This window comes from Aphelocoma coerulescens, chromosome 12 (assembly GCF_041296385.1).
Source record: "Aphelocoma coerulescens isolate FSJ_1873_10779 chromosome 12, UR_Acoe_1.0, whole genome shotgun sequence".
NCBI classification, from domain to species: domain Eukaryota; kingdom Metazoa; phylum Chordata; class Aves; order Passeriformes; family Corvidae; genus Aphelocoma; species Aphelocoma coerulescens.
This window is the reverse complement of record NC_091026.1, coordinates 9608559-9744524: the sequence shown is the minus strand read 5'-3', so window position 1 is coordinate 9744524 and position 135966 is coordinate 9608559. Positions and strand designations below refer to the sequence as shown.

Here is a 135966-nt window from a genome sequence, read left to right as displayed (position 1 = left end):
TAACAAATTCCGGCGCTGCCGTCCGATAGAATTGTTTCCAGTTCATAAAGCTGCCATGCGAAGGCGCCCTGTGGCACAGTAACTGCTGTCCCAAAGGTAGCAAAAGCTGCTGCCTGTTCTAGTTCTTTGGCATTGGAATGTCCCAAGGTGGAGGTTACAGCAAATCTTGTGGGTAGAGCTGACCTAGGACCCCGCATGGGCCGTGCAAGCGAAGGCAGGGGGCACTGCGGGCGCAGGAACCAGCAGGGACGGAGTGAGGAGGGAGCGCAGGCAGGGTGCGAGCCCAGCTCGCTGCCCCTGGGATGCGCATCCTCGTGCTCCCGGCTCCTGCGGCTGCTGCCCGTGCTCTGCACCCACAGGGTTCTCTCGGACTGTTGGCTGGGATAAAGCCAAGAGGTTTTTGTATCCACCCACCTTCTGGAGAGCTGCAGCCTCGTTCAGAAGTGAGTGTCATTCATTTATCTGGATGATAATGAATCCTTCCATTCCTGTAGTTTTGTCCCATGAGCTCCTTTTCAAACGAGCCAGGTCTTATATATCCCAAACAGTACCCCCTGATATGAAGGACCAATCTATCAAGGACACTCAGCTAGCATGCTTGCTCTGATGCTCTGGTTGTATTACTCCTTTTTAGCCTTAGCACCTCAGTAATTCACCTGTCCAGAGCTAGTTCTCACTTGATCCTCCATTCCTGAGCTCACACCTTGACCCTGCTAACCCACATCACGTGGATGTGCTCTTTCATCACCAGCTTCTCTAAATCCTCCTCATCAACCCTCTCTGAATGCCTTGAACTTGTATAATCTCCCTGGGTGCCAAAGGTTACGCTAGAAGTGTGTTGGCATGTACATTAAGCAGCAGGGAAATGTTGTTTTGGCTGCCTGAGACCCTGAGCAACTGGATCTGGCTGAGGACACCATCCTGCCTTTTAGTGGCAGCAGCCCTGGGGGCTGGCCCTGAACTCCTCACTGTCATTTCCTACACCAGTCCCTTTTTCTCTGCACAGCATGTTTACCAGAGAGGTGCCAAGCACTGCCATCACCTTCCCCATCCCTGTTCCGAACCATTGCCACTGTGATGCTGCTCTGTAGGCGATGAGCATGAAAATTTCACTGTGGGAGGATATTTGGTTAGCCAGCATCTCTGGTCCTGGACCACTCTAGTCTGGACCAGTTCAAGAGTCAGAGGACGAGACGTACCCACGGTCTTTTTGCTTGTGTACCTGGCTGAGAGCAAAATGCTGTCCTAATGACGAGCTCCAGGCAGAGCCTTGCACAGCCACCCACTCACCTTGTACAGTCAGGAATTGTGAAGGATGGGGAGAGAGCACCAGGCTGTGTCCCCAGCAGCTGGATGTGGCAGGGCGTGATGTTCAGAGGCACAAAGACACGGAGGCAGCCAGCAGAGCCTGCATGCCTGAGCCAACATCTCCCCTCGGTGGGGAGGGACCCAACACAATGTGCAGTGTGGCTCCTGCTTTAGCTGTGAGCTCACAGCTTCTCTGCTTTCTATCGCTGTGCTCTCCGAGCTGTTGGGGATGGCTCCTCTCTTTTGACTGTCCCACGCCATGCTGAACTCAGAGGTCTCTCGGGTCGCTCTTTGCTGGGGTCGGCTTTCTCCAGCCTGCGCTGTCGGGCTGAGGCAGCTGCATCCCTGCTGGCCAAGCGATGCTCTGCACCTCGCGGCTGTGCCTCGTGAGCCACTGCCATGCTCAGCCCTCGTGTCCCCATGGGAGGAGGATGCTCCCCACTGCCTTTGGAGCCCCTGGCACAGCAGAGGCTTCAGGCTGGGCACTACTGAGAGCCACACAAGTGACACCAGTGGAGGACATCCCCTGACACCAGAGCCATCAAAGTTGGGTCTGCCATGGCAGGCAAGGCCAACACCAACCCTGTGGTGCTCCTCCAGCTTCAGCGTGCATGTCTGCTGTCCTTGGGAGGAGGAAGCAGCTCAATAGTGCAACTTGGAGCCCTGAACAAGATGGCAGTGGGCCTGGGCAGGGAGGATGGGGGTCCCAGCAAGCCCACCATGGCCCCAGTGGGGTGGGCTGCCTTGGCTGTGCCTCAAGACCCTGGAGCAGCCCCAGAGGAGCTCCCTGTGCCCTGAGGACGTTTCCTGTTTGCTGCCCGTGCTGAAGCATCGGCCCTTCAACCGCCACCAGTCCTCTGCTTCCGGCAGGGGCTCCCGCCCGGAGCCCCCCTGCACTATCAGCTCACCAGATGCCTTTTTCAGGATACTGTGGTAAAACTGTGCCGGGCAGGCGCTGTCATTTGGGGTTTTCTCTCATGTCAGCTTTGAAGACAAATTGGACAAGGAGGAGCAAGGGAGGGGGGGGGAAAATAAATTTAAGCAAACAAAAAAGAAAGAAAGAATGATGCTCGCCGCCATCCTAGGCCAGGGCTGGCCCATGTGCCAGCGTGGCAATGGGTCCCCCAAGCGGTGTGGCCAGCGGTGGCCAGGGACAGAGCAGGTGGGGGTGTCCAGCTTGGCAGTGCCACTCCCCTGGCACTGTCGGCCTCTAGTGGCAGTGGAGGCAGTGAGGTGCCGTGGCAGCACCCTGGGCCTCATGGGCCCTGCCAGCACCATGGGGATATTCTCCCATCCCTCTGGGCACTGCCACCCACTGGGACATGGTCCTCATCCCAGTGCTGCTGTCTGGTAGGACATGGTCCCCCTCTGGGACACGGCCCACTCTGTGCTGGTGAGGAAGTGGGTGCTGGCAAAGAGGGTATGGGATACCCTTTACCCTTTGGCCAGAAACAGCTCAAACTGGCCAAACCAGTCTCTGGGTCACTGGTCCACAGCCACCAGACAGTGCTGAGAGCTGACAGACTGGGTAGACTGGGAGCCAGGCAGCACTACTAGGGATGGAGGGAGGGAAATGGTGAAACAGCATGTGGGAAGTCTGTCTTTCCATCTGTGGAGCCCTGCAGGGAATGTTCACCAGGTCTGCCATGGTGATGGGGTACCCAAGGTTGTGTGCCCCACTGCAGGAATGGTCCATGGACTGATGAAGGGGACAGACCATGGATGCTGTTGAACAGGAAAGCTTGCCAAAACTCCCTGTGCTGGTGCAGGGTGTGCACAGGTGCAGTGAGGGTGTGATCCCTGAGGCTGTAACACAGCAGGCAGCATTAAAGCATGGCTGCTTGCATGGTGCTTGGCATGTGCTCCAGCTCTGCTTCTTGCTGAAGTGGCAGGGTCAGGTCAGCTGGAAGAGACACTGCTAAACCAGGTGTGCTTTTGTATGTGCTCCCCAAGGTGTACAGAGATGTGGCACCCTCAGAGCCAACCACAGACCTGCAGGATTTGCTCTGAGTTAAGCCCGGTGATTTTCTTCTGTTGGGTGAAAAATAAATAAAGAGGTGGTTGGTCCCTGCAGAGCAGAGGGGAGGTGTCAGCATGGGGAGGGGAGAAAGGGTCAGTGGTATGGAAATAGTACTATCCCCACCCACAGAGAATGGATGAGAGGCTGGCTAGGGCCAGAGGCTGTGGGTGGGAGTTACCATGCACCTAATATAAAACCTGATTTTCTTTCCAGCCCTTGAGTTTCAGCATCCACTGGAGGATGGGTTGGACCTCCTGGGCTGGTCTTCAGTTCTACAGTTTCCCTTGGAAGACTGTAAACAAGAAGCCAAAGAGGGAGAAGTTGTTCTCTGGCTGCCCAGGACTCCCAGGAGAAGCTGTGGGTGTGGGTATCACCCTGGTGAGCAGGGAGCTGTGGGGAGGTGGTAGGAGCAGTGAGATGCCCGTGCAAGGCAGGTGGCCGTGCTGTGCTGGGATCTGAAATCATGGCTGCTCGCTTTTGCCAGCAAATCTTGCATTTGTGTGGTTTCCTTTTCCTTCTGCTATGTACACTTTTTTTCCTTCTCTCTTCACTTTGTTCCTTTTGCTGCAGAGGCAAATTTCAGCCCTTCCAACCTTTTGGTTCCAAACTCTGCACAGGAATAAAACTAAACACGAACTCCCAGCAGGGCTCAGCTTTAATCACACATGAGATGTTAATCTGCTGGAGGGTCTCAAGTGCTCCTAATATTTGAGCCTTTCTTTTCCTTCTGCTGCTCTGCAATTCCCCTGACAGATGCCTCCCAGCTCCTAAGAGCCTCCCCAGGCTATTTTTTTTGAGCAAGATCACAAGTGAACTTTCTAGCTCAGAAAAGCTTCTGTGAAGAGCAGCAGAGACAGTCCTTCGGCGGCTCCCAGCTCTCTCTTGAAGGCCTGGCTATTTTTGGAGGCAGCAGGAAAATGGAGATGGTCCTCTCCATCAGCTTGGGATTCCCCCTGCTCACAGGTCTCAGGTTAGTTGGCCACGAGCATGGCTAAATGGAAGAGGAGCCCTCGTGCCTGGATTCCCTGGTGGCAGTGCCTACATCCCTGCTTAACGTTGGCTGTGATGCTTTGGGAACCTGCAGGCTCCAGTTCCTCACACTTGATGAGCTGCCAAGCCTGGAAGACATAAGGGATATCCTTACAAAGCAGCAGCTGGAGTTCAGGGAGATCCCAAAGCCAGCCAAAACTGGTGCCTGCAAGGCCACCACTGGCCAGGGACCTGCTGGAGTAGCCCTGGTGGCAGAAGCCAGCATGGTGACAGTGGCTGGAGGAATAAAGCAAGCCCCACCTGAGCCACGTGGATGAGAGACTGAGCTCCCTGACAGCTCCATTCGGGCTGCCCTGCAGTAGCTCCTTCCTATCTTCAGTGGGCACCTCGGGTCACCCATCTGGCAAGGGACAGTACGTGGGTATGTCATGGAGTCTAAGCAGGGAGACCATTTGGAAACCTTCTTGGATATATTTATAGTTTGTAAAACCCAACCATGGGAGAGAGATTTTGAAGCCGGGTTCCCTTGAGCCCTCAGAGCTGATGGGGAAGACAGCAGGAAATGACCAGCTGACCACCTTCCTGGCCTAGTGACCCTCACCCTTTTCCCCCACCCCAGGGATTGGGAGCTGCTCCCTTTAAATTTGGCAGAGACAAACAGCTGCAGCCCTAATTGGTCCATTTGCTGCCATCAGGTGTTGCTGCTGTCTCTCCCCTGGCTCCTGGAGATTCTAAGCTCCTGGTAGGTGCTGTGTTTTTTTCTTTTTTTCTCATTTATTCTCAGTAGTAAATTTGCAGGAATCCAGAAATGGCTCAGGTTTCTAGGTCACTCTGCTGCTGTGTGTTTGTTAAAAGGTTTCCTGATGTAGGTACTGCTGCAGGAGCAGCACTGGGGCAGAAGGAGCTCAGGGAGTGCAGTGTGGGAGGCCATGCACCCCCAGGGAGGGTGGCAGAAAGGAGAGGAGTGAGGCATCGCTTCAGCACCGGCTGCTTTATTCTCAGCCTCAGGAACTGGGGCAGCTCTCCTTGGGGACAGGAGGCCTTTTTAGCTGGGGCTGCCTGCATTCATCCTATTTAGAGCTGCTGTCTTTGTAGATGTGGTTTCCATTAACAAGCAGGATCTGAAGCTGTCCAGTAGCTGTGTGGGTTGAGGTGTGTGCTGACTGATCAGATCCCGTTGGGATAGAAAAGGAAAGACACAGACACCATCAACCCCTGTTACAGGGCTTTGTAACAGGTGCCACAAGCTCCACTGTACCCTCAGGGGTCTGAGCTGCCTGTCCAGCCAGGCAGAAGTGGTATGTGGGAAAGAAGGGTGGCACTGCTTTTCCTCTGCTGGGGGTGTGGAAAATTAAGGGTGACTTTGGGATCACCCAAGTCAAGTTTAGTTTGATCCCTTTTCTCATCCTCTGGACCTGCCTGCTTTGGCTGGGTGCAACAAGCAGCCCTTGTTTGGCTTTGGATGCACCTGGTACTCCCTGAGTATGGTGTATGTTCTGGCTCAATAGATTAATGACCATTTGTTTGATTTTAGCTGGTTGCAGCTGGTCAGGTAGGACTCACTGTCTCAGGGCTCCCCGTAGCATCTGCACAGGAGCAGTGAGGCAGGGATTTAAGCTTGCTCACTCTGCTGCAGGGTGAGGTTAGTAGGCATGGGACAGAGAGTGGGCATGGGACAGACATCCCCATGTGGTGGATGGCTGGGCTCAGGCCTGCTGCGAAAAGCTCCTAACTAACAAACCACTTTGGAAGCTGTGTGGCCAGGGCAGAGGGCTTTCCAACTAAGTGCATCCTCTGTACAAGGACAAAATCATCACAGGAGAGGATAAAGACAACTTTTATCTCAGATAAGAGGGGCTAGTAAGGAGCAGAGACAAGTGTGTCTGTGACAGATCTGGGCTATGTGGATCCAGGACAGAGGGACAGCAGTGCAGGTAGCCTGGCAAAGGGCTGGCAAGTGTCCTGCTCCTTGTGCATATCCAAGCACAGGGCTTGCAGGCAGCACTGAGCCACAGGGGCTGTGTTTGCCCCAAGCCTCACAGGGGGCCAGTGCATGTACTGTGGCAAACCTTCACTCCCCAGCACAGCCACATTTGGCACTGGTTCCTCGTGAGCCACTGCTCTGTGGGGCAGCCATGTGCTTTGCCTCCAGACTCTCTGCAGAGTCTGCTTCTGACAGGAAGCTGCAGGTGCCCAGTGGAGAGGCTGCACCCACACCCACCCATGGGTAGCTGCCAACACCTGCAGCTCGGGGCAGACAGAGGGACACACAGCCCCTTCTGGTTTTTGCTGTATGAGGATCTCTAACCACTTTGGTCCAAACAACTATGCCAGGCAAAGGCAGTTGGGGAGAACCATATTGCTGTCCCTGCAGCTACGTCTGGGGTATTCAACAGTGAATTGAGGCAGCACCCCCCAAGGTATCCAAGTGTGAGTGAGGACCTACACGGGCAGCACAAGGGATGCAGGGACTTTTGGCACGTGCAGCACACACACAGTAAGAGGCTGGCAGGGGTTCTGTTGTTTTTCTCCCCATAAGGGTGTAAGTGCATGCACATCCCTGAGGAACAAGGGCTTGGCTTTTTCCCCTGTCTGGGTCAGGGCTTTGTGGGGTGGCAGAGCTCTGACCTCCGGGCACACAGCTGACAGGAGGCAGGAGTGGTCAGGGCTGAACTCTGCTCCACAGGGAACTGCACTGCCTGGCCACAGGCAGGTTGGGGCCACTTAGCCCCTTCACCTCCCCCCAGCCCAGCACAACACATAGAGGCGAGGCAGTGACGGTTTTATTTCAAAGTAGAACAAAGGTATTTTTTATTCTTTCCAGAGCTGCGACATTCAGCTTTGCCATGAGCACGTCTGTGCTCAGACCGGCTCCTTGTGTGCGTTTACTCAGGGTACATTTATACAGGGCAAACCAAAAGCAGGAGACTCTTTCATAACTCGGCTGAGTCTCACCTCTGGTAAAGAAACCCCATTACCCAGCCAAACATGATGGCATGGTCCCTTGCACAGCACGTGCTGCTGAGCAGACAGGCTCTATAGAAAAACCTAAAAACAAAATGTACTTTCAGACATTCCACATCAACTTTTCCCCTAATTTTGCTGGGAAGGAGTTTTGACTCAAAGTGTATCACTCTCATCTCCCTTCATACCTCTCCCCTCTGCGTGGTTGCTAAAGCAGAGTTACAGCGCGTCGAGGATGTTGTCGATTTTGGAGACCAGGTCCTGGCGCTTGTTGGAATGCATCTTCTCGTTCTCGATGTACGTGTCCTTCTTGAGCTTGCCTGCCACCAGCCGCTCTGCCTCCACCGACGACTTCAGGACCAGCTCCTTCACTTGGCCATCCAGCTTCTGAATCTCACTTACCTGGCAGGGTGACAAAGCAAGGGAGTATTAGAGGAGACAAAACAAAACAAAACAATCTCTACAGTGAAGCTGGAATAGAAGAGATGGTAGATGATAGTAAAAGATAAAGTCAGTGCTAAGTAGAAACATCTCTGATCCCTGAATGTTGCCTCCTGAGCCATCACTTCTCCCTGGCATCACATTATGAGGAATATTCCCTGAATGGGTAACTAAGCAGTGCAGATAAGAGGGGGTCCAAGGACACAGGAGCCATACTGGCAAGAGACTGTTAAAGAGTATTTAATGACAGATCTTAAAGGCTTCAAGTTAAATCACAGCTCTAACAGCTGGAAGTTGTGTCCCTACAGCTAACGTTCATGATGCCTGAGTAGCAGGTCTGTAATGACAGAGCTACTCTTAAGAGCTAATAACAGATTAACCAATGTGGCTGTTGGCTAAATGGACCTTAGAGACTAAAGTGTCCCTCACCTGGGGTTAAGTGGCTGTTTTGGGTAAGTGTTAAAATATATTTGAAGGGCAGGAAAGTGGGTGTACGTTCATTTTGCCATGGCTTTCAACATGGCACAGCAAAACATCCCCCAAGGAGCATCATGTTACCAAAATTCTGTCAGCATCAAATGCAAATGTGCAAGAAAATAAGAGATGAGAGAGAAGATTTTGGGTTGACTGGTGTGAGTAGTAAAGTCAGAACTATTAATGTGTGGATAGTTTCCATTTTTGCCTAAATGTCACTGCTATCAGCTCAATGAGAAGTATCAGGATTGTGTTACAAATGCAATAATGTGTACAAATGCAGCTGGTTCAAGGGCTACTTAAGAAAGAGCACAAGCAGCTGTTTACCAGCAACACTTACATGGCTGCATAACTGAGATTACTGCAAAAGTAACACTTTTCACACCCCTTTGCAGAGATCAAGCCATTTTCAGATGAAAAAAAATAACCTAGACTGGCTGCAGAAACTAAACCCCCAGTTAAAACTCATGCAGAATACTTGACAGAGCCAAGAACAGGAGAGCTTATAAAATAAATTTTCTCACTTTATCACATAAGTCAGACCCTTCTGTCTTCAGTTTAGACTGCAGAGAGGCTATTTCATTTGTCAGGGCCTTGTGCTCCATCTCCAAAGACTTTTTGCCACTGTTCAGGGTGGAGATGTCCCGTGACTGCTTGTATTTATTCACTGCTTCATCAAAGTGACGGTACAGCCCAAGCCTCTTGTTCACCAGAGTAAGCACCTGCTCTGTGATGCAGGCAACCTTCATCCTGGCTTCAGCAGCTGGATCCTGCAACAGGACAGAAGGGAAGATCAAAGCAGTTGTTATCTTTGACCAGCATCAAGCCATGCCTGCAATCTGCCACAGGACTGTTATAGAAACTGTTCCTTTTGCAATTAAGTCAACTGAGAGTAATTAGGTGAATGGTGCAAGTGCTGATTAGGGCAAGCACCTTTCAGCACTTAGCCCAGCCCAACAAATAGTTTTAACAGTGAAAACACTGCAGAGGGAGACACCAGATCAGCCCTACAGGAGTACCAATGCTCAGGCTGAACAAAAACAGGACTTCAAACAACCCATAAAACATCTGAACAGCAGGAACATTCAGTGAGAATTACTGGTATGAAAAATCTCTATTCATCAGCTGAGAAATCTGCTTATACTCCCACAGGGCTCCTCATCATACAGACCTTGGTGATAGAGAAATCCAGCCTGACATAGACAATCACAGTGAAGAACAAGATGTAAAAGGCTCCAACCACCAAGAGAGGCTCTTGCAGCATCAGGATTTTGTTGAAGGTGTAATGAACCTACAAGATAAGTTCCAAACACTGAGCAGAGCCCCATGTTACTGCAGGGGTTAACCCCTCTCCTCAGGCAGCAGCAGAACCACCCATGCAGTCCAGCAAGGGTTCATTTCTTAGGTGTTTTGACCACGCTGCTGAATTCAGAGGAGGCAGAACTGCTGAGGCCACACTCACCACGATGTCCTGGATGTGCTGCTCCACCAGGTTGCTCTTGTGTGCCACAATAACAGGACGTCCAAAAGTGTCCAGATATGTGTAGTGAAGCTCGTCTGAGGCACGATTGATTTCATAGGGGCTGTCCACATGGATATTCCTGTGGATAAAACCAGACAGTCCCACATGACTCTATGGCGTTTGAGATGTAACCCAGGACTTGTCTGGCCAATTGTGGCCTCTAGCACGAGGTAAATTATGCTCTTTAAACAAGGCTCTACAAGGAAGCAAGGCTGTGTTCCAAGATCTCCTCCATATGCACAGTCATGGTTTTGATTCACTGTCCCCAGGCCATTAGAGCAGACTGGAGAACTGCCACCAAAACAGCACTGTCTGCAATAACAAGCCAGGAGGAATGACACTTACTTGGCACCTTCTGGCAGGACGATCTTGACAGTCAGAGAGTCTGTAACTTGCTCATCAAACACGTGGTCAACAAACCTCATCTTCAGGGCATACTGATCACCTAAGAGTGCAGAACAGAGGGTGGTTACAGTTCCTCAGAGAACAAGGGACAGCCTTGAAACTCAGCTCCCACCTAAGGCAGGAGCAGAATTTGCATGGATAATTGTGCAGCAGGGGGCACTAGCTCACTCAGATACAGTTTAACCAGATGTCTACAAAAACCTGAGGGAAGCACAAAAAAAGTGGATTTGCATATTCTAGAAAAAATAGCTGGCAACTGTTGTTGTTAAGGTGCAGTGTATCACAGCTTTCAATTCTTTACTGTACAGCAACCACCTTTCAACACACAGGAGGGCGGTTTTTATTCCCTTCCCCTCAGCCACCCACCAAGATTGTAGAGGTATTCGTAGCTTGGCAGGTTATAGCCAATGATGTAATGGGTTTTCCAGCCCCCAAAAAGTGGGAATCGGGGACGGATCTCCATCTCCACAGAGTCATCCAGGACAAGGAGGTGGCTGGTGGAGATGTTCCCAATTTCATCTCTGTAATAGACGTCCTGAGCAGCAGCTGGGAGAATGGTCTGTATGGAGAAAAGCAACAGGGAGTGCATCAGATGGGTGTTACTTTCAGTGAAACTGGCAAAACCAATAAAGGCTGGTAAGCACTGAGAAACTGTGCTCCCATGTGAGACATGACAAAATGGCCATTCAGTTGCACTGAGTGGTAAAATTGTGCTATTACAAGCAATCCCACAAGTGGCTGCCAGCACTAAAATCACTTGGCCTCAAAATGAATGTGCTTTCTCCAGCCCAGTTTCAAACTCCCTGGACAGCAAGGATCTCATCATGCCCACCAGGACAGCAATTCCCTTTTCACTCCAGCCTGCTGCCCTAGCTCATTGGGCTTGGTGGCTTTGCACTCAGCAAGATGAGATTTCTGTTTGGCTGCACCACCCTAGAGAATGACAACAATCAATCTTTGAGGCTTCAAGCAGCAAAAAAGATTTTGGTTCAGATGAGAACACATAATACTTTTTACATCTGACTAGCAGAGCCACAGCTTTAATTCTTGTTGAGTGCTTTGTGAGCAAGGAATGAATGAATGGGTGAGTTTCCAATTAATACTGTTCAACATGAGAAGGATACGACAGAGAGGCAACTCTGAAAACAAGGAGGTGGGGACAGAATAAATGGCCCATGCACAGTGGAAAACCCAAAGCAGACATCTCAATACAGGGGGGTAAGGGGTTTAGAGGGTCCCTGAGATGGGAGGGGTGGGAGTGTGGAGAACACGACATGCCCTGGTATGTGCAGTCTGTTAGACCAGCAGATGCAATGAAGTGTATAACCTCCTAATGCTGCTTCTAAAGGCTATTCCTAAGCAGCAGAAGCTTTCTCTGAAAACAGACCAGAGTTCTAATATTCCCTTATTATTGGCGTATGGTTACCAAACAAAATGCAAAGGAGAACTGTATCTTTTTTCCTCTGGGGATCTAAAAAAGGGGGAAGCAACAATTACAAAAAAAAAATACGTGTGCAAAATGTCAACCTTAAAAGACTTGACAGAAGAGATTCCACTGTCTGGCTGTCTCTGGTAGTCGTATCTGGAGAAAGGCCCTTTCAGCACTGCTCCTGTGTGCTTTAAATCAACCGTCTCTTCAACTGCAATGTTACCCCAGTGAGACACCTCAATGACTCGTGTCATGCTGGTGATGGTCAGGAATGGACTGTTATTTTCGTAGTGCACCTTCAGAGTGTCCTAATGAGGGGAAAAAAGATAAACTGTCAGACCCAAAGTAAGGAGCAAGCTCCCCTCACAATGATCCACTCCATGTGCCACAGAGAACCCTCCCTGGCACATACACACGTTCCTGGCCTGCACACAGTCTAACTTGTGTTTGACCTGCGATTTCTATGTGAAAGCCTCTGCTTCCCACTCTCCAGCCTCTGAGACACATCTTCCATGTCAGGAAGATGCTCTCTGCAGAGCCACAACGCCTTTGCACAGACATTTACCTGGCTGTATGGAGGGATGTCCTTGAAGGGGCCATATTCAATCACGTCCTCAGTGCGGGAAGGGTTGCCCAGCTTGGTGTAACTCTCCACGTTCCTGGAGGCCAGTTTGACACGGGTGGTTTGGGTCTTGGTGACGTACGGTGAGTAAAAATAGTGATTTCCTTCAAAGACCACAAACTGCTTCTCGCTTTGGGTGATGTGGGTGGGATAGGGCTGCAAGACGTGCGTGAAAACCATTTCAACAGAGACACGGACCTTGGCTCCTGGGGCCAAAGGAGATGGCAGCTTCACGGAGAAGAATTTCCCACTGGAAGGGAGAAGAACAGGCAAGTCATGTGGGATCTCCCTTGAGAGAGCATTCAGATCCACCCACTGCACCCCTGTGGAGGGGTGACCATGTATCACATTTATGTGTGATTTGGGCAAGTATTTTACTTGCTCCTCCAAGACATAGAGATGTCTTGTCCCAGCAGGTGTGATTACTCTAGACTGGGGAAGCAGCCCAGGGTGAACTGTGTCCAGGCACAGTTACAGTCTTTGCTTCACAAAAAAAACACCGCGTTCCCTTTTTGGAAGAGGAATGGTGAAACACCACTCCTTAATCCTGCATTTATAAAGCTTCAGCAAGAGTTTTTTCCATTCTTCTCCAGATGACAGGAGTGATCTGCATCAAAGGAAGCATGGGCACAAGTCCAGAAGACTAATCACAAACATCTTAAGCACCTGTTCCCACAAAGTCTGTTCATTCTCAGATTTTTGCCCACAGGATCTGAAATTAAGGATGGCCAGAATAGGAGCAACGTTTTGGATGGAGGTTCTACAGAATCTTTTACAAATCTGTAAGGATGCACTGGACAGACTGAGGTGATGCCAGAAGTGAACATACTTCATGTCATGCCTGGTGGCCCAAGGGCAGGATCACATGAGACATCCGGGCATGTCAGAAGCCAAGGTCTACCCTGGCAACTTAACTCCACAGCTGCTGTACTCTTGAAATGCACCTGCACTGTGCTTTTGAGCCACTTTACAGGCACCGCTCAGCTCTCATGGCTCAGAAAACACCTGCCTGCCCAGCCTGCAGCACCCACATAATATCCCAAGCTTCGCAGTACAGAGCCTGATGCAAACTGCAGCATCTTCTCTCCCTGCAGCAGGAAGAACCTGTGCTGGGCCACGGTACCCAGCACTCTGTGGTGCTCTCCACACAGGCACAGGGCACTAAACTCTCTGCCAACCACCTGAGAGCTCAAAAGGGAGTGATGGGTAAGAGCATGACCAAATGCTTGTCTCACCTGGTGGCCCTTAATAAGGGGCCAGGGCATTACACAAAGCCAAAGCACTGAGTACAAGAGACTGAGCACAGCTAAGGAAGAAAACACTCGTGATCTCTAGGTACGTCGAACTGGGGTAGTATCTCAACTTCACTGTGAGGATAATTATGAATCCCCCATGCACAACTCTAGGTATTGACCTTAGAGGGTGATACTCACGTTTTGCCCTTAACTTTAGTCTCTTTCACTTCCAAGGTGTTCTCCTCCTCTTCCTCACCTTTCACCTGTTCCCAAACAACAGATGGATCAGTGTGCTGCTATTTAATAGACTTAACACATCCGGGGCAAAGTGTACAGTCCCCGTAAGGAGTGTTTAGGAGGGATGTCCCCCGGAAAGTACAAGCTTATATATAATTAATTTATTAAGAAAATTCTTTTTAAAAGGCCCTTTCACAATGTTGTTCACGAATACAAACTGCAGTGTGGTCAGTGTGCAAAAACAGGTACTGGAGGTTTCTGGTAACTCTCATGTTCTCATGTTCTCTCAGCCTGGTTCCCAACCAGGCACAGTCACCATAATTTGCAGAAATGAGAATATTGATCAAATGCTTTTGTGATTTCCCTTGTGACTGGGAAGTGAGCAGGCCACGAGAATATGGCTTGACCAGTTGAGGTATACTACAGAACTGTGTATATAGATATACTATAGAGAGCTGTTACGTACGTCTCTATGCTGTATGTAAAATTTATATAAGGTGACAATACTTCTGGGGTTAGGACAGAAGTACTGTCCTACTGCTCCTCCCTCCCTCCTGTGGGTAAGGGCCGGGTCCCCCGTCCCGGCGCTACCTGGGGCTGCCAGCCCTGCTCCGGCCGTGCTAGAGGCGACTCCCGCCCAGCCGTGACGGCGTGAATCGCCCCCCTCATCGCCTGCCAGGCCTCCCACCTCCGCCCTCACACCGCGACAGACACCCTCATTCCCGGCCGGCTGCGAGATCCGGGAGCGGCGCTGCGGGATCCGGGAGCGGCGCTGAGGGCCCGGCAGTGCCGACGTGTCCCTCCGGGCGAGGGGCCGGGCAGCGCCCGCGGCCCCTCCGCGGCCCCCGCGGGAGCGGCGCTCGGTGCCTGCTCCCCACGCTCACCTGCACGCCCAGGTGGGCCAGGCGGGGCTCCAGCCCGGGCTCCAGCGCCAGCAGGAAGGCGGAGGCGGCCGCGCCACCCGGCGCGTTGGCGAGGTTGAGCTCGGCCGAGACCTTGGCCAGGTGCGTGCTGAGGTCCAGCGAGCGCCGCACCTCCTCCAGCACCAGATCGGCGCTGGCTGCGGCGGCCGCCAGGCAGAGGAGCAGGAGGCGGCACATTAGCCCCGCCATGACCGGCACCCGCGCGGGGAGGGCACAAGATGGCGGCGCCCGCGCTGTACGGGGAGGGCACAAGATGGCGGCGTCCAGTGGGGGAGGAGGCTCGCGATGGCGGCTCCCAGCGGTGCTGGAGGCCCGCCCTCCTCCTCCCCGCCTTCCGCGGTGCCTGAGGGGAGAAGCTGGGCGGGCGGCTCCGGAGTCCCGCGGATGGCTTCGGCTTCGCGCAGCTCCGGCCCTTCCTCGGCGCCCACGTTCTGTCGGCGAGCTTGGGTGTTCCCGCGGGGAGCTGGGCTGAGCTCTTGCTGAGCTCTCAGGCCTGGGCAGGCCTTGGGACCGGTCAAGGGCTGCTTGTTGGGCCCTCCTGGGGTCTCCCACTTCTTTTTCTGTCCGAAAAAGAGCAAAAAAAACCAACTTTAACAAATATTCCAGGATGCTGAGGGCTTTTACGTGCTCCTCAACCTCCTCTCCAGCCACGGCACAAAGCAGCTCTGTTTCTCCATGTTTTTAGCAGTGGCCGGTTCCTGCCAGGGCTTCCAGGGGCCAGAGGTGTCAATCCTTGTGGAAGTGCTGGGCATAGGATGGCCTGGAGGAGCTATTGGTGTGGATGACACTGGGATCACTGAGCACAGCACTGGGAGTACTGAGCACTGCAGAGGGATGCTTTTGGTGCTTTTGATTATGCTGTTGAATTAATGAGCCTCAAATTGGGACAGTTCATCTCAATGGCCTGGCACACAGATCATTGTTGCTCAGGAAGGTGAGGTTTAACACAAATAGAGTTTAAGCTGAACCCAGGTTTTCTGCTAAAAACCACAGATAATTGACAGCTAGGTGATGCCAGAGTAGAAGTGCTACAGGTAGCGAAGGCATGGTAACCAGCCCTGAACTGACTTAAGGCAGCTGGGGAAAGGAAAATGTTAGTGGTTTAACACATGACTGGGGAAGAGGTGATTGACACTTTATTCCCAAACATCTAAGGCAGATAAAAGCGAGGAACGGATGTTATCTGCTGTGATTGCCGGAGCAGGGCTTTTGCCTGTGAGCCCTGTGGGACAGCAGACCTTTCATGTTTGCATAATGGCATCCAGGTCTCAATCTTTCTTTAAGTTCCTAATATGAGTCACAAGAGATAATTCTTTGATTTGGCCTGAGATTGCCAAGTATCGGAAGAGGATTTCCTAAATTACGTGTTTGGATATGGAGTCAAATAGCCCCTTGGCAAAGGCTAAATAGAATGGGATGTCTCCTGGTGTGCTATGTTCAAAACAGCATCATTTCTCAACTAGCTTTCCTTTTCTCCCCTTACCATTCCCCCGCCCCCCCAAATTCCTATCATGGAAATTTTCTTGGCATATTACTTCACTTTCCCTTTGATTTATGTAGGCACCAGCCCTGTGAATTTGGCAGCTTGCCCTGTAGCATATCCTAGCACAAGCAGGTAGTTTGTCACCGTGTTTCGGGTGACAGTGGTGCTCTCTTCCAGCAGCACAGCAGGACATGGCTGCAGGGGCGGGTTCCACCTCCTCAGCCTGATGCTTCCAGCCAGGGAAATGTTCCAGGTCCCTCTGCTCTCCAGGAAAAGCCTGTTTATCTTGGCTTTCTCCAAAGAGCTGGGCTTTGGGGCCTGGAACTGGGTAGGCACGTTCAGAGGGAAGCAACCATGAAACATGAGAGGCTGAGCAGAACAGACGCTTCCAATTTAAGGCTGGCCAGCAGTGCTGCATCTGGGAACGCCTTCCAGTTGTCCAGGTTGGGTTTGCAAGTACCTCTGCTAGGAACGGCTGTCACTGTCCTTCCATGTCTCACAGGGAATAAATGAACTCCAGTCGGCCTCTTTAATAAGACACGCAGCTACAGCTCTTATTTCCCTCTCTCCCTTAGGGCAATTTCTCCTGGTAAATGGAGGGAAAGAAATAAATGTGTATGTCCCTTGTGTCTGGAAATGATTGGGCTTCAGTTGTTACATACTGGGCCAAAGGGCTCTCCGAGGGGTTCATCCCAGAGGCTGGATTTGAACTCGCTGGCGAATGCCAGTTTCAATATGTGACCCATCCAGACCCTGGTGAGCTCTGAACCATACTGTTGTACACTAACCCTGTGTTTGAATCCATTTCTAATTGTGATAATTGAGTCATGCTGAGCCTGTGCATCATCTCTTTCAAGACTTCAGCCCTACCACATAGGCTAAATTTGTCCTTGGGTTGAAAGGCTGCTGCCTTTGGGCTTGTTCAAGGCTACATTTGGCTCTGCAGGCCCCTCTTGTCACTGCCCTTTGAGCAGTGCCAAGCTGTTCTTCATGCATGGGGTCAGTCACAGCTGCTCATGGCCCCTGGCTGGGTGTGCTGATGATGGTGGCTGGGACAGCTCCAGGGACAGCTCCAGGGACAACTCAGGGACAGCTTGCAGGCTGTGTTCAAGCAGGGACAGGCTGCAGTGCCCGTGTGCAGATCTGGCCACCCAGGCCTGGTGCCAAGTAACAGAGAGAGCCAGGAGTTCAGAGCTGCTTTTTCTCTCTTTATGTGTTGTTTTTTTAGTTCCCTCATTGCAAGGAATGCAGTAACGTCCCAGAGAGCTGCAGGTCAGGAAGCAGCATGAGAGAGGTTACCAGACCCTGCTGCCATCTGGCAGAGTGCCCCAGCTCCCCATGTGCTGTGAAGAGAGCGTGTCACCCTCAGGGCCACGGAGCAGTGGGAGGGGGACAGCCAAGATGGAGCCGGTGCCAGCCCAGCCGTCTGCCAGAGCTGAGGGACCAGAGGGGTCTAATAAATGCCTCTGGCAGGATAAACCATGGACAGAACCGCACCCCAGGAAAAGCCCTGCGTTCCTCTGTTTTTACAGGGCTGATGCCAAACTCAGAGCTGTGTCATCTGTCAGAGCAATTTGTTCTCAAGGAGGGAAGGAGAAGTTGTTTTCTAGAAGGAGGGGGTTGTCTGTGACCACAAAAGCACACTGAAGCCTGTAGCAGCAGGGAACAGGATTTATTCTGGTGTGATCCTCATACCAGTGGGGAGCTTGCACCAGGAATGTGCAGGGACCATGACACAGTATGTTGCTCTCTGAGGAGCCCAGGTCAGGGGCAGGAGAGAGTAAACAGGGCTGTGCATATGTAGCAGAAGTCATCCTGGCAACACCTTGAAGATTTTAATACAAATCTATCGGTGATCCTGAAAAAATCTCCCTGCTTCAGACTTTATTGGTGTTTCACCATTTAACCTTAATCCAACAGCCTTTTGGCTGCCAGTGGGAGGCACAGGGCACTTCTCTCTCTGTATTCAATCCTGAGCAAGGTGTTGCACTTGCCAGCCATGAGAGCACAGGTACAAGTTTGCTTAGCCTTGCTAAGGCCCTCAAAAAGCAGCTGGAGAAAAAGAGAAAAAAACACTCTTCCAGTTTCATTATTTTTACAACCTCATTTTTTAGTTCGTCAGCACAACTCACACTGAGCCTCTGCCAAGCAAAACACACCGTTATTCTTATTTGGGGTTTCCATAGAATGGTGGACTTGGAGGGGGCTGGTTGGAGCTTGGTTCCTACTCTTTGTTCAGCTACTCTGGAAACACATCCTGCCTTTGCAGAGAGACAGTGGTGATGGGGTACTGTCTCCCTAGGGGCTGAGTTTTTTCCTCTGAGTTTTTTCAAGTTAATTTAGTTATCTGCAGTAGCCCCTCCCTCCCCCCTCCTTATAGTGTTCACCTTTCTTTAAAATAATTTCTTCCTGGTTTAAAAAAAAAAAATCTGTTTTTGTCTCCTTGTCAGACCACAAGACTCAGAAAAAAATAATGAAAAAACCTGTCTGTGCACAGCAATTGTCTGAAGCATTGGGAAACACACAGGGAAAACCTCCGGGAAGAATATGGGAGAGCATCTGTGAGTCCTGCAAGGAGGTGAGACCACTGTGTGATGAGTGTTGTTGAAATAAGGAGAAAAAAAAATGTGGAAAAGTGGACACTTCATAACTTTAAAAAGTACTTTTAACTCTTCTTAAAGCTTACTAAAATGTAACTGAAATAGGCATAGGCAGGCTGTGAATGAAAAAAATCTGCCACACATGTACAATTAAAATGCAAAACCTGAGCAAGGTATGCGGTCCACACAAGGAAAGCTGCTTTGGGCTGGGAGTGTCTGGATTTTGTCACAGGATCAGAGCATGTTTTGGATAGAGGGAACAGTGCTGTTTTAACTATATAAAAAAATGAGGGTGTGATCAGGGCTGCAACTCAAGCACTTCACAGTTCATGTAGGACCTGGGTACCCCACAGCTTGAAAATGCCTTTGGTGGACTGGCATCTGCAAAGCCAGAGGAGGAAGAGAGGAGGACAAAAGTGCATGCTTTGGAAAAGACAGATGCTGCCTGTCACTGAGAACCAAGGAGGCAGGGAAGCTGCTGTGCTTCCCGGCTCCAGAGGAGAAGGCTGGGGGTCCTAGCTGTGGGCAGAGGGGAGACCTGCTGGCTCCTGGGGCAGCAGCTGAATCTCACCCTTGTGCTGCAGATGAGGGCTGTGATCACCAAATCCTTGCAAGGCCTGACACAGAATCACACCTCTCCATCTGCTTGTTTGCCCCAGGGCTGCAACCTCCCAGGGCCAGTGGTGGAGGCAACAGCACCCGCGTTTGGCTGAAATCACGGAGATAAATACAGTGAAAGAGCCCCGCAATGGAATCAAGGTAGAAACACCTGACAGGCTGGTGCTGAGATCCCTGACCTGCTCTGGGCGTGCTGGGGTCCTGGCCGGCAGCTGCAGGAAGCGTTGCCACTTCTGCCCCGTCCAGACTGGGCGATGGAGCCGGTTCCCAGCTGTGAGGGGGGACAAAAAGCCTCACCTGCCCCCCGGCCATGTCCCTTGGGCCATGTCCCCCACCCCGCCATGGCCGCACGTCGCCGCCAGGGGGCGCGCGGGGCGCGGCGGGGTGGGGAGGGGCGGGGTCACCCCTCAGCCCCGCCCCGATGGCTGCGGCCTCACCTTGGCAACGGCGAGCCGGGCCGGGCCGGGCCCCGCTCCCTCCCGCAGGATCGCGGCTGCAGCCCCCGGCGAGGCGGCACCCCCGGCGAGGCGGCACCCCCGGGCTGTTTGTGATGGGCAAGAGCCGCCCGGACCTGCGGGGGTAGCGGGCACCTCGCGCTGCAGGGATCTGCAGGCTTCACTGTGCCCTCCCGCTGCCTGTCGGGCTCTGGGGCGGGCAGTCCGTCTGCTGGGGTCACTTCAGGAGGTGGTTTGTCCCCGGGGTGAAGGACGGAAGGTGAGGGAAAGGCTGTGCGGTGATGCAGTGCCCGAGTGCCACGGGACTGCCGTGGGATTTAGTGCCCATCTCTCCGAAAAGTGCTGTTGCATTTTTCCTCCTGACCCTTTAAGGTCTGCCAAATGCGATGCCAGGACCCACGTGAGAGCAGTACAGTTCTGTGGTCCACGATCCTGTCCTCAGTGAAGTCTGGCGAGGAATTGTCACTGGCCACTCAGCACAATAAGGAAGTTTCCATCTTCACATGGAGCAACTCCTCTTTCTCAGCTTGTTTTTGGAAAGGGAAGCACTTGCTGGTGTATCTATGTAGGAGCCTGTTGTTCATGTAGCGTTTAACCTGGATTTTAAAGCTTCAGTTTTGCAGGATCTGCCACACACAGCAGGAAGTTGAGGTCCCACTGACAGCAACAAGAGGGGGTCATTTAAAGATTGGCAGCTCTTTTGCTCCCTCCAGGAGCCCTGAGTTCAAGCAGTGAGATAATGCAGATTTCTCACCAGGTTACTAAATTTTTGAATTCGTCAGCAGGGACTTCCCTGAATCATGGTCTGTGAAGTGCCAGCTGGGATTGACATTTCTCCAGCAAAGGTACCCCTGAGCCCCTGCCTGGCTGAATCAAAATCTCTGACCCAAGCCCAGCTGTTCATGGACCTCAGCATGTGTGGACCTGGCGGTCAGCAGTGGCCCCTTCCCCACAGACAACCTCATCATACCCTGCCAGATGGCTGGTGGTGATTCCTTGCTATTGAAGGTCTCCCAAAGAGAGGGAGCATTAACCCCTTGTGAACAGCATTGGTCTGCAGCAGTGTATGCAGTCACTTTCCTGATAAGAAAAACATCAATGGTCAAGGAAAAAAGAAATGTGAGGATCTTTGATCCTTTGCTCTTATTTCTTTCTCTTAAGGCTTGGGCTCCTCACACGTAGCTCTCCTGCCTGCCTGCTAAGAAATATTTGATAAGACATTTGTGGTGTTTTTCCCTGAGTCAGCGAGCTGATCCACTCCAACAGAAAGGATGGCAGCCAGTGGCTCACTTAACCCCACACAGGTCACCCAGAAAGCAGCTAAAAGACAGCCTTAGCCCCCAGAAGGCCAGCCCCAGCTCTGATGTTGGTGTCTGAAGCAATTGGGCAGAACAGATGTTCCTCAGGCTGGTGGTGTCCTGGGGTAGATGGGATAATGCATCTTCTGTAGCCTCATTGCTCACAGGTTGGTTGAGAACTTCACTGAAGGAGACAAGCCCAGAGAGATCCTGCTTTTCTAAAAAAAGTAAGAGGTGCTGATTTCTATTTGCCAGAAATTCCGGCAGCGATATGGAGCCAGTCCTGAATGCTGGAACAGAAAACTGTAACACCCACTTAGAAGCATTTCAGTTTAGGATCATGCTTTGCGAGGCATACCTTCAATTTGGTGGCTCAGAGATTTGCAAACAGTGAGTCATAACTCCCTGGGGTCAGAAATGCAGCTGCTGAGGCACCAGGCATTGAAAAGTGTTGTCCAAGATAAAAGCAAAGCAAACCTCACTGCCCACACACCCTTATCCTTCAAGGCTGAGTATCTTTGTCACAGTCTTTGAAAACATGCACTCAAAATTATACCAGCTTCTTGTGGTTACCATTGATACGGGATTTGCTTCTCCTTTTAGAGCAGACAAGAGGGGATTGCGAAAATCTGTCACTTGAAAAGAGTTGAAGAGATCTGAAGCTAATATGCAGAACCCCGTGCTTGCAGCAAGGCGCCTGGGGTTTGAGGTGGGAATCCTGCTGTGGGACCTGTGTGAGTCCTTCCCATGGAGAGTTCCAGAGGAACTCCCTAGGCCTCTGCATACAACCCCTGTCTCTTAGGATTCAGGATGGACCTGCAGACCCCAGAGAGCATGCTGCATTGCAGCCAGTTTGGTTCCTACCCACGGAGAGCTGTCTTTGGGACATCTTTTGGCACTGACTCACTGTTAAGGAAGAGGCAGCATGCAAGTCACCTGTTCCACAGTGTCCCACTCACAGAGGTCACGTGGCATCGGGCTCCTGTCCCATGACACATTCTGGGTGCAACAACAGCATGACATGGCCACCTTTGCCACAAAATGCCTGGATGCAGAGCTCATGTGGCTGGTCCACCCCATCGCACAACACCCTGTGCAGAGAGGAGCAGTGGCACCAACTCTGGGTCCTGCTGAGTGTCCCAAGCACTGCCAGCCATCGGCCCGTCCTGCCTGTCCTCATGGCTTCAAAGGCACTAATGGCATGATCTGAGAGCTCTCAGGCTCTCTAGATGTTCACTGTGAAGGCTTCAGTGCTTGGTAACAGCTCACAGAACTTGCTGCTTTGGTAACACACTCCTCATGCAAAACCTCAATCCCTGAACGAAGGCGAGTTCTGCAAAGGCCTGTGCAGTTCTGTGCTGGCTGTTCACCTCTCTCTGTACCTATTTTTATACCATTCCTACGGTTTAAAAAGCCTTTCAGAAATGTCTGTGTTTAGAAGGACATGGATCTGACAAAGTAACTGACTCACTCTGGCCTCAGGGAAGTTACTTCACTCTCTGGATCATCTTCTCCACTTGAGTATGAGAACAATCATATGAAATTACCTGGCATACCTTCAGTGCAGCTGTAAAAAAGTAATTAGCTGGTATTTAGGACTGGCTGTAAAAGTGGGAAGGTGGTGGTGGTGGTGGTGTTAGAGAACCTCCGTAGCTGGGGACGCAGGACAGCTGTGAGACCTGCAAGAGGCTCAGGTGATTGTCACTATTTGTGTGACAGCTCGTGGGTTTATGGTTATAAATAGTTTGTGGATGCCTCTCTGGCTCTGAGCACAGTCTGGGACGTGAAAACACCTCTTCCCCTGTGACACTTGACTCTTCCATGGGCTTTGGTTTCCACCAGTCTAGGCCCAGATAACTACAGTAAGCTCAAGGCCGTGTGGTGCCCAGCTTAGACCATGACCAGCAGCATGGGGTTGTTTCTCCCTGCCTGTCTTGCCAAGGCCAGCATAGATACCTGTCCTAGGGTGTCCTCTGTGCTCAGCATGTTGTCCACAGCCTCTGCAGGAGGTTAACTCAAAGGCAGAGCAGGTGTTTGGACCTTCTCATCTCAGGGAGTGAGCTGGCATCTAAGGGAAGATGCCAGCATTGCCACCTCCCAGTATCAAAGAGATGACAACTCTGCAGTAGTCTTGTGGCTGTTGCTATTGAACAGAGGGAAGCTGTCAAAATAGTCCAAAGCCATTTTTTTATGTGTCTCTTGTGTCAGGTGTGAGGGGACTTGGTACAATCAGGCTTTGCAGCGCTGCAGGTCGGCCCCACCCTCCCTGTGGGGCTCAGGCTTCCATGGCTGCATTTAGACCCTGTACTGGTGCTTTGTCTTTAAGATGTTCATCCTCCAGCAGATGCATTTTCTCAGTGAGGACAGACGTAATCCCTGCACTGTGTTCAGTGTCCTCTGCACCACAGATTGGAGATCTGCCATGAGATAACGTGATTGCAGTTGCTTCCTATAGTTGGTATCTGGTGATCAAGTCTTGTCCAGAGCTACCTTTTCATTTTCATGTGATGCTGCTCTATGACTTGGAAACTATCAGAGGATTGCAAAGGTGAAAGCATTAGTAGATTACCAGAGCAGTATTTGTACTGCAGGGAGGGATTAGGGGACAGGGCAGGCAAAAGACTAGGACTGTGCTCTTTCAAGTGGAAATGCATAGGTGACCATGCAATAGCAGATTTCTAATGAACAAAATGCCAGCAGAAGCAAGAGGAATCTGCTTTAGACAAGATAAATCAAAGAATGACAAAGCTTGGAGTACCAAAGCAACATTTTGTGTGTTTGCTGCATTTAAGTTCCCTTTTTTAATTTTCATATGTTGGATCATTATAATGAGTTTGAGGAAGCTGGTCTGGAAGGCCAAAGGTGACAAGGGAAAGCATTGCACAGCCAGCTGAGAGAGGACAGCTACACAAAGGAAGCTCTGGACAGTCAGTTTTCACTGAGGCACAGCCACTGTAGGCTGGTGCCACATCTTTCTGGGCACAGAGGCAAAGAAGGGCCCCAGGGACTGCAGGACTCTGAAGAGCTGAAATGTGCTGGACAAGTACCACGGGAATAAGGGGACCTCTCTTTTAATGTCACAGATGGCCGGGGGTGGGGTAGCTATGTGTCCACAGGAGAGGGTGAATACATTAAGCACTGTGGGGAATGTCAGATGCTCTCAGCTCACATCAAGGATCTGTAGGTGCCACAGCTGAGGTGATGTCCTCCCTGGGCCTCTCTGCAGGTGTTTTTGTACCGCTGTTCACTCCGTCATCTCACGGATGAGAAGGGAAAGGGAGAGGCCCTTTTGGCCCAAGGACAAAAGCAAAGAGGTGGGTGAGACATATAATGTTTTATTGTCTCTAATTGGATCAGGAAGATTAGTAAATAGAGATTATGTGACACAAAAGGAAGAAAATCAAAGCAGGAGACATTCTCACTTCCTGGTTTAGAGGAATGAGTGCATGAAATGGGTTGAGGTTTCTGCACCAGTAAATGTCTAAAGACCTGTTATTATAACCTCAGAGATCCACTTAGCTGTGTGAAGGCCACTCAAAGATAGAGAATGGATTTCTTTAGAGCAGTGTTACTGATAGGGAACGATTGGCATTGGGTTTCAAACTGATCGGTTTTTATGGGTTTTCATTGGGTTTTGACATTTTACAGTTTCCTTCAGAGGCTGCTAAAACTCAGTGTGCTGGGCTGCTCACTGCAGCACGCTCTGGTGTCCCGCAGGACACGTGTTTATTTTGATTGGGGGGGGGGGACATGTCAAGAGCCACAACTCAATACTTCCATTTGCCACCTCGTTACCACCATTCTTCTACTTTCACTCTGCCTCTGTGAATGTAGCTCCCATCCTGGATAGCAGGGACCTGTCTGCTGCCACTGGTCCTCTGGAGTGCCAGGATCTGTCTGTTCTTACAGGCAAGCAGGATGTCGCCTCATCAGCTTAAGAAAATGCTGTGTTCCCACAGAGGGTTGGAAAACAGCTGTTGGTCATGTCAAGAGCAAGCAGCACAGGAACTTGAGTGAAGTTCTGCATAACAAAAGTCTGTAATAGGTGTTGCCAGGATTGCTTTGCAGTACAGGAGGAAATTTCACTCAGATTTTGTTTGCTTTTCATATTGTGTAAAAAGCAAATAAAAAAAGGGAAACTTTTAAGAGAAGAGAGCTGAGGAACACGCAGTAATTTGCCATTAATGTCTGCCCATAGCAGCCCAGCACGTGGGTCTCCTGTTAAAGGCAATTGGCTGGGACACACCAGTGCTCTGCTCCACCAGCTGCTGATGTGCTGAGGGCTTTTCCTCTTTTGTCCAGTCTGCATTTTAACTGGCACCAGGTTTTTCTGCAGCTCTTTGCATCCAATGGGGCACCCTAAAAGCACTAATAAACTGCTGCTACAAATTCCCTTCTCTGGAGTCTGGAGCATTTCTCTTACGAGGAGAGACAGTGGGAGCTGGGCCTGTTTAGTCTGGAGAAGACTGAGAGGGGATCTCTAATCCATACAAATATCTCAAAGATAGGTGCCAAGAGGATGGTGCCAGACTCTTCAGTGGTGCCCAGCGACAAGATGAGGAGCAAAGGCCATAAACTAAAACACAAGAAGTTCCTCCTCAACATGAGGGAGAATTTCTTCATGTTGAGGGTGGCAGAGCACTGGAACAGCTGCCAAGGGAGGACATGGAGTCTCGGCAGACACTCAAATCCCACCTGGATGTGTTCCTGTGTCACCTGCTCTGGGTCACCCTGCCTGGGGCTGGGCTGCATGATCTCCAGAGATCCCTTTCAACCCCAGCAGGTCTGTGATTGTGTGATTTTCTTTTTAATGTTGCTGGAAGTAGCCTCAGTCCTTTATTGTTTTTCATTAGCTTTAAAAATACTTTTTTTCCCCGTGGTTGCTTTCCTGAGCTCATGAGCTAACTAACCCACAGCAGTCACATGACTTGGATCACCACAGAAGAATATTCAAGAATGCTGAGTAACAAAATGAACTTGCTGTCAACGGAGAGTAGAAAATACGTATTTCTCTTGTATCACTAGGATAATTGTTACCCCATGGAATATGGTCCAGAGACTTCAAAGGGTCCCATTTTACTTGCCTGCACTATTGATATTGGTGCTGGCAATTGCCTGGTTAATCAATCTGAACATATATTCAACTGGCATCTTGTATCTTCTTTCTTGACAAGTGCTGTTGCTACTACCCCACTTTCGATTACAGCTGCGAGTAAAAATGTATAAATATTAAATATATATAATCTAAAACGTAGCCTCTTTATTTCTAATAGCAATAACTGAGGTATTTTTTTCCACCTACTAATTTAACTGTAGAGAACTCCCTGCTAGTTCAACACATTTTAGAAGATACCAAAGAACAGACTTCTGCCTGCCTGTCCCCAGCCTTTATTTCTGAAAACATGAAGGTTTCTCTGGTCCTTTCCTCCGCCCCTCAGCCCAGGGCGCGGTGTTCGCTGCCCTGCTGCGATGGAAGCCCGCAGGGGAGGCAGGTCCCTTCCCACCCCTCCCCTCTGTGCGGGTTCCGGTGGTACCACAAACATTTATTTTCCGACAAACACAGAAACGGGGCCCGCGTCCCGCACCCAGCCCGGCCTCGGCGGCCCAACATGGCGGCCGGGCCCTCGCGGTCACGTGAGGCCGGCGCGCGGTGACGTCAGGGCCCCGTGAGCGGAAGTTGTCGGGGAGGCGGAAGCGGGCGCGGGAGGCGGCGGGGCCCATTAAAGCCGACGAGGCGGGCGGGGGGCGCAGCGATCGGGGTCGGGCCGCGGCGGCAGCACCAGGTGAGCCCGGCGGCACCGCGGGGCCCGCGTGCTGCCGAGGGGGATGGGGGCGGCGGCGGCCTCGCCCCGGGTGAGGGGAGCCGCTTGTGGCCCCTCCCCGGCACCGGGGGGCCCGCGGCGGGGAGGCGGCGGGGGCGGCGCTGTCTCGGTGCTGTCTCGGTGCTCCCGGCCGGCTCCGCACCGGGGCCCGGCTCGTTTGCCCGCCCCGAGGCGGGCCCAGGCGGTCGCGCTGCCGGCGCCGAGCTCCCTGGAGCCGGGCCCGGCACTGCCCTCGGGACAATACAGGGGGGTCTCCCCGGGAAGGGGCTCCTCCCCAAGGGCCTTTCCCGGGATGCGCGTTTCGCCAGGCCTTTGTGGAGCCTCCTCTGCTGAAAGGCTCGCAGAGGCTCGAGCAATGCCTCCCAGGGAGGGAGCGCATTGTCTGTGGCGTGTGGAGCTGCTGTAGCTCCTCGCGAAGCCTGAAGAGGCTCCGGGGCAGCCGGTGGCCGAAGGAGGGCCGGGGCCGTGGCGGGGCGCTGGGTCGGGACGGTGAAGCGCTGCTCTGGGGGTCGGTGGGGATTGCTTTTAACGTGAACCGGCAGCCTCGGGAGCAATTAATCGGACCAAAGAGGCGGCCGAGGAGACTGGCAGTTATTGCGAAAGTAGCTGTTGGTGTGTGTAAAGCCTGAGTCAGTCCTAAGAAGTATTAGAGTGGATGTTAGAAGTGCTTTTGTCTGTAAGTGTATAATAAGGTAAATTAACTGATAGATGCATTATTAGTTTCCATATATAGATATGTAGACTAATAAATATGGAAATGCTTGATGGTTGTATTTAAGACAGTTGCACTCCCTGCAAATAGAGGGGTTATTTTAGTAGTAAAAAGGCGGTTTTAATCTGAAGTAGGATAGGTAACCTCACCATCAAAATGAGTATGTCTCACCTAGTAACTTCAAGCCTTTTGTTCTCAAAGCTGGAAATTTCAGCATTATCTCCTGGAAAACTAGAAGTGTTTGCTGATAAGCAGAGCCGTTGTGACCTGTGTATGAGGTTTTTATATGTAAACTGAGAACACATGACAGAACGAAGTCTTCCCAACTGTAAGCAAGCTGATCTTTGTTTGACACTTGCTAGCATGGAACCTTTAAAGTTTCCAGTACTTGTCACCGGCTGGCCTGGGCCTAACACTCTGTGTATCCATGTAGAAACTGGGGCTGTGGGAAGTGGAGAATTCTCTTTTTAGGGAAAAGGTACTTAAGTAGTTATGCCACGGTGTTTGGCTGGCTGTGACTTGAAGGCTGTGGTGGTACAGTGGTGTGTGAATAGAGGCTGCAGCCTGGCTGTGCTTCCAGTAGAACCAGGCTGCTGGAGTCAGTGTACCCTGCTCTCTCAGGAGCTGAATCTGAGGTTAAAGTGGGTGGAGTCATTTGAATATTCCTTGTTAAATAATCAAGGCTCCGTTGCTGTACTTACTCAGGAAGAACAAGTATACTTGTCTCTCCCCCTCCCCCTTGTGACTCCCAACAGCTGACTGAACACATGACTTGCCCTCCATGCACTAATGAGTGGACCCACCATGCCTGGCCTGAGTCCTCAGAATTAAAGCAGCTCTAATACTGTTAACTTTCAAGAGCTGCCTTTTTTCGTTTTGTGTTTCTTTGTTGGTTTTTTTTGGTTGGTTGGTTGGTTTGTTTGTTTGTTTTGGTTTTTTTTTCATTTTTTTCTTTGTACTGTTATATTAGTGCTCTACATCTGGTGTAGAAAAGCTGTTAGATGGGTTAATCTGACCCCTCTAAAAGGATAACTTCTGAAATCTGATAGCAGTTTCTTGTTCTCCCAATGTGCAGTGCAAAATATAACTGATAAGATGGAAAGGAGTAACTGTGTTAAACGTTCTTCTTCCCTGTGGTGTCATGCAGTGGTCCCTGTCCTCAAACTCAAATACCCTGATAATAATTCAGCACAGAATCACAGAATATTCCAAGTTGGAAGGGACACACAAGGATCATTGCAGTTCAATTCCTGGCCATGTACAGGACACCCCCAGCAATCCACCATGTGCCTGAGAGTGTTGCTCAAGTGCTCTTGAGCTCTGTCAGGTGTGGGGCCATGACCACTTCCCTGGGGAGCCTGTTCCAGTGCCCAGCCACCCTTTGGGTAAAGAACTTTTTCCCTATATCCAGCCTAAACCTGCTTCAACAAAGCTTCATGCTGTTCTCTTGGTCCTGTCACTGGTCACCAGAGTGAAGAGGTGGGGAACAGGACACCCTGAGTTGTACCTTCAGGGTGCCAAGTTAAGAATTTAAATAACTGTGTTGCAGAGTCTGCACCACAGGTATCTTGGCCCTCCTGCTAAAGCCAGGGAATCAGACTCTTTGAGTAGCACAGACATGTCACAACATTGATAAATCCTTAACTGAAGTGGAGAATGTTCAAGCTCTGCTCTGAAGTGACCTGGGGAAGATACAACTTTGCTTGGTTTGCTACTCAGAATGAAAGCTTGTGAGCAGGAGGGTTACCAGATTTATTTTCTGCAGCACCTTCTTAAAGCTCGTGTTTTAAGACAATTGTGTTGGAAGGTTGTGAGAATTACCTGTTGGAGTAAATCTCTGGCAAAGCTTGTCCTTGAGGAAACATGACAATTACAATCAAACCATCTGTGCAAAACTATAAATAGCTCTGTCTCTAACATGTATGGGATTTTGGTCTGACTTCTGTGTGAAAATGAGACTAGTTTATGCAGAACTTAACATTTGGCTGTAAACAAAATTGTCTGTGCTTGATTAGAGTGTGTTTTTAAATGCTGCATCATGAGAGAGGGTTTGCAGGTACCTGGCTTGAGAATAAGGGCTATAAATAGGGCACTTGGATGTTTGCATTCTCTGAAACTGGTAGATAATGTGGGTTCACAGGTGCTCACAGGCATGTCCCTGCCTTTAGAATACAGCAATTTTGTTAGTAACTGAAGTAAATTGAGCCTTTGTGAAACAAGTACAGAAACCTCACCTTGTATGTTACCAGTGTTTCCTTATGTCTTCTGGTCTTCTCCTTGGCTATGACCTGACCTGCTCTGAAGTCCCTGTTACCAAGGCCTGATGGACCTAAGATTCTCTTGCAGAGCAGTAGAGTAGTTTAAAGCTTGTTGCTTCCTTAGAAGAGAGTCCAGCTAAGACCTTACCTAAATGCTGAACTCGGTTGGGCACTAGCATGTGCTGCTTGTCTGACAGCAGTCTTGCATCCTTCAGATGCTGAAGTACTTCATTCTTGCACAGCATTGTCTTGATAATTGCAGTTTAATTGCCTGATGAGTTAGAGTTGAGTTGGCTTCCTTCTGCAGCTTCCTAAAACTATCTTTTGTAGTTGCTGTGTAACAGTCTGCCTTCAGATATAGCTGTGACTGGAGATTGTAGGGATAAAAGGGTCACTCTCTGCAGCATCAATCCAAACACGTGCTGTGCATCTCAAAATGGAATTAGGTATGGATAATTAATGGAATGACAATAGTTAATATACCGTGCTTAGCTCTGCAGTGAGGGGCTTGATTGAAGGTCCCATTTCTCTTTAAATGCACCTTGAATAAAGCTTGCAAATGAGCGCTCAAGGTCAGGAACTGCACATGTGCTGCTTAGAAATAGCAGGCGGTGAAGGGATACCCCTGTGTCACATGGTTCCCCTCTGGCTCCCGGCTTGTTGCTTTTGCTCTCTGTTGGTGGGGATGCAGCTCTCGAGCCCAGCGTGCTGCTGCATTTTGTGCTGGCGGAGATCTGCCTTGGTGATGTCATCGCTGCTGTGAGCGCTGCTCCTGCGAGGCTGCTCCTCCTCTCCAGTGCCAGCAACCAGCGCTCTGTCTGTGGGAGAGCTTTGTCAACACTGCTGTTGCTACCTCATGGTCAATGACCCTGGGGAGGGAAGCAAGCTCATCAAGGCCACTGGAGTGTGTTGATTTGCAGCTGATCTCAAATAGCCTTGACTTCTCTTACCAGGAAACCTGTTATTGGGGCCACGGCTGTCTTCACAGGGCAGTGAAGCTTCAGGAGGGGGTGCACTGCCTTTGAGATGGGATTGAAGTGTAAACCTATGACACAGATTTCTATCTGTATGATTTAAAGGCACTTGATATAGTGAGTGATTTGCTCTTTCTTCTGTATAACCACTTAAAATGCCAATTTAAGGTGACTAATTGTGTCTAACTGTACTTGCATGAGTTTCAAGCAGAAATTGTTAAATGAAATTGAGTAGATCCTCTTAATGTCCATTAAAAAACCCGGTATTTTTCTTGAGTCTGTCCTATGTACTGTAACTTCTGTCATTTGACAGACAAGGTGGACTAGTGAAGTGGTGAACAAAAGTGGAGGCCAGCAGCTGGAGCCAACCTGCCTGGAGTACCTGGACCTTGGTTACTGGGGCTACCAGTTTATCTAACAAGTCTGTGCTGAGCCCTTGAACTCTTTCCAGCTGGAAGCAGAATCCTCTTCAAAGTAACCTGCCTGGTGCTTGTCTCCCTCAAGTGGGCTGAGTCACTCGGCTCCCAGACATGGATAATGATATCTGGAGTCCAAACTGGCACAGTGGTGACAGTGTCTCAAGCATGAGCAGTGAGATGGTTTTAGCTGAAACATGCCTAAGCCTGAACCTTTCCCGCTGCCTAACAAGATGCCATTTGCCCACAGAGTTCTCTTAATCTCACCATGCAAGTGAGGTTTTTATTGGACCTTTGTGGCACTTCATCAAGAGAATAGGTGACATGGCGAAGTATTGATGCAGGATCTATGCAAGAGGTATGAGAGTATGAAGTATGAGTGTGAAACTGAGTATCCACAATAAGAATTCCTTGTTAGTCACTGACTCAGCTGTCATGGCAAGCTATGTGTTACACTCCCATCCTGGTACTGAAATACTTGTCCTTCCTGCTCTGCAAACCACATTAGCATAGTAAGAGGTATTGAGTGTGTGTAGGATCAAGGGTTCTGCTCACAGATCAAGGTGTAGTTCTTAGATTACAACCTGTCCCTAGAGAAAGCTTCCTCTCTAGAAGACTCTTTACTGAGAACAAGACCTCCTGGAAGGAGGAGTGAGGTTTTTGCCATTAGTGTTGGTCTGGTACTTCACTACATCTCCTAGTAGGAGCTCCCATCAGTATTTGTCCTGTCTCCTCTATCAAGCTTCTCATGCTGCAGGACACACAATATTCACTCTCAGATCTGAATATCAGGTGTAAGTTACAGGATCTGGCAGACCTCCTAAGGGCTGTCATTTGACTTGGTCAAAGTCTCCTTTCAGTCTCTTGTTTCCTGCCCAGCCTCTAGGAACTGTGGCAGCCAGGAGTGGATAAACAAGACTTGTTTACCACTGACAAGGTCTAAGATCTGTGCTTTGCTTACTACTGCAAAAGTTATCTATCTGTGTTTCTGAAACCGAAAGCATGACAGGAATGCGTGAAAACTTAGGAAGCTGTAGTCAAAACTAGAAATTAATCTGAGCACTTAAAAAATACTGTCAGATATGGTAAAAATCTAACAACTCAACTGTTTGTCAGTGGCCTGGCTAACTTGGAATATTTTGAATGGGGCAGCCTTATCTTCTGGACACACAGATTAAAACCCAGCTGCCTCTGGCACTGTGCTTGTTTTATAGAAAGCAGTAAGGGAATTGTCACTCAGGGTATGGCCTGATGTGAGAACTGTGCCGGGTTCTTGGTATTCATGTCAGGGTTGCTAAAACTGTTGGGTGGCTCCACTAGCTGGGTGGCTGTGTGCCAAAAGGCTGACAGACACTGCTGTATAAACTGGACTGTATGAGCACTATAGCTGTGTTCCAGTTAGTTTAAGATTTATTTTACTGATTGGAAAGCTGTCCACCAAAGAGGCCGTTGTGGTAGAGGCATCATGGAAGCTGGTGTGTGGTGTAGCTGCAGCACTTTGCGTAGGCAAGGCCCTTAGTCAAGACACATGGCTTGTTGCCTAGTGTCTCCCAGCAGCCAGCTATGTGCTCAACTCTCCTCCCACATCCTGAGATTGTCTCCCCCAGGGCAGAATAGGGGAAGTTGAGCTTGCTCTGATAAAGGGGGAGGGGTGTTAAAGCAAGCTTGTCTGTTCCTGTAGCAGTTTCATCCTTGGGGGAAATCTGCTGGGAACTACCTGAAGTCCTGTAGGATTTAACAGGGGAGCTGCTCCTTCCTGGAAGGTCAGGGCACAGCAATACTGATTCTTGAATGATGACATGATTTGAGCCTCCAAGAGAAGGGTAGCAGAAGATCTTGAGATGCTTGCTATCAGTCTGTTAGGGTATGTCTGCCCAGTCCTGGGAGAAGGATATTCTGTGGTGTAAGGGCCATTTAGCTGCAGGAGGAAAAGGTGGACTAAAACTTCATGACTGGAAACATCCAGCTTTCAGTGAAGCTTCTGGGTATGGCTTTCTTGCACAGCTGTCTTCCTATAGCTGAAGCCTTCTACTTCAGCAGCCCTGGCTTTCTTTCTGAGAATCCTGGTCTTGTTAGTGTGTGGCACTAGCTCCAAAAGGATCTTTCTGGACTCCTCTCCTGCCACAGCTGCAGTCTCCCATACCTGCTACCTGCTGGGAATCATCCTCAGGTTATCAAGGAGCAAAGTGATCCACCCAAAGTGGCTGCCCAGCATAGCTGGCTGTATCCCCAGGGACATTTTCTTCACTCCCTTCCCTCCATCCCTTTGGCTTAGGGTGCTTATCACCTGGAAGATCCTATATGTGCTCCTGTGATCTTAGGCTAAGCAGCAGCCTGGGCAAAGCAGCGTTCCTGTAGACAGCAAGAAATGTCCTCCAGACCTTTCCCACTGCTCCTAAGCACACTGTTGGTCTGATTGAACATGGAGAAACATCTGCCATGGTACTGTAAGCAAAGGCATTTTCATGCTTGTTTTGCTCCCACTTGCAAACCATGTAGTCAGATCAACATGATGCCTCCTCATGAGAAGGTGGCTGTTCTGATGTCTAAACCAGTAGAGATTAGAGATCAGTTTTTGGCACTGGAGGTGGGGTCTAGTCCTATGTAGTTTGGACTTTTCTAGCGTAGAGTCACAATTCATAATGGCAGCTTTACAGCCAAAAATCTTGTTCAGTTCCACAATTAGTATTTAAACTTTGTGCAGCATAGGACAACTCTGATCTGGAGAAATGCCAGGAGGTGTAACAGGGCTGTGAATCAGTGAGGCTTGGACTGAAGAGCTTGGCTTTGAGAACTTTGGCTTTGAGCGTGACTGATCATATGCATCAGTGCCTCTCAGAAATGCAGTGCTCTCCAAATCTCAGCCCTAGGGGAGCTACAGCTGGGCTGAGATCTCAGGCAGGGCAGACCCTTTCTCACATGCAAGTCCTGTGATTTCATTGCAGACATGGCTCCTACGAGTGGCATTGCTTCTGCCTTCCCTGTGTTGTCTGGACTCTGGCAAGCTGGATGTTGGCATGTCCTCTTCCAGTGAGTTCTGAGTCCTTGCCCACATCAGGGATGTGTGGTAGAGCCTTCAGCTGAGGATTGAGGGATGTCCTGAGGCAAGCTAAAACCTTACTACCACTGATAGGAGTGTCTTACCCAGCACTGTCTCTGGAGCTTCCTTGATCACACCAAGAATCTATTATGCTCAAAACTGTTCTAAAGCTTCTGTTTCCCAGCTGGGTTTTCTGCCTTTTCTCCAAGCTGCATGTTGCTTCATCATTCTCTTCCTTTAGCACAGAACTGTCTTAAGAGCATGTTACCCTTGAACAAGATGCAGCAGAATATTTGTGTAGGCCTGGTGTCAGCTCCATCTGGGAGCTACTTCAGACCATGTCAGCTGGCTTTTTGCACTTGCACTGGTTTGGTGCCCATGTTGAAGCAGACAGTGAACAGAACTTGCAGCCATGTTGCTGAGCTGGTGCTGGTTCCTGAGCTTTGCTCGGTTCTAGAGCAACTGCTCCAGCACTGGAGGCTGCAACTCCACCCTCAAAAGGAGGTGGAGACTTACTGCAGACAGCTGTAGTATAAAAAGCCAGTTCCTCTGGGATACTGAAACATGTTCTAAGGTTCTATTTTGATCTGAGCCATGTCAGTGTGCTAGCAGGCATCTAAAGCTCTAGGCTGTTCTTCAAGAAGGTGAAGCTTTTGGCATAGGGCTCTCAGATGGGGGTGGGATATACTGGACAGCATATTTACACCTGACAACTTGCTATATAATGTTTTACACAAGGTATCAAAAATTAATTTGTAGCTGAGGCTTCCAGCTCTGTGAACAGAGGTAATTTCTGCCTCACAGGGCTGTCTGGGAAGGGTACCAACTGGACAGCAGCCTGCTCTTGGTGGAGCTGCAGTAAGTAGCAGGCAGCTGAGCTGCTCCTCTTAAGGAGGGAATGAGGAGCTGTGCTTGAGCTTTTGGCTGGGTACCCGGAGGAGGGAATATATTGGTTAGAACAGCAACATAAACGTGTTGGGAAGAAGGAGGTGGAAATCAGTTTTGAGATGCTACTGATAGAACAGCAGCTAGAGTGTACCCTTCAGTGAAGCTGTCACAGGAATATCTTGCCAGCTGATTTTGGTGTGGGCTCTGCTTGAACTGACTGCTGCTCTGTGGTGCATCTGTGAGGCCTGAAGGCACCTCTTATTGTATGCACTGTAGGAGCCCATTGCCCTCACAAACAGCCTTTTTACAGACAGCAGTTCTTGCAAGTACTCAGCCTGAATGACAAGATGTTCCTGATTTCTATTTTAGACACAGCACGTGTCCCCACTAAGTGTGAGGCTTTCCTTGGTGGTATCTTCCAGTGAGCTGGAGAAGCTGAGCTCCTAGTAGTCCTGTCATGGGAGTGGAAGAGAGTTCTGTCCTGCTTGTGCAGCCTTTGTCAGTGCAAGATTCAACCTACTGTTTAACTTCCTATACTTGTGTAGTAGTCATCAATGTGAGGATGCTGGATACATGTTCTACCTGTAGAGCACCCAAGTTTGGTAAGGAAAATATGCAGGCTCTGTAGCAGACAAAAACATCAAAGGCAGACTTACTTCTAGCTTCTTCCTTGGAGGTAGCTTGGCATCTCTTAAGCCATGTTGATATGAAATTAATAGCCCCTTCTGATTGTCCTCTGGCTACTGCTGTGCTTTTGCCCAGCTGAAAAGATAGGACTTCTGTCCTCCTTGTGGGCTGTTGTGTCACTCTCAGGAGAATGCAAGTGGCACGTTAAAGGTTGGTATCTGTTGGTCTCAGATTAGTGTTGAACTGCTCAGGCAGTTACTTGTAGCTTTGTATTGGCTGGCATCGTGTTAGCAATGTCTGTGTGACTGGCTAGTGGGAACCAAGATGTTGTTGAATTGTAACTTTTAAAGCTTGTTCAGCCCAGTCTGGGGTTGGAGTTTGAGGCTTCAATACTAAGGGTGTCTGTACCACTTGGACATTTTGCAGCCAGAAACTGTGATTCTGGTCAACTAATTGCCATAACGGGCTATGCATTTCCTCAGGATGAGGCCTTGCTTTTTCAGAGTAGCTGAAAAATTGGAGCAAATTCATGTATCTACTCAAAGCTTTAGCTAAACCATGGCAAGGTACAGTGTGACCAGGGGCAAGTGGTATGTGCCAGGCTGTTTGGTGTGCTTTGCCCTCTAAAAACAGGATAAACATTCGGTGACCATCTCATTTCAGTGGCTGAAGATCTAAGACGACATAAGCCCTTGAGGGGCCAAACATGCTAGGGAACTTGCTACTTTTGAGAGGGAACTGGTTCAGTCTGACTGAGCTGGTCCTGAATCATATTTCCAGCTTCAGTTTCCTTGAAAAAATGCAGAACCCAGTGAAGGGGGAGGGAGGGAATAAAAATAGCTCTCTGTAGTACAGAGACATAATGGTCTGCAGCCTCCCCCATGCAAGAGAACACTTAGTAGAGGTGCTGTTTCTGTGTCAAAAGTGCACTTAACTGCATTTTGGGACACTTTTCCTGCATTTCAGGACAGAAGGTTCTTCCAGTACACAAGGGCGGCTCTTGTCTGGTCACTGTGCTGGGTGTGCTGCAGTATGTGGTAGCCCATAATGGAGACCTGATCTGTCCACATTAGCTTGTTCATGGTGGGTGTTTCTGCTAAAGGTCCTGTGGTATAGCGGGCTTATCTGCTCTGCTTATCAGCCACAGCACCCAGAACAGAGCTGCAGTGCTTCTGGTTCAATTACACCTTTTTGTGGGACACCTGCTTACTCTTGTGCTGTATGCTGGGACAGGGGAGCAGAACTAGGCATCCATAAGTGCCTCTCTGAGTTTAACTCTGCTCGATGCCTGCTGCCCTACCACTTTGTGCCTTGTTGGTGTGGTGTTAAATATTCCTGGCAGAGAGAGGACACAAGGCAAGAGGTGCTGTCCAACATCCTTATTTCAGTGCTAGCTGGTTTCTGGCAGAAGGTGCAGGTGGCAGGCTTGATAACTGTAGGAATAGGGAACTCCTGGTCAAACATTCCAGCCTCTATAGACATGTTAGGATTGTGACTCAAACTGTTCAATAGCAAAGCTGAAACAGTAAAGACTGCTCAGCAGCTTCAAAACTGGTATGGGTATGTTGCTGCTTAGGGAGCCGTGTCTTCCATGGAGGTGAGGTTCCCCTGAGGGCTGGATGCTTTCACACTAAAACTGTCCATGAGCAACTTAGAATGTTCCTTTTGTAAGGCTTGCTTCTGTTAAAGCATAGCTAATCTGAGGTCTGGTGAGCCATCAATGCAAGCTACTACTGTTCTTTGCTTGTACCAACCCAATTAATATTAAAATGCCTGCATTGTGACTTGACACATGTGAATGTCTCTAAGGAATTCTTAACCATCCATTTCTGCTTTGAGTTAAAGCAGCTGTCTTAATATAGCAAGGGAAAGGATAGTTGTACTCTGAAGCAACAATTAGAGAAACCTAATTAGACTTGGCATAGGCTTTATTTGCTCTTGCATTTGAGCTGTAGTGCTATGAAGCTTCATAGGATGGGTTTTGACTCTTTCAAATCAGCTAAGCCAGTAACATTTGCAGGTCAGGTGTTAGGGATTTTCCCTTGCTGCTCCCACAGGTAAGCCTTAAAGGTAATAACAGTATTGTGGGAGAGAGTGTGCTATACCAGCTTAATTTTCTGAGGGTCAGCATATTATTAATGGCTTGTTTGCTTAGAGGATAGGCATTAAAAATGGAGTGGAAGGACTCCTCTCCTGTTTTAGAGACAGCTGTGTCATTCCTTTGGCACCAGTTAAGCCAGGAGGAAGAATGATGCTGACTGGTCTCCTGGCTGATGTGGAGTGTCTGGTGGCTCCTGAGCAGGGCTGGCTGAGTGTGCTGCTGTAGGCTGTGTTCTGAGTAGTCATGCAGATGACCTCACTCCAAAAGATTTCATGCAGTGTGAAACAGAGCTGATGTCTTGAATCAAATCTTAACAAACAGGTTTTTCTTCATGATACCTCTGAAAAAGGAGGTGTTGATCAGAAGTGCTCCCAGAACTGACACAAGCCCCATGTGAGCTCTCACACTCACATCTGAAGGACGTGTGCCTCAACAGGGTGCTGCTCTGGAGTAATTGTGTCAAATACCAGAGAGCAAGACAAGCTGCATTATATAGTGCAAAATAGTCTTAGTGCTGAGTCAGTGGGACCGCAGTCTATCTCAAGTCAACCAGTTTCTACGTGACTTGAAGATGTGTTTCCTTGTTGTACTAAGCAAGGAATAACTCTGAAGTGTTCATCTGTTTATACCTGCAGTGAGAAGATTATTAACAGTGCTTTGCCCATCAACTGGCTGGGCTTCAAAGCAGCATCAGTCAGGGCTGGTAGAACATGGGTGTGAGTCTGGTCAGTGTCCACTGCTGGTCCCTGGCAGGGCTGGAGTTCCTCACTGTCTCATGGCCCATACCAAATATGAAGCTGTGGCAGCTCCTCCTGTGCTGTGGCTCACATCCGTTGCCTCACCTGGGATGGAAGCTGAGTGTCTCACCTGACTGGTGCTGATGGGGCAGTGACAGCCCTTCACACTGCTGGGTAGCCTGTCAGCTATGACAAGAAGGCAGTGTCAGCTCTGACTCAGCCTGGCTTCCTATGTCTGCAGGTGGCTGCTCAGCTGAGTTACTTCCAAGGTAATGAATCTTGACGGAGCAGTTTTCCCTCCCCTCGTAGTGGGACTTCAGGCTATGTTGAACTTGGGAGATAAGCATCCAGTGTGATTTAGTGTTGCAATTTAGGGCTCTGCAAATCCCTCCCTAAGCATGAGAACTAATGCCAGCTTGTCCAAAGCTGCTTCAAATACCAGGAGGCAGTGAGCTGCAGCAGCAAGTGATACTGGAAACACTCTGAGGAAAATAGAAGCAGTTCCCAGAAGCATGCTGAGTTTTGGCACAGCCACTTCTGGGTGAGTTGTTTTCCTCTGTCCTGAGGAAATCAGGTGACTTGCACTGGACCTGAACCTATGCAGATGTTTTTCATGACAGTTCAGTGTACACAGCTGTCTTTAAGATGTTTTAAAGCTCTGTGCACTTGCTTCTTGCTCCATCTGGGCTGCTTGTGCTGCGAAAGTCTCTGGCTTGGTTGGCAAAAGTGTCACTTGTTACGTGCTTTGCAAATACAGGAGATGCAGACTGCTTGAAGGAGCTTCTGTGGCCTGTTCTCCCCATGGCTATAGGAGAGACAAGCTATGGTGTGTGGATCTTGGCAAGAGGAGAAGCAGAACTAAATGTTGGTGGTTTTGACAGCTTTCAGCTGGTTCTATCTCAGTGAGCATAGCTGGGCTGCCAGTTGGATCAGTGAACAATGCAGTCCACTGGAAAAAGAGAGGTGTTTACACTTGGAGAAACTGTCCTGCACATGCTCTCTGGCATCTGCTAACACCCATCTAAGGGTAGCATGAGCCCTGTTGGTGACCTGTCACTGCTGCTCACACCACAGCCCCTGGCTGTTATCTCCTCAGCACTGAGTCCTGTTTAGATGCATCTCAAGGATCTCATAAGTTTGTAGAGGAAAAAACCCAGAAGGGCCAAAGATCAACTAGCACTTATCTGGCTTCTGCTGTAAAAGACAATAAAAAGTGTTTTTATACATTAGGGACAAAAGGAGAGCTAAGGGGAATCCACATCCTTTATTGGATGTGGAGGGAAACATAGTGACAAAGGATGAGGAAAAGGTCTGCTACGTCACTTCGACACAAACTCAAGACTCTGTGGGTGGATGCTGAGGGAGCTGGCAGAAGTGCTTCCTGAGCCCCTTTCAATCCAGCAGTCGTGCCTCACTAGGGAGGTCCCAGTGGACTTGAAGTTAGCAAATGAAATGTCCATCTACAAGAAGGGTCAGCAGGAGGATCTGTGGAAGGCCTGTTAGTCTGACCTTGGTGCCAGAGAAGGTTATAGAGCAGACACCTTGAGTGCCATCATGCAACATATACAGGACAGCCCATGTACAGGGCATCAGGCCCAGTGAGCATGGGTTTAGGAAAGGCAGGTCCTGCTTGACCAACCTTGTCCCCTACAACAAAGTGCCCTGCTTAGTGTATCAGTGAAAGGCTGTGGATGTGGTCTGTCTGGATTTTAGTAAAGCCTTTGCCACTGTTTCCCGCAGCATGCTCCAGGAGAAGCTGGCTGCTCATGGCTTGGACAGGTGTGCTGTTTGCTGGGTAAAAAGCTGGCTGGATGACTGGGCCCAGAGAATGGTGGGGCATGGAGCTACATCCAGCTGGCAGCTGGTCACCAGTGGTGTTCCCCTGGGATCAGTACTAGGGCCAGTCTTGTTTAATGTCTCTATCAGTGCTCTGGGTGAGGGGATTGAGGGCACCCTCAGTCAGTTTGCAGGTGAAACCAGGTTGGGTGCGAGCACTGATCTGCTGGAGGGTAGGAGGGCTCTGCAGAGGGATCTGGGTGGGCTGGATCAGTGGGCCAAGGCCGGTGGTGTGAGGTTCAACAAGGTAAAGGCAGATCCTGCCTTTGGGTCACACCAACCCCCTGCATCTCCAGGCTGGTGCCAGAATGGCTGGAAAGCTGCCTGGCAGGAAGAGATCTGGGGGTGCTGGTTGACAGCAGCTGAATGTGTGCCCAGGTGGCCAAGAAGCCCAGTGGCATCCTGGCTGTATCAGCAATAGTGTGGCCAGCAGGACCAGGGCAGTGACTGTTCCCCTGTACTGGGCACTGATGATGCCACAGCTCAAATCCTGGGTTCAGTTTTGGGCCCCTCACTCCACAAAAGACACTGAGGTGCTGGAGTGTGTCCAGAGAAGGGCAACAGAGCTGGGGAAGGGGCTGGAGCACAAGTCTCCTTGGGAGCAGCTGGGGGTGTTTAGCCTGGAGAAAAGGAGGCTCAGGGGGGACCTTATGGCTCTACAACACCTGAAAGGAGATTGTAGCCAGGTGAGGGTTGGGCTCTTCTCCCAGGTAACAAGTAACAGCACAAGAGGAAACAGCCTTATGTTGGACCTGGGAAGGTTTAGATTGGATATTAAGGAAAATTTCTTCACCAAAAGCATTGTCAAACACTGGAACGGGTGGTCTAGGTCAGTGGTGGAATCCCCATTCCTGGAAGTGCTTAAAAGCCACGCAGTTGTGGCACTGAGGAACATGGGTTAGTCGTGGCTTGGCAGTGCTGGGTTAATGGTTGGACCCATTGGATGATCCTAGAGGCCTTTTCCAACCCTGTGACTGTGAGCTGGGTGCTGTCCAGCAAGGTGTAGCTGTAGGTGCATCACTACTACAGTGGCTGCAGAGGTGCTCCTTCAGCTTCTGCAGCATTCACTGACAGCAAAGGCTAAAGCACTTCATGTCTTCAAACCCTCAAAGCTTGAGATTAAGACCTTTTGGAACTGGACTGCATCTAGTAAGAGGGCTTTTACAGCTTGGAGCCTCCTGTAGTAGTGGGGTGAAGTGGGTGCAGTTATCTAGCACCTTAGGCTGTTGTGTATCCCAGGAAGCACATAGGATCAAGCTGCTTGGAAGATATAAATCCCTGTTGTAGAAGCAAAGGCCTCCTTAGCTGTGAAAATCAGGAATAGCTCCTGAAGAGTAGGAGTTGTGTGCGGCAATGAATGTGGTGTAGCAAGATGGGAATTTTAGGATAAGCAAGTCCATAAATAAGGGTTTAATACCAAAGCCTGTTTTCAAGGACCTTCAAAGTCAAGTAGCACAGCTATAACTCATCATCTAACAGAGTAGATGACCATCAGTAGGCTGAATGTTGAGGTTTGTCACTGTAACCTTATTACACCAAAGCTGAGGTGGCAGTAGTCAGCCTCCTGTGCCCTCAGAGAAGCCACAGAGTCTGGTAGCAGTTTGCTTTGTAAGCCAGCTGCCCTGTGTGGCTGTTGCAGCTGCTTCAACCACAGCACATCCTTAGGATTCAGTACTTTCACAAAGCACAGCTGCTAGAGAAAGCTACCACTTATCCAAGCTCATGATTGAGGAAATGTTTCTCTTTTTTTTTTTTTTTCCTTATATTTTGCTGGGAAACTACTGAACAGCACAAAAAAGCTTGTGTGGTATTAGATACTTGCCTGCTTACCTCTCACTTTGTGGCATGTGTAAGAATTATTAGCCTGTGTTGGGAGCTGGTATGATTTACTGCACTGCCTCAAGTCAAGGGAGATGGCCTGTGCCAGTGTATCTACCAAAAGGCCTGGAAATAGGATTCAGAAGGGTCTTGGTAAAGGACAGGCACTCAGCTCATCTCCCTCTTGGTATTAAATTGCCACTACTGGTCTGACATGGCCCAGCCTGTACAGTGGGCAGACACCTGGTTAGTGCTGAGTGTAGCCTTGAATTGGAGTCTGGTTTCAGGAGTGCTGGGCCCTGCCTGTTGCTGGCTCCTTGCTGGGAGTCAGGTTTCTCAGACTCTAAACTTGCTGCTTGCTTTCTTGAGGAATGACATAACTAATGGTTTGGGATGGGATTGTTCTTCCTTTCTAGTGTGAAAGATGACGTCTAGGAAGAAAGTGTTACTGAAAGTCATCATCCTTGGAGACTCTGGGTAAGTGGAAGAGCCTTTAAGATGCTAATCTGTATCTGCTTAGAGCAGTGCTCTTGACTAGTGGGAGCCTGGGTGCACTGTAAGAAATCAGCAGTGCTGGGAGGAGAGATTTTACAGCCCCTGATAGCTGTGTTACCTCACAGGTCTAAGAACTCTTCGCTGCCCTCTGTCCTGAATGTGTCCCTGTAGTCTAGTGTCTTGAAGTCCTGCCACAAAATTAAATGGGGAAAGTATGGTGGGCAGACCACTGGAGTAGCAGAATTAAATAGCTTTCTGCAAGGAGGACATGTGCTGTTGGAATGCGTGTTTCACTTTAAAAAAAATTTAAAAAACCACAAAAAACCACTAGTAAGCATTCTTAGGTGACTTCTTAAAACTCTGTCAGAGACATAGTCTGTACCAAGCCATCTGCTTTGCTTCTCTGGGCTGGCTGGAGCCTGCCCCTTGCAGTGAAAGGCTTTGCTCTGTGCTCTCAGCAAGGAGTCTGCTCTGCTGTCACAGGTTACTTGCTGTGCAGGCTGTAACCTGATTCCCATGACATAAGGCTTATTTATACCACTGTCCCCAGCAAGCTGTTGTTCAGGGAGTGTTTCTCAGCCACACAGAGGGCATGTGAGCCTCTAAGCTTGCTCTCTGGGGAGGATCTCCACCTCTGGGTGCCTAGAAGATGTGTCTGTGAGCTGTTGCCATCTGAGATCGTCTGTTCTTCCACCTCCTCCTTCTGCAGAGGCTGAAGATTACTTCTTTGTGATAGGTTTCTCTGAAGCATTTCATCTTCCAAAATTGCCTTTATGGTCATAATGTCTGTTCCTTACCAAGGATCAGATTAGTGATGGGGAAGCAAGGTTTCTCAGGATGTAATCCTTTGTATCCTTGGGTAGCTAATGCTCCTACTCAGCTGGTGCCTCAACATCTCTTGGTGTGCAGGCCCTTTCTTGCAGAAGTGGGTGCTTCTTCCCTGGTTGAAAGGGCAGGAGGTTATGGAAAGAAAGTGAAGGGCACTGGAATGTTCTCTTCAGGGTGGTTAACTCAACCATTGTTGTAGAAACAGCCTACCAAGTCTTTCTTTTTGTGTTCCTGTGCAGGGTGGGAAAGACATCGCTCATGAACCAGTATGTGAACAAGAAATTCAGTAACCAGTACAAGGCTACGATAGGTGCAGACTTCCTGACAAAAGAGGTGATGGTGGATGACAGGCTAGTGACAATGCAGGTAAGGAGGGACTCTGCTCCCTGCTGCAAGGGGTGCCTTCACCCCACTTGTGTGGAAGCATCTGCCCTGCTGCAGCCCACAGTGGTGTAGGGGTCAGAGTACTGGGTGTCAATCTTGTTGACACTGAACTTCTGTTAGACATAAGTGCTTCTAGCCTTCTCTACAAATTTTTGCTTGGGCTGAACAAAGGAAGGCAAAGATTAATCTGGGCTCAGCCAAGAGCAGCTTTGCTAGGCCCTGTTTAAAAAGATGCATTTGGTACTGTCAGTAAACTAGATCTTTTAGAAACATTCACTTTCCTAGTGTTCAAGAACTGGAAAGGGCTGGGAAAGGACTCCCTAGGTCAACCACTTGTGTTGCCCCAAGTCCTATGGGTGTGGTGTTAACCTGGCAGCCTGCTTCTGTCTCTGGTATCTGAAGCTTTCATCTCTCCATGGTGAAACTGACTGCAAGGCAGCAAAAGCTGCAGTCATCAGAGTATTGTTTGGACTCTGTTGGTACCCAGGTGTGTCCAGGCACTTCAGGCAGGTCACCTGCTGACTCTAATACCCATGTCCTGCTTGCCCAGAACAAGGATATGTCCTTGGCTGGGGCTGAACATAAAAAGGGTCAACTATCTTTAGAAGGTGTTTCTGGCTCTTGATGCTTAGTGCCTACAGAAATTCCCAAGCCTTCAGGTGCTGCTATCTGCCTAGCTGGGGACTATCTATGCCTGGTGGGGAGTTTTGGAATTAATGCCCTAATTGCAGACTGACTGTGTCAGAGCAGAGCTGGCTTATCTGCCCTGTCTTTTGCTCCAGATATGGGATACAGCAGGCCAAGAACGGTTTCAGTCTCTGGGAGTTGCCTTCTACAGGGGAGCAGACTGCTGTGTGCTGGTGTTTGATGTCACGGCCCCCAACACATTCAAAACCCTAGACAGCTGGAGGGACGAGTTCCTCATTCAGGCCAGTCCAAGGGATCCTGAGAACTTTCCTTTTGTTGTGCTGGGAAACAAGATTGACCTAGAAAACAGACAAGTGAGTACTGGGACTTGGTAACCTCCTCTTGAGAAATTGCTGGAGTGGGAAACCTTGAGGAACATGGGAGGGTTATCTGAGAAATGGCAGTGGGAGGTGCCTGAGAGTGGCTCAGATGTTGTCTACCACCGAAGAAGGGTTTCTTGTGCCTGGAGAGGTCAGACCCCTGTGCACAGCATGCTCCTGCCCACTGGTGGAAGGATTGCAGCAGCTTCCTGGGGAAGTGCGGGCAGAGGAGCTGTTTCTCCTCCCCCAGATGTGCTGAGCAGGACCTATAAGGAGCAAGCCAGTGCTCTGTGCTTTCATCTCCCTGGGGCATGGTGCTCCTTGCCCTGGGGCTGGGTCTGTCTGGTGATGGGCAGTGGTCTCCTGTGTTCTGTATCAAGGCTGCAGCTTTGATGAGGTCAGAGCTGCTCAGGTTGGATATGAGGTGTCTTTGGCCTTGCCCTGAAAATAAAACCCCTCCCTGCATAGCAGAAGGTTGTGATGCTGCTCTCTTTCCACCCAGGTCACCACAAAACGGGCACAAGCCTGGTGCTACAGTAAAAACAACATCCCCTACTTTGAAACCAGTGCCAAGGAGGCCATTAATGTGGAACAAGCTTTCCAGACGATTGCACGAAATGCACTTAAACAGGTAGGGAGGGGGCCAGTGTGCAGCCCTGTGCTGGTGCTGTGGGCAGCCTGGGGCTCACCCCCAGCCTGCCCTAGCCAAGAGCAGCTCCTTGCATGCTGGGAACTGTCTGCAGAGCTGTGGCATTAACTCCTCCTTCTCTCCCACTAGGAAACCGAAGTGGAGCTTTACAATGAATTCCCCGAACCCATCAAACTAGACAAGACTGACCGAGCGAAGGCTTCTGCGGAGAGCTGCAGCTGCTGAGGGGAGAGGGAGGGGTTGAGCACAGTCCTTCACAAATGAATATCACACTTAGGCCTTCAAACACATAGCCCCTCTTCTGTGTTTAAAATGAAATTTAAAAAAAAAAAATTGCATCTCCAGCTGCCAAAATCCACCCATCTCCCATGAGCATCTGAGTCCTGCACTTCAGAGCTCGTGTCCCCACACCATCCACATCACACTTCATGGTAACAGACCTTTCTCTTAGTTTAAAATGGAAACTCTTATGTATGTTTGGAACTGAATCTAATTCCGGGTGTCCAATGGAGAGAAACTGTTTACAGGTAATCTGTGTAACAAGTTACATACATTTTTAACTGTCTCGTGTTTTCCCCTGTGAAGGCTGCAACTGGAAAGGCTGATTACCCATAGTTCATTGCAAGCTCAGCACTCAGTCTGACTAGGTTGAGTTTTGTATGTATCTCTGTTAATGCTTGTTACTTTTAACTAATCAGATCTTTTTACAGTATCCATGTATTATGTAATGCTTCTTTAGGAAAAATCTTATAGTACATGTTAATATATGCAACCAATTAAAAATGTATAAATTAGTGTAAAATTCCTGAATTACATGTTCAAGTACTGAAACACAGGTTGTGTAGAAAGTGAGGAGGACACTTGTGACCTGCAGTGTGCTAGCAACGCAGAGTCCAGATAGAGGCAGTATTCTGTACAGTAGAGATGAACCTATGTAAGCCTTCTTGTTTTGAGGCCAAAAAGGCTTCATCTTCTGGAAAAATCTGTCTGGCTTCCTTGTATCTAAATTCTCAGATTTGCATAACAGCATTGATATGCACACTGGATTATTGGATTTAAAATTAAATACGGCTATGAAATGACCTCATTTGTTCACCTCCCCTACTGCTTAACTCCTAACATCCTGGAGCGAGCGTGAGGAGCCGGAGCTGAGGTGTCCCTGTGGCTCTTTGTGCTGTGGAAGGAGCTCTTCTCCCACCTGGGGTGTGGTAGCTGTTTCTTGATGAATGACCTGGACTACAAATCTTCCCTTTCTTCTTACTGACTGCTAATCTGGATTTTTGGTATGGAAAAACTTGGCAATCTAGTCCCTTTCCTCTCTTCCTTTCTTCCTGGTATTTGTTCTTGCGTTTGTAGCTTGCTTAAATGGAGCCCTTCTACCTGTTTTCCAGAGGTCTACATTCTAGTACGTAGGGTGAGCTCTTATGTAAAGAGACAAACATGATGCCAATAAACTTAACAAGAACAAACCTTCTTGTTTATTCCTGTTTCTGACTCTCTTTTTTTCCTCCACTAACATGCTGTCTTTCCTCTGTTTAGTCACCATTCCAGCAAGCCAATGCCTGCTATAACTGAAGGACATTTGTGCTTCTTCCTCACTATAAAGTTTGTGTCTTCCAGATTGCTTTCTGAGAGTAGGGTGAGCTGGCCCTGCTTGCTTGGCTGGGGCACTGCTAGAGAGTTACCCCTCTGCTTCTCTGGAAGCTGCTTGCAGGGACAGGAATGGTGCTGGATCAGATCCCTCAGTGAGCACAGTCTTTTGGCCGTGCTCTGGGCATGTCCTGGACAGCCTTTGTTTTTTGGGACAGGCTCTTAAAGCTCTGGCTGCCCTCCCCTGGGAGGGGTTGTGTGAGAAGAACAGGCTCAGCCCTTCCTGCTTACCAGCAAGGCTGGCCTGTGGTTCGTTGGAGTGAGGTGAGGGGCCCTTCCTTGGTCCAGCCTAGTCAAAGTTAAGCCTGGAATTTCTAGATGCTGGGCATGACCCTCTGCTTGCACTGACCAAGGCTGAGCTGACAACTGTACCCAGAGGAAGGTGGAAAACAGAGTTTATAGAAATGAGGGCAGTTATTTCAAGAGCTTTCTAACAGGTCTTTGTGCTCCATATCCTATTTTATGGTGCTGTCCTATCACGCTTTCTCACTTGACTGCGCTTTTGCTGTCCACATCAATCTCAAATAACTGCACTCACAATGTGTCCTGGTGGGACCACTTTTCTATCTACATTCTTTTTGAAAGACTTAGACCTTCTGCTCATATCCATTTAAAGCATTGCTCTGCACTTGTTTTCTGTGGACACAGCTGTGGTGCAGGGAAAGCCAAGCTGGGGGAGGGGGGAACAATAACCCTGAAATTTTGGGAAAAGGGGATGGTCTGAACTTTGCAGCCTTCTGCCTGCTTTGGCCCTGGGTGGTGGAGCTGAGGCTGTAAGGGTTGTGGCTGAGCCCGCAAGAGACCCTGTGTTTAATGTCTTTCCAGTCAGATAAACTGGCAATAACCCAAGGCAGAGTGCTCCAGATGGGGTAGGACAGCTGTGGGGCTCCTTGCCACAGGATGTGATGGATGCTAAAGGGGAGGGGAGGTTTCCATTTGCCACCTACAGATCAGTGTTTTTACAGGTGGGAATACACACAAGTGTACAAAAACCAGTGCAGAAGGCAAGCAGTGTGGGAATTGGTGCCCTGCTGTTGCACTCAGGGGTGGTGGTGTCACAGATGGGGACTGGTGTTCTGCAGGAACCGCTGTGGTCTGGAGAAGCCAGCTGGACTGACTGTTGCTGCAGGGAACACACATGCTTAAAACCACTCCCTGCACCACTGGAGCCTCATGGCTTTTACTTCTCTGATGACCTCTGTTGCTGGTGCAATAAGGGGTGTAAGGGGGTCTTGCTGCTGAGCGAATCCCAGAGGAAAGCCAGCCCTGGAAGAGGCTGGGGCGTTCAGCTGGTTCATGGAGGCAGCTGAGCTCAGGCCTGGTTTTGCTCTTTGCCCAGGTCCTGGCAGGACAAGAGGGAAAGACCCGAAGAAGGAGCCTAGCTGGGCGAGGGGAGGGGGTCGGTTCCCGAGTCCACCGTACCGCAGTGTAACAGGAAAAGCTCCAGCCAGCTCAGGATTGGTGAAGGGGGTGAACCCGAGCGAGGTCGCGGCAGGGCAGGCGGGTGTGGGGCCTGGCGGCGGCGGCTGCTCCTCCCAGCAGGGCTGGAGCTGCTCGAAGGCAGCTGTGTCGTGCGAGGTGCAAATATGAGAGCTGCGGCATCACACAACCCCATCTGTGCTGCAGGGGCTGCGTGGGGGGAGCAGCGTCAAAGGAATTCCAGGCCGACCACCAGCGCTGGCACGTGGAGAGCGGCACGGAGACGCCACGCTGCGAAGCCCGGGGCACGAAAACTCCTGCACGCCTTGGCAGTGGCGCCTGGCTGGGCTTTGGGGCCGGACGCGTCCTGCACTGCAGCCTGCCCTGACCCCACAGCAGGAGCCCCCTGCCAGCCCCGGGCCCGCTGCCGCAGCCACCGCGGCGGGCTCGGTGCCAGCCCCGTCCCCGCGCACCCGGAGCCCCAAACGGCTGCTCCGCCACCAGCCCCGCTGCCCCAGGTGTGCAGGGACCCCCGCCCGCACAGAGCCGCGGGGAAATGGGCGATACAAACACAAAAACATGCTCGGGTTTCTGTAGGTACACCAAATGTTTTTAGGCAAACAAGGGCGTGTTTGCTGTTTACATCCTCAAGCACATTTACACCAGCAGGAATGTGTGTGTGTATTTATTCACCAGGACACATCTTCGGGGGAACAAATCGGCAGGGAACCAGGAGAGCACAAAGAAGCACAGGCACGGAGTTGTGCGTGTGTGAATTGCTGTGTTACACAGGCAAATCTCCCAAGGCTCAGAGACAGAGCACGAGTCAGTTACAGGTTTCTATTTATGAGACATACGTGGTTGCAGCCTTACCCATGTACACACATGAAGCATGAAGCATTTCTTTCTTCATATACATATATACACTCAGAGGAGGAGAAAAAATTATCTCACACATAGATCTGGCTACACCCATATATACTTTATTTTTTATATTTATATAAGAAAATCTAAATGTTAATTACATGGATATACACATATACAGAGGTGTGTATGCCCATGTATTAGTTACTGCCCCCATACATGGAGAGACAGAGATGATCACACACATTCAGACACGTTTTAAATTATCTTATACATATATGCTTGTATTTTTGTGGGTGTGGGGTTTTTTTCTCTTTGTCTACACACAGAGGTTTTTCTTACTATTTATACACTTCTCTGAGTGTATTTCATACATATTTAAATATTTTATATAGTTGTATATTATTTTTTTATTTCTGTCTGGTTTTTATATAAAAGGGTCATTTACATGCAGCTCTGTGTGTGTAGCTATTTTTATATTTCTTTGAGAAAGAGAGGAGGGGGAGGGAGAGAAAGAAAGTGAAAGAAAATACAGACACATAAATAAATATCTAAATGAATTGGATATAGAGGTGGATATGGGTATATTTGTGTTCGAGTTGGGAGGGGGAATGACTGGCTCCCTTGTACTTGTTCTTCATAAACACACATACATGCAGACAGAGAATATATGTCCAGATCAATACATGCACACACACACACTGTATATGCATCCCAGATACCATATATGAGGGCAGAAGAGAGGATGGGAGAGGCCAAAGCTTCACACACACACACAGATACCCCACATGCACTTTTACAGGGAGAGGGACGTGATGGGGATATTTTTTACCATGCTCTGTGTAGGTCTTTCTCTCCCTCTTGGGGGGAAAAGACGGGAAGAATGGCAGAAAATAGACACATGCACAATTAGTTACTCGTGTAATTAAATGTTTAAATAAAGTGTGTGTGGCTGGAGATCTGAGAAATGCTCTGTGTGGGAATAGTGCATGTATGTTTCATATATGTATATATGCACGTGTGTGTGTGTAGCAAGAGAAAGACTGAGCAGCTCACAATCTCACTGTACGTATATGTATATGTGCATGTGGGGAGAGAAAGGGCATTGTGTGCCTTTAGGGATACAGCGTGTGCATGTGAATAGCTCTAATTGTATATGTAATAATAGATAGAATATATTCATATGCATGTGGACATATAGCAAAAGATATTGTGTGCTGGTGTGAACACTTGGCGAGTGTATATTTATATTTATATTTATATTTAGATTTAGATTTAGATTTTTATATTTATATTTATATTCACACACATACATGCAGAGAGAGGTGAATGAAGAGGTCACTCTTTCTCCCCTCCATACACAGTATATATGCATATATGTGTGTGTATATTTATAGAAAGAGAGGAGTGTGTGTGTGAGAACAACTCTCTCTCTGTAGATGCATATGTACCTATGTGTGGGTATATATATATAAATATATATATTTCAGGTGAACTTGTATGCAAAGAGCTCTCATCCCTTTCTAAGCACATATCTATGTATATGCATGTGGTGAGAGAATTATGCACATTTCTGAACAGCTCACATGTTCTTGCTCTGTATATATATGTGTATATATATATATGAATGCAAACGGTGCTTTCTCCAGTTATGTATGTATACATGCTTATGTAAAGAGAATTCTCTGTGTGAACAGTTTATATATATACACAAATATACGTATGTATATAGGTTTATCTATTACCAAAAAAAGCATTTTGTGTGTGAGAACATACGTATGTATATACATACACAGAGAATACACGTCAGAGAGTACTGTATGTGAGAACAGTTCTCTGAACAGCTCTCAGTGTGTGTATATATGCACATCTATAAATATACAAATAGTCTATATAATATATAAGTACAATACTTTATATTTATATATTATATATACCATACCTGCTACCTCATCCCCCCAGTATCTACGTATATATGTATATACATATATGGAGCATGTGCACGTGTGTGTAGCAAGAGAGAGTTGTGTAACTGCATGAATGAACAACTGTCTCTCTGTATATATGCATGCATATAAATATGTATATCTGTGTGCATATATAGGAAGAGAACTGTGAGGGTTAACAGCTCTTTGAGTATATCCCTATATCTGTAGGGAGAGAAGTGCATGTGAGAGGAAAGCAGGCTCCCTGTATGTACAGCATATATGAGTGTGTTTATATGCATACATATGTATTTATGTAGAAAGAGAGGAGTATCATGTGTGAAAACAGCTCACTAACTGTACATATGTATGTGTACAACACAGAGAAAATAGTGTTTCTGTGTAAACAGGATGTGCTTTAATTATGTAGGGATATATGGACATACAGAGTGAGAACTGTGCATGAACAATCTGTATATACATGTATGTATGCATCTATATATTGATATGTAAGGCAAGAGAGAGTACTGTGTGTGAGAATGGCTCTGACTATCTCTACCCATGCGTGTGCATACAGAGAGAGATTGTATCAACATACACACATAGATATGCATGTATTTATGCATCCCAGAGAATATACATGGGGGGAGGAGGGCGAAGAGAGTCATGGAAGCTGTGTTTGTGTGTATGAATTGCTCTCATGGATTTTGTTATTTATATATGTCTAAATATATGGCAAGAGGGAGAATGTGTGTGAACAGACCACTGTTAGTGTGAACTATTCACAGACTGTTGCTGTGTGAGCAGCTGTGTGTGTGTAAGAATGTATGCATTTATTTATATATAACAAGAGAATTGTGTGTGAACAGCTCTGTCCTTAATTATACATGTATGTATAAATACATAGAGAGAGAAATATGTGAGAGAACAGCTCTATCTACACGTAGAAGTGTATATATATATGTGTCACAACAGAATCTGTGTTTCAACAGCTCTCTTTCCAAATAAATGTTTGTATACCCAGGTACTGAGCAAATCATGTGTGTGAACAGCTCTCTCCCCTCTCTGTACACACATGTATATATGTGTGTATAGCAAGAGAACTGTGTGTGTGGACAGCTCTCCCCTAACTTTATATATTCTGGGAAAATTACGTGTGAACAGAAAATTACGTGTGAACAACTGAGTATATAAGAGTACGAATGTATATATGCATATATATGTATCTATACAGGAACAGAAAGGACTGTCATGTGTGAAAACAGCTCAGTATATAGGTGTATATATATGCATATCTATGAACAGAGAACAATGTGTGTAAGCAATGCTCTCTCTAATTGTATTTGTATAAATTCACATATATATGTGTGAACACTCTCTGTACACGTGTCTTTACAAAGCCAGTCCTGTGTGTGTGACAAAAACTCTTACTTGCTCTCTACAATGTATCTCACACAGAGAAAGAATTATACAGAGATTATACAATTATATAGGGCAGGGAGAGAGAGACTGATAGAAAATGTGTGAGAGACAATAGCTCTTGCTCTTTTCCTCAAGTATATGCACATGTACCTATAGACAGCAAGAGAGAATAATGTGTGTGAACAGCTCTCACTCACTGTGTCTCTGTCTCTGGGCATATAGGGATGCACATAGTGAGAGAGTGTGCATGTATTTGTGTGTGAATACACAGGTCAGGAGAAAAGAGCATGAGATCCCCATATCAATATATATTGCATACATTATGCATATATGTCTGTGTGTGCATAGGCTGTTTGAACAGCACGCTCACTCGCTCATCCCCCGTTTCTATATATGCCAATATGTGTGTATATATAGCAAGAGAGAACTGCCTCTGAACCTGTCACACGCTCACTGTAGATATGTATGTATGTATGTATGTATGTATGTATGTATGTATGTATATGAGACGTGTGTGTGAACAAGACTCCTGTCTGTGTCCATGTAAGTGTGGATGTTCATGTGGGGACAGAATGTTTGTGTGTTGGGGCTATTTTTTCCCATTCTCTGTGTTTCTCTCACACGCACACACAAGCAGCCTCCCCCATACACTCTGTTCACCAACCTCCATACATTTCCACGTGTGTGTTCCGTTCCCTGCCCTGTCCTTGGATGGGAGGGAGAGGAGCCCTCACTGACAGCCCCGGCTCTCTGTGGCTGCGGATTGGTGCTGGATCCCTCTGCTGCTTCCAACCACACAGCCAGGGTGAGATCAGTGCACTCACTGCCCAGCCCTGCTCGCACATCCACCCACCCACACATATTGTTCTTAAATTTTCATATTTGTAAATATTTGTAAAATATATAGCTAGGTCTTTATGTGTATGCATGCACTTACATTTATTGTAAATTTACATGTAGTTATTACATGTTAAATGTTAATATTACATATTAAATAACAACTATTAGATATCACACATCTGTAACAGACACGTAACATACATACCAACCCCAATCTATAGACGGCTTAGCTGTAAGCTTCCATCGGGCTACAGCGTTACATTTACACGGGAACAGGTGTGTGTTTGCATGTTACACACACGTACACACCATACCCCCCCCGCCCGGTGACAGCCGTGCAGGCGGTGGGTGCCGTGTCCCAGGGGTGGGTATTCGATGCTCCCGAAGCTCCGAGAGGCTCCCGATGGGGGATCCCGGGGCCGCTCCCCTGCTGCTGGGGCTGCGCCCCCTCTTCGTGCCCGAGCGCCTCGCAGCCCCCAGAGGCTGGGCACAACTCATCACAGGGGTGCCTGAGCACGGCTGGGGGGGCAGAACCCCGCTGTTCTGGGGGGGCTCTCTCCTCGGGGTGGGGGAGCAGAGGGCAGGACAGGCCCCCGCGCTGCGAGGTGGGGACACAACACGCGGCTGGGCAGGATCCTGCTGCCAGCGACCCCGAACACGGCGGGCAGTCGGGGCTCGTCCCCTCCGGCGGCGGGGGCTGGGGCGAGGGAAATGGCGGAGAGAGTCGGGGGGATGGAGAGAGGGGGAGGAGGAGGAAGGGGAGGCGGCGGGGCTGTGCGGGCTCGGCGTGCGTGGGCAGGGGGCGGGGTGCGACAGTGTGTGTGGGTGTGACCGTGTGTGTGTTCATGTATGTGCGTGTGTATGTAGGCGTGTGTGCACTGGTGTGTGCATGTGCATGGGGGTGTGCACACCCGGGCACACCCCCTGCCTGTGCCCCGCGTCCCAGCACACGCGTGTGCCGGCTGCGGGGGCGCCCCGCGCACTCACAACCCCCGGCCCACCCGCGGCGGGGGCACGCGGATCCCACTCCCAGGGGGAGAGGGGCCCCTCCTGGCCCGGCCCCAGGGCTCGGCCAGGGAGGCGTCGTACACTCACTTCCCCCCTCTCCGAAGCCGCGTTCCCCCGGTGGGATTTAGGGGGATGGGGTGAAGTGGGGGCGTTCAGAGCACCGCTGCTGCCCCCCCCAGCCCACACAGAGCTGCGCCTGCAGCGGAGCTCGAGCCCCCCGCCCCCCTACCACGGCACGGAGAGGCTGCGGGGGTAACCACGATTCACACATTCCCCCCACACCCACGGCACTGAGCCAGGTCGGGAGGCTTCCCGGCCCCTCTCCAGCCCTACCCCGGCCCCGCCGCGCTTTCCGCAACCTCCGCTGCGGGGCGATGGCCGCCGGGGGGGGGGGGGGGGTGGGTCACACCGGACACACAGGGCTCCCCCAGGGGCCTCCTCCCGTTGGCCACGGAGGTGAGAGTCGGTGGGGGGACGGCCCCAGTCGCCGGGGCGGGGACCCCCGGCCTCGGCGCGGCGTCTCCGCGCTGCTGCCGGCGGCCGCGGGAGGGCGTCGCCTGTGTTAGTTCCCTCCGGAGAACCCAGGGCCAGCGCCGCCACCACCGCCCCCCGCCCCCCGCCGCCTCCCCCTGCCCGCGGAGGCCCCTCTTGGGCGGCGGGCGACGGCGACGGCGACGGGCGGGGGGGCCGCGGTGAGGCCCCAGTCGTCGCTGCGCCGGGCGCCCCCCTCCTCGCTGCCGCCGCTGCGCCGGCCGCGCCCCCAAAATCTGGGCGGGGGTCATCGGGCGGCGCGCGGCGGGGGGCGCGGGGGCGGCGGCGGGCCCGGGCCGGGGGGCGCGGGGCGCGGAGCGGGCGCGGCGGCGCGGGGGGGCCCGGCGGCGGCGCGGGAGCCTCGCGAAGGAGCCCCAAGAAGCACAAGTTGGGGCTGGCGGAGGACCAGGCTGTTGTTGTTCTCAACGTGGTCCGCCCCGCGCCCATATAAAGGGCGGCGGCGGCGCCCGCCCCGGCAGAACGCGGAGTGAGGGGAGCAGACGCAGCGCGCTCGCCGGGCCCCGCCACGCCGCCGCTGCCCCCGCCCGCCCGCGCTTCGGCCTGCGGCCCGCGACTGCCCGCACCATGTCGGTTGAGCTAGAAGAAGCCGATCTGCCCCTGACCGAGGCAGAGGAGGCGCCGCTCTCCCCGGAGAAGAAAGCAGCTGCTAAGAAGGCGAAAGGAGGCGGCGGCGCCTCGCTGTCGCCATCGAAGAAAAGGAAGAACAACAAGAAGAAGAACCAGCCGGGCAAATACAGTCAGTTAGTGGTGGAGACGATCCGCAAGCTGGGCGAGCGCAATGGCTCGTCGCTGGCCAAGATATATAACGAGGCTAAGAAGGTGGCCTGGTTCGACCAGCAGAACGGCAGGACTTACCTGAAGTACTCCATCAAGGCACTGGTACAGAACGACACGCTGCTCCAGGTCAAGGGCACCGGCGCCAACGGCTCCTTCAAGCTCAACAGGAAGAAGCTGGAAGGCGGCGGCGAGGGGGGCACGGGCAGCAGCGCCCACAAGTCCCACAAGAAGGCGACGGCCTCCTCGACCCGGCGGGCGGAGAAGCCGGCGGCCAAGAGCAAGAAACCCGAGAAGAAATCGCACAAGAAGGGAGCGAGCGGCGCGCCGGCAAAGAAGGACAAGGGCAAAGCCAAGAAGGCCACCAAGAAGGGAGCCGCGTCCCCCGGGGGCAAGAAAGTGAAGAAGTCGGCAAAGCCCAAGGCGCTCAAGAGCCGGAAGGCATGAGATCGGGGCGCAGGGAGCCTCCCGCCGCCCCCCGCACTGTGAGCCCCGCGGCACAGACTGCTCTGAGGACGGACCCCAGGGGACCCGCTTTGTCTTTGTGTTGCTGACTCGCCTCCGCAGCCGCCGCCGTGCGCGGTGAGCGGGGCTGCGGCTGCCCCAGCCCCCCTTCCCCTGCTCTGCCGCCTTATTTTTTTTTCCACCCCCTTTCCCCCCCCCCATCCCACTCCGCGGCTTTTCCCCGATCGCGCCCTTTTGTTTTCGGCCGTGCCCCTCCCCGCCTGTAGACGGTTCCCGGCCCCCACCCCCTCCCGCGTCCCCCCGGTTCTTCGCAGGGATTTTTCCCGCCCGGTTTCCATAGCAGCCATTTTGCGGCGGGCCCCCTCCCCCCCCGCGCCACGTGGGCCGGCCCCGCTCCCGCCGCCCGCGCGCGCCCCGCCCCTCCCGCCGCGCGCCCCGTGCCTGCCCGCGGCCGCACCGAAGGGCCACGGCGCCCCCTGGCGGCCCGCGGCCCCGCCGCCATGGCAACGGCCCGGCGCGCGGGAATGGCCGCCCCCTGGCGGCCGCCGGCCGCACCTGCAATGGCCTTTAATGTTTTTTTATGGGTCTGGGGGTGGGTGGGTTGGGGAGGGTTTGGGTTAGTGGGGTCTTTTTTTGGGTTCTTTTTTTTTTTTTTTTTTTTTTTCCTTTTCATTTATCGTCGTTTCAAATAAATTGGTATAAAACGCCGCTCCCGTGTGCTCCCTGCAACTGTCGGGGAGCGGGCGGGGATGGGGCTGGTCGCAGCAGGGCAGTGGGGCTTGCGCGCTGGCCGGGATCGTCCGGGTGATGATGCCCAGAGCCCACATCCTCCTCCGAGTGGAGAACAGGAGCAGAGGAAGGAGGGTCCCTCGCCATGGAGGCAAGGGAGGAGCGCGATCCTTGCGCAGCTGCGCTCGGCTGAGCTCCTTGAGCAGTGGTGGGGGACCCCCGGCGGGCACCGCAGCACAGACCCCTGCCCCAGCCGGCATCGACTGCACCACAGGGGCAGCTCCCAGGGCGCACCCCCGCCGCCCCTCCGGCCCGGAGCGTCCCTCATCGCCCGAGCCGAGTTCCTGCAGGCAGGAGCGGCAGCGGGGGGAGTGGCGGAGCCCCCCCGGCGCTGTCTATTTATAGCGCACCCGGCGAGGTTGCGTAAATCCCGACGGGGATCTGGGCCATCTTGTTCTGCCTGCTGCGGGAGGGAGCACGGGGCGAGGGATGAGCTCCGACTCATCTCCCTCCGTGCCCCGGGGACCCGGGGCTGCAGGAGAGAGAGGGGACAAGATCCGGCAGCCCGGCTCCCTGCAGCAGGGACGGGAAGCGGGGCACGGAGGGCAGCAGGAGGTGGAGGTGTGCGGTACCTGCCAGGCCGGCTCTGGGTAAGGCCGTGGCAGCGCTGCCCTCACCCCAACTCTCAGCCCCACACCAGGGCCCTGCCCCACTGCCTCCACAAGCCAGAGAGAGTTTCAGGCAGGAGCATCGCCTGAGAGCTGCTCCAGCCCTGGCGAGCTGCTGTGCTGGAGCACCAGCATGCTCCCCCGTGCCTCGGGAACACAGCATGGATCAGGCCCATACCCAACCTGCCCAGGAGGAGGTGACAGGGACAGCAGCCAGTGATGCCTAGGGACGGCCACACCAGGCCATGGCAGGGCCTTTCAGCACTCCTGGGAAAGGATCAGCCCCTTCAGGCTCAGGCCCAGGCCTGGGGCAGCTGCTTGATCCCTTTGTCCCTTGGAGAACAAGCAGGGAGAAGGGAAGCAAGTTTTACTCCCTGAAGAAAGGTCCTTCTGCTATACCTGTAACCTCTCCAGGTAGATCAGCAGGCATAGTCTCTGTGGGCAGGTAAGAGCAGAGGGAAGGCAGTGACCCTCCAGCTGCCCAGCACAGGGAAGGCAGCAGGGTGACACACTGTGCCAATCCAGCTGGAGCTGTCTTACCTCACAGGCTTAGCCTGCCAGGGGCCGTGATGCTGGAGCACCCCTGAGTGAGTTCCCATGGGTGCTGCCAACCGTGAGGGCAGCTCTGGAGAGAAACCCAAGCCCTGGGGACTTCCAAGAGCCAGTGACTCATCTCATCAAACTGCCAGAGCTGAGGGACACAGCTGGCAGAGACTCTGCTGCACGTGGTGAGATGCACAGCAGCCTCCTGCAGCAGGCAGCTTTCAGCTCTCGGTCTGTGCTCATCTCACCCTCAGGTACCCAAGAGGAGGCAGGAGAAGAATCTTGCAGCCTCCCAGCCCTCTCCCCTTAAGGGAAGCACAGACCAAGACACACCTTTCCAGGCACACCTGACCTCTGGGGAAGGCTCTACTCAGCCAAGTCCTTCACATTTTATGAGCTCAGCTGCTCTGGTGCTATGAAGCATTCCAAAGAGCCAGGACCAGTGACACCCCTCCAAGAAAGCAACAAGACCCATCCCTGGAGCTGCAGGCTTGACAGTGACCACATTTATTCCAGCTTTATAATAAAGACCAAGGCTTCCAAATCTCCTGGTCACAACAATGTTCAGCTGTGAAGTTCATGAGGTGATAAAGGCCAAGCACTTCAGCAATGCTTGCTGTGACAGACAGGATTTCCCTTCGGTCTGGCTTGCAACATCCCAGCTTTCCCAGCTGGTCCGTCACATGCTGGCAGAGGAAGTTCAGAACCCAGCTGGAGCTCAGTGTCGAGGGCACTACGTGTGCCACCAGCACCCAGTCATAGCACCCTCAGCACTCCACCAGCCTCAGCAGGGCCACACAACTTCCAGGGTGACTGCAGAGCCCCTGGGCCGTGGCCCCCCGCACCAGTGCTTGTTGCTGCCCTGTGCTGGCAGCACAGTTGGCAGGGCAGCAGGTGACACTGCCCTACAGGGACCAGCCCAGCACCTCCAGCCCGGACCCACACCTCCTACAGCCCTGCACAGACCAACCACACCCAACCCTAACACCACTGGGAGTCATCCAATCTTCCCACAACCCTTCCTCCCTAAAACCCAAGCAGGGTGCAATGCTGGTTTGTAGAGTAGCCTCCAGGACAGCCATCTGGAAATGTCCAACAAAGGAGAAGGTGTGAGAGTAACAAAGAGCCTTGCATCTCCAAGTTCCTTCCTTCTCTTCAAGATCACCTTTTCTCATCTCTGCCCACTTGCCTGCAAGGGCACCCAAAGGGTGCTGGAGCAGCCCACGGGGCACCTCCAGCACTGGGGGAGGGTCCTGGGTCCAGCCTCACTCCTCCTCCACTGCACCCCGCCAGGAGCAGCTGAAGCTTCCTGGCACTCATGACAGAGCAAGCAGGCAATGTGGCATTCCCATAGCAGGGAAAAGAGCCAGACAACAGTATTATCTGCTCCCAGGGTAGGAAAAGACTCTCTGTCTGAGCAAGGGGTAAACCCACAGTCTAGCAGTGGTCCTGTCTGGTGTTTTACTAGTCCTTCCCCTTGGAGAACACAGAGCCCAGACACCAGAGAGCCTGCCAGATTCTGTGGGTTTGATGAGGTGACAACACACAGCACATTTAAGAGCATTCAACAGGGAACCAGTTTAATCAGATATCAGGTTTGCACCATTCTTTTCAGTATCACAAGTTCTGCATTTTTCTAAGAAATACAAGCACTCTCAGGTTTACAGAATGCTGGTCCTGGAGAAAACAAGAGGGAGAGAACAAGACACTAGGATACAGACACATTGACCACCACACTGGGCAGCAGAAAGGAAACTGCTCATCCCCCCCTCGCTGATGGTAACAGTCCCTTTGCAGGAGGCAGAGAGATCCCAGGGGATCTGTGCTGCTGCAGTGGGGCTGTGCCCTGCTGCCCCCACCCACCGAGGTCAGGATACCCCAGCAGAACCATGGGACACCTCCACGCCCCCATCAGCACGACACCAATGAACACACCGCTCCCACGTGCCAGAGTGAAAAACCCCTGCATAAAGCCAGCTGACAAGCATCCAGATTCATCTACTCTAGATAACATTAAACTCAGAGCCAGGGTTACTTCATCCACAAGATTAACAGCTGATTCAATAGGTTGAACACATGCTACTTACAGCACATAAATAGAAGATGCTCTTTTTTACTTAAAAAACATGTGATGAAGGTCTAGGTCCGATTGCCTCGACACTGCCGCATGCACACGACTATTGGCCTCACAGAAGCGGCTGCGTTGGGCAGCAGGAAAGCTGTCTCTGCATCAGCTATTCCAGGGGTCACGGGACAGCTATCCTGCCCCCATGCTCGACACTAGCCACACAGCCAGGAAATAAACACGGCACTAGCCAGGAGTGCGCTTCAATACAAACTCTAGTGGTTTTCAAAAGAAATATTAATCCATAAAGGGTTACAGTTAACAGATATCATCATCACTTTATTTCTCAGAGCCAGAAATAGTGCTGAACAAACAAACAACAACAAAAAGGAGACACAGTATGTCATTTCCAGAAGTGAAACCAGGGTACAGGGTAGCTCTCAGCGAGACGAAGGGCTTCTGCAGCTGGGAGAGGAGGGGAGCCATGGCAGAAGATGGCAGCTCCCGCTCCCGGCGGGCGCCTGACCTTGCGACGCTCTCCGAGGGGATTTGTCACCGCAGCCTCCACCCCACCCCGCTACCAGGGCCCACGGCATGTGGGAACACCGAGTACCCCAGCACCCACCGAGCCAGGGAGCTGCGAGGAGGTGACTTTACAGGGAAGTACCCAAAAATAGAGACCTTAAAATAAATAGGACCAAAGCTTCTTTACAGTAGGCAATGCACTAGTTTTACCATGAACAAAACTAAGACTAACAGCCACTTCTTGCCAATGGAGAAACTTTTCCTCCTCTTCACATATTCCAGCCCCCTGCCCTCGCAGCTGCAGTGCGGCCGGGATGGCATTGCTGAGGATGGAGGCGGGGGCACGGCAGCAGCGAGTACACGCCAGGGCGAGCAGGGCCAGCTGGGGGGGCCCTGCACAGTCCCAGGGCTGGCGGAGGGGAGAGGCAGCTGGGGGTGCCTGTGTCCATTCCTATGCCAACTACAACAATCCTCAGCAGCTACCAGCAGCTCTGCACTGTGACCTAACCACACGGCTCCAGATGTCACCACTGCAAACAGCTGTGATCCAGCTGCCTCCTCCAAAACCAATTCTTCCAGAGGGAAGAGAGGCAGAGTAGGGGCACAAGCAGGGCCTGACCTCACCCATGCTCGCCCAGCACCCTGCCGCAGCCCAGGCCAGGGGGGCTAGTGAAGGGCTGGTGGGGTGCTGCCAGGGCTCACCAGCCAGCCCGGGCTGAGGGGCAGGACGGGGAACCCCAGCCACGTTGGGAGGAAAGGTGAGGCAGTGGTGAGAAGGGAGCTGGGGGCAGGGGACGGGGGGCAGCGCTCACTTCTTGGAGCTCTGCGTCTTCTTGGGCAGCAGCACGGCCTGGATGTTGGGCAGGACGCCGCCCTGGGCGATGGTCACGCCGCCCAGCAGCTTGTTGAGCTCCTCGTCGTTGCGGATGGCGAGCTGCAGGTGCCGCGGGATGATGCGCGTCTTCTTGTTGTCGCGAGCCGCGTTGCCCGCCAGCTCCAGGATCTCAGCCGACAGGTACTCCAGCACGGCCGCCAGGTACACCGGCGCCCCGGCGCCCACCCGCTCCGCGTAGTTACCCTTCCGCAGCAGCCGATGCACCCGCCCCACGGGAAACTGCAGCCCGGCCCGCGACGAGCGCGACTTGGCCTTGGCCCGCGCCTTTCCGCCGGACTTCCCCCGGCCCGACATGGCCGGCAGGCAGCGGCCCCTCGCCCCCGCCTCTCAAGTAGCGCCGCGCACAGAGGGTCCCGGCGCCTGCGGGGAGACAAACGCCGTTACACCGCGCGGGGGCCGCGCCGTCCCCGCCCGCGCCGCGCCGCCCTTACCCGCAGGAGCCGCCGCCGCCGCTCCGCCCTGCGCGCCGCCCGCCGCCGCACTGCCCGCGCTGCCGCCGCCGCGCCGCGGATATCGCTGCCCGCCCGCCGCACGCCTCGTCCCATTGGCTGCCGTCGCTGCCGCCGCGGCGCTGATTGGTCACCGTGCCGATCCCTGATTTGCATAGGGCTCGCAGCGCCCCGGCTGTGCCGCGGGCCGGCGCCCAGGGCGGGCAGTGACGCGGCCCTGCCCGCGCTCCGGCCGGTCCCGGCTCCCGCCGGCGCTCCCCGCAGCCCGGGAGCTGCTTCGTGCCTGCGTCGGGCCGAGGATGGAGGGAGAGGGCGGGTTGGCCGAAGCCCCCGTGGGTGTCCTGGCAGCACTGTGCCCGTTTGTGCCTTGCCCGAATGGCCCCGTCCTCGGCCAGTGGGATGTCCCTCCTGGGAGGATACCAAAGTCTGCGGGCCAGGGCGACGCTATGGAGGAAAGATCCCCCGATAGGGAGGGCAACCCGCAGCGAGTACTACCGTCCCTTGTCTCCTCGCGTATCAAAGGGGAAAGTTTTTCCCAAATCAGTTTCTGTGGACAGGCCAGGTTGATTGGGGTCATCTCCACACCAGGTTAGAGCAAGGGCCTCAAACAACCTTGGGCAAGCAGCCAGACACTAGTTTAAAGGTGATGTAGCTCAGCAATAACACCTCCTCATTAAACACTCAGTCTAGGGGTTTTGGGGTTTTTTTGGCGATGCTGCTGCTGGTGCTCACAGTCTGGAGGGAGATAACCTGTACCCTGTGCCTTTGCATTGCCCGTGCATCACCAGGGGAAGGATTATATTCTCCAGAGCAGGGAAAGTTGAGCATTCCCCCACTCGTGCTCAGCATCTTCACGCCCTCCACAGCAACTGGAGACCTGAAATGAATTTGAGATGAGCTGGTGACCTTTAGAAAAGCCTGGTCGGCAGACAGCACTGACTAGGCTGGGGCAGCTGAGCAGCACATCCTGGAACAGCAATGGGCAGGCAGAGAGAGAAACCTCCTCCTGTGGCTCCTGCAAGGACAGGCATCAAGGTGACAGTGCCAGCAGCCGAAAATCTATTCTGCCAGGAGCTGCTACCACAGTGATTCTCTTGCCTCAAGTCATGGTGACAGCAATGAGGAGCCAGCTAGCAACAGGCTTTCTGGATAGAAATCCTAATCCCACCCGTTTCCCATAAGCCAGGAAACCTGGGCTCAAGCTGCCTCTGTAGCACGCAAGGGATTCAGAGGCAGATTTCACTCAAAGAGCACTTGGGTTTCCCCAGGTGTCCATCCTGTGGCTCCTGCCCTGGCTCTGCTGTCCCTCCCCAGGGACAAGCCTCAGCTACAGCCACCCCTGCAGCTCCCCAGGGACAGACAATTCTAGAAGAGCCCCAGATCAATCTCCAGGGAGTATTTACCACTGGCAAATGGAAATGCTCCAGCAACATGGCCTTGCCAGTACCCTCAGACCTCAGCAGTGGGTAGGTGGTCTCCTCCTCAGCAGATGACAGGAGGTAGAAGCTCTGTCTGCAAAGCAGAACTGGGGCTGCAGTGGGGGGACACAGACATGCACACGGACAAGATCACGGCGCAGCCAGCCAGTGAAGCCCATTTATTGCTTCCAACACAAAGAAAGTACTGATTTCTAGCAAAGATTTCACCGTGTAAGGCTTTTGGTCTGTAACATCTGGCTCTGTTTACAAAATCCCTGACCTCAAAAACAACAGCCCTATGTTGCTCTGGAATGGCACTTTGGTTATCTGGGCTTTAATGACTGACCTTTTCGAATAAGGCAGAGTGCATCCCTCCCCAGATCAAGGAAATCCTCTCTAAGTCTTCAGATCCCATTAACAAAATGATTGTACAAACAACGTGATAGACATACTGTTCCACCCTGCTGGCTGCAGGGAAACCCAAGCAAAGTCCAGCTCCTCCCAGGAGCCATCTGAACATCTCCCTGTTTAAGAGCTATGAATGCAAGTAGCAATGCTGGTGCAGAGCACAGTGGATCTGGCAGATCTTCCCAGCCTGGGGTTTCCTCCTAATATTTACTGCTTGTTCCTCTGTACTGCAGCCATCTTTTGAGGGCAAGAGTATTGGAAAGGAATTTGTACAGAATCAGTGTGGAATTAAGGGGAAAAGAGGTATCAGTTTAACACCAAAAAAAACGGAAGAGAAAACCTAACAGAAGGAGACATGAACATTGTCAGGAGGCAGAAGCTGTTCCTCCCTGGCAGGCTGAGATTCTTCTTAGGGCTTTATCTTCATTTGGCATGACTGGCAGGGAGGGAGGCCAATAGGTTATATTCACTCCTGTCTGCACAACACAAAGCCAAAATCTTTACAGACAAACATCAACCTTTAACAAAACACAAACAAGAGAGACAACAACCTAGAGCAGCAGATCAACACCTGAGAGGCTTGGATGATCTTAACAAGAGTCTGCAAAGCCTTCCTAAAATAACATTTCTCACTCTGCTGAGGAAAATCAGGGGTAAAAGGGATGGCCAGCCATCCCAGCTGGTGCCTAAGCCTTGCGCTTCTTCGCAGCTGGCTGTCCCTGCTTCCCCAGCCACTGCTGCAGGACATCTGCGCTGGTTTTCTTGGGCGAAGGGCTGTGGATGAACTGACTTGTCCACTTGGGCAAATCGTTTTCTTTCTTCTGGGGAGAGCCCTCTTGGGAGCTTTTTAACCAGCCCAGCATCACTTTGTTGCTTGGGGTGGCTTTAACCTCCTGGAGAGACAAAAGACAGTGTGAGAGAAGTCAGAAGCACAGTGAGAGCAGGGCAGCCAGCCGGCTCTGAGAGCTGGTCCAGAGCGGGATGTGGAGGCTGGAGCAATGTGCAATCAGGCACATCTGTGGGAGGTTCCCCAGACTGCTGGGAACAGGCTTGTTCCAAGACCCATTTCACATGGAATTTGCCTCATTTGGCAACAAAATCCTGGCATGGGCTGACAGTTTATTTCTGGAAGCAGAGGGAAGGGAATCCGTCCAGGGCTCAGCACTCCAGCATCAAGCATGGGCATGCCCTGCAGACATTGCCTACTGCCACCCCTCCCAAAACCTGGCAGCTCTGACCCGCCTCAGGGACATCATCGTGGCTGAGCTCCCCCTCGCCAAGCCCCTACCAGCACCCACCTTCTTGGCTCCCAGCTCGATGGGTGCAACACACTCGGGTGCGTTGTTGCGGATGTTGTTGACAAAGGTGGACACTGGGTGGAAGACAATGTTCTCTGTGGGCTGGATGAGTTTAACAGCTTCTTGGGTTGGCACTTCAGCAAAGTCCAGCCATTTCCTGATGGCTTCATCCCCATCCAGGATGGCTGGCATCCTAAGGGTTAAGACAGACAGGAGCCAAAGCTCAGCACCAATATGGCAGAGTGTGGTGGCAAAAGCCAGACTTGTAAGCTAGCAAGGAGCTGGCAGCTTGGGGAAAACAGGGAAAACTGAAGCAGCAGGATGCTCTTCCACAAGGCAGAGTATGCATTCATTTCACCCAGGTAGCTAATTTGCTGGAAGAGGCAGACGGGTCAGGCAGGGAGACCAATTCCAGAAAGTGATCCAATTCCAACTGCCACCCGTGGGGCACAAAGATGGTGATTTATGGAAAGGGCACGAGCTGGTGACCAGAAATGAGTCAGTAATGTTGTAGCACTTTTCTCTGAGAGCAGGAGGAGGAGGCTGCAAGCTGCCAGACTGGTGTGTAAAGGTGCAGTTCTCCTCCCTCATCCCCCTCCACCCTGCAACCTCCTTGCCTGCTCTCACTTGCCTGTGATGGATGAAGCTCACATCCTTGGAGGCATCCACGGTGATGATGGTGTAAGTGTACAGCATTTCTCCTCCCGATGGTGGCTCCCAGCAGTCAAAAATCCCAGCCATAGTGAGCAATCTCCATCCTTTCCATTCCTCATCTCCCTCTGTCTCCTTGTCCTGCAGGAGAGGCCCCATTGTCCTGGTCAGTGATGGCCCATGGACAGCCAAAGCAGCACAGATTTGCCAGTGCTGAGGCAGGTCAGTGACTCAGATCTGAGTCACAAACAGAACTACTCTTGAGGCTTTCCAGGAGTCTTTCTACTGATTTGAGGTAACTCCAGGAGAGGTACCAGACCCTCACCTTCCCACAGGCAAACCAGTGCTCTCCTTCCCTTCTGAACATCCCAGCCACTGGTTCAGCCAAAGGAAAGAGGTAGTGAAACTCCCAGCCCAGTCCCCTGTGAGCCACATTGCCCACCCATGCAAATATCCGGCACGTGGGGAGCAGTGACCGTGACAGCGGGGACGCTGTGTCACCTTCTACAGCCTGGAGACCGCTGCGGTGGGGACCGCCAGCCGCAGAGGGATGACAGAGTGCTGAGCCCAGTGCAGAACACAGCCCTACTGGGAAACAGACTCCCAGAGATGGGCACAGCGGGAGGGAAGTGGGCTGCTCCCCAGGCAACTGGATGGAGCAGAGGCCCAGAGCTGGGTGCAAGTGTTCAGACACAGTGAGGGACTCCCTACCATGGCATCCTTGGTCTGGGGGAAGTAAATGAAATAGGGTTGCTTCCCCCCACTCTGCTGCTGCCACTCGTAGAAGCCATCTGCCAGGACCACGCAGCGCTTGCCCTTGAGGAGAGCACCCTGAGGAGAGACAGCACAAGTGAGCAGCGAACAGCAGCCTCAGACAGCCTGCAATGGAGGACAGGGCTCCTACGACCACCCAGCCCTCTCACTCCCTCCCAGGGCTTCCCTAAATTATCCCTGGGATGCACAAATGCCACCACTAGTGCTATGATGAGCTTTGCCAGTAACTGCCTTTTCAGTTCTTCTGTTTTAGTGAAACCCCCAGCTTTGCAGTACAGGGACTTGCTCCCCTGTGCAATAGCGAGTGGTGACCAGCACTTGGCAGATGTTTCAGCCCTGGTTTTGCCAACTACAAGATTTCTTCAAGCAGGACACAAAGGTGGCAGCAGCTCACCTTGTAGGAGGACTTGCTCAGCATGGTATCACTGCGGCAGTTGGAAGTGTTGAACTGCAGTTTGGAGGGGTTGTCCTGTTTAAACCAGGACGGCACCAGGCCCCAGCGCATGTCCATGAGAACCCGCTCAGAGGAGTCGGCATCCTTTCGAATGAGATAGAGAAATGCCTCAGGTCAGAGCCATGTCACAGAGACCACAAGCATCCCCACAGCTTGAGAGAGGTGCTTTGGGAATTCCTGTGGACGTGGCCTTTCCTCCTAAAAGAGCAAATCTGGCCAGCATCTCTGCCAAGAGACAAGCTGGGGTTCACTGCCCCTCCCTCACAAGCCATGCAGAAATAGCCACTAATTATAACTCTTTCAATATTCTTAACAGCCTTCCTGTAAGAATTAATCTTCAGTAGAAAGCACATGAATATTTTGCAGGAATAAAGAACTGTCTCCGTGAGGCTCACCCAACAACTTTCTGGAAGAAATAACACAGGCTGTTTTCAGTGGAAATGGCTGGAGACATGAACTCCTGAGCTCTTGAGTAAACAGCCATGTCAGGCTGGTGTCAAAGTCCTCAAAACCTCCCCTGGTGACACCAAACATCCCAAAGGGGTAAAAGCCTCACTTTCATTTTAATAATGTGATTTCTGCTGACCTGGTGCACTTTCACTGCTTGTGCTTTGCATATTACCTGCCTTTGGACAAAGGAAGCAGTTTGTGGCTTTCAATTCTCCCCCAGCTTGCTCTCACTTTCTGCCCACAGCCCTGGCAGCGCCTCCTGGGCTGTTTGCTCCCAAAGGACTGCAGTAGATAGACACACACATACACCTACTATGGTGTGTGTATGCAGGGATGTGTATATGCCCAGTTCTGTGCAGTCTTTTAGAGCCTCCCTCAGGGCAGGAGTGGCAAAAAGGGACACCCAACACCACACCAGCACCCCAACAACTTGAACAGTGATGGACAATTAAACAAGTGTCTGCCTGTGACCTGTATCACATTCCCTGCCCCATATTCCTCTGCTCCATCAGCTCCATTACCTACTCTCGGGGGGATATGGGACTCCCAAAGCAGGAAAGGAGCGCACAAGGGATGCCTGATGGCATTGGCCACAGCCCTCCTGAGTGGTCCCACCTGATCACCTGTGCCAGTAACGGCTGCAAAGTGCAGGTGCCCCACCAGCTGGGGAGGGAGAGCAGAGCGGGTCCAGATCGGGGTGTTCCGATTGAACACACCCCATTTCACCCCGCTGAACGCCAAAGAGCAGCAGTTGGCCGGGCAGCCTTTCTGTGTGAAACCAAACGAGCAGCACCAACAGCCGTAGAGGTTGCCCAGGTTGTCCGGGGGAGGTCGGGTGAGGCTTAAATTAGCCGGGACAACGGTCAGCACAGGTGTACAGCTACTGTACCGCTCCGGAGATTTTTTTTTTTTTTCTCTCTCTACTCTCCCCTACTACCAACGTGACCTGGACACACGCCGCAGTTATGAAATTAAAAAAAAAAAAAAAAAAAGCGCCTCAGGAAAGCCGATTAAAACCAGCAGAGCAATTACAGGCGTTTGGGAAAAAACTCTACCAAGGTTAAGCACTTATATAGGCATTTTTGCAGAAAACATAAACACTGTATTGGAAGCACAGTACCGGTTCTCCTCCTCCTTCTGAACATGTAAATATTAAGAAGAAGCGACATTTTTGCAATTAGAAAATTCAATACCTGCCACGTACAGCAAAGCGAAAGCAAACAAACCGCGGCCGCTCAGAGCGAGTCCCCCACCCCTCGGGAGGCACGGCCTCCTTCCCTCCGCTCCGACATGAGCCGCAGGATGCCCAGCACCTGCCCCCCGCCGCAAATGGCCCCCGCCGGAGCCGGGATGCGGCCCTGCCGGCCGTGTGGCCGGTCCGCGAAGCGAGGGAGGAGGTACCTGGTGGAGGTGGCGGCGGGACAGCAGCACGGGGCCGCTGGACTGCGGGCCCTTGTTGTAGGAGGGCTGGTACCGCTCCCCCCGCACCCACTCGGGCTGTCGGTGCCGGCCCCGGCGGTCGCGGTAGGCGCAGGCCCGGCGGAGGTTGTCGGCGCCCAGGGAGCAGGCGGTGCGCCCGCACATCCCGCCGGCTCTGCGGGGCTGCGGGCGCCGCGCTCCGCTGCCGCCCGCCCGCGGGGAGGGGCTGCGGCCGGGGGCAGGGCCGGCCCGCGCCGCGGAAACGCCGGTCCCGCCCCCGACACAGCCAGGAAGAGCCACAACACTGCTTTATTGGAACGAAGCGGGAGGAGGACAGGGAGCGGCGGGCGCGGCGCTCCGGTGCGGGGACAAAGCGCGGCGTAGCCAGAGCTTAAAAACGTGGTGATTTTATAGACAGAGCCCCAAGTACAGCTGTACTGCAGAGAACACAAAAGCTGCTGTAGTGACCGTGATCCCTATTCTGCTGCCCGAGAAAGAAGCATTGCCCGCGGGGGCTCGGAGTCAGGACAGTCCTGGAAAGGCGGGTTTATCCGACGGAGGCCATGATCACATCCACAGGGAGCTCCTCTGCGCTGCGGGCCGTGACCTGCATCGTCACCGTGTCAGTGAGAACAAGACGAGACCGCACCAGGAGGTCATGGCCACCCCGGAACACACCTGGAGAGGAGAGGGGGAAGAAGGGATGAGCACGTTGCAGGCTGCTCTCCCCTGCCAGTCTGAAGATAAACACTACTGCTTGGCACAGGTAGGTTTCCCACAGGTAGTCTGGCAGATCCTAGTACTGGGCCAGGAGAGACCCTAAAGCAGCTCAGTTCCCATTCACTGTAACATACCTGGGACTCCGGCTACTGTAAAACTCATGAAAGCAAAGCGTAAAATAAACTCCAGGTGAGAAGAGATCCAGACATGTCTAAGAGCTCTGGTACTCATCTGTTCTGCTGTGTAAGGCTGCTGTCTTTCCCACACCAAGCTCGCTCCAAAGCAGGTGCCACAGATCCCGAAGACAGCAAATTCCACCCAGCTGAGCCTGGGGCTGATCCTAACATCCCCACCACAGCACCCTCCCTGATCCCAAGACCAGTTGCTCTGCACTGCAGAGACAGAAATCATGGCAGGAACAAGCCTCAAAATCCAACCCAGAGCACAGTGGGCTCCATCAGAAACTCCTGCCCTGATTTTCAACAGGCAGCTCTGTGCAACCTCCCAGAGCTGCTCCTCACACAGATCCTCACCCCACAGCTCACCTGCAAGGTACAGTGTGTGAGAGTTCTTGTTATCTGGCACTTTATCTGACCGCTCACAGGGCTGCATCCCCAGGAACTTCACAATATTGCTCACTGCCTCTGTTTGAAAAAATAAATAAAATGGGCTCTGTGTCACAGATATCTTAACTGGGGCACATAAAGAGCACCTAAAGGTGACTCAAGTCCTTCCTACAAGTTAATGTTCCTTGTCCTGAGGGACATACCACTGGTCAGCATCATGGTTTTGGAGGCCACAAGGATGCAAAGACAACACACAAAAACCCCCATCACCGTGGGAGAGTTCTGTTATCTCATGTAGCAAATGTGCAACAGAAAGAAGAGGGGGAACGAGTCAGAAAAGGGCAGAAGGAGAGTGCAGCTGGCTGCACTTACTGCACAGCCCTGACAGCCTGCTCGCTTCTCTGGGGACATGCAAAGGAAGGACATGTCTTGCAGGAGACACAGGTCTTCAGGAGAAATATGGAAAGGCCTCAAGGAGACTATTTCAAACCCCAAGGGGCTGTTCAAGGGAACACAGAGATGGCTACAGGACAAGGACACCCTGTTAAGGCATCAAAAGAACTGAGTTTTAAGGCTTCTGAGTAAAAATAGGACACTTTAATACATGATGAAAGAGAAGAGAGCTTACCCCAACGAGCCTGCCCACCAACCTCATGTCTTCTGCTGTTTTCATTTTTTCTTACAAGCCTCAAGAAGAATGGTGGGAGCTCATAACTGAACTATGGTCTGTCTGCTTGGAAGGGTAAAGTGCAAGAGCAAACCAAGATACTCTCTTGCCTCCACAATCCAGCCTGGTCTCCACTGGTCCCAAAACACTCATTCACTTTTTTGAAACCTGAACTAACTTATCGCAGTTACTGCAGCTCCCTATTTAACAGCTGTGGTGTAAAGCTTGTGAAGGGTTTTGCCCCATTAGCCTTTCTGTGACAGATCTAAAGTGACCCAGACTGGGCCTCTGGACTCGGTCTGCTGGAGGGAAAATAAGAGCTCTGCTGTGCTCACACACCCTTCCTTACCTTCAAGGGTTTTAATAGCAGATAAAGTAAAGGTCTCTTCCTTTTCAAACTCATCACCCACTTCATCCCAGGCTGCTCCAAAGTTTGGCTTCAGAACTCGCTGGATGTGATCAGCCACTGTTACCTCCAGGTCTTCAAGCTAGTGGTAGAAGAGGTTAAAGTGAAACGTGGTTGTTCTTAACCCTGTTATCCCCAGAGTGAACTTTAGACTGGATTCCCTGAGATCAGGTGGATGCAGGAGATTGCCTCCACTTCCACTTCTGGTTTGTTACTGAGCAACTGCTAGGCCTGAGAAAGGCACTGTGATGCCATTTCCAGGGCTTACAAACCAGGTTCCTGCTTTGAGCACAGCCCTTGGCCTGACAGAGATCAAAGCACCAGACAAATGGCCAAAACAGAGGGAAAAACAAAAGCTTAGAAATAGCTGTTTGAGAATTTGCTTCCCTGGAATGCATGTAAGCTTATGTTTTGTCTTTCTGGCTTATCATTTTGTAGGCTGGTAAAGTGAGACACTGTCACATGTGCGATCACCTAACACTGGCACCAGGGTAGTTGAGCTGCTGCTGTGACTGCACCTGTGCAAGGCAGAAGCAGGCTTGTCCCTCCAGAGTGTGTAATGAAGGGCAGGCAGTGCCCTGCAGGACACTAGCCTGCATTCATTCCAACAACTGCTGCAGGAAAGAATCTCCTCCTGATTCTAGTTGAAACACATTAAAGAGTTTGTTTAAGTATCACTCAATTGCCTTGGTGACTGGTAGGAAGCTGAGAGAAGGGTTAACCTTGCATGTTCCATTGAGAAAAACCCTCCCCACTCCTTCTGGGAAGACAGTGACTCACTGCACAGCAGCGCCTCTAATCAGATTCACAGCAGTGACAGGCAACGCATAGAAAACAGGCTCTGGAGCTAACAGGCCAAGCTGAGGCTGTGAACAACATCCCTTCCTCTCCAAGGAAGAGAGGTGCTTCTGCAGCACCGCCGCTTTCAGCAGTGTCAGTGCTGGGGAGGGAAGAGCTCCACCTCCCCCAGAGTAAGAACAAGGATGGCAACTTTCCTGGGCCAGGCAAGCTTCTAGGCAATTAACCACGCCACCACAGGAGCAACTCACACAGAACAAAAGATGCCCAACAGCCCTCTGTCTCCACAACCCTGACTGGGCCATTGCTGGAGCCCATAGGGCACAGTCAGCCAAACCTGGAGGTTGCACCATGGCCCCCCAAAACATACATATTCTGCACAGTCAGGTGTCCAGCTACAGTGCAACAAGAGAATACTCCAAATGAGACAAAGCAAGCTCAGCAAACTCCCATCTACACCAGAGACAGCAAGAGCTCCCTCTACATGGTGCTGCCCACTTTAGTGTCATTGCTTGCAGGGATCCGAGTTCAGATCACAAAACCCCACAAAATGACAGCAGTTTCCATGATCAGGCACACACCCAGATCCTTACCACATACTCATCCTCATAACCCTCGTCGTCAGTTTCACCCGTGTTGGGATCACAGTCTTTGACAGTGAACTTCATCATGCAGCTGAATGTGCAGGCCACTGGAGACAAGAAAGCAAAGGCAGAGCTCACATTACTACCATATCCACACTTCCCTGAGGTAGAACGGGGCTGGGAGGTTTGGGGAAGCCAGGCTCTCCCAGTCACTGTCAGCAGCACAGGCTTAGCCACTGACCTAGAGAGAGCTCCCCAACAGTTTATGTCTCTCAAGGACAAGCTATTTATTTATAATATTAAGCAAACAGTGATAAAGACAGGCTCATGATGGTTGTACAAGACCATAATCCTCAGATCAAGTGCTATTACTAATGAACTTCACATTGTGTTGGGAATACTAACTAAACATGTCCCACCAGCACCTTGTGAAGAGGCAATGCCCATATCTAGGGATCCGTTCAAGCGCCTCTGAAATGAAAGCCCCTCGCACTGAAATCCTGCAGCTCTTTAATACCACTCGGCTGGGAGAGGAAGCGATGACTCATCCCTCAAAGATGGGTACTGCTGAGTGAAAGCAGCAACACAGCAGGAGAGCAGTTCCAGAGCACAAACCAGGGAGACCAAAGCACAGGTAAAGCCTGGTTCATGTTCTGCATAGTGGCAAATAGGGAGGAGGATGTTCAGTTCAAACAGACATCACTGAAATTCTAGCAGTTTGTCTGAAACACCCCTTTGCTACTCAGAGCATCTGGGCACTCTCAGCACTTTACAAGCACCAGCCTCCCCATGTCTAACACAAAGAAAGGCTGAAGGACATGCCAGGGTGCATGAAAGACAACTAATCTGCCAGCTCTCACAGCCTTGGCAGTACTACAGCACAAGGGAACCAGCAGAGGAGAAGGAAGGCTTGACAGCCCCCAAAACAGCAAAGACAAGTCATGCTCAGCATCACTCAGGGCTGCACCCACACACAGGCTATAAATATCTGGCTGGGATGCAAGGTAGAATGTGTGGGGATAAGCAATACAGTAAGAAAGAGTGCAGACTGTTTACCTGCTGTTGGATCCTCTTCAGACAGTGCCACCAGTGTGTAGCAGGTACCTGGCTGGTTGTACACCAGGGTTTTGGCAGGTACGTAGCCAATGACCTCATATCCCTCTGTTGGCTCCATCTGCACTGTGACATTCTCCAGGATCTGATCATTCAGGGTGTTCGTGCAGTCAAACTAAACAGGAAAGGGGAAAGCAGCAACAGCTTGAAGCTGCTCACTATTCACCGAAGATCAGACTTAGCTTAGGCACAGTGGGAGTCTGGTGTCAGCCCATGAACCCCCAGCTCTCTATGTTTTCATGGTGCACCTCGCTATCAGCTGGCTCATTACAGAGCAACTTGAATAAAAAGTGCTCATTTAAATGCTTTAAGGGAGAAACTAAAACCCTGCTGGTGAGTCCAGTGCTCCAGCAAACTTTTTTTTTGAGGAAACAAGACTTAAACACCAATCCGAGGCCTGCCCTCTGCAATCCAAGCAGGACCACAAATTCAGCGAGGGCAGGGATGTGTCAGCTTCTGCCTGTTTCAGTTCACCAGGTGGTATGAAACTTTTTCCTCCAATGTCCTGGACGGTCATTCCTGGGTTAATTCTTTGCTCTATGGAAATGCAAGTACTGTGTTGCCTACATCATCCCACTTGAAGCTACAGGGACACAGTGCCTTCACAGCAGATAAAAGATGGTCCTTTGCATGGCTAAAACTAGGGGCAGCTTGAGCAAGTTTCAGCAAGCTTGATGTTTTCAGCAAGTCTAAACTTGCTGATTAGACTTCGTTCCAGCTGCAATGCCAAGTCTCTTAAGCTCATATAATTGCATCTGATGGATGGACAACAGAAGCAAAGGTCAATCCCTGTGAGGGCTGTGTAAGCAGTTCTGAGCTTTGAGGAAGGAGCTGGCTAAAGACAAAACACTGCTGCTCACAAGCTAGCAAAGGACTCGCTGTGCCTCGACTCCCTGAGGCACAGGCGAGGGGGACTGGCACGTCAATCCTAACATCTCACACATAGCAGCAGGGTGGTACAGCCAAGGCCAGGATGTACAGAAGAAAGCACCTGTGCTACAGGCTAGAACAAAACATAGCGGATGAAGAGCCCTCCCCCACTGGATCCCTTTCCTGGGTACCCTTTTCAGCTTCTCAGATGCAGTCACTTCACTCTTCCATGCCCAAACCACGTGCCTGGGGACTCTGAGGAAAGAACACAGATCCCCTTGCCAACTGCTCCGTGAGAACAGCCCCATCTAGTGCTTGTTGGATTTGACTGTACCTGTAAGCATTGCTCAGACATACCCCCCCCACCCTTATTAATTTTCTTTGGGGTTCTACTGCCATGGATAAGAAACTAAGGACTACTCATTGCAGTGTCGTGCTTTGAACACAGGTTGTGGGTGCTGCATCTCTGGAAGTGTTCAAGGCCAGGTTGGATGGAGTTCTGAGAAACCCAGTCTAGTGAAAGGTGTCCCTGTCCATGGCAGGGGGGTTGGAACTATATTATCTTTAAAGTTACTTCCAACTCAGGCCATTCTAGGATTCTATGGTATCCCTGAGATATGTCTTCACAATGAAGCTTTTAGCCAGTCAGGAACTTATTTTTTAAGAGTCTTCAGCACCATACCCCATAGCTACCCACCTGGAACACCATGTGGTTGACAAAGGTGTGCTTGGTGCAACGAACCACATACTCTGTCTCCAGCTCTGTCAGGGCCACAGGCTCTGGGGAAGACTTGAAGAGTGGGCCCAGCTCCCGAAACTCTGGGATGGCCCCCAGTTGCTCTGAAATAGAGGACACAAATTACTGCCTTCCTCAAGACACAAGGAGGTGTTAGCAGTTTCAAACCCCTTGTTTCAGCTGCCAGAAGCTGCTACAGCAAGGAACTATCCATCAAATACCCATAAACATTCCCTAGAGTCTTTTAAAATTAAAAAGAGTCATCCTTTGCTCACATCTACTGCAAGACAGAAAAAAGATGAGTGCAGGCACCCCCACCCTCCAGGAGTGAACAGAGCCCATGTCACTCCCTGCAAGAAGGTGAGAAGAAGCCAGAGGGGCTAAGACAGGCTCAGCAGGAGGCTGGCTACAGAGTTGTCACACATGGACAGAGGAGAGGCCTTACATCAGTTTACCTTGGAATATTTCTTGCCGTGTTGCTGCCACCTTCTCTGGCTGTTTCACTACAGCAATGGGGGCATTTTCTGCAAACAAAAACAAACCCCACAGATTTGAAGGAGAAGAGTAAGAAATTACTAAATCAGAAGACAGATCAGTGTCTGGAGAGGGATTTGATTAAGGAAAGGAAGGGAGCTCATTTCTCATTCGATATTGACTAGACACCCGTATTTGGCTTCCTAAGCAGCTTTAGAACTGCAGCAGCTCCAGTGAGGATTGCCAACTATTACTATTATTAGCAGTTGGACTAAACTGAAATATTAATGTGGGAGCAACCAGATTTGCAGGCCTTAGTCTTTCCAGGAGATGCAATCTCACAAAATTCAAATAGGATGGAACTCAGCAATTCCCAGCAAGCCCAATGCAGGGAATCACTAGCATTCAAGGGACCCAGTTCCTCACCTGCTCTTTGCTCAATGATAGGAGCTGTTGCCAAAGGAACAGATTTCAAATCAAAGGGTTTCTCAGAAGGCTCCAGGGTGTATTGATGCAGAGCCCTCTCCAGGCCAGGGATGGACACCGTCAACCCTGGGGACAGAAGGGACAGGTCACCGAAACCACAACAATGCCAGGTCTTTAGTTTAACTCTTGTTAAACCAGGAAAGAGGCACAGACTTGTTTTAAGGCTTCCTACAGTACCATTCAGGATGTAGCCAGCATTGAGGGCCTTCTGCTTCTGCTCCAGAACATTTAGGTAGAAGGTGGCTCTGTCTCTCACTTCATTGTCATCATCCATCACACACCTGAGAGGAAAGCGGAAAACTTTGTTCAGAATCCACGACTAAGACACATCACAGCGCCAGAAAAAACACGCCACTGGGGAGATCCAGCAATCTCCTAGTAATTGTAATAGAAAAGCAGTACTCTGCCACACATGTCTTCTGTCCACTTTGTGGTGCTGAATGCAGTGGTGATCCTATCACAGTACCACAGGTACCCCCTGCACCTTCTCAGACCCACAGCTAGAAGAGACTAGACAAGCTCTCAAACAAACAGGTTTTTTCACCTAGGATGTTGGAAAACTCTGAGGCACAACTGACCTTTTAAGTAACACCAAGATACTGGGTAACATCTCCTCATTCTGAGCTCCAAACTTGGCCAGGGCACTTACAGCACCTGTAGCAGAAGTCATGAAAACAGAATTAGAAAGCAAAGAAATCAGCTGAAGTTTCCTCCATTTCTTGGCCTTGATCAAATGCCATGTCAGAGATGCTACATCAGTAAACTGTGTACATTAGTAAAACTGACTAGAAAGAAGCAGGGTTATTACAGTGAAAAGCCTGCAAACCTCTGTCTAGTTTCAGAGCCAGTGCATATCCCTTCCCATTTCTCAGCCACAGGCCACCTCTTCCATCAATACTACTGCAGGATCTTTGCTGTGTAAAATGATCTGCTCAGGCCTAGAGGGAATCACAGCCCTCAAAAGCAGAGGCATTCATACACTATGGCTCCCTGATGATCTGTCCGAGGGCCGAGAGCTTCCCAGGTCTGTCACTTACCTGCCCGGACTTCTTCATGCTCCAGAACGACCCTGTTGTAGATGAAGCGAATGTATTTGGAGGGGTTGTTGGTTTTGGGCCCTTCCTGCCCCAAGAGGTGGAGGATACGGGTGGCCAGCACAGTGAACTCGCAGTCCTCGATGAATTCGCAGAGGTGAGACAGGCCTGTCTCTTTGCTCTCTGAGTTCTCCTCAATAATGCTGATGATGCAGTCCACGATGGCTCTCTTGTATTCAAAGCCACCCTGAGGAGCAAAAGGGAACTGCTCAGCTGGAAATCTCAAAGTATTTTAGAGACTCTGAGCTAGCCAGACAAGAAAAACATTCCTTTGAAAAGGTCATTCACACTCAGTGCTTTTTAATGTGTGTTTGAAAGGAGGAGGGCAGTAATTCTGCCCTCACTTTTGACCCTCTTTACACCCAGAGGGCCAACTAATATTCAAGCTCTCTTGCCAGCTCCCTTCAGAATGGCTGCACTGAAGAAAAAAACCCAAGTCCTAACCCAAGAGTAAAAGAATTCATCTGTCTGAAGGGCTTTTTATCTCCATCAGAATCCTCTGCTGCTAGAATTAGTGCTTAAAAAAAGCCATATGGGAGGAGAAAAAGCCCAGCCCTCTCCCCTTTAGCACTAGACATCTGAGGATGAATCACAAGAGAAAAATATGAAGGATCATATCTGTCACAGCAGGACGCAGCAAATAGCTCCATTAGTGTGGGATGATAGGCAATCAATACCTCCCCAGGTACAGACACAACCTGATATGCCAGTAATGGTTGGTTATCTTCAGACATTATTTACTAATGTCCTCAATACACACCAGGGAATTAAACTGCACGCTACCCTCTGCCAATTACATGCAGAGTGTTGGGCATTTGGCTCTTTCTGGAGCTACTTCAGATTAAAAAAGCTTTAAAACAGAATGGTTTGAAGTACAAAACCACATTCAAAATGATACCATCCACCCACAGAAAATCTGGGAAATGAGAATGGTCCATTTTTCACAGGAGGAAAATGAGATGCTCTGGTTTGTTCCCAGCTGAGAGGCTGTAATTGGCAGAAAGTGATGTCAGAGCAAGCAGTGGTGCCAGCTGTGCTGCAGGCATGTTTGCTCTTTTAGAAACAGCCTCAGCAAACCTCTGTAAAGCTGTCTTTCTGCAATTTATGTCTGACTGAATGCAGAGAATGGTTGTAGGTACTCGTGATCCCTTCACTGCCACAGCACAGACACCAGAACAAAAGTGGTCCCGTGTCATCAATAAACAGGTTGTTATCGAAACTTCTTGGAATTTGCTGTCAAAGGATAAAAGAAAGCTGGTTCAAATGTGAAACACACACAGACTGCCAACAGATCTGCTGTTGCCTGCATTTGCTTTGAGAGTTAATAAACCCCGAGAAGAAAAAAATCACAGAATGAAAACCACACTAAAAATATGCCTAGCAGTATGCTTATAACTATTGTGCACAGCTGGGCATTTCTGCAGTTAGACTGCAAACCTTTTAGAGAGAGGCTTTCACTGCACAGCCTTATCAGGAAAAGCTTGACACTCACAGGGAGTACTGCTCATGCACACAAGCAAGGTACACACAGTTGTCGTGCAAACTTACCTCCTCCCGAAGCATAGTGAAGAGGAAGTTCATGAGGACAGCATGTTTGCGAGGGTACTTCTGACACAGAGCATTGATGGCCTGCACCACTACCACCTGCAGGAAAGGGGGCAAGTAAAAAACAATTCTGTTTCACCAGGCAGGAAAAAATAGCCAAATTGTATCAATTTTATTCTGGTCTCCCTAGCCCGGAAATCATGTTTTTGTCTTTACTTATTCAGCGAATGCAGTTCCAGGAACCTATGAATTGGGGGAGACTGATCTTTCTGCAGTGGCCAGCCCCTAAAGAAAGCCCACACCCACTGGAAAGAAGGAGACTTGATTCTCAGAAGGCATCTCCCCAGAAGAGAGCATGTGACTTTGGAGCTGTAGGACTGAGGCATGGCTTAGGCAGACAACTTCAGATTCTTTCTCCTCCCTGCAAATATTCTGCTGCTTCTGGAAGCAGCTCCATGCAGGTTTAGAGCACACACACAAACACGGACATAGACTATGAGGTTTCTTCAGGAATCTGGGCGTTCCTTCTCCTCCCACTTCCGTACTTTGAACTCATCTGAGATTTCTGACATGAAAGAGGAGATCTGCTTCATGAGCCGGTCAATGCTGCTCTCACTGCCAGTTTTCAGCAGCGTGGTGATGGCCAGAGTGGCTATGCTGCGGTTGGAGTCTGTCACAAGGTTCTCCAGGTCCAGGTTACAGGCAGTCACAGCAGATGGGTGCTTCATGGCCACCTGCAGCAGTGAAGAAAGAATGAAAATCCCTCAACAGATGCAAAAGGCCCGGCTGGCAAAACCCAGCAAAACTCACTCCTTCCCATAGAAATAAGTGGCATAGAATGTAGATGAGGGACATCTCAAATAGCTAATCTGTAGTTAAGGTAACAAGCTCTTGTTTCCTGCAGAATTGCACCCCTTGCTGGAAGAAAAGCAGTAGTAATAAACAATCTTCTACTATTTTTAACTCTCCTCTATATAGTAAGAAAAGCAAGCTATGAACTCCCAACAAAAATTCAGCCAGACTAGCTGTGCAAAACAGCTCCATGGGTGGAAGCACAGCAGTTACCAGACACTGCCATTCTCTCTTTTCCTTTTGTAGAGTTTATAAGGGGAAGGGAAAAGCTGGAACGAAGACTGCCACGGAGAGGCAAGAACCATCATCAAGGTTTGATCCCTGTTTTACAAGGAGCTTCCTCACCATGGGAAGCTCAGAAGGGAAAGCAGTGACACTAAGACCAGTGACATTCTAAGAGACCAGTGAAAGCTATCAGGGTTTTTTTTTCCTTCTATAGAGTGTTCTTTGAGGTTTTACTCCAGGCAGAAAGCAATGAAATGTAAGGTTGTAGCACAAGGCAGAGGTTATTCACACAAAATCGTCACATAATCTGACCCCCTGCTTCTGAAGTCTGCACCTCCCTGCACATGAGACACTATTGGAGCTCCCAAGAGACTGGCTCCTACCTTGTTGAGGGTACGGACGGCTGCATATCTTAGTGCTGCTTTCGGGGAGCTGCAGAACAGCTGCAGAACTGCAAGGTGGGAAAACCAACAAAGACAGATGTTTAGGCACTCTATTATTGAGAAGCATTTCATACCTAAAGCAAGAGCTTCAGTGAAGAGAGCTGCAAGCATACGGTAACTAGAAACATGCTCAAGAAGCAATTGTACCTTTAACAGATTCCTCCCTTCTTCTTGTCCCCTTTACCTTTGTGACATCCCTGCTGACAACTAACTCTTACCCACCTCCCTCTTCTTCCACAGTGCTGCTATACTTTGCTCCCTGTGAAAGCCAAATTCATCACCTTGTCACCTTTCCTATTAAGTCAATTTGAACTGCTGTTCTCCATTTCATGCAAACGCTGCTCCTTTTCCAGAACTGACCCATGAAGTAACACACACTTGAACACACCAGGAAATACCTTTACAAGAACAAAGCTTGTTTTACAATGCACACACACCACAGGCTCTCAGCAGCAGCATAAAGCAACAAAGGATACAGCAGCATAACAAGCCTGAAACTACACAAGGTCATTGTTTCTTGGGGCAATCAGCAGATGTCACCATTGGAGGCTCATCATTCCCTCACCATGGCCATGAGCACCCCACTTACCCGAGACAGCCGGAGCCAGCTCCTTGGCAGTGCAGTTGGGCAGGTTAACGATGGCAGATGCAGCTTCATACACCACCATCTCATGCTTGTTTCTTAGGCAGCTCTCAATGAAATCAAACAGGGGGCTATCGCGGCTAAGGGACAGAAGACCCCACAAGATTGAATTAAAGCAAAGGTACTAGCAGAAATTAGGAATTCAGCAGCAGAAATGGGCAGGTCCCATAGTCCATGGAAAGGTAAAAGCAGCCATAAACCCACTCTGTCCCCAGGTTTTGCACTGGTCATTATACTGTACTTCCAGCATGCTTAAAAGTCAGGCTGCCTTCTGAGAAGACACCCTCTGCCTTACAGGCTAAAGGGAATCTCCCTCAACTCTCACACAGTGAGAAATGACTGTACACACCACAACTCTTATCTACCAGGAAGCCACACTGCATACAAGGTGGATAAGCAATTACAGAAGACAGAGAAAATGAAGTAGAACAAAGAACAGCTATGCAAAACAGTCCAGAGAAACAAGACAGTATTTGATGTGCAAGCAAGACTCACAGAAGCCATCTCAAAACAACCACGAAGACATTCTGTATTTTCTCTGCTTTTACCCAACAGTAAGAGGGTAGAAGGTGCATGCTGCTCTTCAAAGACAAAAATAATGAGATGACAAGTGAGCCTGCAAGAGGAGATGGAAGCAGGACCAGGAAATTCTTTCAGCAGGGCAAAGGAGCCCGCTCACCTGCCAGCCTCCTCCTCCAGCAGCTTGCTGGCTATTCGGATCATCAAGCAGTAGGCAAATGGGGACTTGAGACCATGGCGTGTGAACTTGCTGAGCATCTTGTTGACTGCCAGGCGGTCGTTCTTCCGCACATGGTACAGCAAGCCCAGAGCATGATACTGTGCAGGGAAGGAGAACGTCACAAACTCATGGTGGGATCTTCCCCCTTTTGTCCTGTCACCCAGAGGTGCGTGGTGCTCCAGCAATTTGCTCCATGCCCAGCTGCTGCTGGCTATTCCCCTGGTGGCAGTGGGTGTCCTACCTGCACCATAATATTGTCACTGGAAGCTGCCTCCTGAGCCTCGTTCACCCAGCGCTTTACCACATCATAACTGGTCTTCAGCAAGTGCTGGAAGGAGATGAAGCCACAACAACCCATAAGGATGGAGGAAGCTTAGGGAATTTCACCTTGTGTTAAGAAGCAATCAGCCTTCCCCATGAGTGTGCTGGCAGCAGCAACTTATAGAAGAACAAGGGATCAGCATGCAGAGACCTGGCCATTACAGCTGCAGCCTCAGGAGGCTGATGATCTCTTTCAAAGTGAGCACCAGTCCCTCAGTTAACAGGCAGGAATAGCAACAAAACCCTGAAACTCCCAAGATGTCCAGTCCCACCACAGATGACTGCTTTCCTGCTTGACTGACCCTCAGGCCCATGCTTCAGGGAGTACATACCAAGGAAGACACAAGAGCAGAGCTGGACACACTTGGCACTTTGTCAACAATCGCCTGCTTCATATAGCGCTCAATGGCCTGCAACATGGTACTCTGCAGGGAGAGGGAAACAACAGCTGATATGGGAAAGCTGTTAGGAGTGTGAAAGGGGAGATGCAAAGGCATGAAATGCAGAGTAGAAGGTGGGATGGGGTAAAGTAGGAAAAAGTGAAGGGCAGAGAGCTACCCCACAGGAAAAGCAGCACTTACATCAGTGATCTGACAGAGTGCTCTCACAGCAGGGCCTCGGTAATTGTCATCCTTCCCAGTCATGTCTTTGGTTAAGCTGGGAAAACAGGAAACTCTCAATACTGCACTCCTGAGCCAGCAGCTCTCAAGTGCACACACAGTGCACACAGAGCAGCAGGCAGCCAGCATCACAGCTGAATGCCAAGCAGGCAGCTGCAGGTCTCAGGGAAACCCCACTGGGGTGGGAAGGCCGGAGGAAAAGATCAGAACTCAGGTCCCAAGCCCATCAACAAGTTGCATCAGCTCCTGTTCACCAAGTGAGTCAGTGTGAGACCATCTGTGAAGGGCCGGGAGTTCATCATATCACAGCACTTGAGACTGGCTTCTGCCTCAGCCCTTCACAGACCCTGTCCCCTCAGGCTCCTGACTGCCCGGCAGGGCATTTCACTGGGATGATCAGCAATTCAGGAATGACTCACTGAGGGAATTTTGTTCCCTGGTGAGGTCGTATTCTGTGCTGCTACAGGAGCAGTAAATCCTTGTCTACCTGTTGAAAGCCTTGAGATTTGTGCCAGAATTCTTCAAAAAGTTTCAAGGCATTCCGACAGGAGTTAATGAAAAAGCCTGTGCAAAAGGGGAAAGAACAGCAGTGCTACCATATCATGTGACCAAGAGACACTCCAAACACCCATGGGCATGGCATATGGGGACACAGCTCATTTTACATACATCACTATGAGTTCAGTGTCTGTATTTTAATGGTCTTTTATAAAGGAAAACTTTTTCCTCACCAAGGGCATTCCGTGTCATCACCCTGCCTAGGGACTACAGTTATCTTCAAGAAGCTGGACAGACATTACTGGAGGGCATGTCAGTATTACAGCAATAAAAGTGAAGTGACTGACCTGCTAGTAACAATGATCACATCTTCTGCAATAGAAGACATCTCTTTGATAGTCAGGTAACACATCCTGCGAAGAGTTGGCTGGCAAGAAAAAAAGCAAGAACTACATCAGCTGAGATGATCCCAGATAGGAAGGGATCTCAGTTTTCCCTGCCTACATAATTTTATTGTGAAGATCACAAGAGCCTGATACCTTCAGAGGGCCCCACTCCCTGAGTGTAAAAGATGTACAAAATCCATATTGATTAACAAAACACCTCTTCCTCTTCTAAATCCCTCAGTCTTAGGGTGAGGCCATAGAAATACTAGATTTAGCTGGATCTACAGCTTCATCTTCCACTTGTCATTCACATGAACAAGGGGAAAACCTTGAAACCATTTGCTGGTTTCCTGGTTGAAAGCCTTGTGTTGCTTCAAAAGCAAGAAAGCCAACAATTTATATTCCTGAGTCTGGCGATTTCTACACTGGTCTCATGATTTTAATGCCTTGCAGTTTGGGGGACAACTAATGACAGTGCTACTGCTGTGGGTAGGCACTAACTCCCAGCCTCCTCCAGGACACACAACTGTTGACTCTCAGCAGGCTCTTTTAATGCTGGGCACAAAGCACAGTAAATTCCACCTGTGTACCACAATCTCAAGAGTTAAACAACAATTCAGAGGGAGGAATCTTGCCTCAAGAGCACATCACAATTCAGTTAAGCTGCTACAAGATCTGGGAAGGGCTAGGAAGCTGATCACCATTTCTAAACTTTCACCCTACTCTTCCTACTCAGACCAGGTAGCTTCAGACAGGACAGAAAAGTTGATTGTATAAAAATGCATATCTCAAGGGACAACCTGTCCTACCAGGTAAATACAGAAAACAAAAGGCAGACTTACATCATTGGACTGAAAAAGCTTGGTCATAGCAAAGAAGGACTCGGTAGCTTCCATGACACCAAAGTGCTCCCCCTGGTTGTTTGGAAAGAAGAAAGGAAATCCCAATTATCACAACCAGCTTTGGGACTGATGCACATGTCTGTATAGATGTACATTTTCTCTCTCTTACCTGGTTTATGAGGTACAGGATCTTGGTGAGGATATGAGCACATTTTCGTGGGTTTATGGGAGTCTCATTAAACACTCGAGCCTGAAAACAAAGCACAGACAAGGACTGACACCAACACCCCCTTGCAAACACTGTCCTGCCTGGTCTTGGCCAATGATAGAAACAACACATTTTGAGTGAGGTATGGCAAGATCTTTAATGACTTTGGATCAGATTTTCCCTTAATTCCCGTTAAATGTGGGCCCCTTTAAACAGCTGGTTTTGTAGTCTGGGATTACAAATCCAAGAGCAATAAAGGTTAAAGGCCAAAGTCTCATCACACTTTCACCCACACAGGTCTGGATTGTGTGCTACCTAAAGCACCACTCTTCCAACAGACGAACTCGAGCTTGCCGAGGCTACAGGAGCCAACACCATTCCCAACCTCACAAGCAAACAGAGAATGCTGAAACAACAGGGACTGGGGATTGAGGTGTTCACCTGCTCTTGAATAGAATGGCATTTCTTCACAGAAAATTCATAGACTATTTAATAACCACTCACAACCCTCTCATTAATTTTGTCATCCACAAGACATTTGGGGTGTCCAAGGCCAATTTCCCAATCTTCCTGGTTTAAGGTGATTCCCAGATAATTTTATTCCTTTTATTATTATTTATAGTTCACAGTCTTTAATTTGTTACAGAGACCATTTCAACCTTCTCCCTTCATCTGTCCAATAATAAAATAAGAACTGCTGTCCATTTCTTTCAGAGCAAGCAGGACTGTAACAAACCCTCATTTCCTTGCTGAAGTTCTCCAGTGACCTGCTCAAGAGAGGGAGAGACTCTATCCAGAGTGGGGTACACCGAGGACATGGTTGGAAGATTTACCTCTTGCAAAACTGCACTCTTCTCCAGGTGCTGGAATGGGTTGGAATTCCCACCTGCAAAACAAAAAAGAGTAAAAATCTCTCCAGGGATAGTACCATGGGAAAGCAACTTTTTAACCATGCCCATACTTTAAAAACAGTCTGAGCATTTTGGGGCGAGTTTTTTTTTTCATGAACACCAAGCAATCAGAGCACCCTCTTTGAAGTTAATTGGATTAATTGGATGTCCTCAGGGCAGTCAGGGAAGGCAGAACAGACAGTACATTCTTCAATTTGTCATCCCCTCCAGAAGTAACTGACTGTGAGCTGAGGTAGACTGATTATCTGTAAAATAACTGTGCTCCACTCTATCCCCAGAGACCTATTTCCATCCCTGGGCTGGGAGCTTGCTGGCAGTTACAGCATCAATAGGACAGGCTTAGACAGAAAGAGGTATCGCTTGCCAGACTGGTGAATCAGGAGTGGTTTATCCCTCCCATATAAACCAATCAAGAATCCACCAGTAAAGTATTTTTGGCTCTATCACTAATTAAGAGTACAAGACAGCAGACTGGACACAATTGTGTTGACTGTTGACACAATTGGCTCTCATTGTTCCACTTAACAAAGTAAATTATACTAAATAATTAAACCCCCCAGCAATTAAGGATGAAATAATCAGAGGGAAAAGCACTATCATTCTGCATGGTCTCTATTAGATTGCCTCCCAAGCATTTGTGAGCTGCAGCTTTTCAAAAGCTCCTAGTTATTGATAAGCAGGTTTTAATTAGTACCTATGTTGAGCCTGGCCCTGGGACAAAATGCAGCCTTTTCCAGGGTTGTTGCAGTGTTTGTTCCAAAGCCTGATCCACTAGGGAGAACATCTCCTGGCCCCAAATCTGACCTGACCCAAGCTTGAAGCATCCTAGGCTGATGCCAGGAGCCTTTTCTAGAGTAAGCCTTACATACACAAGCAAACACATCTGGACTCTGGCTCCTTCCTGGTTCATAAACCGCCCTCCTCTGGCTCAGGAGAAGTTTACAAAGGCAGCAGGTGGCTGAACAAAGCACAGACACTTATGTGAGGTTGAAGAGGTAGAAGAAAACAAGGAGAAAGAGCAAAAATATTTCTAGTATGAGTATGAACCAGTTCTAGTATAAGCATGTGAACGTGCCCCAAAAAACCATCCCAATATTCCCATGGTCCAGCATGTCTACAATCCTTAAATCAGCCATGAACAACACAGCATCATCTCTTTATGTTCCAAAACACACAGGATCTTGCAATACATTGTACATGGGGTCTCAGTCCTCACAGCACCCTGCGTCAAAGTTTCCTTCCACAGAGAGGGACAAAGATGCAGGGAGAGCAGCGGTTGTGTGTTCATAAAGCTCCTAATACTGGATAACTAACAACAAGTTATTCTGATTTGTAGAGAAACATCATTTTGTGCCCAAAATAACATGTCAAAGGGAGTGGGGAGCAGCTCATCCAAGGCTAGCTAAACCATCCGTGGAAAGCAAAGACACAGAAGCCAATTAACTGGATACTTCCATCTCCTAGCCATAGGTAACATCAATACCTCGATGGGTGTGGCAGGTGCAAATGAAGAACAGCCCCCAAAATTAAAGCCAAGAGCCATTCCCTTCCAACAGCTGCCTCACTAAATTCTCTGCTTATCAAGACGTCACTGGAGGCTTTGGACAAGGGAAACAAGGGCAGAGCATTTAATGCACATTAAGATAAAAAGCAAGCACAGTCACACAGAACAATCACCAAGATTTAAGCTGAATCAATTTGCTTCAGGACACACTGATTTGTTACGCAGAGCAAGATGCGTAGAAAGTTTCACAGGAAGATGAAAAAGATACTACAAGGCTCAACCATGGAAGGAAACACTGTCTTATGAAGCACCGCTTCCACCTGAATTACACACCACATAAAATATCAACCTCTTCCTTACTAACCGGCCTAAAGTTTTGAAAAGCTGGGCAATCACTTTGTGTTTACTTGGTACTCTCAGATTTTCTGATCCACTGAAAGTAGCAGTGATCGTGTTGGAAAAGCAGACCACATGTGTCAGAAAAAGGGCCAGAAACTATGAATTGGATTCCACCTGGCTTTAGCACCTGGTTTGAGAGCTGGGCAACAGTGAACAGGGCTAATATGGTCAATATTTAGTCTCAGGCTCTGCACCTGGTGATGTGGCAGGCAACCTCGGTGTGGTGTGCCGATGCCACCAGTTTAGCCTCTGGCTGCAGCCGTGAGAAGGCGGCAGCACACTGCTCTAGCGCTCCCATAGCGCTTCCACAGTGCTCCCATAGCGCTTCCACAGTGCTTCCCACTGCGCTCTGTGCTCACTAGCCAGTCCCCGCTGCCAAGCTGGCATCGAGCCTCCCCTCACAGCTCCCTTGGGGGTCCCCCCCCTCATATCTGCCCTCATACCCACAGGAGGGGTTCCCCCTTCACAGCTCCCCTCATTTCCAAAGGAGAGCCCCCCCTCACAGCTCCCCCCGTAGCCACGAAGGAGTCCCCCCTCACCAATCCGCTCCGTACCCACAGAGGGGTCTCTTCCCTCACAGCGCCCCCGGCCTCCCCTCACCCGACTCCTCGTCCTTCTTGTCGAACTTCTTCAGCATGGTGCTGCCGAGCGGCCCGTCGCTGCGGCCCTCCCGTCCCGTGGCAGTGGCAATGGCAGTCCCAGTCTAGATCCCGGTCCCAATCCTAATCCTGGTCCTGGTCCTGGTCCCGATCCCGGCACCGCCCCGCCCCTTCCTGCCCCCGCCCTTTCCTGCCAGCCTGTCACTGTCACCGCGGCCGCCGCACTGCGCAGGCGCAGGGCCGCCCCCCTGACGTGGCGCAGGGCGTGGCGCGGAGCCGTGACTGACAGGCAGGGGGCGGGGCCAATCGGCAATGGCGCGGTCTGATTGGCGGAGGGGCGGGGCTGGGGTCAGAGCGGAGGGGCTGTGGGACGGGGCCTGCCCTGGGGACAGTGGGCCTGGGGGGTACAGTGGGATACTACTGGAGACACTGGGGCTGGGGGGTACACTGGGACACTACTGGAGACACTGGGGTGGGGAGGGCACTGGGACACTACTGGAGACACTGGGGCTGGGGGGTACACTGGGACACTACTGGAGACACTGGGGTGGGGAGGGCACTGGGACACTACTGGAGACACTGGGGCTGGGGGGTACAGTGGGACACTACTGGAGACACTGGGGTGGGGAGGGCACTGGGACACTACTGGAGACACTGGGGCTGGGGGGTACAGTGGGACACTACTGGAGACAGTGGGGCTGGGGGGTACACTGGAACACTACTGGAGACACTGGGGCTGGGGGGTACACTGGGACACTACTGGAGACAGTGGGGCTGGGGGGTACACTGGGACACTACTGGAGACACTGGGGCTGGGGGGTACACTGGGACACTACTGGAGACACTGGGGTGGGGGGTACACTGGGACACTACTGGAGACAGTGGGGTGGGGAGGGCACTGGGACACTACTGGAGACACTGGGGTGGGGAGGGCACTGGGACACTACTGGAGACACTGGGGCTGGGGGGTACACTGGGACACTACTGGAGACACTGGGGTGGGGAGGGCACTGGGCCTGGGGCAGGAGGCACTGGTACCAGGGGAAACACTGGTGATGGGGGGTGGCACTGGGATCCCTGAGCTGGGCAGGGGAAGGGCACTGGGGAGGTGAGGGGACGCTAGGGGCAGAGGATGCTGAAGTATGGAGGCACACTGGGCCTCGGGGACGACAGATGGGACACTGGGGCAGGACATGGAAAGGATGAGATCCTCAGCGTCCCAGGGACAAGTGGGGGTCGCAGGGGAGAACCCCCTTCTTGTGGTGGACAGTTGTCACCCAGGCTGCCTGCTCTGGAGTGTCCCACTTGGATGCACCATCTCTGGCAGGTCCCCTGTTCCCACTGCTACTGGTACCCTGTCTGTACCCCGGACCACAAACTCCAGGCTCAGCCCCACAGCACACACCCAGTGGGTGCAGAGGGGTGTCTGAAGGGGCCAGCGCTGCCTGGGTGTCACTTGAGCCTCAGGTCAGGCAGAGATGGCAAAGGACCTGTTACCCACCTTACCACCTCACCCCAACCCACCATCTGCTGGCACATCCCTTCCTGAAATCTGTCCCTCCCATGGAATGTGGGGTCAGCCCAGTTGCTTCTGCCCCTTTCCCAAAGCCAGTGCCCACTCCAAGCCGAAAGGGCTCACTCACCCTGCAGCAAGTACTCTTCGAAGAGCATGGCTGTGTCCCCCACCAGCTCCAGTGGCCCCTCTGCAGGTGTCCCCCGGCCTCTGCCTCGCTCGCACCACCCTGTACTTTGCACGGGGCGGCCACACTCTGCTCTGCACTGCTCTTATCTCCCAGCTGTGCTGAAAGCAGCAGCTCCGGTGGCACAACACTGCGTCCCTGTTGGCCCAGAGCTGCTGTGGGCTCCCTGGGCCAGGGGCTGGCTCCGCTGTTGGTGCAAGTTCTGACATGCCTCATTTGGAATTTAATGACCTCCCGTGCTGGACCCGGCCCAGAACATGCCCTCACAGCATCTCTGGGGAAAGGGAACATAAAATGGGAGTATAAAGGGGTGCAGAACCCATATAAAGCACAACAAGTTGTGTTTGATGCTGCATTTTATTGTGCGTGCTCACGCAAAACTCCGGCTTTGAGGCTTGGCCAAGCTTTGTGGAGGATTTTGGGTGCTCCGGTCACCCAGAGAGAAGAAGCACACAGGAAAAGCTGCCTGGCTGGATGCTGCCCCTTTGGAGACATCTCAGTGGTGGATGAGCAGGGAGCAAAGCCAAGCATAAAAATCCCTGTAGTGCCTGGGGCTGGGAACAGCTGTGCTCCAGCACTGGCCAAGGTAAACCCAGCTCTATCTTCTCCAGTGGTGCTGAGGTGATGGTTATTAAACCAAATCCTCCCGTGGCTGCTGCTTGTGCCATGAGCTCCGAGACCGGGGGAATGAGGTGCCATGTCCACCGTCCCCTGCGGACACACCAATGCCGCTCCACGCTTCCCTCCGCCTGTGCCCCAGGCAGCGCCCCTGCCCTCTCTAGCACAGCTGTGTCCCAGCCAGGACAGTTTATCTCCTGCGCCCAAGGCGGGCCATCAGCTCGGCATTGGCAGCTGCCTTGGCCTGCAGCTCCTTCTCTCTGGCCAGGTCGAGCAGGATTTTCCGTAAGTGAGTGTGGACATCGAGGGACAGGGACACCTTCCTCCCCTTTTTCCTGGGAGCAGCTCTCTTGGTGGCTGGGCTCATTGGACAGGGCAGTGCTTGTCTTTCTGATCCCTCTAGCAGTGGCAGGCTGGCTTTGTCCGGATGAGACCCTTCCCCAGAGCCAGCGTCGCCCCTCCTCATTTTGGGGAGACCTGGCAGCATCTTGTTATTGCTGGTGGTTTCCTGCCTCATCAGCTTCCCTCCATCCACGGCTTGGGGTCCCGGCAGGAGCTGCTCCCGGCTCGTTCCCTTCCAGGCTCTCGTTGGTGCCCCGAGGACCACCAGGAAGATGAGCAGCATCCTGCCTCGCAGCGTGGCTGGGAGTGCCTGTGGGGAGCACGTGGCTTGGCGCTGAGCATCACCCCCCTCACCCTGCCATGGCCCCACAGCCCCCCAGGCAGGACATGTCCCCACCAGGGTGTCACCCACAGAACCTCTCCACTCCCTGCACCAGCTGGTGGGGCTTCACCTTCCTTTCAGGAACCCTTCATTATTCCACCTTGATTTTAATCCTCTTGAACAGGATGGGGAGTTTTGTGGAGGCTGAAGGGGACGTGGGAAGCAAATCACCTGGGTGTCCTTGTCCTTTCACACAGCCCCTGGCCAGATGCTGGCTGTGCCCTCTATTTCACCCCCTTCCTCTGTCATCCAGAGGAGGAGCCAGTCCTGATCCAGAGGGTGTCTGCTTGGGTACTGTGGCTGCTCCCCAACCCATTCCTGCCCTTTGGCCAGGGAAATGTGATGTGCCCGGGGTTTCAGGACTGGGCGGGCTGTGGGGCTTTCTTCCTCCCACACCTTCCCTGGCAGATGCCATTCATCACAGTGGTGCTGGGCTCTCTGGGGCAAAAGTCACCCACCAAGGAGGGACACGAACCACTTGGCCTAAAATATGCAGCATATTGATCGCAATGGGGTGACAAGGGCAGGAGTCTGGCCACACGTGCTGAGTTGTGTCAAGCCTCAGCCACTTTCTCCACCCCATCCCTCACCCTGATGCAGGGAGGGCCCCAGGGTTGCAGGGTGCTGTGCTACAGGGTGGGGATCAGGGTGCTGGGATGTGGGTCAGGGTCAGAGCAGGTGCAGGGGCACTGCTGCACAAATCCTGCTGTATGGCTGCCTCTCCCCAAAATCAGTCACCCAGCAGGGTTTGTCCAGCTGGAAGGGGAGCAGTGAAACCAACCTCCTGCAACATATCTCTGGGGTGGAACCCTTTGGAAAGTACCAGAGTAGGCAGCCAGAGGCAGTTAACTTGCTGGGAAGTGGGGAATGAAAAGCATCCAGCCTCCCGCAACCCATTTCCCAGCTAAAAGCCCCTAAAAAGCACTGCTGAGGGCACAGCCTCACCATTTGCAGCAGGTCCTCGTCTCCTCGATGTTCAGGCAGTGCTCCTGGGGTGCAGGGACCACAAGCTGGGGATTTGCTCTGCTCTCTGCCAAGCCCTGGCTCTTATCCTGCCCCAGCTCCACCTCTGACCCGCAGAGGGGGTGACAGTGACGGAGGGGTGGAAATGCTTTTAATATATTCTGCCTAATAGCAGATGAAGTCATCCTGGGATGTGGGTTGGCGTGTGCCCCCTTGCAGCTCTACCAGCTGCATTTGGAGGGGTTTCTGGGAACCTGGGACAGCTCAGATGCAGTTGTTTCATGTCTGACTTGCAAGATGTTTTTTCTCCATCTAATTAGGCCTCCCTGCTCCTTGGTAATTACTCAAGGAAGGGAGAGAACATGCATGTTGCTGCCGGCCAGTAACCATGGGCAGCCCTCTGAGCATTGTGCCTCACACGGCCCCCAAACATCTGGTACCAGTTTGGCACAGTGTCCTGACAGACTCCCATGTCACATGGAGGACATATCTAGAGACATGTCACCTCCCTGCTGTGCCAAACCCAAGCATTGCTTTGGCCACTGTTTTGCAGGACACCAGTGGCTTGCAGCTCACCTTAAGGCAGTCCAACTGGAACACCACTGGTTTGCAGGCACCTGCACCAGTCCAGCTTGGCCCAGCCCCTCTGCCAGCTGCCCAAGGTGGGTAGCAGCCTGTAGGCTGTGCTGTGGGGTGAGCCCCATAGACAAAGGTTTTGATCCAAAGTTCCCCTCTTAGGGACTGTGGGAGCATCCCAAGGCTCTCAGGCTGGGTGAGCACCTGCATGAGATGAGTTGTGGGCACTCAGCCCCGTGGGCTGGCCAAGGCCAGGAGTCAGGGTGCCCAGGGTTCAGACCGCTGGGGGTCTGCCCACCCCTGTGGCCACAGGGTGACCTATCCTATGCCACCCTCCCCAGGATGGCAGGGAACGGAAATAATGCCAGCTCTGTTCCTTCTCCCAGGGACAGCCAGGAACTCACACCCAGTAGCCAAAATTAGCTGGCAGCACTGATTCACGCATTACATCATGCAGCACCACAGACCCACGTGCTGACACGTCAGGGCCTGGACAGGGGGTCATGGCCTGGCTTGCGCCAGCTGGGCACGTGCTGGGCATGGGGATGGGGCACTGGGTTCCCTGGAAGGGGTGAGGAACAGTGGGCAGCTGGAAAGGGCAGCCCAGCTGGGGTGAGCAGGAGGCATGCCTGACTCAAGAGCTGTCCCCAAACTCCACAGGCATCTCCAGCAACGTGCCAAGAAGTGTGACATGTCCCTGTGAGCACAGCTTTAATACACATCCCCCCCGCTGTGGTACACATATACATTCGCTGTATACAGATATACACAGAGAGCAGCGTACGTGTGGGGGCCACAAAGCCCACCCGGCAGCCCCTGGGGCTCTGGGGCAGTGACGGGCATGTCCCTACTCAGCCCTGGGGCTGGGGGGGGAACCAGGGGCTGTGACCCCAGCAGCCAACATCACTTTCACAAAGCCTTTGAGAGTAAGCGTGGGCGAGCAGGAACCTCTTCTAACATAGCACCATCCTCAGGGTTTCCCTGACAGGCCTGGGGGTGCAGGTGAGACCCCCCCGGATTGAAGACAGATGGGCTGCTGGCAGGCATGTGAGATGGAGGGTAGCACATGGAAAGAGCCTCCAGTCTCCCCACAGGTCATTGCCAAACCATCGCAGCCACAAAAGGGGAACTGGGCCCCAGTTGAGGTTAAGGTGAAATTTATTCAGATGGAGCTGATTGCAGGATGGGGGTGAGTGGTGTTGTGCAGGGAGGCACTGCCTGGCAGTGGATGTGGGCAGCTCTCCTGGCAGAGAGAGAGGAGCAGAGAGGGAGCTTGGGGGTTTGTGGGGGGCAGGAAAGAGTACAAGGGTATTATGTGACGGGAGGGAGCCCAACTATGCCAAGTCCCAGCTCTGCTTCCAGAGAGAGGGAACATGGCTAAGAACCGTGCTGTTGGCAACAAATAATTTAAAAATTAAACTGAGAACAGCCCAGGAAACCTCCATGTGGGAAAGGGGGTTCAGAGCCTTGGTGGGAGGCAGTTTCCCATTTGATATAAATTTCACCTTAATGACAATAAACTGATATGAAATGAAAAACCCATGAGCAGCATAAAGACAGGTTAGAAATAGCACCAGGTTCCTGCTGGGGCTGGTGGGTGCGTGGCTCCCGCCACCACGGGCAGCCCAGCCCCGGCCGGGGCGGCAGCTGGGCCCCACTTCCAGGCAGCCCTGCCTGCCGAGACACTGCCTGCACCTACACCTTTGGCTGCCCTCCCACCTTGCTGCCGGCACTGCCACGGGAATCTGTGGAGAGAAGCAAGGCGCCATCAGAGCTGAGGTGGGGAACCAGCACTGTCCCCCCAGCTCTGTGTTGCTGAGCCCACGGCACGGGGTGGGGATGCTGCTGGACTTGCCGGTGCCAAGCTGTGCCCAGCTCTGCCTACCTGCCCCTGGGCGCTGCCCGCAGTGCAGCTCACACTCCTCCTTGCTGCTGAAGCGGTTGAGGTTGCCCCGACAGCCGCTGTACACGAAGGGCCGGCACTCGGTGACTCTTTGGTTGTAGTACCACCGCAGGGTGTAGCGCTGGCAGTCCCCCTCGTCCAGCGGCAGCCTGCAGGGCTCAGCTGCAGGAAAACGCTGCTGGTGAGGGCAGGCAGGAGCTGGCAGCACACCGGAGGCTGTCAGACCCACTTGGCAGAGGAGGGGAACCCCAGAAGGGGAAGGTGGGGGATGGCTCCCAGCTGAGCATGGGAAGGGTTTGGCTGGAGCCATCTCTGTGCTCTGCCCAGCTGCTGGAATTGAGGGCAGGAGACACCACTCTGGGCAAGCTGTCTCCCAGAACAGCTCCCAGCAAGGAGCTGGAAGGGGGGTGGCGTGGGGACATGATGGCCACAGCACCCCGTGGAAGGGTTGTGGAGGGACTCTCCAAAGGCTGCTGCCACTGGGACTTCCCTGATCTCCTGGGGCCTTTGGGATCCCTCCTGTGGCTCATGATCAGAGCACAGGAAATCTGCCAGGGCAGCAGGTCCCACCAGCCCAGCACACCACCCATCACTGCTGGTGATGGCTTCAGTGAGGGGGATAGAGCACAAGGTCTGCATGGTGTGGACAGCACAGTGATAGAGAAGGTGCAACCCACCCAGGTACCAGCAAGAGGGCTGCAAATCCCCAGTTCTCCCAGACAGATGGCACAGGGACCCACTGCCCAGCTGGATGCAAAGACACCACCCCAGCAAAACCTGGGGCAGCTCCATGGTTTCCTCCAGTGGCTTCACCCTCAGGGCCAGGTGAGTGCAGGGAAGCTCACCATCCACTGCGGGCTGCTCCAAGCTGTCCACCTCCGGGACCTCATCATAGTCCTCCTCCTCTCCATCCATGCTGTCATACTCAAGGTCGTCATTGTCAAGCATGATCTGCCTGTCCTGCCCTGGGAGACAGCACCATGCATGAGCAGTGCACACCACACACACGGAGCACAGAAAAAGGGGGACAAGGACTAAAAGCACAGGAATGACACACCCTCCTCCTCCTCAGTGTGTGACAGCTTGAGCACAGGGACTGTGTGAGCGCTGCCAGCAGGGAACGGCTGGGTGGAGAAGGACCCTGTGAAGGGGACACAGGCATCAGGGAAGAGGCAAGGGAGTCTGGGGTGCTTTCCCCTTATTTCCCAAAGGAAAACCACCCCTTGCAGGTGTGGAGCAGTCCAGCGCTGCCCCAACCCTGTTGCAGCCTGACACGGTACACGGACAGGGATGATGGACCTGGAAATACCCACTCCTCTCTCTGCACCACAGACCAGGGCTGCCGTGGGTGCTTCTAGAGGAGGGACAGGCAGGGGAGGCCCAGAGAGACAGCACCCACTTGGCCCCAGCAGGATAGGGACAGGGGAGGGCACAGGGAGGCACACATGCCCATGGGGCCAGATCTTACAGGCCCTCCAGACTCTCCATCACCTGTTTGGTCATGCTCTCTCTCCTGGCGGACAATTCTTCCTCCTCCCTGGGCAGAGTGGAAGCTGCTCCTGGGCTGAGCCCCCCAGCCTCCTTGGAGAGAAAGCACCCACCTCATCCCAGCCCACCCCTTGCCTCCGTTCCTCCAATCCCACTCCTCCAGCCTACCCTCCCCTCCAGCACTGCTGACCCCTGCAAGACTCCTGCCCCAGTTCTGATACCCAAGCATAGATGGGGTGCAGTTCCTGTGACCCCTTCATTTGGGCAGACCCTGGCAGCACCCAGACCCCATTGGCACCATCCCGAGCCAGCTGCCCCTGGGGATCCCTGTTGCACCATCACTTTTGCCACACACCATCCCTTCTCCCTGTGCAGGGTCCTACGCTGATGCTGACCCTGACTGAAGGGTCATGGAGAGTGCCAGCCACCTCCAGCTCCCCAAAACCAGTGGCACACCTGGGTGCCGGGGCCCCTTCAGTGCCACACGCGTGGGGCAGGGGGGTAGGAAGGAAGAGCCGCAACCTGAGTGCTCACGTGAATCCTGGTGCTGTGGGAAGTGGCCACCGCAGGCTGTGGGAAAGACACGGTGGGAGTCAGGGGCAGCGGGTCCAGACCCCCAGCCCCAGGGCAGCAGCGGGAGATGCTCACCACAGTGCTGGCTCATCTCCTGCCTGACGAAGGCACGGATCTCCTCCTCCTGCCAGGCACACGAAGGGGCAAAGGTCGCACAGAGTAATGGGAGATGGTGCAATTAAAGAGGAGGAAAAACCCTTTCCCAAGGTCCAGAAGAACCCAGAGGTGAGGGCAGCCCCTCCATCAGTGGCAGTGGATGGATCCAGCACCCCTTCCCACCCCAGTGACCTGAGTGCCACAAGCCTATGGGTCCTGGCTCCTTACCGTCATGCCTGGCTCCCCCTTCTCCCCACGGAGCCCGTGGCTGCCGGGACTGCCCTGGAGACAGCAGAAAGGAGGTGGGAAGCTGGCCCTGGCTGGAGATCATGCAGGCAGGGGCAGGCACCTCTGCACTCACCTGCTCTCCTCTCTCACCAGGAATGCCGGGCACACCGCGTGCACCTGGCACTGACTGTCCAGGGGGGCCTCTCTCCCCCTGCAAAGGACATGTGCTCAGGATCCAGCTGGTGGGTGCTGGAGCCTCTCTGCTCTCCCCAGAACCATGGATGAGCTGCTTTTCCCACCCCTTCACCCCAGGGGTGCCACTGCAGGTGGGAATGGGGACAGGTCCAGCTCAACTCAAGGACAAGCAGGGTCCCAGACCCCTCAGACTCCCATCCCCTGGGCAGAGAGACACAAGAGAGGAACCCAAAGCCAGCGAGCTGGCAGGGCAGGACAGAGCTGGGACATGACTCCAGATGCTACCCACCCCTCACCCACTAAGGGGACTGGGTCCTCCCATCCTCACAGCCCCAGAGGGGGACCAGTCACCTGTGGTGAGGACTCACCTTCTGGCCCTGCATGCCCTCGGGACCTCGTGGGCCAACACTCCCTGGGGGCCCGGGGGGGCCAGGAGCACCATCACTGCCCCGGGGACCAGGGCCACCAATAACACCCGGGGCTCCCTGGAGGAGAGCAGAGGGTGAGACCAGGGGTGTCAGAGCCCCCGACTCCAGAGCAGATGCCATAGACATCCTCTGACCCCACAGCTGGGCATCCCCAAAGAATGGTGCCTTCTTGTGAAGAGCAGGGAGTTGTTGTCATTCATTGTTTAGAGACATAATTTAGAGCAGTGCCAAATGACTCCTCTGGGAGCATCAGGCTCTGATATGCTTCCAACCAAGGCTATATCCTGGTACAAGCAATGTGGTGTAATGCATCCCATCACTTTCCAGCCTGCTCACCCGGTCTCCTTTCTCCCCCTGGTCTCCTTTGGCTCCCTGCTGCCCGTCAAATCCCCGGTCGCCCTGCAAAGAGGAAGGGACAGGCAGCAGGGGACAGAGAGTGGGGGGCAGGCAGTGAGGGGATGAAGTGCCAGCACAGCTTTTCCCAGCACTGCTCTAACCTACCTTGGGTCCCATGAGCCCTTCCTTCCCAGGAATGCCTGGTGGTCCTGATAGACCCAGCTCTCCCTGGGGGACAGAGCAGATGTCCATCAGCCACCAGCCATGGTTCCTGTCCCACCCCATTGTCAGTGCAGTGCTTACCGGCTCGCCTTTCCGCCCTGACAGTCCTGAGCGCCCCGGGATCCCTGGCTCTCCCTACAGCGGGCAGGAGAGAGGCAGGGCCGTCAGTCCTTCACCCCTCAATGCTCACCCCAGAGCCCAAGGCAGAAGAGGGGACCCCATGACCCTGTTGCGGGGTCAAGGTCTGGCCTCAGCCATCTCCCTGCTCCCGCTGGCTGACGGAGGGGATCCAAAGGGCCACAGCCTCCAGGCAACATCCAGGCTCCTGCAGCACCCTACAGGCACCCACTCACCTTCTCACCCTTGTCCCCATTGAGGCCACAGGCACCTTTCATGCCCCGGTCACCCTGCAAGCATGAGGAGGGAAGTCAGAGTCATGCAAGCCAGCACTTGTCCTGGCCAGGAGAGCACTGGCAGCCAGAGAGGCCAACCCACCTTGAGGCCACGCATGCCCAGGGGTCCCATGTCCCCCTTCTCTCCCCGGGCCCCGGGGATCCCATTGCGGCCAGGCTGACCCTGTGGGAGAGCACACAGCATGACAAGGGTCTGCTCCTGCCCTGCAGTGATGTGGCAGAGGCACCAAGACACAACTTCTCACCGGCTCGCCAGGCTCTCCCGGCGCTCCAACCTCTCCCTGGGGAAGGCAAAGGCATCAGTCAGGGCAGGCAAGGGGGATGGTGCCACCAGCATCCCCCAGCAGTGGGGCTGCCCACCTCCGTACCTTCTGCCCGCTAGGGCCACGTGCCCCAGGGAAGCCCATGGAGCCCTTCTCTCCTTGTTCACCCCTCATCCCCTGCAAGCAGAAACCCAGATCAGCACAGGGCAGGAGGGAGAGCTCCAGCCACTGCATGGCCACTGCACAGCCATGGTCATCTCCGTGGCCAGGTCTGGCAGCTCCCCTTGCACCATGTCCCTGGTGCCTACTAGCACCAGCACATAGGGCACAGGGATGTCATCATGCCCTGCTTCCTCTGTCCATCATGCTGTCAACAGCCCTCCATGATCCCCAACCCAGCAGCTCCCAGCCCGGCACAAGTTCCCCCAGCCCTGTACCTTCTCTCCGAGCATGCCTTGCTCCCCCTTGTCTCCCTTGTCCCCTTCTGTGCCCTTCAGGCCACGCTCTCCCTGCAAAGGAGGACACACAGGGAGGGGTCAGGGAATGAGGAGAAGCTCAGACACACATCAGGGTGGGGAGGACAGACCTCGCTAGGGGCAGGAACATGGGGGTCTGTAGGGTGGCTGAAGGAGAGGGGACAATATGTTTTGCAAGGGAGGGTCCCTCAGCAGGAAGAAGCTCCCCCAGCTCCTCCCAGAGGGACAGGGAGGATGGGGAGAGGGAGGACAGGGACAGCTCTTACCGGTTCCCCCTTGCTGCCCCGTGCTCCAGGCGGCCCCTCCACCACCACAGTATCGCCCTGTACACCCAAAGCAGAGAGAGAGGTGGGGGTGAGCAGGGAGACCAGGGCTGCTGCCTGCCTTCCCACTGCCCCCAAGGACTCACCTTGTCTCCTTTGGGTCCTGGGGCCCCAAGGTCCCCCTGTGAGGAAGGTGAGATGCTGCAAGGATGCACTGCAGGGAGCGGGCAGCACCTCCCAATACCTGGAGGTGCATCATTCTCCCCCCAGCTCCTCGGCCCACAGAGTCCCTTACCTTGTCCCCACGCTCCCCCCGGTTCCCAGGCAAGCCCTGTGGAGGAGAAGAGAGGAGTGGTCAGGAATGGGCTTGGATCAGGGTGCAGCTGTGGAAGGGGGGTACTTACTGCTGGCCCACGATCCCCTTCTGGCCCTGGGCGCCCATCTTCACCCTGCAAGAAGGAAGGGATGTGAGAAAGGGGTTTGGGTTGGGGGCTCCCCAGCATCACCCCATCCCAGGGACAGCTGCAGCTCTGGCGCAGAGTCCTGTCAGGGCTGGTACCATGAGCCTTCCTGTCCCTGGCTGTGGGGACATGGGGGGACTGTGGCAGTACCTACCCGTGGTCCCGGGTCACCACGTTCACCTCTGGCTCCTGGCAGCCCGGCCCCCGGCGCCCCCTGCCAGGGGAACGCAAGAGCTCATCCCCATCCTCACTGCCCACAGCTCCTCCCAGCCCTGCCAGGTACCCCCCATGCCAGGGAACACCCCACAGTCCCCACCACCTCTCTGGGTGCCAGGCACACAGGAAGCTCCCATGTGCCACCAGCCAGAGCGGGCTCAGCACCCTCAGGGGGAGGTGGCTGCAGGGACACTCCTCAAGAGAAGCAGCCTCCCACCTCTCATGCTATAGGGCTGCCCCTAGTCCTACCTTGTCACCCTTCAGGCCAGGGGCCCCTTGTATGCCCTAAAAGAAAGGAGGAGGGTGAGCAAGCCACAGGAGGAAGGCAATGCCGGACACCCTTCAGCATCGCTGAGACTCCCACCGCGGTGCCGGACACTGCAGCAATGCCCCGCCCCAGGGGCCAGGCAGCTGCCGCTGGGTCCCTGTCAGCCTGTCTGACACAGCGGGGAGGCAGGGGCAGAGCCTACACCCCCGGGAATGCTGGGGCACCATACTCACGGCCGGCCCTGGGGGCCCCACAGGTCCTGGTGGGCCAACGGTGCCATCCCTGCCTGGAAAGCCGATCAAACCCTGGCAGAGAAAAAGCAGGGAGTGGGCAGGGGCTGTGGCTGGGAGGCAGTGGGGCTTGCAGGGGCCTCACGGACACTGCACAAGGGTCCAGGGTCACCAGGACCAATGATGCCACGTTCCAGTTGTAGTCTTTACCCTCTCTCCTGGGGAACCCGGAGGGCCAGGCTGTCCATTTTCCCCTCTCAGGCCTGGCTGTCCTGGCGTCCCAGCAATGCCTGCTAAGCCTGGGGGTCCTGGTAATCCTGGCAAGCCAGTGTCACCCTGAAGCAGGGAAGTAAAAGATAAAGCCCACAAAAGCAGCTCCTCAGGAGTGTGCTTTTCCCTCAGCCAGCCAAGCTAGAGCATCACTGGGGCATTAGGGACGTGATCAGAGCCAGGGTGACATGAGGACAGAGGTTACCTTCAAACCTGGAGGCCCATCCTGTCCTGGCGGTCCCCGTGCACCGACACCCGGTGATCCCTGCAAGGTGGCAGTGAGTGTGTGGCACATCACCTGGCTAGTGGGCACGGGGGTGCCAGGGCCACCAGGCCAGCCACAGCATCCCCCAGGGTGGGGGATCCCTCAGGGGGCAGGGGACATGTACCTTCTCCCCTTTGGCTCCAGAGGATCCCTTGGCTCCCTGTGAAGACACCAAGCCCCCAGAAGACCTGGGCAGTAGGTGGCAAGGGCACAGATCCCAGCCTCTGCCAGCATCCACTGTCCCCAATATCCACCCACCACCCCCATATGCCTCCTACTCACATCTTCCCCAGGATCTCCTGGCTCCCCAAATCTTCCTGGCTCCCCCTGGCAGGGGAAAACAAGGAAAAAGCAGATGTGTGGGATTATGAGCTGGGGGAGCAGCTGCAGCTGGATCCCCACACTGTGGCCAAGCAGCCAGGGTGTCAGGGACCCCACAACCCACAGGGCAGCACTCACCTTCTCACCCTTGGGGCCTGGCAAGCCTCGGTCACCCTTGGAGCCCTGTTGGGGACAGCACTGTTAGGGGAGGGGGCAGCCACAGGGCTGGCTTGCTCCCCAGAAGGTAAGGGTGGTAGGAGGGGATGAGGTTAATGGTAGGGAAAGGTTAAAGAGGGGAGATGGGGGTAATGGGGGTGTCGGGGTTTACAGGGGTGACTCACGGGCTCTCCCAGCAGCACACCCTCCAGCAGCGCTGGCTCGCCCTGCAGGGACACATGGGTGCTCAGATGTGCCTACAGAGGATGCCAGTGCCCAGCAGATCCCTGCCCATCCCAGCCCTCACACCCTGGCTCCTCACCTTCTCTCCCTTGGCTCCAGGGGGACCAGCGATGGCCTGGGGCACAGATGAGAGAGTGGGCAGGGGAGCAGGGCTGCACGGGGATGCTCCCCCTCATCCTGGCCAGGAACACTGGACAAGGCAGCTCTGCACTCACCTGCCCTGGGGCTCCAGCATCCCCTGGCTCTCCCTTGGGACCAGCAGGCCCCGAAGGTCCCGGTAAGCCCTGGGACAAGCGGCACAGCCCTCAGCCTTGGCTGCAGACAACCCAGGCTGAGCTGCGTGGGGGTTCCCCTGGGATGGGGCAGGGTGAGCATCAACATACCATCTTCCCAGGCATTCCTGCCTCACCGTCCTTCCCTGGCACACCATCCCTGCCTGGCACACCTGGCTTCCCGCTCTCCCCCTGCAGGCAGTAAGAGTGGGGCTGGGGCATGGGGGTCCTACAGCCCCCCAGGCAGCCCCAAGCAGCCACACCGATGGCAGCCAGATGTGGGGGACAGCACACTCACCACTTGTCCCGGCAGCCCAGGGACACCCGGTGGGCCCTGCAATGGAGACATGAGCAGAAATCAAGCAGTATCCCAGGCACCAGGAACAGCCAAGGGGCGGGTTTGGGGTGTTGCAAATACTCACCCCTGGACCGGGGGGGCCAAGGGGTCCTGGCAGGCCCATGTTGCCCTGGGGGCCAGGCAAGCCCTGCAATGGAAACAGCCACATCAGAGAGGGGATGGCACAGCCAGGACCTCGGCTGCCCCTGTGGGAAGGTGTGTTGGGGTGTGACTGGCGATTTTGGGGGGTCAGGTGGGTGCTGGCAGGGAAGGTATGAGTACTCACACGGATGCCAGAGCCAGGGTCCCCCGGATCACCCTGTGAAGAACACACTGCATCAGCCCCACCACCCCAACCCACCAGCTACTGTGGTCACAGCCATATCTGCATACCTGGATCCAGGAGAGGGCCCAGCCCAAATATCCCTCCCTCCAGCCCAAAACTTCCCAAAATGCTGCCCTCCCTCCAGTCCCCAAATCTGGCAAGGCACCATTTTCCCTCTGCCAGGCTGGACATGGCAATGCTGATGCAGATGCCAGTGCCGCTGCCTTACCTTGGCACCAGCTGGGCCCGGGGTCCCTGGTGGGCCAGTGCTGCCCTGCAGGGGACAAGGGGACATTATTGGGGTGGTGCTTGCTGGTGGCACAGGACAGGGAGGGGGCAGCAGGGCCACTCAGTCCCAGCACTGTCGCCCCAGCTCCGCTCCCTGGGGAACATTGCCCTGACATGACAGTCCCCTGCACCTGGTGCAAGGTGGCTCCTTACCGGAGGTCCTGGGGGTCCTGGGTCTCCCTGATTGCCCTGAAGGGAGGAAGAAATGGGATCACTGCAGAAATGGGCTTTCCCCAGTGGGAGCACGGGGTGTCCCCAGGGAGAGCAGACCCTGACAGTGCCAGCGGCTCTTGTAAACACCAAGTAAGACAAGCCTGACAGGTCCTGCTAAGCTGCAGGGGGCCAAGGACCCAGCCCAGCAGCAGGGTGACCCCCATGGATTCAAACACCAAGCACTCATGGCCACGAGTCGCCAGCTGTGTGCTGAGGTGGTGGGGCACAGGTGGGGCACAGGGACATGGGGGACACACGGACATGGGGGACACACAGACACCTACCGGGCGTCCCAGCACACCAGGGAAGCCTGGCAAGCCCTGCAAAGAACCACATCAGAGTCAGTGGACAGGCAGAAACCCACCACATCCACACAGCCCTGCCTGCCCCCCAGGGATGCTCCCCATTCCCAATGTGTGGTAATCAGCCAGGAGAGGCCCCCTAAAGCTCTCCAGGCCCTGCATGGGGTGGGGGAGGTGAGAGGGGGGCAGGGAAGGAGGTGAATGAGGCATAAAAGCTCCTGCTGGTGCTGGTGATGGCTCGTGTGAGACCACAGGACCTCCCCCAATCCCAGCCTGCATCCCTCCACCATGTCCCCACTCACCGGCTTCCCCTCAGGACCTGCCAGCCCTCTCTCACCCGGGAGACCCTGGAGCAAAAGACAGAGATGGGGAAGGGGTCAGTGCCAGGCAGGGGCCGGGGTCAGTGGCAGGCAGGGGAACAGCACAGTACCCACCGGGGCGCCATCCCTGCCCTTCTCGCCAGGCTCCCCTCGGTCACCCCGCGAGCCACCTTCACCCTGCAGTGGGGACAGGCACAGGGTCACAGGACAGACAGGGACCTTCCCATGACCTCCCAGGGCCTGCTGACACCCAAAGAGGGATGTGCCCAGCAGTGCCCCCATGCAGGGCTTTGCTCCCTTTTGACATTGGAGACTTATAACCTCAGACCTTATCTCCTTTGGGTCCCCGCTCGCCCTCGGCTCCTGGCTCACCCTGTGTTGGGAAGAAGACAGATGCCATAAGCCCTTGCTGCCCCTCTGTACCATCACCATCCTCAGCCCCAGCTCATGATGTTGCCCCAGCTCAGCTGCCTTGGCTGCCCTTCTCCTTTCAGACCAGCCACACACCTTCGCTCCCTTGGGTCCAGTGGGGCCGCGTTCGCCTGGGAGGCCCATCAGGCTGCCTTCCACCACATCCACCTGTGGGCAGGGCGCAGTCAGGGCCAGCACCCAGGGGACCTCAGGAAGGTCCCCTCAGGGGCAAAGCCCTCCCCAAGCCCCTGTGCCAAGGGACTGGATGTGGCCATCCATCCCCAGAGGGGCAGGCTGGCACCTTGATGATGGTCCCCAGCAGCAGCCATCACCTACCTTGGGCCCTGGGGGCCCTGGGGGTCCAGGCAAGCCATCCCTTCCCTGGGCAGGGTAAAGAAATAGGCTGAGTGTCAAAGGGCGTGGGAGAGCAAAGCCACCCTGGTATGGGCACTCCTGGCCTCTGCAGGGCATGCGCCTGCCCCACGGAGAGCCCTGCATCCCCTCAAGAGGGGCACAACACAAGAGGGGATGGAGGGCACCATGTCCCCATCCCAGCTCACCTGCTCACCTCGGTCGCCCTTCTCGCCCCGGTCACCCTGTGAAAACACCATGGTGGCTGTCACAGGGCTGTCCCCAAGCCTCTCGACCAGGTCCCCCAGACTTCACCTCGCACCTCCACACACACTCACCTTCTCGCCGGACCGCCCAGACTCCCCCAGCTCCCCGGCCCGGCCTGGCACTCCGGGAATGCCTGGCTTGCCAGGCTCCCCTGGCTGCCCGGGCGGGCCCTCGGGACCCCGCTCACCCACGGCCCGGCCCATGGGGCCCTGTGGGCCAGGGGTACCAGGGTCCCCCTTGTCACCTTTGGGTCCTCGCTCGCCAGGGAAGCCTAAGGAGCCCTGCAAAACATAAGCTGCACTGCCAGAGCCAGCCCTGAGGCGGGGTTGTGAGCCTCCCCCAAACACCCCAGGGCTGAGCTGGCTGCATGACCCCCGCCAGCCAGCCCAGAAAGCGGGAGTGGGGCAGAGTGTTTGGGCTTGGCATTGAGCCCGGCTCCGCTCACCTCTCGGCCTGGGGGCCCCCTTTCTCCTGGATCCCCCCGACTGCCCTTCTGGCCCCGCAGCCGCTCAGACACTGGCAGAAACGAGTCTGAGCTCCCGTCATAGGCACCCGTGAGCTCCTTCAGGGATGAAACCTGGGAGGAAGGAGAGAGCCACTGGTCAGGGCATAAGTGGAACCCAGCTGTGGCAGCACCCCACAGTCCTGCTAACCCGCCCTAAATTGCTTGGGTCTCCCACCACCACCCATGCCCTCTTCCTGCTGCCATGTGGCAGGAAAAAGCTCCAGCCTGACAGTCAGGAAATACATACCTTGATGCCAAGCGCTTCCAGGCTACGTTCAATGTTCTGCAATAGAAAGACATGAAATACAAAGCAGGTGTTTGTCTGTTCCCACCCTGGGAACTGTGGACAGTTCTCCATCCCCCAGGGCTGATGCTGCTGTCTCAGCACAGTAGGTCAGGATAGGGACTCACCACTGTAGTCCCAGGGTCTCCACGTGCTCCAGGGTTGCCAGGTCGCCCCTAGGTTTACAGGAAAAGAGGAAATGAGAAGATGTAGAGAGGTGCAGCCAGAGGGGTGAGCAGTGAGGTTTCAGAGTTAACCCTTTGGTGCTGCCTGGGCAGGGGCTGTAGTTGTGATTAGGGTGCTCGCAGCTTGCCAGGCTCAGTGCTGGGTACTCACCGGCTCCCCTCGCAGTCCAGGCTCCCCTGGGTCCCCCTGAAACACAGCAAAGGGGTCAAGGGCAGCAGTCAGGCTTCCCAGCACCAACTGCAGCACCAGGGTCCAGCCTCGTCATCATGGAGGTGGGGACTCCTGCCAGGGATTTATTCCCTCTGGCATGTGGTCCCCCCCCAAGACCTTGGGGGGCTGGGGGGCAGGAGCACACTTACCTTTGGTCCAGCCACCCCACGGAGGCCTGGGGAGCCCTGGAAGACATGGAGGTGACACAGTAGCACCCAGCAGCCATGGACACAGGGCAGTGCCCTGAGGGAGCCATGGATGTGGGTCCTGCCTTCCTCAGAACAGTCTGGACACCAGGGTCTGGTGCTGAATGGCACCGTGGGGTTGAGAACTACACACCTGCCCTGGGGGCCCGACCAGCCCTGGGACACCGGGAAGGCCAGGGGGGCCAAGGGGGCCTGGCACTCCTCTGTCCCCCTGCTCGCCCTTGGCACCGCTGCGGCCCTGCCAAGAGAGCAGTATCACCCCCAGAACCTGGACCCAGGTTTGTCCCTGATGGGGGCAAGTACCAGCACCCCCCATCACCACACTGCTCTTTGGGAAGTACTCACCTCTCTGCCAGGTACTCCTGTATCCCCTTTGTCTCCCTAACCAGGAGAGAAAGGAGTTTGATAGATGCTGCCCCATCCCATGGCCCAAAATGGTGCTCCTGGTCCAAGCAGGGAGCAGTCACCAGGCTTGTGGGGATCACATGGGGACCATGCAGGAACCACACAGGAACCACCCATGGATCATCTCCTTACCTTCCTCCCATCCTCTCCTGGTGTCCCATCTTCTCCCTGGGGACAAAGGCTGCCTGTCAGCGCCCCACTCAACCATCTCAGCATGGGTACAAACCAGGGGATGGCTCAGAGCATGAAGATTCTTTGCCACTCCTCCCCTTGCCTTATGTTGTACTGGGATCACTATCCCTCAGCATCCTGGGAGAGCCCCAAAGTCAAGCCCTGCTTCCCCTACTCACATTCTTGCCATTCAGGCCAGGTTTGCCATCCTCACCGGGTTTGCCCTGGGAGGAAAAAAAGGCAGTGAGGGAGCCCCCCAGGTTCTCCACCAGCCAGAGACACCAGCAGCCAGGAGTGCCTGGGCCCCACTGGAGCCCCAAGGGAAGGGGGAGCTGGGCACAGAACAAGCCCTGCCTGATGGATCCCGCTGGGATCCAAGAGGGTGTGGGGCAGGATGTGTCCCCAGGCTGGCTGGTACTTACAGGGATGCCGGGTGGTCCCAGGGGACCCACAGGGCCAGGTGGTCCCTGCTCCCCACGCAGCCCGGGCAGCCCCTGTGGGGAAAGGAGATGGTGGGAGCACAAGGCAGCAGGGCATCCATCTGCCACAGCCAGCCCTGGGAGCAGGGAGCGTGTCTGGCAGTGGCACCCTGCTGGGGACAGGGAGGGTCCTGTTGCACTGCCCTGGGCCAAGTAGCATGGGACACGACATTGGTCCCTTGCAAGTCTGATGGCCCCAGCAGGAATACAACCTAAATCTGCTCTCTCCAGAGGTACTTACATCCCGGCCAGGATCTCCCTGCTTTCCTGGGTCCCCCTGCAAACCAGGAGGAGGTGAGGACAGGGACATTCCCATCCTGCCAAAGGCCCCCCCCTCGAGAGCATCCCCAGCCTGGAGCAGAGGGTGTCCAGGGGGACAGTTCCTCCCACCCCATCATCCCTCCATCCCACGTGGCACCCAGGGACAGACATTTCCCCCACCTTGGACCACACTCACCCGCAGCCCAGCAGGCCCTGGGGGCCCAGGTTTGCCTTCCAGCCCGTTGCGGCCATCCAGCCCTGGTGGGCCACGGTCCCCCTGTAAGAGAGCAGGGCAGGACAGTTGGAGTTTTGGGTGGGATGGGGGTGCTGTGAGGCAGCCCTTAGCCCCCAATCCCCTCACCTTCTCTCCTGGCAGGCCTCGGTCCCCAGGGTCACCCTATGGGGTGGGAAGAGAAGTGAGCATCATCTCCCATTAACAGAAGCTGCACAGGGCACGGGTCCCCTGTTCAGACCCCCACAGGAAAGGGGACACTTACCCGTGTGCCAGGGGCGCCACGAGGGCCCTCCACACCCTGCAAGAGGGAGACAAGCTCAGCAGTGGGGCATGGGGGGAAAGGAGGGGATCCTGGGTGCTCTGCAGGCAGTCCCTGCACACCAGGACCCCCTGCAGAACATCCCCTATTGTGCTGTCCCAGTGCCTCCCACACCAGGGACCCAGCACCTACCCTCTCTCCAGGCACGCCAGGGGAGCCGGCATCGCCCCGGGCGCCCTTGGCACCATCCTCACCAGGGTCGCCAGGGTCCCCCTGCCAGGGAAAGGCACAGCGGTCAGAGGGCACTGCACTCTGCCAAGCCTGTGCCAGAGTGCACAGTGCTGGGGCTGTGTAGCTTAGGGGTGAGGTGATAGGAAAGGTCTCAAAAGAGGAGGCACAGGCTGAAAAAGAGGTGACTGGGCTCGATGCAGCTCCTGTTGGGGGAGTGGAGGCCAGAGTGTGGTTGCAGAAGGAAGGCACCAAGCAGCACTGCTGAGCCAGAAGCCAGCTCAGCCACAGCTGGGGACCACAATGCCACCCGGCACAGAGCACAGCCTGTGGCCAAAACTGTCCTGAGCCCAAGCTGGGTTATAAAAGCAGAACGCCCAGAGGGTAGGGTGCTGCCATGGGACCCCTGTGGGGCTGGGGAGCCAGGAGCACACCAATTCCTTTGGAGACCTCAGCCCTACAGGGCCTCCTCCCAGCACCAGCAGGAGTGCCAGCCCATGTGTCCCTGGATCCCATGTGCCTCTCAGTCCTGGTGCACATCAGCTGAATGTGGCAGAGGCTGTTTTGGGCAGGGAGGGCTTGATGGACAATGATCCCAGTGCCCAGGCAGAGCCCAGAGGACAGCAGAGGGTAGCCCACCACAGCATCCCAGGGACTCACTCATTACCTTCTCCCCCTTTTCCCCCACTCCTCCGAGCCCAGCGTCAACCTGTGGGGCAGAGAGGAGCTGTTGGAACACATGGGGCTGGACACCAGCCTGTGGGCAGGGAGAAGAGGGAGACAGAACGTACAGTTCTTCCTGGGAGTCCAGGAGGCCCCTGAAAGAAGGGCAAGGAAAGCAGGTTAAGGGGAGCTGGTGCAGCCCAGGGGAGGGCACAGCTGGCTCCGGGGTCGGGGGGGCCACACGTGGCCCAGTGTCACTCACCGGGTCCCCACGGTCACCCTTGCTCCCTGGTGCTCCAGGGCTGCCCTGCAGGAAAGAGGGATGGAGTCAGAGGGGGAGGGAATGGGGGACCCACGGGGTGTGGGTCCTGTGGGGTGAGGGGTACCCTTGGGGTAAGGGTGGGTGTGGGGCAATGGGGTTTGAGGGGTGGTGGGTGTCCATGGAGCAGTGAGTACATACAAGGGGGTACTCACATTCCTGCCTTCAGGTCCTGGGTCCCCCAAGTCACCCTTCTCCCCAGGGGGGCCACGGTAGCCAGGCAGGCCCTGGGTGGAGGGCAAAGGGAAGACGAGCATTAGCAGGAGCCACCCCGAGGCCATGGGTCTCTCTCCTGCCCCAGGGTGCCCAGCAGCCCTGCACTTACCCGGGGACCCCTGTCTCCAGGCTTGCCAGGCAAACCCGCTTCGCCCTGTGGGGAAAGAGGGGGTGAGTGGGGGGCAGTGGGAAGAGGCGCAGTGGGAACAGGGGCAGTGGTCCTGGGGACCCTCACTTACCGGGGTGCCTTCGTCACCTTTCTCTCCTCGCTCTCCCTGCGGCACGAGTCAGTGGGCACCGGCCAGGGGAGAAAAGCACAAGTCACCAGCATCCCCCTGCTCCTTGCCAGCCCCACCTCTCCTCGGGGCCACAGTGCCCCATGGCCCCTTGTCCCACACTACCTCCTTGCCTCGCATCCCGATCTGCCCTGGGGCACCTGCTCGGCCCGGCTCCCCCTTCTCCCCTGGCTCTCCTGGGTCACCCTAGGCAAAGGAAGGGGCAACAGTCAAGGCAGCGTGGGGGCAGCACAGGGGCTGCTGGGGAGAAGAGACACAGCCTGCAGGGACAGCCTCTCCAGAGCCAGCCAGACAGACAGATAGACGTACAGATGGATGGAAGGGTAGTGACATTACCTTTGGGCCACTCCTGCCTGTGAGGCCAACGATACCCTGGTTGTTGGAGAGGAAGAGCATGTGTCACTGGGAACCTCGGTGACTCCTTGACAGGGGAGGGACCAGGCCCATGAGCTGGTGCCCCTAGGGTGCCCCAGACTCACCCGATCGCCCTGCTCGCCTTTGGGGCCGGCTGGCCCTGGGATGCTCAGGCCAGGGGGACCCTAGACATGAAAGGATGTAACATGGAGCAATGGCACAGGCACCGTGAGTCTGGGGAGGGCTGTGCCATGTGCTCTGTGCTTTCTATCCTCAAGGCAATACTCACTCGAGCACCTTTATCTCCTGTGTCACCCTTGGGGCCAGGAGGTCCTTCTGGTCCTGGGAAACCTCTGTCACCCTGGAGCAGACAAAATCAGCACCCCAAACCACCCATTTTATTCCCCACTGAAGCTGTGGGCAACCAAGCCTGGGGCCAGGATGAGCCCAACTGTGCAGCTCATTGCCCAGTTGTGCAATCCCCCTCCCCAGCCCATGGCCATGCCCAGAGGGTGGAGGGCACAGCTGGGCCAGGGTTACCTTCTCTCCTCCAACACCAGCCACACTGGGAGCCTGGGGGGGAAGCAGAGGAGACCATGCTGGGCACTGCCCATGGCTCCCCGTCCTGGAGCTGGGGCAGGCAGAGGTGGACCTGCTGGGCAGCATCACTTACTGGCTTGCCGGGTGGCCCTGGATCGCCCTGTGGAGACAGGTGTCACTGCCAGTCCCTTCCCCAACAGACCCCTGCCACCCCACTGGAACCCCACTTTGCCCTCACCTTCTCCCCTCGAGGGCCAGCCGGTCCTGGAGCTCCCTGTGGCAAGATTAGAGACCTCAGAGAGCCGTCAGTGCCTGGGAACACGCAGGGCATGGCAGCTCCCAGCTCCACAGCACCACACCTGCTACCCTGACTCACCTCTCTGCCCGATGGCCCTGGGCGCCCTGGGGCTCCCGTCTCACCCTGCAGGACAGGAGGGAGAGGAAGGTGTCATGGGAATCCTGCCAGCCCATGCCAGGGTGGCTGCTCCAGAGCAGAGTAGGCTTCACTCCACCGTGCCACAGCTGCCCCAGCACACCTACCTTCTCACCCTCGGGGCCCGGCACACCACGGTCTCCCTGCAGAGCAAAGCAGAGGAGGGTTTCAGGGAGCCTTCCTCCTTCTACATCACACTGCCCCCACCCCACACACTGCCCCAGAACTCTTCGTGATTCAGCCCTGAATCCCATCCAAGCCCACTGGGTTGAGACAGCAAGCCCCAGGCACAGCCACCACCAGGTCTCAGGGACACCAGGACCTGCCAATGCTGGTCTGCTCTGGCACCATCTCACCTTCTCACCCGTCTCTCCCAGCTCGCCTGGTGCCCCACGGTCTCCCTGGTGTAGGAGAAACAGGGTCAGGGGCAGCAGAACCTTTGAGGGACATCCTGGGTCCTGGAGCAGAACCCTTTTCTCCCTGCCAAAGGCACGGCAAGAGTGTCCCTTTGGTCCCTGCACCACTCACCTTCCTGCCCTGCTCCCCCGGTGGTCCACGAGGACCCTGCAAAGAATGGAGACGTTGTCACCTGTGGTGTGACAAGGCAAATGCCCAGGCTGTCCAAAGCAGGAGCCCTCCAATGTGCCCTCGGGGCTTGGCTCTTGGCATGGCCAGCTCCTGCCTGTCTTACCTCCTCTCAGGAAACTCACCCTGTCTCCTGGGTCTCCAGGGCGGCCAGGCAACCCTGGGAAACCTTCTGTGCCATCACCCTAGGGATTAGGAAGGGTGATAGCCATGCTCATGACATGGGGATGCCCATGAGATGAGAATCTCCACTGGAGAGTGGTGTGAGGTCCAGCCCCAGTGGGGAGCATCCCTGCTACCTTCTTACCTTCTCTCCCTTCAGGCCAGGGGGCCCAGCAGGTCCCCGAGGCCCGGGGTCCCCAGGCAGGCCCTGTAAGAGAGAACATCTCAGCCCCTGGGGATGCAACTCAGCCCTGGGCACACACAACCACTGCAGCCCTGATCCCCTCTGCCAACCCTGTTGGCCTAGGGGCTGAACTCACTGGGGGTCCAGGCTCCCCTCGAGGTGCTGCCCCATCCACGAGTCCAGGGGGGCCCTGCAGAGACAAGTGTCAGCTCCTGTGTGGTTGCCCTGAGGGCTCAGTCCTCCCAAGCACCCTGAGGGGCTACAGCACCCTTGGACACTCAAGGGACCTCCATCCAGGAGGGCAGAGGAGTCAGGGAAATGCAAAGCCGCTCACCCTTTCCCCTCGGTCACCCTTTTCTCCCTGCAAGGGCAAAAATAGCAAATAAGGGCAGTTCTGGGCTGTCCCCATGCCCTCCTTGAATAGAAGAGGAACAGGCTGGGTAGAGCCCATCATCAGTGGCATTAGGGTGTGTGCATGCCATGTGCCTCTCCCACACTGCCCAGTGCCAGCAACAGCTCAGGCATGTGCCTGTGTGTGCAGGCACAGCTGCTGGGGGGTACAGCCCACAGGCAGGGCCAGCAGGAGTCCACAGGGGAGCAGCTCCAAGCTGCTGGCTGTTCCCCCATCTGTCTGCCCACACATCCCCCCAGCCATCCCCATGCAGCACCGGGCAGATGTACCTTCACAAACTCTCCAGGAGGTCCTGGTAGCCCCATGGGTCCAAGTGGACCGGGGGGGCCTGGATCACCAAGGGGCCCTCGTGGGCCGGGGATCCCAGGTGAGCCGGGGCTGCCCTGGAGGACGGAGGTGCTCCATCAGCTGAGGCTGTGGCGTGGGCTAGGGGTGCTGGCAGAGACCCTTCACACCCGTATTCCCACACCTACCGGCACACCTGGCTCCCCTTTCCGGCCCGGCAGCCCCTGTTCTCCATCCGTGATCATCCTGGGCTCTCCCTGCATGAGGAGGGGGAGGAAAAATCAGTGACTCCATGTGCCCTGTTGTGGCCACAGTGCCACAAGGCCAGGAGTCTGGCAGGGAGATGGGGAGACCCTGGGGCCAGGATATGCCAGGTGCCAAGATGTGCCCGCCAGGGTCCCCAGTGCTCCCCAGTGTGGGGCAGCCCCCTGTCCTTCACCTACCGGTTCACCTTTCTCCCCCTTTGGGCCAGTAAGTCCCATGGGCCCCCGTGTCCCCTGGGAAGAGAAGATGAGAATGAGAGGGGGTGTTGGGTGTGAGAAGGGCTGGGGAGGGCCGGGGCCATACTCACAGGATCCCCTCGAGGACCAGGGATGCCCTGGATGCCCTGGAAAACAACAGCTCAGGAAGTTAACACGTCCCTGCCAGCCAGGGGAGTGAGGATGGGAAGAGATGGAGTGGAATGGGGTGGGATGGCATGGCACGGCACGGCACGGCACGGCACAGCATGGGAGCTCCAGCCAAAGCAAGGATAGACAGTACACTTTGCCTGGGATACACACATCGGAGACAGCAGTGACCCTGCCAGCTGCTGAGACTCCCCCAGCCCAGGGAAGAGGGAGGCAGAGGCTGGCTCAGGCACCAGGCAGGGTGATGGGAAGAGCCCATTGTGCAGCAGCAAACCCAAAGGACACCCTTACTCACTGGCTGCCCAGGTGATCCAGGATTCCCAGGGCGTCCTGGGCTTCCTGGTGTCCCATCAGCTCCAGGGAATCCCTGCAGGACAGAGGAGCATCATGCCAGCATCTGGTGTACCCCAGGACTGCCAGACTCCTTCAGTGCCCCAAGCAGTGCTGGTCCCAGCGCTGGGAGCCCAGGGCAGCCCTTAGGCAGAGCTGGGTTACAGGATGCCTTTCCCTTGTGTGCTGAGCTGGGGTGTGAGGGGACAGTATGGGGCTGGACTGGGATTCTTCAGCAGGATTCCCCCTCCATCATAGGTGTGGAGGAGAATGAAGGGACAAGGGGCAGTGAGAGGGCCCAGGGAGGCAGGTCACTGTGTCCAGGGATCCTGGGGTGCCTGGGTGAGGGGCCAGAGGTACTCACCCTGTCCCCCTTCTTGCCTGGACGCTCAGCACTCTCTCCTGGTGGACCCTGTGGCCCTGGGATACCTGGAGGCCCAGGAAGGCCATGGCGACCCTGGAGACACAGCGGAGAGGACAGGCTGGGTGGCAGGTGCTGGTCAAGAGGTGTTCCCTGTCCACCCCTGTAGCAAGGGCTGGACACATCCTTGCCCCACACCCACCCACCAGCAGGACAAAGGGACAAGGGAACATGAGGACATGGGGAGCATGTCACTGCCCTCTCTGGGGAGCTGCCCCTCTTTTGCCCCCTCATCAGGATATTACCGGCTGACCAGGGGGACCTGGTGGTCCCATACGTCCTTGCAGTCCCTGCAGAGACAAAGCCAGTGGTGAGTATCCCCTGTGAGCTGGTGTTGGCATGGTTTGGGGGATGCAGACTGCCCAAAGCCACCAGCTGGTGGCAGGGGGTCACCAAAGCACTCACTGCCTCGCCGCGGTCTCCCTTCTCGCCCTGCAAGGGGACAGAGGGAAGGCGTTAGAGGTTGGCACCCTTGTACTTGACTTCCCACTGGGCCTCTGCCATTGGCAAGTGGGGGTCCCTGACCCATGCTGAGCACCTGTGGCACGCCATGTCATGGCATAGCATGGGGAGGCTCACCTTGGGGCACTGCACAGTGCAGGGCTTCGGCTTTGGCTCTGGCTGGCAAGAAAAGACAAGCCTATGTGAAGCCAGGGATAGGAGAACCCCCTGGCTTATTGGGGCTGCTCCCCCTCCACACCCCCTGAGGTACTCTGGCCCTTACCCTGGTGGAGATGATGGTGCAGAGGTCATCGGTGAGCTCTCCCTCCAGCTCTGCGAGGCTGCTGCCATGGTAGATGTACTGCGGGTCCTCACTGGTGACCATGCGCCGGAGCTGCTCCCGGTCTGCCCCCTCCATGCCCACTGCCAGCACCTGGACCCCTGAGCCGAGAGCACCCTCAGCACCCCACAGAACTCCCTGCACACCCTGATGAGACCCCATTCATCCTCACCCCCAGCCTTGACATCCCTGGCCGCAGTGATGGCATCATCCCCGGAGGGGCCATCAGCCAGAACCACCAGCACTGCTGGCACCCCGGGGCGGCGCCCTGCTCCAGGACTCAGCAGGTAGGTCCTGGCAAAGGTGATGGCTGCCCCTAGAGAGGGAGAACGAAGAAGGGACAGTCAGCAGGATCCCAGAAACCGCTGCCCCAGCTCCTAGTGCTGCCCCTCACCGATGGCGTTGCCGCTGGGCTCCTCGTAGCGCATGGTGCGGATCTGTTCCAGCACAGCCAGCAGGTCACTGGAGCGGTTGAGGAGCAGCCAGGGCAGGCTGCGGTAGCTGTACGTGGCCAGGGCCACCTGCGAGGGTGCAGGGGAGCAGTGGGCACCACAGCCCACCCATGCCCCCCGTGCCCCAGTGCTGTGGCAGCAGCCTACCTGTGTGCCCTCGGGGCCCAGGCGCCCCAGGGCAGACACGGTGTTGGAGAGGAGGGTGCGGACAGCATCGGCACCAGAGGAGCTGTCGCGGGTACCGTGTACCAGGAAGACAACATCACCGAGGGCATCCCTGCAGACTGCAGGCAGGGAAGGAGTGAAGTCACCACCAGAGTGGAGACGAGCCCAGCCCAGCCCTGCAGTGACCCCACAGTACCTGTGCGCTCACTGACGGACGCCTCGGCACCCGGTGCGCTCCCCAGGAGCGGGCGGAGGGAGAAGGTGTAGCGCTGGCCCAGGCGCAGCCCAGAGACCTGCTGGGAGCTGGCAGTGCTGGGCAGCGTCCGCCCCTTCTCCCCACCAGCTGCCACCCAGGGGACAGTCAGAGGGATCAGCAAGGCCCTGCGGGGATGCTGCCCGCCGTCCCGGGGCCACCCACTCGTCTCACCTGCAGGAGGGCTCCAGGAGAGGGCGTAGCCGGAGGCACCAGGGACTGGGGTCCAGGTGAGCGTCACCGAATCTCTCTGCACCTCTGTCACCCGCAGGCTGGTGGTGTGGCCTGAGTCACCTGCCAAGGAGGAGGAAGGCTGTCCCAGCTTCATGGGGCAGCCCCCAACCCGCTCCCAGCTCCCTCCCCAGCCCAATGCTGGGACAGTCCAGTCCCTGGGTGCCCCTCCGGGCTCAAGCCATGTGTCAGGGGGATGCTGCCTTGGCCCCAGGCAATCCCTCACCAGTGATGGCAGTGATGGTGGCTGGCTCGCTCTCCCGGCTGCCAGCCAGGCTAGTGATGCTGATGTGGTAGCGCCGGCCCGGCTCCAGTCCCGACAGGTCATAGGTGCTAGAGGTGGCTGGGAGCTGCTGGCTGCGCTGGGGCCCCCCTGGCAGGGGCAGAGAGGGGTGAGGGGGTGCGGGTGAGGGCTTGCAAGGATGCAGGGGTGCTGGCCAGCTCTGCTCACCTTCAGCCAGGCGCCAGAGCAGGCGGTACCCAGTGCTGCCAGCCACTGGCAGCCAGGTCAGGCGCAGGCGGCGCTCCGAGGCCTCCGTCACTTGGAAGCCGCTGACAGGGCGTAGGGGGACTGCCTCTGCTGCAGGGCAGAGGAGCAGGCATTAGGGGCACGAGTGCCCAGTGCCACCCTGGGGTGATGCCCCCTGCCCCAGCACTCACGGGTGGTGACGACAATGGAGACGGGGTTGCCCTCCCGGTTGCCAATGAGTGCTGCCACCTTCACAGTGTAGGAGACGCCTCCCTCCAGGTTGGGGATGTCAAAGGAATTGGTGTGGCCAGGAACTCGACGGCTATTCTCCGACCCCCCTGCCAAAGACCGTGGCATCAGGCCCCCCACCCTGCTGCCCTCACAGCCCGCCCCCATCCCTGTCCCACAGTACCATCCCTGCGGCTCCACATCACACGGTAGGCAGTGGCTCCCGGCACACCGACCCAGGTGACACGGGCAACGTTGCTCCTGGATGCCTGCACCTCCAGCTGAGTCACCTTCCCCACCTGCTCAGGCACTGTGACACCAAGAGGGCCATTGTCTCCAAGGTTCCCAGCAAAAATGGCACCAGACAGCACTGTCAGGCAGGGGTCACCTCACCTATCCGTCCCGTGGCAGTGACAGGGCTGCCCTCACGGCCATCCACAATGGCTGACACACTGACAGTGTAGACAATGTTGGCGTGCAGCCCCTCGATGGTGAAGGTGGTGGGGTCGGCAGGGAGGAAGCGGGATTTCTTCAGTCCTAAGACAGATGGCTGGGATAGGAAGGGCTCCAGCACTGCCACCATAGCATCCCATGGTCCATACACTCACCATCACTGCCTTGCCACGTCAGCAGGTAGCCCCCGGCGCCCGGCAGCCCTCGCCAGGTGACCCGCAGCTGGCTGGGACCGGCCTCCATCACCCGCAGCTCCGAAATGCTGCCCACCTCTGGATACTCTGCACCACCCCACAGCACCACAGCGTCACCTTGGGGAGTCCAAAGGGACCCCACAGCCACACTGCCACCCCAAGGGCTTGCGGGGGGATAGAGGACAGATGCAAGCCAGAGTGGGCACATGCAGTACCAGGACTCCTGGCGCCAAACCCTGATGTGGACTTACTGAGGCGGACGGTGAGCGTGGCAGCATTGCCCTCCCGACTGCCTGCCAGCGCCGAGACACGCACCAGGTAGGTGATGCCCTCCCGGAGGTCACCAAGCTCCAGCCCCGTCTGGCTGCCTGGGATGCGCCTCGTCCTCTCCGTGCCATCTGCCAGGAGCAGGGCAGTGCAGTCACTCGGTGTCAGCTGGTCAGGGTCCCCCAGGTGCCACCCGTGCCCCTGCCCACAGACTCACCCTGGTTGTTGCGCACCACCACTTTGTACTCGGTGGCACCGGGGACACCGGTCCAGCTCAGCCGTACCCGCCTGCCCGATTCCTCCACGAGCCGCAGGTCTGACACAGCACCCACGGGTGCCTCCACGCCTGTGAGGGGACATGTGAGGCACAGCTGGAGCGGTGCAGCCTGGACAGCATGGCCCCCATCCTCATCCTGGGCTGTGACCAGACAGCTGGGGGGTCTCATGGCCAAGGCAGTCTCAGGCTAAGCAATGCCCCGCAAGACATCCCTCCATGCCAAAGGCTTGGGACAGTGGGGGACAACTCAGGGGACCCACAGCAGCACTCACCTGTCTGAAAGGTGGTGACGGGGGTGGCCACCTCCCCACCATCGTAGAGCGTGTAGAGGGTGATGCGGTACTCAGTGCCCGGCTTCAGCCCCGTCAGCTGGTAGGTATTGGTGCTGCTGGGGAGAGACACCATTCTGGGGGGCTCTGGTCCTGCAGGAAGGGAAGGGTCATAGCCAGCTGCTGGCATGGAGGGCCCAGAGGGGCAACAGGCACCCCGAGCCCACCTGTGGCTCTCTTCCACTCCAGACGGTAGCCACGAGCATCACGGGCACTGGTCCAGAGCACCTGGATGGATGTGGGGCCCAGGATGTTGGTCTGCAGCGTCTGGTCTGTACCTGCCTCTGCAAGAGGGACCCCACGGGCCCTGTGCCACTCTGCTGCCAGCCACCCAGCACACGGCAGGGTAGGGGCTATGAGGGCTGGTCCCTGCCTCCTCCCATGCACAGCAGCAGGATGGCATCACCTGTAGCCAACACCTACCTGTCCTCTGCCGCACAGTGGCTGTGGGCCCCTCCAGCTGCCCGAAGAGTGGGGCCACCATCACCACGTAGTGGGTGTTGGGCTGCAGCCCCACCAGTGCATGTGACATCTGCCCAGCATCCAGGTCCACCCTGTGCCTGTCCTGCCCTGTGGGAGCCAGTGCAGCAGTCCCTTGGGGGGTTCAGGCAGCAGGTGCCACCAGCTCCCTCCTGTCCTTCCTCACAGGGGCCACCAGCAGAAGGGGCACAAGCTCTGGGAGAGGCACCTACCTGTGAGGGTCGCCCAGGAGAGCCGGTAGCCGGTAGCACCACTGACAGACTGCCAGGCCAGCAGCATGCTTTGTGCTGAGACATTGTGGACAGTCAAGTGCTGCACGCCCACCAGGTGCCCTGTGGAAGTGAGGTGACTGTCCATCTCCCACAGGAGAATGGGGCAGGGGGCAGCACCTTCACCTGCAAACCGCCTTCTCCAGGAAGCCCCCTTGTCCCTGCTCACAGATGCTAACCACACTGAGGTCACTGAGTGCAGCCTGAGCTCAGGCGGCTCCTTTAAAGCATCAAACTCATGCAAACTGGAGCTCAAATGTCTTCCTCTTAATGCCTTAAATACTTTCTGTGGGTTAAGACTGCCTGGGGCAGCTCAAGGAATTAGTTTGCCAAAATCTGATGCTTGCAAAGGTGTTGCCCTGGGGCCTCACCCCCAGTCCTACCCAGAGATGCTTTCCAGCAGCCTTTGCCCTGGTGGAAACCACACTTTCCTCCTGCAGAGCGCTGTACTCAAACCCTGCATTTTTTCAGTCAACATTTTTTACGTCATGGGAGGAAAGCTCTGGTGGAAACACTCCCAGAAGTCTGCAAAGGAAATTGGGAGCGCACAGTGCTGCACCCTGCCCTGGGAGCAACTTTTGGGGCCCAGAGCATCACCTTGTAGCCATGCTCACCTACATCCCCATCCCACTCCCACAGGCAGCAATGGGCCAGGCAGCCCCATCCCAATGGGGCACAGTGACTGGAGGGGAGTATCCATGTGCTGGGAACCCATTCCTAACCCCAGCTGGGCCCAGGGCTGGGCACAGTACTTACGTGTCCGGGCGGTGAGGGTGGCAGGGACAGCGGGCTGCTGTGCATAGCGGGGCTGGAGCATCACCACGTACTCCGTGTCGGGCCGCAGGTTGCTGAGTGTGGCTGACTGTGCACTGGCCGCCAGGCTCTTCTCCTCCCTTTGGGGTGCTCCTGGAGGGGTGTGGGTGGGCACAGGGACATGGCACACACCAGGCCCGGCAGGGAAGGGGTGTCTGTGGGCCTGCACCCTGCCCTGAGGATGCCAGTCAGTGCCAGGGGTGGGGAGCACCAGGAGAGGCTGGGACGTGAGCCAGGGTAGGGGCACCCCCTGGAGCGCCCGAGGCCAGGGTGGGGCTGCCAGGTGTGCGGCTCCAGCCCGGTCCTTGGCTGGGATGGGGGTCTGCTGCCTGCCCTCTACGTGCAGCAGCCATGGGGGCACACGCCAGGCCCCCAGCCATTGTGCACGCCCAAGCACACCCCCTGAGCCTTGTGCATGAGGCCTCCGGGTGTGGGAATACACAGGCTGCCTCCACACCTCTGCACACACGCCCAGCGCACGCGTGCCGGCTGCCGTGGTGAAGGTGGGTGTGTACACACCCACAGCACTCTGGGCACGCATCCCTGCATTAACCCTCACCCATGCGCCCCTGTGCCCGTGGGGCTGCACAAAGGCAGGGTGCCCAGGAGCACCGACCCTCGCAGGGACCGTCCCCTCACCTTGCACAGCGTAGCTGAGGCTGTAGCCCTGGGGGGGCTCAGGCCCAGGCTGCCAGGCCAGACGTAGGAAGGTTGGTCCAGTCTCCACCACACGAAAATCCAGTGTGGAGCCAGCACGGCTTTCTGGAGGCACACAGAAGCAGGGATGAGTCCCCAGCTCCATGTGCTCTGGGCACCCAGTGCCTGCACTCACCCCTGTCCCTATGGACATGGACACTCACGGGTCCGTGCTCGGCCAGACACTGACTCGCCGATGCTGTTGGCGTACTGCGCGGTGACAGTGACCAGGTACTCTGTCCCCATGCGCAGTCCCCGTAGCACAGTGCTTGTGTCCCGTGGCCCCACGCTCACCTGGACAGGAACAGTGTCACGCCCTCATCTTCCCCAGGTCACACCTGGGGCCACCAGGAACCCCCTGGAACTCTGAGCACTCAGGTGGGGGCACTCACCTCCTGCCTCTCTGCCATGATCGGCTGCCCTAGCCCTGTCAGCGGCACGTACTGCACCCGGTAGCCGGTGATGGGACCGCTGGCTGCTCTCCAGCGGATCTGTAGCTGGTCGAGGCCCCGCTCTGAGATCTCCAGGTTGGAGGGGCCAGTGTGGCTTGGCCCATCTGTGGGGTAGCAAAGGGGCTGTTGGCTCCACAGTGCATGAAGCAGAGGGGAGAACTTGCTGGGGCAGCATAGATGTGTGCCCAATGTGATGGGATAGCCAGGAGGTCATTTGGGGGGGGATGGATGCTAAGGGTGCACAGTCTGGCACCCAGCACTGTCAGAACCTGTGGCCCTCAAGGAGGAGGATGGGGGCCCATACCCAGCAGGCGCAGGGTGCCCCCAACACTCGTGCACACCCTGCGTGTCATCAGCGGCACCAGCGTGTCCAGCAGCTTGAAATCACCGACATAGAAGAAGAAGGCATCAGTAGGCATCGAGGCCACACGGATCAGCTCCTTGTGGTCAGCATTCTTAATACCTACACAGAGGGAGATGATGGGTGAGGGAGGAACCTGAGCCAAGTAGAAGACTCCTTCACGTTGCGCAGAAGCTTTGCTCACCCACGGCAAAGATCTTGATGCCCTGGCTCTTCAGCTTTGATGCTGGCCCTTCAGCATCATCCTGGGACTTGCCATCCGTGATGAGGATACAGATCTGCGGGGCCAGGCAAGAACTGTGGCATCCAGCATGGGGCCCATGGACCTGACACTTCTCCCCATGTTGCCAGGGCCACTGCTCTGCACATACCTGGGGGACCCCAGGCCGGCGCTGCGTGGGACCGAAGAAGTTGTCAGCAATGTAGCGGAAGCCAGCGCCAGTCCGTGTATTGCCACCCTTGTAGCTCAGCTGCTGGATGGCCCTCCGGACACTTGTGCCATCAGTGTGCTGGGAGAATGGGAACTCCACCCTGGGGAGTGCAGGGGACACTGTCACGTCCCAGCCCTGCCACCCTGCACCCCACATGCCCCCTCCCTTGGGCTCACCGTGGGTCATCACTGTACTGTGCCACAGCAAAGCGCACTGCCTTCTCGCCCACCACCTGCACAAAAGGCCCCACCAGCTCGTCCATGAAGGTGCGGACAGCACGGAAGTTGTTCCTGCCGATGCTGGATGAGCCATCCACCAGGAAGGCGATGTCAGCCTCCAGCACATCCTCGCACACTACTGGAGAGCAGTGACAGCACTCAGGGCATAGACTGGCACTGTGGCACATTGATGCTGGACCCCTCTTATTGTCCCACCCACCGTGTGCACCCAGTGCTCAGCACCCACCTTGGCTCCTCTTCTGTGCCATGGCAGCTGGAGGACCCAGGAGTGCCGGGAGCACAGCCAGGAGCAGGAGTTGGCTGCTCATCGTGGGAGCCTGCAGGAGAGGATGCTGCCACCATCGTCTCACACCAGCCCCACGCCCTGGGGACAGCAGTCCGGGAGATTCCCAGCACCACCCGTGCCAGAACGCCTGGCAGCGTTGGGAGGGCAGGGTGCCAGTACCGTCCCAGGCCCCCCACGGGGCAGGGAGAGCCCCGCTTCGGGCCGGGGCAGGCGGACAGCAGCTGGTCCATGAACAGCCGGTGGGGCTGCCCGCGGTGCGGGGGGTACAGGGAGCTCCCGGCCCCCTCCAGCCCGGTCTCTGCCTCCGCCACCCCTTCCCCTGCCCCACGCCTGCCCCACGCCACGGCACCGGTAGCGACGCACCCCGGCCGCTCCTGCACCCGGCCCCTCCGCCCGCAGGGGCTCCTCCCGCCCCAGGAAGGTGCTCTAGGGCAGCGGGGAGCCAGCGTGGGCAACCCTGCCTGCCAGCCTCCTGCTCCGCCGCTTCCACGCACGCGGCGGCGGAGGGCACCGGGCCCGATCCCCCGCGATGGCTACGCCGGGTCCCAGCCCAAGCACAGCCCGGCCCAGGCGGTGCGAGCCCCGCCGCGGGAGGGTGGGCGAGTGCCCACGAGTGCCCGCGCAAAGGCTCGGTCCTGCCCCGCAGTGCCCCCCACCCGCGGCGGGACCCCCGCCACAGCCCCGCGCTCACCCGCCGCCCCGCGGGGCCGCTCCGTCCCGCAGCGCTCCGAGCCGCTCCGTGCCGAGCCGAGCCGGGCGCAGGCGGTGCCGGCGCGCACCGGCCCCCGGCGCTCCCGCCCCTTTATGGAGGGCGGCCCAGAGCACGGTCCGGGGGGGGAGCGGAGCGGCGCGGCCCCCGCCCAGCCCGGCCCCCCAAAGGGCTTTTCCTACCCGCTCCCAGAGAGGGAAGGAAGGAAGGAGAAAAGCAGCTCCTCGGGGTCTTCCCCCTCAAGTGCCACCCCGGGCTGCCCCGCGGCTGCACGACGCGCAGCGGCTCCGGGATTGGGATGAAGCAGGAGAGGGCTGGACACCCGGGAAGGGTTGCTGCTGGGTTTACCACCGAGACCTCCCGTGAGGGGCTGAGTGGGCTCCAGTAAGGCTCAAGGCACTTTTCCTTCCAGCATCGACATCTTCCAGGAAGGTGAGGAGCTCTGGCACCTGCCAGCCAGGAGCTGGCCACCCACGTCCGTCCATCCATCCATCCATCCATCCATCCATCTCAGGGGAATGTGTCCTGGAGACCTGGGGCCTGGCCCCAAGCAGAGCTGGATGGAGCTGCCACAGCAATTTGAGCCCCTGGCACCATCTGGGTTAAAGCCTGGCTCTGAGCAATAGCCTTAGGAAGGACACTGGTGGTGAAGGGCTGGTCCCCATGCCAGCGCAGGTCCCATGAGGCTGCAGGAGAGCCAGGCCTCGTCCAGGACCTTTCCTGCACCCACAGCTCAGGGTACCCATCATGTGGGACCCTAGCCACCCATGGTTCTAGTACGGGGACTCGCTGGAACCAGCTGTGAGACATCATCCTGCTCTCCTCAAAACACCATCTCAGCAGCTACCACAGCAGGCTTGTGGCTGAGACCTATCCCAGAGCTGGAGAAACCGGCTGGAAAGCCACTGGTGATGCGGCTGCAGTCGCCGGGAGGAGGCGAAAGGGAGAAGATGCCCAGCAAGGCAGGCAGGGACCTAGTGTTGCCCTGGTCTCACTTCCTGCCCATCCTGTGACTGGTGGAACAGTCCCCTGAGGCTCCTCCTCAGGCCAGGGTGCACCCCTGACCCTCAGGGTGCTCCTCATCCCCAGGGCACCTGTGGGACAGCACTGCTCCTTGGGGCACATCACACAGCACCCCATCCTCCCCACTGTGCTCACCTGGGGTTGACCCTGGCTCAAGGAACCGGCCATGCACCCCATGCCACCTGCCCTCTGTCCCCCTGACCACCCTGCATTCCCCTGTCCCCAGCGCCCCACGTACCTGTGCCCTCCTGGCCACTGGCCCAGGAGCTCCCCTCCGGCTCCTGGCAGGGCAATGGACAGGTCCAGGGGCATCTTCTTGCGGGCAGCAAGGGGAGCAACAGTGGGGATTGCTGGGGCCCACGGCCACCTCACAGCTGGGGGCCCGGGGCAGGGCCACCGAGCAAAGATGCTCCAGGGTCGGCTGCAGGCAACTTTCCCAGGCACACGCTGTTCCCAGGCAGGGGAGGAGCGGCGGTGCCCTCGCTCTTCTTAAAGGCACAGCAAGCAGTGCATCCCCTCCTCTTCATTAGCCTTCCTCTCCTTAGACCCCAGCCCTGGCCCCCAAACCTAGCGGGCGGGTTCCGAAGGTCGCCGTGGCCACAGGTTCCCCCCTGTCTGCCCCAGCCCTGTGGGTCCGGCCGTGAGTCCAGCATCCTCAGGTCAGGACCATCCCCAAACCCTCCTCCCGCCAGAGCCCGTTTAATGAAGACAAGGCGGCCTGTCCCAATTAGACAAGGGGCTTCGTTAAACAGGGAGCGGAGGGGCCTGCCAAGGGCTCTGTGGCTGGCCCCGGGCCCGGAGTTGGTGGAGCAGCCCCACGGGCGCGGTGCCGGCGACAGGGCACGGGCGGCTGGGGGTCACCCCGGCCAACGGGGGCAGCGCTGGGGCGAGCATCGCCCAGCGGGCACCGCAGGCAGCGGCACCGGGGCAGCGACACTTCACAGCCATGCCGGGGGCTCTGCCCACCATCTCGGCCCTCAGGACTGGGGCAGGCACTAGTTTGGGGTGGTCCCCAAACCCCAATCGCCCATGGAGAGCCCGGCAGCATCTTGACCATCTTGCCAGCAGCATTCCCCTTACATTTGCACTGGAGTGGGGCGCGCAGGGGTACTGGGTCCCCAAAACCAGAGTGTCTCCCCCTCCGCGGTGTTTCCCAGCTTCCCTCCGCATACCAGGGCCAGGTAAGGAATCTGCGGCCCCCGGCGCGGGACGGGGCTGCCTCTGCAGAGCGAGAGCACCAGGTGTGAGTGACTCACGCACACACCCCCGCGCTGCTGCACGCCAGTCCCTCCGGGAACATCCCGAAAGGCTGTACACCCTTTTTAAAGCCTGCAAGGCTGGCAGCCCAGCCACTAGTCATTCTCACAGCCCAGACTTGGGGTTCCTCATCTCCCACAGGGCTCAGCCCCAAAGCATGCTGATTTCTCTACATTGACACTGACAAAAACGTGTAGGGCTGACCCTGACCCCAGCTCCTCGCCTGTGCATACCAGCCTAGCTCCCAAATGCCACTCAACAGCTGGCCAGATCATGAGACATTCCAGGACACCTCCACAGGTCCCAACAACCCTGGTCCTTGCAGGGCACTGCCCAGGCAAGCACTAACCCTGAGCCCCACAGGGGCCATGCCACCCCCAGGGGAGGGAGCCCCCTGGTTTGAGAGTATGCACAAGGGAAGCACGGGAGCTGAGCTTCTCCCTGCCTCTGCTTGCTGGGCATGAGGCCTCACAGCTGCCTTAGTGAGAAACAAGAAGGAAATCTTCAGCCCCAGGTGAGGTTTCAGCTCTCTGGGACGGGATGAGTCACGCATCACGGTAAGATACAGAGCCAGCTGCCCTTGTGGTACTGTGGGGCATGTGCCCCATCCTCTGCCCACCCTCTCCACCCCCTGCCTCTGGTGTTGGTCTGACATGGGCTGGGATTCAGCACAACCCTTACAGGATTTTAGTTTTCTGGCCCTACGGTGGTCCTGCAGTGCTCCTCGCTCCAGCACGACATGAGCATCCGCAGCCAGAGCGAATGCATGGGACAGCTCTGGAGCTGCTGAGAGGGAGAAGCCACCTCTCCCAGCACTTTTAAACTGGGGAGCTTTCCAACAGAAGGGAGCAGCAGCAGGCTGGTGCTGAGGTGGGTGAGGAGAGGAGGAGCTGGCCAGAGCCTGGAGGGGGAACCTTGTCTGCCACAGGGGCCAGTCGGGACATGCTCCAGGAATGTCTTCCAGCACCGGCCACCGCCAGCTCCATACTGTGGCACCCAGCCCAGCATCCTGGGAAAGGGGCCCATGACCCCTGGCCACTATCACCGGTCAGCTTGGGGAGAGGCCAGAGGGCCAGGGTGACACAGTGCAGCCTTGGGGAATGCTTGTGCAGCCTCTGGGACAACCCAGCAACCCAAGAGACCACAAAATAGACCAGGGTGGGAAATGGTCAGCCCTTACCACCTGCTGACCTAACCCGATGGGTCTGGGGTGGGAAAAAGCCATGCCAGCCCTCCAGGCTGCACTTCACAAAGGAAACAGACAGAAGCCCCCCAGCTTCTCTGTGCCAGAGGGGACAGCTTACAGCATCCCCTTTCCTGCTGCTGCCCATGGCAAAAGGAATCAAAGTATGACATCAGGATGGAGTCATGACCAGTGAGCTGCCCTCTCTGCCCAGTGGCTCTTGGGATGTCCAAAGTGAAGAGGATGCTCCCAGCTGTGGGACACCACAGCTGCTGTGGAGATAGCAGCTGTCTGGCGACTGAAGGATGATGGAGGCAAGTGGTCCCATGGCAGCCAAGCTTGGGGTCAGGCTGAGCCTGTTGTGCCCCCACACCAGGGCTCCATGTGTTCCAGCTCTCCCACGACTGCTGTGGAGGGATGGAAAGCTTTTCCTGCCCGTAAACTGTTGTGTCTGGAGGCTGCTGCCAGCACAGCCGCACACCAGCATCGCACGAAGCTGTGCTGGACTGTGGCCAGGCCCCACTGGCCATGCAAGACGGGCTCAGGAGGGAATGGTGACACCGCAGGGATGTGACCCCCCCTTGGCCGAGTAGTACTGGACAAGGCAGCCCTGGTCAGCGTGACTGCAGAGGCCAGGCTGGTTCTCAGGGACAGCAAGTGAGGGGAGAGCCAGGCACCACCAGGGCTCTGCCAAGGGCTGGCGGTGCTTTGCAATGGCATGGGGCCAGCGTGCCAGAAAGGGAAGGTGACGATGATGGAAGCAGGATAAGGAAGGGATGATGGAAGCAGGATAAGAAGCCAGCAGCACTGAATGGGGCTCTAGAGTCCCTAGATGAAAAGCTGCCCTCAGCTGCATCCTGTGGCTGGGCTTTGGGAGATGCTGGGGATGCCCAGAGAGGCTGCACAGTGGCTGGGGCTGGGTGTCAGGGACCCAGGGGGTGGCAGGGGGAAGGGGTAAGCAGAGTGCAGGCAGGGGCTGAAGTGCCCCACGCTGCAGGTGACCACACACACAGCCTGGATCTTCTGCAGGAATCCAGCTTCTCGACTGACTGAGGCACGAGCTGCTCCCCTTTGCTACTGGCCCTACAGCCTCCACTTGCAGCAGGGTCCAGGCTCAGTAAAACCAACCTGCCTTGCCCTTGAGAATGGGCAGGTAGGAGATGGTAGAAATGCAGGGACCAGGTGCAGCAAAGCTCCCCCAGAACCTCTGCATGGGGCCAGTGCTGCTTTTCCTCAAGCTGACAGTCCCATGGGGTGCTTATGCCCCAGAGATGTCTCAGCCAGCCCAGCACACGCAGCTACGGAAAGGAAACTCCTGCTTCTTTGTAGGGGCAGATAAAAATTCCCTGCCTTGCGGTTACGAGGACTGAGGCACTCCCAGCCCAGCCCTGGCTGCAGGGTTTGCAGGCAGCAGCAGGCAGTGGCTGGCAGCGCCTGGGGCACAGCCGGGCTTGAGGTGCACGAAGGGAGACCCAGGGACCCATTGCAGCGCAGGAGCGGGGCCTGGCAGAGCAAAGAGAGCGATTTCCTCTCGGATGCCTGCAGGAAGGAGGAGATGAAGGGAAGCCGAGGGAGAGCTGCCAGCCCACGTCGCACACACTCAGGGCATGTGCGGGCTGGGTCGGGGTGCGCAGAGCGTGACTTGACACGCCGGGCGGCTGAGCCAGCCCGTGCCCGCCTGCACCCACCAGTGCTGCGCAGCCTGCCCGCCCAACCCTGCGCCTCTGCGGGGCTCCCCCGGGACCAGCATTGTCGGCAGCGCAGCGCCTCGGGCCAGGTGAGAGATGCAGAGGTGAAAGGTGGCATTCCTGCAGCCGGCCCCTGGGAGGGAAGCTCGGGGCAAGGCCAGGTCACTGGTGCTTCCCTGCAGTGCCGGGGAAAGCAAGATCATCTTACCTGCAAACACCAAGGTGCCACACCTCTGGCTGCCTCGAGCCCTCACCAGCACCCCTTCAAGAAGGTGTGTGGCAGATGGGACAGCTCAGGCCCCACTGGGTGCTGGGGGGCTGTCACAGCAGGGGCTGCTCCTGGCCTTGCAGGGTGCTCTGTCCCAAATCTGGCTTCCAGGGGCACCTTGGCTTCAGGGGACTGGAGGGGCACACAGGAGCAGCCGAGCAGGGGTGTCTGCAGGAGGCCAGGACAGAGGCCAGCCCTGCAGAGCAAGGCCACTTGCAGCAGCACAGCAGCCCCTGTCACATGTGGGGACAAGCTTCCCATCAGATCCCAAACCCCGCACCCCCTCTATTCCCCTTTAGAGTGGGACAAGCACCATGAAGCCATGGCTGCCCCATCCCTCCTTCCCAACCCATGCTGAGAGCAGATGGTAAAGGGGTAGATGGGCAAGGCAGCACCACCTCCCCGTTGCGTGGAAGCTGTTCTGCTGCCTGATGTTGAGCTTTCCTGGGAAATAGCAGTTGCCCAGCTCCCAGAGCAGCACCCAAGGACACAAGGCCAGCTGCAGGCTAACCCAGCCATGGGAGCCCCCATGGACCCCGGAGAATCTGCAGGAGCAGGCAGCAGCATGGTAGGGGGGTGCCGGGGGGGAGCAGGGCGGTGACAGGGGCTCACAGCAACTGCCAAGCAGCGGGGAGGAAAGGCAGGCAGGCAGCACGTGGGCCTGGGAAGCTGGAGCAGCTCCCGGGATGCTGCCAGCTGTGCTGCAAGAAGCTGCTCCTTGCAGGGGGTTCACACAGCTTGATGGGGCTGAGTATATTTGTTCCTCCTTTCAACAGCAAGAGCAGATGCCTCCCTCGCTGCAGGGGCTCAAGATTCCCAGGGGAGGAGTGTTGCCAAGAGGAATAGCTTGGCTATTCCTCATGAGTCCGAGGAGCCAGTCCTCAGAGGCCCCTATCCCAACCCCCAAGGACAGACATGCTGGACCCTGCTGCTGTCCCACAGCTCACTGTGGACTGACACTGCCTTCCCAAGAGATGGAAGTAACGAGACACTGATGCCTTGTGCTCGGTCCCTCCTGCTGCCAGCCCACAGGCCTTGGTACCACTGGCCCTGGCACAGCAGCATGCCAGCCTGTGCTCACAAGTGACACCAAGAGACGCACTCTGGAGCTGTACAGGAAGGAGTTTGCCTAACTCATCTTGCCAAACCCAGATTTCTCAGAGCCCCTGTGCGAGGGAAAGGCTGTCCCTCGCTCACACCCCTTTTGGATGATCCTGCTCTCACTTCTTCACTTCTGCATCTGGGATGCCGGTCTGACAGCTGGGAGGATGGGGTGGTTGCTCAACGCTTCCTCTCTGCCTCTATAAAAGTGTTTCACAACCTGCACCACCTCCCCTAAAAACTACCTGCAGCTCTATATAAATTTCTGGCAGGACTCATGAAAGAGCCCCTATCCCACTCTTCCTGGGGCTCGGCTGCTCCTTGCGCAAGGGGAGCCCAGTGGAGCCTTGCAGAGCAGCACCCGCGGCTGGAGGGCTGGTGGGAGACGTGCTCCGCCAGGGAGGGGACGGCACAGCTCACACCCGGGCGTGGCAGGGGCCTTGCCTGGGATGGGCAGGGGCACAGGAGGGGGTTCTTACCACTAGAGAGTTTGGGCCATGCTGCAGCCTCCGGGGAAAGGGCTTTTGCAGGCCTTGGGCACTGGTAAAAGCATGTGGATAAGCACAAAGCTCTTCTACCCACACTTGCCCATACCAGGCTAACACAGCGGTGGATCCCCAGCAGCTGCAGGATACTGCCCTGAATGTTTCACACATGGTCCATGGGAAGGAGGATTAAGGTCTGGTTATCAGTCTGTTAGGATGGTCAGGAAGCTGCAGGGAGCCAGCACCCAGGGAATCAATGCTGCAGGAGGGGTCAGGCTCAGCCCTACGTGTGGGGCAGCAGCCAGGCTGCAGGGGAAACTGTGCTCCAGAGGGATTCATGCAGCTCACGAGACCAGACTTGTCCTTGTGTCTCTCCCCCGCGAGGCTGTGCCATTGCTCCTTCAGCTCTTTGGCTGCATGCCCGACTCCAGAAGAAAGGAACAAAAAGGACGAAGTACCCACCCTGCCCTGTCGGGTGAATCGCTGTCTGTCACCATGGGAACTCCTCCCTCCCCAGACCTCCCCAGGATGACTTCATATCTCCATCGAGCAGGAGGGTTCGTCACCAGCATGGCACGGGGCGGGTGGACACGTACATCCCACACGAGGACCCCACAGCTGTGGGGCAGAATGCTGTGGAGCTCCAGGGGGAAAGCTGAGCAGCACGGGGCAGGGGGGGTCCCAATGGGGATGGGGTACGGTCTGCATCCACACAGTGCATCCCCAGAGCAGTGACAACTGGGGACTCTCAGAGCTCCAGGTTCTGGCAGAAAGCACATCACCAGCACCTCTGCACCCCTCTGTGTTGCCACCAAGAAGGGAAGACCACAGCATCCCGTCCCTGGCCCCTCACCACCTTCGGGACTCACCTTGAACCGTGACAACCTCATCCTCCATCCCCCTCAGCAGAGCTGGGCCAAGGTCACCTGTGAGTCACCACTGCGCGTGCGAGGCAGGAACAGGAGATACTTGTGTTCCCACGTCATAGGGGCTCCTGCCAAGTGCTGCACATCTGGAACAGCTGTAAACAAAGCAGGGGAAGCCGGAGAACCACAGTGGACAGCAGCCAGGGGCAGTGGGGACCTCCAGCCTCGCAGCAGACAGTGGGGGGAAGGGGTGGAAAAAGCAGAACTGCCACGTGGAGTTGGGATGCCCAAGCACACTCACCTGCCATCTCCTCATCCTGACAGCCCCTTGGTACGCTGGGGCATCCTTCATGCCAGGGGAGCAGAGGCAGGAACTTGCCACAGACACAGGACCTGCTGCTCCAGTTCGTAGAGCCCCTGTTCACCAAGCCTCCTGAGAGACCCCCGTGCTCATGGGTAGTTATCCCTACCTGGAAATCCCACCCTCGAGGTTCCATGGGTAGCACCAAGCCTGTTTCTCTATCACTACGAGCTCTGCTCAAGAGTGACATGACCTGAACCAGGGGCCATGGGTTTGGTACACAGGACTCTGTACAATGGTGAACTGTACAGTGCACCCTGAGAAACTCGAAGTGCGCTGTCCTGAATCTGAAATACATCCACTGCTAAATCTTGAAGCAACATCACTTTAATTCCCTAGATTAAACATTCAAATGTTTAATCTAAAAAAATCCCCCCCAGAAGAGTCAACTCACTCTTCCCTAAATATAACAAATCAAAGATAAGCAGCACGTTCCCTTTATTGCATTATCCAAGTGCCTACTCTGAATAAAAGTCACATGCAAAGCAGAAAGCAGTGCACAGTACTGGGGCTGCTTTACAAAATGCTTTGCACACCTGAATTGCTGTGTGTGGAGGGCAGTGCACAGGGAGCAGCTTTATTTCTGTGCAATGCACCTGGCATCAGCACCCACCTCGACACAGCGCCCTGGAAAGCTGAATGCTCCATGTCACACTGCAGGCTCTTGGTGGAACCAGGAACTCAGCACTCAGATATTCAGGCTCCTGTTTCAGTATCTTAAGCCTTGCTCAAACCAGGCATTCAACCCAGCTTCCTTTACTGTCCTCATGCTGTCTCTGCTGTGCAGCTCTCGCACCAAAGCAGGATATGGAGCCTTAAATAACCCCAGGTCATGGCAGAGGCTCAGCAGTGGATGGTGGGACACTGAGCAGGAGCAGTGTCTCCAGGGCACCTGACAGATGACCCGGAACAGGTACTGTTGACACCTTTTTGTACAGAAAAAAATCCCTCTTGCTCTCACAGATCAGGGCTGGGACCTCCCCAGGCTACCACCCCAGCAACTCCATTTTCCATTCCTGAGCCCATCCTTCTCCAGGCCGCACATTTCAAATAGCTTTTCTGGGCATCCTCAGCGATGGTCTGAATGGGCAGCAAAGCCAAACCTCAGCCTGGCAGCCCCACTAAAAACCTCAGAGCCCTGAGGAAGGAAAATGTGTAAGGGGAAAGGACAGGAAAGCAGAGACTTGCATGGAAAAGTGAGAACCATCCAACCTCTTTGGATGGCGTGTGGGGTAAAGCAGCTTTTAATGAGGGTGTTCAGGGCTCCAACTCACCCCTTCCAGGCACACCACTGCAGACAAAGACAGCTCCTGCCACCATGCCTCGTGCCTCACAGCAGCCTGGGATGGCTGTTGCTGGCAGTCAGGCCTGGATGGGCCTTTTGTCCACTGCTTTTCCACGCAATCAATACACTAAAGCTTTACACGAGGCATTTCCTTTTCCAAATAGGAAACAGGATTGCTGGGTATGTGTCCAGACCCCACTGCTCACACTTCCTCTCTCCTGGTGTACAAAGTCTCAGCAGTGCACAGAAGGGCAAAGGGAAGTGCAGGAGCCCTGGTCAGGACTACCAAGCACCAGGTACCTCCCTCAGCCTGGAAATCCTGCAGCCCCACTGACACTTCATCACAGGGGGAACCCATCCCTTTCCTGAGCAAACCACACTATACAGGGGCTAGATGGGGGAGAAAGTTCCTGGTCACAGCCATGCCAACACCTCAGTCAATCCCTGCACCAGGGGTCCGAGCAGAGCAAGGCTCCAGCAACACAAGACACCACAGAGCTGCACTGCTGCCCTGTCTTCCAAACCCCACTCACCTACAGCTCCCACTGCCATTTTTCACCAGCCTTGGCAGGACAGCAGGTACAGGAGCAGGCCCAGAGGGCTGTGGGCTCTCCTCCCAAGAGCTCTCTGGCACCAAAGAGCGGCACAGCTCCAAGCCTCTCATTTCTGTGAAAGCCTCCCTGCAGCTCCCTGCTTCCCCAGGACAGGCTTGGCTCAGCACCCATGATGAGTATCAACTGTACTTTCCAGGGTGGGTAATTAGTTCAGGTGAGGCAACTCTGACAATTGGCTGCTCTGGCCCCTCTCTTGGCAAGCATTAGAATCCCAAACAAGCATCTCACATATCAAAGGGGCTGCCTGCTCCACAGGCAGATCCACCCTGTACATCTGCCGGGCCCTGCAACCCTGCACTGGGGGTACCAGCAGCTCTCTCTGCAGAGACCAGGACAACACAGAGCACTCAGCACAGGGCTTGTGAGTGCTCCCCATTTTCACTGCTAGAGTTTATGCTCCCGGAATAGCTGTGTGTGGTGGAGACAAGCCACTGAAGTGCTGTGCAGGGAATTGCAGAGCCTTGCACAGGGTGCACATCAATGCACAGTATCCTCCTTTCCAAATCCTCCCCTTTAGCAGCCAACAGATGGAACGCCAAGGTGTCATGGAGGAAAAGCAAGTGCAATAGCTTGAAAGAGGGGACTTTATCTGGAGAGGGTAAAACTGTGCAGAAGGGGAGGGAGCAAAGGCCAATCCATATACCAGGCTAAATTTATCAGCATAGACTAATGGGATCCCAAGTAACCTTCCAAGTGAAGTAGCAAAATAAAACACTTAAGCCATTGAAAACTAAACTGGTCAAAGAGCCCCACTGAACAATCCCGCATTGTCCATGGAGCCAGGAAACAGATTTATTAGGTCACCCAGGCCATCTCCAGTTACAGTGAACTTGGGATGCTTCTAGGGATGGTTCCAACTCCCTCCTCTGGCACTGTCCTTCACTGGGCAGCGGAAACTGCAGGAAGGGGAGAGAAGAGGTCCAGCAAAAGATCTTTTTCTGAAGGTTCAGGAAAAGCTGAGGTAGGACACTTCCATCCTGCCAGACATTTCCCAGTCTGGATTCCCTGGGACTGAGGCTACTCCAGTGGAGGAACAGAAACACCCCCATACAACTCAAACAGCAAGAGACCTGCCAATGAGATTAGAGCTTCCGTTCCTCCAGTATCAAAGCATTCAGCTGCCAAATGCTTAATGACTGCATCAATTCCAGGTTACACTTCCCAAGCCCCTGATAAGGCACAGAGCACGGGCGTCTTTGCCAAGCAGGAACACTCTCGACTCCTGAATGGGTTTCCCCTCCCCACCTTTTAGATCCCAAGTCTGAATGCTTGTTGTTTACTAAGGAAAAAAATTATACGGCAAACCTCTCAATCCTTGGAGCTGATGAGACGCTTATGTTTCTGGAAGCATGGATTGCCACAGCACACAAACACAACATGCACTACAAGGCAGAGTGCCATCACAACTGCAGTCTGAAAGTGCCAACATCCTGGGCACAGCTCAGCCTTGACTCTAACAGGCACCCAGCAGTCCTCTGCATCCAGTGCCACTCACCAGGACACAGGTCCTAGTCCAGATCAGCCCAGATACTCAGAGTTCTACATGGAAAAAGCATCTACAAAATCCATTTAAGGCTGCATAAGCCAGGCAGCCTTGCAGAGCTGCAGCCTTTGGTCAGGAGTTGCTCCTTGCTGAAGTGCTGGGAGCAAGGCTCAGCACAGCCAGATGCTTTTGCAGAGAAACAGAGCAACTTCGAAAGCATCTGTTGCTGAGGGGTTTGAATCTGTTCCTAGAATAAACTGCTAGAGAAGAGCCTGAGGAATTAATTACTCAAGGAAAACAGCCATTCCCAAAGAGATACCTCCAAAGAAGAAAACTTGTAGGAAATGCTAAGGCAAGGATATACATCTCCCGTTCCTTGTATTTCTCACCAACTGCAAAACACTTTAGAAAATCACCCGTGAGGGGAAAATATATAGCAATGGAAGACAAAAGAGGATTAGTCTGACTGCAGTCACAAAACCAAGGCAGAATAATTTACTGGTTCCACAAGGCTGGAGGCATAAGTGAGCTTGTTTAGTTTTTCAGCCCTCAGTGCACTTGTAACGAGCCAGAGCTTGTGACGATAGTTAAATCCAAATTGCATCAAGAACATTTAACAGTTTCAAACTTGCCTAGTATACGCAATGGGTTCAGACACACTGACTCTCTGATCAAGAATCCAGATTCAGCACAAATGATTTAGCACACTGGATTAGTCTCAAGTGTAATGACTAACTCCGAGAAACTTT

At 54.4% G+C, this 135966-nt stretch overlaps 8 protein-coding genes and 1 long non-coding RNA gene across 13 annotated transcripts; 3 read left to right on the top strand and 6 right to left on the bottom strand.

Annotated features, from left to right (window-relative positions):
- Positions 1 to 7099: 7099 nt before the first annotated feature.
- RPN1 (ribophorin I) lies at positions 7100 to 14800 on the bottom strand. 2 transcript variants are annotated; one of them, XM_069027830.1, is made up of 11 exons: positions 14532 to 14800; positions 13609 to 13673; positions 12119 to 12425; positions 11652 to 11861; positions 10491 to 10683; positions 10065 to 10164; positions 9660 to 9798; positions 9369 to 9488; positions 8722 to 8967; positions 7471 to 7684; positions 7100 to 7366 (listed from the first exon to the last, which is right to left on the bottom strand). In XM_069027830.1, exons 1-10 carry the CDS (start codon positions 14757 to 14759, stop codon positions 7502 to 7504), a joined length of 1791 nt encoding a protein of 596 aa, XP_068883931.1. In that variant the 5' UTR covers positions 14760 to 14800; the 3' UTR covers positions 7100 to 7366; positions 7471 to 7501. The 2 variants fall into 2 exon arrangements, with proteins under 2 accessions (XP_068883931.1, XP_068883930.1); XM_069027829.1 differs by having other exon boundaries at positions 7100 to 7684.
- A 3706-nt stretch (positions 14801 to 18506) lies between these two features.
- On the top strand, positions 18507 to 26238 carry LOC138117698 (uncharacterized). 2 transcript variants are annotated; one of them, XR_011154803.1, is made up of 3 exons: positions 18507 to 18631; positions 19313 to 19412; positions 24251 to 26238. It is a non-coding gene; the product is annotated as an uncharacterized lncRNA (long non-coding RNA). The 2 variants fall into 2 exon arrangements; XR_011154802.1 differs by having other exon boundaries at positions 20099 to 26238.
- A 478-nt stretch (positions 26239 to 26716) lies between these two features.
- RAB7A (RAB7A, member RAS oncogene family) lies at positions 26717 to 46698 on the top strand. Of its 2 annotated transcripts, XM_069027392.1 has the most exons (6): positions 26717 to 26807; positions 42670 to 42730; positions 43816 to 43942; positions 44743 to 44961; positions 45470 to 45598; positions 45746 to 46698. In XM_069027392.1, the coding sequence occupies exons 2-6, from the start codon at positions 42678 to 42680 to the stop codon at positions 45839 to 45841; spliced, it is 624 nt and encodes a 207-aa protein (XP_068883493.1). In that variant the 5' UTR covers positions 26717 to 26807; positions 42670 to 42677; the 3' UTR covers positions 45842 to 46698. The 2 variants fall into 2 exon arrangements, with proteins under 2 accessions (XP_068883493.1, XP_068883494.1); XM_069027393.1 differs by lacking the exons at positions 26717 to 26807; positions 42670 to 42730 and adding an exon at positions 43339 to 43484.
- Positions 46699 to 55657: 8959 nt separating this feature from the next.
- H1-10 (H1.10 linker histone) lies at positions 55658 to 57120 on the top strand. Its single transcript, XM_069027671.1, has one exon. The coding sequence runs from the start codon at positions 55861 to 55863 to the stop codon at positions 56515 to 56517; it is 657 nt and encodes a 218-aa protein (XP_068883772.1). The 5' UTR covers positions 55658 to 55860; the 3' UTR covers positions 56518 to 57120.
- Positions 57121 to 60852: 3732 nt separating this feature from the next.
- LOC138117795 (histone H2A type 2-B) lies at positions 60853 to 62464 on the bottom strand. Its single transcript, XM_069028356.1, has 2 exons — positions 62392 to 62464; positions 60853 to 62320 (listed from the first exon to the last, which is right to left on the bottom strand). Exon 2 carries the CDS (start codon positions 62252 to 62254, stop codon positions 61874 to 61876), a length of 381 nt encoding a protein of 126 aa, XP_068884457.1. The 5' UTR covers positions 62255 to 62320; positions 62392 to 62464; the 3' UTR covers positions 60853 to 61873.
- Positions 62465 to 63982: 1518 nt separating this feature from the next.
- HMCES (5-hydroxymethylcytosine binding, ES cell specific) lies at positions 63983 to 69579 on the bottom strand. The gene is made up of 6 exons (XM_069028355.1): positions 69264 to 69579; positions 67353 to 67496; positions 66896 to 67015; positions 66165 to 66325; positions 65534 to 65726; positions 63983 to 65128 (listed from the first exon to the last, which is right to left on the bottom strand). The coding sequence occupies exons 1-6, from the start codon at positions 69444 to 69446 to the stop codon at positions 64922 to 64924; spliced, it is 1008 nt and encodes a 335-aa protein (XP_068884456.1). The 5' UTR covers positions 69447 to 69579; the 3' UTR covers positions 63983 to 64921.
- Positions 69580 to 69672: 93 nt separating this feature from the next.
- Positions 69673 to 90266, bottom strand: COPG1 (COPI coat complex subunit gamma 1). Of its 2 annotated transcripts, none has more exons than XM_069028354.1 (24): positions 90174 to 90266; positions 85951 to 86003; positions 85079 to 85159; positions 84910 to 84981; positions 84029 to 84108; positions 83145 to 83220; positions 82896 to 82988; positions 82484 to 82570; positions 82183 to 82340; positions 81450 to 81583; positions 80801 to 80868; positions 79886 to 80074; positions 79344 to 79439; positions 77739 to 77982; positions 77280 to 77355; positions 76879 to 76982; positions 76642 to 76767; positions 76197 to 76265; positions 75703 to 75845; positions 74079 to 74250; positions 73032 to 73129; positions 71584 to 71722; positions 70547 to 70645; positions 69673 to 69959 (listed from the first exon to the last, which is right to left on the bottom strand). In XM_069028354.1, the coding sequence occupies exons 1-24, from the start codon at positions 90199 to 90201 to the stop codon at positions 69829 to 69831; spliced, it is 2616 nt and encodes an 871-aa protein (XP_068884455.1). In that variant the 5' UTR covers positions 90202 to 90266; the 3' UTR covers positions 69673 to 69828. The 2 variants fall into 2 exon arrangements, with proteins under 2 accessions (XP_068884455.1, XP_068884454.1); XM_069028353.1 differs by lacking the exon at positions 90174 to 90266 and adding an exon at positions 88532 to 88680.
- Positions 90267 to 90841: 575 nt separating this feature from the next.
- On the bottom strand, positions 90842 to 93556 carry UCN2 (urocortin 2). Its single transcript, XM_069028350.1, has 2 exons — positions 93518 to 93556; positions 90842 to 91500 (listed from the first exon to the last, which is right to left on the bottom strand). Exons 1-2 carry the CDS (start codon positions 93554 to 93556, stop codon positions 91039 to 91041), a joined length of 501 nt encoding a protein of 166 aa, XP_068884451.1. The 3' UTR covers positions 90842 to 91038.
- Positions 93557 to 93823: 267 nt separating this feature from the next.
- Positions 93824 to 125683, bottom strand: COL7A1 (collagen type VII alpha 1 chain). Its single transcript, XM_069028349.1, is given in 124 exon segments — positions 93824 to 94856; positions 94997 to 95176; positions 95860 to 95979; positions 96072 to 96155; positions 96506 to 96595; positions 97025 to 97072; positions 97151 to 97199; positions 97400 to 97453; positions 97533 to 97610; positions 97963 to 98079; positions 98359 to 98421; positions 98524 to 98586; positions 98662 to 98715; positions 98934 to 98987; positions 99076 to 99156; positions 99239 to 99274; positions 99362 to 99433; positions 99694 to 99765; positions 99999 to 100055; positions 100142 to 100177; positions 100291 to 100326; positions 100400 to 100444; positions 100611 to 100670; positions 100922 to 100957; positions 101174 to 101245; positions 101381 to 101506; positions 101646 to 101705; positions 101830 to 101865; positions 101988 to 102032; positions 102165 to 102209; positions 102368 to 102409; positions 102505 to 102540; positions 102641 to 102709; positions 102809 to 102889; positions 102996 to 103031; positions 103120 to 103182; positions 103321 to 103353; positions 103589 to 103633; positions 103801 to 103836; positions 104145 to 104180; positions 104465 to 104509; positions 104597 to 104659; positions 104811 to 104855; positions 104990 to 105061; positions 105230 to 105274; positions 105454 to 105489; positions 105583 to 105792; positions 105957 to 106088; positions 106264 to 106299; positions 106428 to 106475; positions 106636 to 106671; positions 106845 to 106880; positions 107035 to 107139; positions 107247 to 107282; positions 107439 to 107474; positions 107657 to 107701; positions 107900 to 107971; positions 108198 to 108233; positions 108414 to 108494; positions 108579 to 108614; positions 108715 to 108750; positions 108904 to 108984; positions 109607 to 109648; positions 109731 to 109757; positions 109865 to 109909; positions 110077 to 110148; positions 110247 to 110291; positions 110377 to 110412; positions 110539 to 110619; positions 110770 to 110805; positions 110913 to 110972; positions 111077 to 111148; positions 111328 to 111360; positions 111461 to 111487; positions 111566 to 111601; positions 111704 to 111748; positions 111868 to 111903; positions 112117 to 112161; positions 112289 to 112324; positions 112471 to 112530; positions 112653 to 112715; positions 112828 to 112881; positions 113026 to 113052; positions 113373 to 113486; positions 113577 to 113645; positions 113832 to 113885; positions 113960 to 113995; positions 114313 to 114384; positions 114712 to 114804; positions 115014 to 115058; positions 115174 to 115200; positions 115348 to 115389; positions 115493 to 115650; positions 115722 to 115865; positions 115944 to 116070; positions 116149 to 116285; positions 116363 to 116509; positions 116594 to 116713; positions 116877 to 117023; positions 117102 to 117230; positions 117311 to 117457; positions 117532 to 117657; positions 117741 to 117884; positions 117956 to 118081; positions 118246 to 118392; positions 118479 to 118607; positions 118811 to 118960; positions 119035 to 119151; positions 119291 to 119437; positions 119560 to 119679; positions 120373 to 120522; positions 121069 to 121191; positions 121290 to 121419; positions 121518 to 121681; positions 121882 to 122040; positions 122123 to 122216; positions 122310 to 122469; positions 122546 to 122726; positions 122835 to 122925; positions 124865 to 124956; positions 125260 to 125321; positions 125323 to 125382; positions 125384 to 125445; positions 125447 to 125683. Coding segments are annotated over 124 exon segments (9621 nt in total). The 3' UTR covers positions 93824 to 94806.
- Positions 125684 to 135966: the final 10283 nt, after the last annotated feature.

What these genes read in the sequence shown, in the direction of transcription:
- LOC138117795 (XM_069028356.1), bottom strand. Translation starts at nt 62,254, where the DNA reads ATGTCGGGCCGGGGGAAGTCCGGCGGAAAGGCGCGGGCCAAGGCCAAG.
- UCN2 (XM_069028350.1), bottom strand. Translation starts at nt 93,556, where the DNA reads ATGCGTGAATCAGTGCTGCCAGCTAATTTTGGCTACTGG. An exon ending in CAGCTAATTTTGGCTACTGG is followed by an intron (nt 91,501 to 93,517) that starts GTGTGAGTTCCT and finishes TGCTCCCCACAG; the next exon opens with GCACTCCCAGCCACGCTGCG.
- COPG1 (XM_069028353.1), bottom strand. Translation starts at nt 88,568, where the DNA reads ATGCTGAAGAAGTTCGACAAGAAGGACGAGGAGTCGG. An exon ending in CACTCTGTCAGATCACTGAT is followed by an intron (nt 82,989 to 83,144) that starts GTAAGTGCTGCT and finishes CTCTCCCTGCAG; the next exon opens with AGTACCATGTTGCAGGCCAT. An exon ending in CCGTCCGTACCCTCAACAAG is followed by an intron (nt 80,075 to 80,800) that starts GTAGGAGCCAGT and finishes TCACTGCTGCAG; the next exon opens with GTGGCCATGAAGCACCCATC.
- HMCES (XM_069028355.1), bottom strand. Translation starts at nt 69,446, where the DNA reads ATGTGCGGGCGCACCGCCTGCTCCCTGGGCGCCGACAACCTCCGCCGG. An exon ending in TGAGCAAGTCCTCCTACAAG is followed by an intron (nt 67,016 to 67,352) that starts GTGAGCTGCTGC and finishes GTCTCTCCTCAG; the next exon opens with GGTGCTCTCCTCAAGGGCAA. An exon ending in CCCAGACCAAGGATGCCATG is followed by an intron (nt 66,326 to 66,895) that starts GTAGGGAGTCCC and finishes CCTCTCCTGCAG; the next exon opens with GACAAGGAGACAGAGGGAGA.
- RAB7A (XM_069027392.1), top strand. Translation starts at nt 42,678, where the DNA reads ATGACGTCTAGGAAGAAAGTGTTACTGAAAGTCATCATCCTTGGAGAC. An exon ending in ATCATCCTTGGAGACTCTGG is followed by an intron (nt 42,731 to 43,815) that starts GTAAGTGGAAGA and finishes GTTCCTGTGCAG; the next exon opens with GGTGGGAAAGACATCGCTCA. An exon ending in ACAGGCTAGTGACAATGCAG is followed by an intron (nt 43,943 to 44,742) that starts GTAAGGAGGGAC and finishes CTTTTGCTCCAG; the next exon opens with ATATGGGATACAGCAGGCCA.
- RPN1 (XM_069027829.1), bottom strand. Translation starts at nt 14,759, where the DNA reads ATGGCGGGGCTAATGTGCCGCCTCCTGCTCCTCTGCCTGGCGGCCGCC. An exon ending in CGAATACCTCTACAATCTTG is followed by an intron (nt 10,165 to 10,490) that starts GTGGGTGGCTGA and finishes CTGCACTCTTAG; the next exon opens with GTGATCAGTATGCCCTGAAG. An exon ending in GGTCTGACTTATGTGATAAA is followed by an intron (nt 7,685 to 8,721) that starts GTGAGAAAATTT and finishes TCACCCTGCCAG; the next exon opens with GTAAGTGAGATTCAGAAGCT.
- H1-10 (XM_069027671.1), top strand. Translation starts at nt 55,861, where the DNA reads ATGTCGGTTGAGCTAGAAGAAGCCGATCTGCCCCTGACCGAGGCAGAG.